Source organism: Chenopodium album, chromosome 19, assembly GCF_948465745.1.
Source record: "Chenopodium album chromosome 19, dcCheAlbu1.1, whole genome shotgun sequence".
Lineage (NCBI taxonomy): Eukaryota > Viridiplantae > Streptophyta > Magnoliopsida > Caryophyllales > Amaranthaceae > Chenopodium > Chenopodium album.
In genome coordinates, this window is record NC_137852.1 from 38827552 (window position 1) to 38971730 (window position 144179).

General features: G+C 34.5%; 6 protein-coding genes and 1 non-coding gene across 8 annotated transcripts; 6 read left to right on the top strand and 1 right to left on the bottom strand.

Annotated features, from left to right (window-relative positions):
* The first annotated feature begins 25011 nt into the window (after positions 1 to 25011).
* LOC145595471 (uncharacterized) lies at positions 25012 to 99045 on the top strand. Of its 2 annotated transcripts, XM_081651890.1 has the most exons (3): positions 25012 to 25549; positions 74497 to 74569; positions 98758 to 99045. In XM_081651890.1, the coding sequence occupies exons 1-3, from the start codon at positions 25093 to 25095 to the stop codon at positions 98786 to 98788; spliced, it is 561 nt and encodes a 186-aa protein (XP_081508016.1). In that variant the 5' UTR covers positions 25012 to 25092; the 3' UTR covers positions 98789 to 99045. The 2 variants fall into 2 exon arrangements, with proteins under 2 accessions (XP_081508016.1, XP_081508015.1); XM_081651889.1 differs by lacking the exons at positions 74497 to 74569; positions 98758 to 99045 and having other exon boundaries at positions 25012 to 25923.
* LOC145593644 (mannose/glucose-specific lectin-like) lies at positions 51228 to 53374 on the top strand. The gene is made up of 6 exons (XM_081649936.1): positions 51228 to 51425; positions 51554 to 51700; positions 51908 to 52159; positions 52387 to 52590; positions 52784 to 53032; positions 53155 to 53374. Exons 1-6 carry the CDS (start codon positions 51405 to 51407, stop codon positions 53194 to 53196), a joined length of 915 nt encoding a protein of 304 aa, XP_081506062.1. The 5' UTR covers positions 51228 to 51404; the 3' UTR covers positions 53197 to 53374.
* Positions 63970 to 64076, bottom strand: LOC145596384 (small nucleolar RNA R71). The gene has a single exon (XR_014103224.1). It is a non-coding gene; the product is annotated as a small nucleolar RNA R71 (small nucleolar RNA).
* Positions 75067 to 75873, top strand: LOC145595903 (uncharacterized). Its single transcript, XM_081652333.1, has one exon. The coding sequence runs from the start codon at positions 75098 to 75100 to the stop codon at positions 75656 to 75658; it is 561 nt and encodes a 186-aa protein (XP_081508459.1). The 5' UTR covers positions 75067 to 75097; the 3' UTR covers positions 75659 to 75873.
* Positions 83475 to 84353, top strand: LOC145595469 (uncharacterized). Its single transcript, XM_081651888.1, has one exon. It carries the CDS (start codon positions 83556 to 83558, stop codon positions 84147 to 84149), a length of 594 nt encoding a protein of 197 aa, XP_081508014.1. The 5' UTR covers positions 83475 to 83555; the 3' UTR covers positions 84150 to 84353.
* A 3928-nt stretch (positions 99046 to 102973) lies between the features above and the next one.
* LOC145595472 (uncharacterized) lies at positions 102974 to 104818 on the top strand. The gene is made up of 2 exons (XM_081651891.1): positions 102974 to 103270; positions 103869 to 104818. Exons 1-2 carry the CDS (start codon positions 103044 to 103046, stop codon positions 104560 to 104562), a joined length of 921 nt encoding a protein of 306 aa, XP_081508017.1. The 5' UTR covers positions 102974 to 103043; the 3' UTR covers positions 104563 to 104818.
* A 28380-nt stretch (positions 104819 to 133198) lies between these two features.
* On the top strand, positions 133199 to 133985 carry LOC145596157 (uncharacterized). The gene has a single exon (XM_081652580.1). The coding sequence runs from the start codon at positions 133199 to 133201 to the stop codon at positions 133757 to 133759; it is 561 nt and encodes a 186-aa protein (XP_081508706.1). The 3' UTR covers positions 133760 to 133985.
* Positions 133986 to 144179: the final 10194 nt, after the last annotated feature.

A 144179-nucleotide genomic window follows, 5' to 3' on the forward strand; every position in this document is an offset into this window, starting at 1 on the left:
GGTTATTTGAGAGAAGAATTTGCGAATATGGCCCTCACATTCGGCAGGCCATGGGGAGAGGTTGGCCCATCTACTTTCACTTCACAAAATGGGCCTTTGGTTTTGGGCATCAGTGTCTTCTCTGACTGGATAACTGGTTTGGGTCGTACTAACTAATTCCATCCAAGAGTCTGTCAAATAGTTTGATATCTATATTTTGGAACCAGCTTTCCTTGTGGATCAGTTGTAAGAGAATGAAACCTCTGAAGTCTAGGTCCAGGGATCAAGCATTGGTACCACCTCTCTTTCTCTCCCCTCTATATTTTGGAATTTTTTTGTGCTTTTTTTGTTTTTAATTTTTTTTTTATGGTGTTATAAGTAAAATATAAACACAATTACGAATATATATAAATAAATAAAAAGATTGAAAACCTTAAAAGCGGTAGATAAAATAGAGCAACCAAAAGTATACTAATTGTAAGATGTAATCTATCTATAAACCTATACTACATTATGAAATTTTTTTCCCCTTTTTGTTTTTGTTTGGTTTTTTTTTTCTTCTCCTATCTTTTATTTAAGAAATTAAGGAAAACAATTGGAAGGTGGAACATATTAAGTTAATAACATATTATATAGAGAGTGAGGGATAGCTCAAGTGGTTAGAGCCTCCCGGTTCCAAGAGATCTTGGGATCGATTCTCACCCCCGCCCTTGTGGCTCTCTAAACACCAAAAAATAACATATTATATAAGTAATATAAATAAGTCAACCATACGATTCACAAATCTGTAAATATTTTAAATTTAAATTAAAGCTTGACAAAAATGGTGTTATACTAAACATTTTGCATACTATAACAATACTAGCTAAATATAACTTTTTCTGTACATATACAATAATTAATAGTTTCATAGATCAAATCAGAAGAAGAAGAAGAAAAAAAAAAGAGAGAGAGAGAGAGACTTTGGATATAGCTCGATATAGGGCTAATATTTTAAGATGATAAAAAAACCAAAGGGAATGAAAGAGATACAATGTGAAATGTGAATGCTCCAATAAAGTCCAAAATGTTGCATGTTTGAACTTATTTATTTAAATATGTCTAAAACTGAGTAAGTTTATTTTTTTTTTATTTTTTTTGCACGATAAATTACGGGGAGGGGCCCCCTTCCCATCACAGGAAAGGGGGCTTTGAGGAATCGAACCCCCATCACATGGGGGGGAGATGGAGGGATTCACCACCCTTCCATCTCCTCATTCTTCACTGAGTAAGTTAATATATTGAACTATTGTTTTATTTAATTTTTTTTTTGAATTTTATTTGTTACATATAATTAATTTAAAATAATTTTTTAAAAAATTTATAACCGTGCATGGCACGGGACTTAAAACTAGTTATGGAAGAAAGTGAAAATAATCACTCATTTACAACCAATAATAATGCACAATATTTTATAAAGTAAATGTGTACCATAATTACACATCAAAGAAGAAAATATGGTATCTTGAGTTATTCAATTAAAAAAAGTGTTGCGTTTATATAGTATTCATAGAAACTTACTACTGTAATTATTTTTGATTTTTCAGAAGGTGATTGCGGAGGTAGGTTTATTATAAATTAGTCCTTTTATGTACACGCGTGCGAAAATTTTAGTTTAATGCATGATATGAGTATATAATTTTATTTATTTATTTATTTATTTATTTTTTGACAAAGGATATGAGTATAATCTAAACTTACTAATGATCTGTTGTTAATAAAATGTATATAGTTATTATATGCGACACTCCCTTCATTTTGTAATATTTGCATCGCTTTGACATATGCACTATTCACATACTCTTTTTTTTATTATTAAATAAATAAATGCTATAATGTAACATGTTATTGTATTAATTAGTTACAATATGTATTTATAATTTAATATTTTGTTTACAATTTTGTTATTGGACAATTAATGATAGATTTTAATGGTCAAAATCAGTGGCGATGGAGTCAAAAATTTCAAACCGGGGGGACAATAATATTCACTTAGTTTGACAAAAATGTTGGAACATACATATACTTAAATTGTTAAAGTATTACAACTCAAAATTTCCAAAATACGGAGTACTTATTAGTCTAAATATTCCAACATATTGTACAAATTCTTCCTTCATTAATATATATGCTTATTGGTTTAGAATTTTTGAAGAATTCGAACATTAAATAATGTACCTAATTAAATGCACAATTCATAAGTCGATCTCTATTATAACCGGAATTTGGGGTATTATTCATGCAAAACTACAATTTGAATTATTCAAATAAATACTACCTCCATTTTATATTATTTGCAATGATTAGACATATTTTCTCTCAACTTTGTGTCAAATCGTTATAAATAATATGAAATGGAGGTAGTATATGGCATAATTTTTAAGAAAAAAAAAAGAAATACTATATTTTACATTATAAAATAAGGGAAAAAGAGTGAAAAAAAGAAAATGGTCGCAACAAGAATTTGAGATTATTCATGCAAAACTACAATTTGAACTATTTCAAATAAATATAAGGAATCTTTTTAAAAAAAAATAAAATAAATAAATATAAGGAATAATTGTTAAGGGGAAAAAAAGTTATAGGAATATTATATTTTACATTATAAAATAACGGGAAAAAGAAAGAAAGAAAAAGGGTGCAGTGCTGCACCAAGAATTTGGGGGTATTCATCTATAGTATTATATAAAGTTAAAGGGGGTTTTGATAAATTTTACTTTCCCAAAATACCCCTTTCATCTTAAAAAAGTACCATCCTTATTATTTTTTTTTAAATGTAACTACCATCTTAGTAAAAAAAAAAACAAAAAAACTTCCATCTTTTCTTTTTTTTTTTTTAAATTTTTTTTAAGGGAAATTAAATTTTATTATTTAGCCTATATGACATCATCAATAATTCTTAAACCTACTAATATTTTTTTATTAGAACAATTAAATGATAATTTTGTGGAAAAAAAAAAGAATTGAGCTTGATAGATTACTTATATTGCATACGCACGCATTGTGTGCGTCTCTTAGCTTGTATTATTAATTAGTTTACATCAAAAACTAAGGGAGGGAAAAAAGAAAAAGGAGGATTTGGCTGCAACAAAGTTTGATCCTGCATCTCACTACAACAAGTCTCTTTTGTAGAACTTATGAGTTATGACCGCTGCTCTAGCTTATTTAGCATTAGCCATTTAGCTAAGTAATTGAATATAAACAATTTTTTTTTTTTTTTTTTTAAAAAAAAAGGTGGGGGGTGGGGGGGGGGGGGGGGGGACAGCTACCTCAATCCTGCAAGCTTACACTTCAGCGGAATCAACCAAACACAGAACGACCACATATACGCGACAAAAGAATGGCAATACAATGGATGTAATGTGTGGAATATACTAATTAATGTATAAATCAACATCAGCTATTAGTAAGCTATCAAATCTGTCAGCCAAATCAGATTTAAGTTGGCTAAACTCAGATTTGTACAGGTCTTGTAAGGTCTTTCTTAAAGATCGGCTTCATAACACTACAAGGCTTATAAATAATCTGTTCAGCACCATATTTTATTGCTATTAGAGTCACTCCTCTTTCTTTCTAGGAAAATACACTTTAATAATTCTAACTATGGGCGATTTACCTACAATAATCCCAACTAACGTTTATTCTACAATAATCATATCCCAACTATTAGGCCAGTTTTCCTCCAGCTGTCCCAAACCGGTCAACAAAAGTCAACAACCTATTATTGTAGGTTGTTTGACACGTGTCAGTGTGTGAGTGGTTCAAAAAAAATAAATAAAAAAAACACAATAAAATAAAAAAAAAACAAAACAAAAAAAAACTGGCAGCAACTACCACCACCACCACCTCCTGCCGCCCAACCGCCACTTCCAGCCATAACCACCTCTACCTCCTGCCGCCCAACCCAAAAGTACCACCTTCTCCAGCCACCCAAGCCAGAAGCGACTCTCACGACCACTAGCCGCACCCTCAAAACCCCCAGCCGCACCCACGACCCCCAACCGCACCCCCGAAACCGACCAAACCACCCAAATCGCACCACCGAAACCACCAGCCGCACCCACGACCCCCAGCCGCAGCCTCGAAACCCCGGCCGCAACCCCGAAACCAACTGCACCACCACAGACGAATTTGAGAGTGGGGAGGAGTTTGAATCGATTTTCCGGCGAAGCGGAGGCAAGGGAGGAGAGTGGTTTAGTGGGTTGGGGTCGATCAGGGGTGTGTGTTTCGAGGGGAGGGAGAGTCGGCCAGCCATTTTCGGTAGGGTAGGGAGGTGGTCGGCCGGTGCCGATCAGTTGTGGGTGGCTGGGAACGGCAGCGGTCGGCGGCGGTTGGCTGGGTTGGTTGAATCTGGGGGGTTGATTTCTTTTTTTTTCTTTATTTTGTTTTTTTATTTTTTTTGATTTTTTTAAATTAAGCCAATCATGTGCTGACATGTGGCATTTAAAAAACAAAAAAAAAAACTTTACCTTTTCAGCTTTTTGGGACTGCTGGAGGAAAACTGACCTAATAGTTGGGATTATTGTAGAATAAACGTTAGTTGGGATTATTGTAGGTAATCGCCCATATTTGGGATTATTAAAGTGTATTTTTCCTTCTTCCTATGATAGTTTAACAATCCAATCAACCAAGGATTACAACTAAGCTATGATTGCTATCAAACAATTACAAATAGGCAGTATAGTCCTACAAACCAAGCAGCACTACAACACCAGTATACATTATTATGAGAGCATAAACGAAGAGGAATGAAAGAGCAATTCATACATTCATCCATTCGTCAAACACTGCCTTCTCTACTTGTAGCATCTTCTTCTCAACATCCCATCTTAATCTTAAGATGGCATTGTAGAAACCTTGAAAAGTCAGTCCAAAAAATGTACATTAGTATCAATATACACTAGTATTACAAACATCATATATTACCCATCAAAAACAATTTAGTTAATGTATAATAATTTGCACTTATACAAATTCATTCAGACAATGAGAGCTATGATCAGTAGCACAAGATAAGCTTAGCTTGTCCATGCAAAACTACATTCTGCTTTGGGATGGATAAGAATACAATTTGGAAAAATCAACTTGTAATTTCAAGGAGTAAATTGCAACAAATAAGTCAATAATAGCAAGCAAATAAGTCAATAATAGTCATGTTCTAGTAACAAGCAAAATAACCAGCAAATAAACCATCCCAACTCAAAATTCTAATCAAATTAGGAACTTCCTAATAATTGGGGAAAATGTAAGGGAAAACCACAAAATAAACAACAATTACAATAATAATAGATTCAGTAGAAAATCAAGAAAAGAGAAGAACATTTCAATTGAATAAGCAAGTTAAAAATTCAAACCAAAAACGGCAAAATTGATATCGCATGAACCCTAGAAATTGAACGACAAAAATGAAGATAGCAAACCTATGATAATGTTTGAAGATTTGCAGTAGAAAATTGAAAATTTAGGAGCAAAATCTAGATAATTGTATCTTCCTTCGTAGAATCGTCAAATTTTTTTGGGATTTTAAAGAAAATTATCGAACAAACGAAGAGGAGAGAGAAGAGTTTTCATGGAAACAATTGGATGGAATAGGTTACCACCTACTTAACGGTGAAAGAATAGAAAGCACCCCAAACATGATACTAGAAAGCAATAATAACATCCTTACCTGAAATTAGGAATTAACAAAGTCTAAATATGCTTTCTACAAGAATAGAGCAATAAGATTTTCCCACTTTGATGCCTCGTACCTATTTCTAATAATAAAATACACTCGTTAGTAAACTTCAATGAAATATTAAATCAAACAATTAAATTAAATAATTGAAAAGAGTTTAGAAATTATATTTGGGTCCAAACCCTTAGAAAGTATTAACCTTTCACGTCTAGGGCGAAGACAACTTCGAAATTGGCTAGGTGTGTCTAGAACTTGTGAATGCGGAATTGTGTATTTTGAAAAGGGCTAGACTTAGAAAAAGAATAGAGAGAGAATCAGCTTTAGCTTAGTGAGAGATGATTGTTGGTGATCAAACTTGTTGATGATTGAAAAAGGGTGATATGACCTCTATTTATAGGAAAAAAGGAGAGTCGAAGGACTATGAAAAGAATCTGAACTTGAATCGAAATAAAATTCAACGGACAACAGTTTCAGCGCAGCTATTTCAGCTAATCTTTGTAAATTTTGATTTTATCATATCCTTTAATCCAGAAGTCTAAATAAGGCATATAATATGTCATTGGAAAGTTCGTGAAGTCTACTTTTCAACCCAATTAGAATCAGATTAAAATCTTTTTTACATAAAAAGATATGGCCGAAATATTGAGACGGTGTCAGTTTTGAATAAAGTTTCGTATTTCTTTCATATCTTTTTCGTTATAGCTCGGAATTAATATTATGATATATCATTGGAAAGTTAATTTCAATACCTATCCAACCATACAAGACTTGGATAAAGATTATGAGGCACAAAAATAATATTTGACTGTTTTTGAACATCTTTAAATTCGAATTGAATTAGGACTTTAAAAAAGGAAAGTTTTTATTCAATTTTAAATTCTTTAATCTTATCTTTTCAAAAAGGATAATCAAGATCTTTTAGAAACTTATAGAAGCTTATAATTAATCCTAATTAGTTTAGGAATGGGATTAAATCTTTGGACCCTCAACATGAAAATTGGGTCGTAAGGAAAATCCGGTTTGGGCCTAGTTTAGTATTTTGGCCATTACTTTTTCATTATTCATCGGAACTGGGCTTATAATATATCGTTGGAAAGGTCTTTTCAAGTCCCATCCAACTACACTATTTTTGGAACTTTATCGTGGACCAAACTAATTTGGACTGGCTATTTTCATAAATAGAGCAGATTTTCAAAAACAGAAAGAAAATTTTTAATAAAAATAACCGCATCACTAGACTTTTCACACTTTCAATTCGTTCGATAATCAAATTACGTGAAAGGTACTCATCACTGGGTTTGGTTTTGGGAAGACACATTTGAGTGTCTATAAAAGCCCCTGCTTAGACTGAGTTTGGAGAAACGCAAGTTTCGAAAACAAAAGTCAAAGTAGCGATAGGGGCGAAGAATGATTCAAAGCGTTCTGCGACCCTAAATCATTCTTGTAACGTCGATACCTACAAACTAGCGTTAGTTAAAAAAGATAAGAGAGTTAAGAAACGCGTATCTTGCACTGTCGAGTACACGTCTATAGAGTAACCAATTTTGTTACTGCATTTTTGTTGTGACGACCTCCACAAGCTAGGGGATATCGCTTGAAGACTGCTTCGTTTGTAACTGCCTTCAATTTCTGCTATGATAGTCTTCCACATCTTAGGGCCGAGAACACTATCAAAGATCGATGACTACATTGTTTGTGACAACTCTCCACATCCTAGGGAACGTCGTTGAAGGTGACTGCTTGTAGCCATCTTCAGTTTTGCTATTGTTGATGTTGTGGTCACGCTTCGCTGCTGTTGATGTTCACTCGTCTTTGAATAAAAGAGCTTCTTTTTGAAGAATGTACACTCATCTCTGAACAATGGAGCTTCTTTGAGGATTGTTCACTCGTTTTTAAACAATAGAGCTTTCCTTTTAGAATGTTCACGCGTCTTTGAACAAAGAGATTTGAATGATATGCCCACGCGTTTCTAAGCAAAAGAGCTTGAAAAGAATGTCCACGCGTCTCTAAACAAAGAGCTAAAATGATACTTAAATGTTTGTTGAGATCGTTCGGTTAGCTGCGAACAGGAGCTTTGCTAAATGGTTGTATCCTGTAAAATCAAAAGATTGCCAAAAGACTTTGCTGGTGTTTTTCTTAGGGTTGACCTAATGTGATTGATTGACTTGAGGTTGACTCAATGTGTTTTGACACGTGTGTGACTTAATGTGTTTTGACACATGTGTTAGTCTCAATTCGAGGTGACATGAATCAACGTACATGACTCGTGTGTGCATTGTGATTGTGCGACTCGAAAAATGCGAAAAAACAAAAAAATTTCGTCATTTTTTGGGGAGGGTACCGACTTTCTCCCAAATAAGAAAGACACAAAAAGGAAGAAGTGAAGTGTTGGATGGTATGTTGAATGAGCTTAATCAAGTGTATGCGTCGGCGTTGTAACTTAGGGTGTGAAGATTGTAACATCCTAGGCTATCTCAATTATTGATTTTAGATGGAAGTATATAGGTAACTTAGACACGGAGGCTAAACACTTCATAATTTGTGACACAATGATGATTATGACCTTAATCTGCCAAGATATGCTTCAACATTATGTTAAGATTTCATGACAAAGGGTTCCTAAAGGAAGTGCTATTTGGTCTATGTGTCTGTGTAGTGTGTGAAAGTGACACTGAGTTGTGCCAAGCCCGCAAATACTGGACCAAAAAAACCGTGAAGATGATGTCTGGTCAGAATCCTCTTTACTATAAAATTATTACGAGAGGAGTCAAATGATGGTGACTCTTAGGCTAGGTAAGCTAATGATGTAGGGATCAAGCCCCCAAGTCTAGCTCTAAGTGGATAGGGGTGAACATTGGATATCCTTTGATATGATCATGGTGTGGGTGTGTGAATGTGAATATGAATGCAATTTTATCACGGCTGCACTCCGATATAAGGTTGCCTACGTATCTGTTAGAAATCAGGCCAAACGTAGCTCTACCGAACCTCGCACAAGTGTGTGTATACCTCAAAAAGGTCTTTTTAAGGGTTGTAACAACGTAGTTAGGCTAAAGGTTGAAGAAGAAGGGGATAAAAGGCTCAAGACCCTAGATAAACCTCCGAGGTGTGCAACCTTACTTTTGAATCTTTGTATTGGTATGCTTGAGGTTTCCTCACTCTTTAATTCTCTTTTGTTTATATTTTTGCTATCTTTCTTTCGTTTCTTTTTTTTTATTTTTTTTTTACTTTTTTTTTTACTTTTTTATTCTGAACCGCTTTTTTGGATAAGCGTGGGCTATCCCGATCATGCGGTCTATCACTCACTTGACATTCATGTTTCTCAAGCACGGTACCGAGCACTCGTTAAGTGACGTAATCCGAGACGTGTTCATATCAAAGACATGTTCATATCAAAGACATTGGAACACTTGCTCTTTAGCACACTTTTATCGATGTTATTTTTTTGCTATTTTAATCTTTTGAATCACTCAAGCTTTTGTCCTTTGAAAATTGCATAACTTGCACACCATCCCATCCCAAGGTTAGGTAGATGTGGGTTGAAGAAAGAAAGGTCTATCGTTAGAGGAGGCCAAAGTGGTTTATCAAGAAAGGATTATGTATATTTGAAAGGGTGAAGAGATATGATGGGCTACAAGAGGTGCGTTTAATCATAAGTATTCATTGCGCTTAGTTCGACATGGATTTTTATTTTGTTTCTTTATTTTTTTTATGCAATGATCATATGCAAGAAAAGAAATGCTCATTTTATTGAATTGCTAAGGTAAAAAGGATAAATCTACAAAATAAGATCTAAGGAAAATAAAAGGTGCCTATGCTAGACTTATTGGGGTAAGGAAGAATAAAAGAAATAGAAAAAGAGATCATAAAATCTTGTTGTTGAAGCTCGCCTCGTGTCTTGTGCTTATCATCACTTAGTATTCTTTCCAGCTGGAGGAAATGGAAGCTTGTTTGCCTCGATGAGGTCTTGAATGAGATTTTGAAACTTGTAACATTGATTTGTAGTATGACCATTGCTTTGATGGTACTTGCAATAGGAGTCTGGATTCCATTCGAATGTTATCCTTTCAAGAGGAGGATCTTGCATAGGTCCAATTAGTGTGATGAGTCCCTTAGCAAGGAGTCGATCAAAGGCAATATTGTAGCTCATCCCAATTGCGGTGAACTTCCTTTCTTGTTCTTTGGTCGAATATAAAACAAATTTAAAAGAACGGAGGTTATATAAAATTAAATTTCATGCTATTAAGTAGTTAATGGTTTAAGTTTAAATAGGGAAACTTCACGTATTCAGTTTTGTTCTACGCTTGTATTGAGCTACCTAGCATCCAAGATACTGAGGATTAAGTGCTAATATTGCGTTTTTGGAATTAATGTTTCAAGCTTTTTTTCATCTTTTTCTCCTATAGCTTTAGTTTTCAGCTTTTTTTAGTGCCTGAAATTAGTTTCCAGAGTTCTTTATTACCTTTGGCTGCATTGCTGTAGAGTCTTTCATCCACTCTCACGCTTGCAATTCCGCCACTAAATTGAAGAGTGATCTCATGATGTAAACATAGACATGGATGACGAAACGAAGAGTTCCTCCGATACACGTACTGCAAATTAAAGAACATCTGTCCTCAAAGCAATGATGGTTCAATCCAATCTGTCTTTAAACCCTTTGAGGAGGTTTTGTACAGTGTATCTGAGGAACTCTTTGTTTGGTCATCCTCGACCACTATCGAGTCCCCTGGGGGATCGGCTGAACTTGTGCATATCGTCTCCCATCATCAAAGCCACGACAACTACAGCTGCAGCTCTACAATTAAATGATAATCCAGTAGTCAGCACATTTATAGAAGCAATCTAACGAAAAGCTATACTAATGATTATTAGTACCATTTATAGAAGCAACGTAATAGCTTAGATAATCAATTTATGCTGCTGAGCAAATAAGATTAAACCCTTGCTAATCGAGTAAGGAATTGAATATGTGATATGAACTTAGTTATGGCTGTCAAATGTTTAAATAATTTAGGAAGCTAATAATATAAAGGAAAAATTGTCCGGAATAATCCCATTTTTGGGGCGTCCGTTAAAAATAATTCATCTTTGAGATAGTTTTAAATAATCTGACCTTTATACCCAATTCTCTTAAAAAATGGTCTGAACCGGTCATGTAGCTTGTTAGTCCCTCCGTGTTTTAATAAGTGTTACACTTACCAAATCCGACCATGTTTTAATAAGTGTTACACTCCCATTTTTGGCAAAAAGCTACATAATATATTATATCTCTCTCCTCTCATGGTCCCCACCCAAACCCACTATTACTTTTCTTTTTTATTATATTTTTCCTCTCACATTCATTATTTTTCAATAAACTATCAACCCCACTATCTTTCTTTTACAAATTCAACTTACCTCTTATTTTATTTAAGTCAATTAAATTGCCTAAAACTATGTGCTGGTCAAACTGTAACACTTAAAAAAACACGGAGGGAGTATAACAAGTTACCGCACATGTGGCGGCCTTTGATTGGTTAAAATAACATATTATATTTCTCTCCTCTCATGGTCCCCACCCAAACCCACTATTACTTTTCTTTTTTATTATATTTTTCCTCTCACATTCATTATTTTTCAATAAACTATCAACCCCACTATCTTTCTTTTACAAATTCAACTTACCTCTTATTTTATTTAAGTCAATTAAATTGCCTAAAACTATGTGCTGGTCAAACTGTAACACTTAAAAAAACACGGAGGGAGTATAACAAGTTACCGCACATGTGGCGGCCTTTGATTGGTTAAAATAACAAAAACAAAATAAAAAATTTTGTTTTTTAAAAAATTAAATTAGATTTCTCGCTTTACCACCCACCCTTACCACCCTCCCAACTCTTGCCACCCCTCTCGCTCCCCTTTAACACCATATTGCTTCAATTCTTTCCTTACCTTTGCAATGCCCCTCCCCTTCACCCCAAACCACCCAACAAGCCAGCAAAACCTTGGAATTGTGGGTACAAGGACAAAATACACTATGGTGGTGGTGGTGATGTTTGGGTCAACACAGGAATTGTGGGTCAACATCCATATTCCTGGTGAAGATGTGTTAGGATATATTAGAAAAGTTTGATATTATTTGATTTGATTTGCTTAGGATAATTACTTGGCAAAGATATGCTAGATAATATTCTAAAGATACTTGCCATATTTATCTTGTATTACTCTATATATTTTGGCCAAGAGCCATGAATGAAGGTAAGGCAAATATTCTTAATTGATATTTTCACATGGTATCACAGCCAGAGTTTTTATTTTCTTGAAATTAATCTATAACTATGATAGGTGAAACACCACTGCCACCAACTCCACCACCATTTAAAATTGAACCAAACACCCCGTTTTTTGGTATTGCAACGGTTCATGATAACTGTTTAATTGGTAAGTTTAATACCAAAAAGTGGATTATTGATACCGGCGCAACACATCATGTTACCGGAGATGAGACTTGGTTATTTGATGTAAACGAGATTATGCAAATTCCCGTTGGTCTACCCAACGGTGGAACGGTGCTTGCAAAGAAGGAAGGATCGATTTGATTGTCGACCTTAATCACTCTTAAAACGTGTTATATGTTCCGCAATTGAGTTGCAATTTGCTTTCGGTTTCACAATTAATTGGAGATTTAAATTGCGATGTAAAATTTGATTCTTCTTTGTGTGTTACATAGGATCAAACGGGGATGCTGATTGGAATGGGTGTTAGGCAAGATGGACTTTATTACTTTGGAGAAGCTGACTCGGTTCAACATATTTTTGTGAATGACGCAACCTTTCGTTAGAGCTATGGCACAAAAGGGTGGGACATCCTTCCGAAAATGTAGTAAAGTTACTTCCTCCCGTAGTTGGTTTTAATGGTCATTTAAATAAAAATTGTGAGGTTTGTTTCCAGGCTAAGCATCATAGGGACAAGTTTCCGACTAGTGAGAGTAGAGCAAGTCGTATTTCTGAGAAGGTACATTGTGACTTGTGGGGTTCCTATAGACATCCTTCGTCTTGTGGAGCTCGTTATTTTTTAACTATAGTTGATGATTATTCTCGTGCCGTATGGGTTTATTTGTTGGATGATAAAACGGAAGTTTTCCGTACTTTTATGAGTTTTATTGCCATGGTTGATCGCCAATTTTCTCAAAATATAAAAATTGTGCAAAGTGATAACGGTACAGAATTTAATTGTTTATGTGAGTATTTTTCCGCTACTGTTATTTTATTTTACATTTCTTGTGTTGGGACACCACAACAAAATGGTAGAGTTGAGCGCAAACACAAACACATTTTAAATGTAGCCTGGGCCTTACGCTTTCAAGCTCACTTCCCGATTTATTTTTTGGGGAGAGTGTGTTCTTGCTGCTGTTCATTTAATTAACTGAACTCCAGCACCTTTGTTACAAAATAAAACACCCTTTGAGATTTTATTTGGCTATCCTCCATCTAATAATGTCATCCGCACTTTTGGTTGCTTGTGTTTTGGCCACAATCAGAAAACGAAGAAGGGAGATAAGTTTGAGAATCATAGTAGAAAGTGTGTGTTCTTGGGGTATCCATTTGGCAAGAAAGGGTGGTCCTTGTATGATCTTGAGAAGCGAGAATTTTTTGTGTCTCGGGATGTGAATTTTTTTGAGAATGTTTACCCTTTTCATGATGCAATGTGGTGAATATTGAGCCAGAGAGAGTTGTTCATATGTATGATGATAGTGCTGTAGATGATGATTTTGTGGAAGATGCAAGCTCAGATGTTACGGCTCCAAAAAAGAATGGGCAGCCACGAGAAACAGATGGCTCCGCGACCTGGCCGCGGGAGAATAGGGTGAGCCATGACCAAGCCGCGGACTTCCCTACCATGCCAGAGTATGTGCTGCAAGGAGACACAACAGTCTCCACGATCTAGCCGCGGGAGAACAAGGGGAGCCGCGACCAGGCCGCAAACTCCACTGCTACGCAAGAAAACAGGGGAGCTGGTGCATCTGACCCACAGCAGCACAGCCCCCAGGAGCAGCCCGTACTGCCGAGGCAGCAGGGGCAGTCAGGGCAGCCACTGCCGGACAGTACGGGGCGGCTAGGTAGCCACTAGTCAGCTGCAATTACAGGTGACTTGAGAAGGGGTTTGCGGGTTAAGACTCCTTCGGTTCTTTTACGAGATTTTGTGACTCACACTATCGTTTCCGAAAGTCCATCTAAGCCTACACCAATTCCGCAGAATAAGTCAGGTACCCCAATTCATGCAGAGTCCGCGTATAGAGCATTGGGACGCGGCCTTGCGTGTGGTACGATACTTGAAAGGTACTCTCGGGAAGGAATTTTACTTCGAGCAGACAGTGACTTGACACTTAAGGGGTGGTGTGCCTCAGATTGGGCAGCTTGTCCTCTCACTCGGTGCTCGGTGACAGGTTGGCTAGTGTATTTAGGCCACTCGTCTATTTCATGGAAGACGAAGAAGCAGCCAACGATCTCTACATCATCTTCAGAGGCCGAGTATCATTTTATGACCTCAGCAACCCTGTGAATTGAAGTGGTTGAAAGGTTTAATTTGTTATATAGCTTGGGAGTTCATCATCCTAAAGCTATTCGATTATTTTGTGACAATCAATCAGCTCTTTATATTGCAAAAACCCGGTTTTTCATGAAAGAACCAAACACATCGAGGTTGACTGTCATTTTGTGAGAGATGCCATCACAGTAGGCATTATTGCTCCATCATATGTGCCTACGGATACTCAGTTGGAGGATATCTTTACGAAGGCTCTTGAGAAGAGACGGTTTAATTTTCTATTATCCAAGTTGGGCATTTTCGATCCTCACCATGCTCTAACTTGAGGGGGGGGGGGGTGTTAGGATATATTAGAAAGATTTGATATTATTTGATTTGATTTGGTTATGATATTTACTTGTCAAAGATAGGCTAGATAATATTAAAAATACTTGCCATATTTATCTTGTATTGCTCTATATATTTTGGCCAAGATCCATGAATGAAGGTAAGACAAATATTCTTAATTGATATTTCACAAGGTGGCTCCTGAAAAATAGTTTTTTGACATCAAGTATGTTTTACAATAAGAAAAATAAAATTGTATCGTGGTTTATAACAAAATATGAATTTTATATGTTGGTTCTTGACAAAACCTGGGACTAGAGTTATGGAAGAAACGAAATATGTAAAACCGAAAATATATGCATGTTATTATTTACATGAATGATTTTTAAAAAATTAAAGAAAAACAAGTCTATTACATAGATTATACGTAAATATTGTATCACCAACTAATCATCTCTATAGCTCGGACTTGGCTAATAAACGTAGATTATCAAGGTACCATGATAGCACAATATAAATTAGCTTGATGATTTTCATCAGTACAACACTTAGATTCATGTACTATATATTGTCAAATATTGTGTTACTGTATCCTATACAAAGAGACCAATCACGGGTATGACTTGAAATTAAAGTGCATGTAATTCTAGAAATTAAAGCATGCATATTATTTCATATGTAAATTTTCAGTCCCCAAAAAAAATAAAACCTGACCCTATGACCTTGATAACAAGAATCTCATTATTCCACTTATCTTTAACAATCTTAGCAACATCAAAATTATCAGACTTACTATCTCTTACTCTCTCCATTACGTAATAATCGCACACTTTGATCTTTTCTACCTTTTAAATCAGAATAAAATACTTTTTTTTAATCTACTTACTAGTACAAATTCTGAAAAAAAAAAAAAAATTGCTTTTTTTTTTTTTTTTTTTTTTTTTTTGTGTTAGAGGGAGTTCTTGACGTTGTTAATAGCGTGGCCGCATGGGGTGGTTTTAAGCAAGATATATTCTGGGTTTATAAGCACACAACTACAGCTTTTTTTTTCTAATCCACCTACAAAGAAATTAAAGGTAACAAGAAATAAAGATTAAAACGAGCTAAAATGTTACCTGAACTACGTGAATATTTCACAACGCCCTCATCGATTGCTAGTGCTTGGAATGTTGTCTTACAGGAGTGGAGTGGATGCATTAATAAAGCTATTTGGATTTGCGTTAAATGAGTAATGGGTTTGCGTAAAGTAAAGATATTTGGTATGATAATGTATGAAAAAATGTACGTACGCGTCCATAGACTGCATTTCATATTGGAATATGGTTGTTATATCTGTCTCACATTCACATGAGAGGCCTTTGAATTTGAATATTTTTAAAATTGTGTTTTCCGTTGAAAATTATATTCTATTGAGAATTATTTTTCCAATATATTATTTTCTATTATGACAAATGAGCCTAAAGTGAATGGCTAATATCGAATGATAATTTGGACTCTTACCAATTCGTGAAACACACTTCTTCAATGGCGCCAAAAATGATTGATTGATATATTCTTAAATGCTGCCAAATATGATTGGTTGATTGTTATAGTTTTAAATTTTTTTTTTTTTTTTTGCACGGTAAACTACGGGGAGGGCCTCCCTTCCTATCACAGGAAAGGGGCCTATGAGGAATTGAACCCCCATCACATGGGGGGGGGGGGGAGATGGAGGGATTCACCACCCTTCCATCTCCTCATTCCTCTTGTTATAGTTTTAAATGTTTTCACATACTATACTCCATCTGTCCTTATTTATTTGCCTCATAAACAAAATGTGCTTTATTAAGATTAAATCCAAAAAACTGTAATGTCTTTCAAAAAATTAAAAAAATTGCAAGTAGATGAAGGTGTATTTAATTTGTCTTTTCACTTTTATGAGTGTATGCAAGTGGTTTAGTAGTGGACGCATGTTACTATAGTAGAAAAATGAGTGCATCTAGGCGCAAGGGCCTATGTATTTGGCATGCATACAGAAGGGCAATTCGGGATTCGGTGGTATTTTTTCTCTCTTGTTTCGGTATATCGGTAAATTTTTGAGTACTACTATATATGTATAATGTACCATTAAAGTATAAGTTGTATGAATAATACTTTTTATATACTATTAGGCATGTATTGGTACTTTTTGTCATCATATTTTCCACCTTCAGGGTCCCATTAATTACAAAAATGTCATACTATTTGCATTCTAAATATATAGGGCCTGCTCCTTTAAAAATAGTCAATCTTTAAAAGACATTCTTTTTTTTTTTGTTGTATTTTAAAAGACATTCTAAAATAAAATATAGGACAAATATATAGGGACACATGGAGTACAATTTAACCCCTTGCTAATTCATGATACATATGCCCTATATATGATTTTAAATAAAATATAGGATAAACAAATAGGGATAGAAAGCAAATATAGACCTGTGGAGCGCCATATATGATTTTAAAGTTGAAAACTGGTCCTCGCTTTGTGAAAAACATGCCGTGAAAAAACAAAATCAAAACATCAATTATTCAAGGCTAGCTAAAGTGGGGACTATATATAAGTCTACAACCTACCCAAGAAAACAAAAGAAAAAAAAAAAAAAAGAATGTGTAGGTCCTAGCTATAATTTTCAATTTTTTTAATTTTTATTTTATTCAATATATTGTCTCTATTTCTCCCCTATCATTTAGACTCTTTTTGTTTTTTCTCTCCACATCTTCAAAAATCGTCTAAAAGTCCATTATTATAAAAGTGATGCATTTTATATAAAAAAAAAATAAAAATAAAAAAAAGAAAGAAATATATACGTAGTAGTTGTAATTTAAACTTAGGAAATTTTGACAATTACTACCTTCTGTTATTTCCATTTTAGCAATTACCACCTTCTATTTTTTTATTTGAAAATTACCACCTTCTATTTTCAAAAACATCAAAAATTATCACCTTCTTGCCCCCCAACTACCACGTGACGTCATTTTGGGTCCATTCTTTCCTTTTTCTCCCTATTTCCCTCACATTTCTCATTCTTAACTCGATTCTCATCCCCCTCTCTCTTTTTTCCCCCCAAACAATCAAAAACACTTCAATCCACTCCTCCAAATCAAAATTGACGAACAATTATTGGTGGTTTGGGGTAAAAAAAAGTGAAAGGGGAGATGAGAATCCAAATAGGAATGAGAAATGTGAGGGAAATAGGGAGAAAAAGGAAAGAATGGGCCCAAAATGACGTCACGTGGTAGTTGGGGGGCAAGAAGGTGGTAATTTTTGATGTTTTTGAAAATAGAAGGTGATAATTTTCAAATAAAAAAATAGAAGGTGGTAATTGCTAAAATGGACATAACAGAAGGTGGTAATTGTCAAAATTTCCTTAAACTTATTAGAACTAAACTTAGTAGTTCGCTATATAATAAATCTCTCTATTTCTAATACTTAGAGTCTGTTCTCTTCAGCTTAATTTCAGTCAAGTTCAACTCCAATTACTTCAATTCAGTTCAGCTCCAATCAGTTCAGTTTAATTCATTTCAGTTCTTAATTTCTTTCTCTCATAAATAATTCATTTGAGTTTAGTTCATCAGTTCACTTCAGTTCCAATTAGTTCAAAATTCAGCTCCCATAAGTTCAGTTCAATTAAGTTGTTTTCAATAAATCAAAACAGACCCTTATTTTAGTTGCAATTTGAACTTGGTTAACCTTTAACCGAACTTAGGACCTATTCACATTTATTGAACTGAGCTGAACTGAACTGATTGAAGCTGAGCTGAACTGAACTGATTGGAGCTGAAATGAATATTTTATAAGAGAAGGAAATTTGGAGCTGAACTGAACTGAACTAAATTGATTGGAGCTAAAGTGAACTGAACTGATTGAAGCTGAACTAAACTGAACAGAATTGAATTGAAATTAAGTAAATAACAGACCTTTAATTGAACTTATGAGACCTGAAATAAGTGAAATTTAAGTGAACGTAAGAAACTCGCTCTTATGAGATTGACGTAATACTATTTATTAGTTTTCGTTCCTTTTCTTTTTTATGTCTCCGCCCTATTTTTTCAGTTTTCATTTCCTAATTTTCACACAAAAAAAGCTGATGAAGCCATTCCTTCCCATTTCTTCCTCAACAAAACTACAGTAGTTTCCATGGAAACAAATTTTACTTATGAAATTAGAACAACATCTCCATTTTCGTAAAACATTTAATAGATTGATATTTTAATCGGTTAAGATGATACGAATAATACAATAAATGATGACTGTTCTTACAAGGTACAACAATGATTTGAAAAGATTTGTGTTAAAATGTTTGTCTCACAGTACGATTTATTTAATGGGGCTCTCTATTATTGTTTCTCGAAGAAGCTCGTAAGGAGCGAGAAAATGGAGAGCCAAGTCTACCCCAACATTGTGGCTCTTCAATGGCAGAAGAGCTACATACATTGATGTTGGACTGCTCGTTGGAGGTTACTAACTATTCAATTCATAATCTCAATTGGTTGTTGCGAGACTATACTTGTAATATCTTTTAGGATTACAACTTTACAAATATTCTACATATATAAAGTCATTTTCATAGTTGATATTAGACACATTACATGATGATGTGTTCTTCATCTTGATATTGCACAAAAGCCTGTGTGACTCCAATCCCTCACCCAGTCACCCTTAAATACATGAGTGTGTGGGAGTGATGTTAACCTTAGGGAACGAGTCGGTCATAATGTTTTGTACCTTGGACGGGCCGAATCTCGTTTTCAAGGCAGTGGTTTTTCCATGACATTACGTACCTAAAATCGTAAAATCATATTTGAAATTTCTAGTCTCCTCCCTACATTATTTATCTCCACTATGTTAATTTGTAGCTTTTATGTAACATATATATCCTACAGGTAAAATCAATAAGTCTATAGATTGCATTTTGGAAAATGATATAGAGCGATTTTGTATTGTATTTTTTTATGTTGTTCAATTGATTTTTCCATCACAAAAAAAGTTTAATGTGTGTAAGTATACTAGTTAGAAGCTAAGATGACCTGTAAAATCGGTGGGTTTAATTATTATAAAAAAATACGAGACATAGATAAAACCTTATGTATCCCATAAATAGGCCATGCTCTTTTAGGTTGCTCAGCACTTGGCAACAGAATATAGCAGTTGTGAGTAGAGCAGAGAAGCTTTTAGAAGAGCAGAACAAATTTTGTTATTTCGTATAATTATCAGTAGAGTAGAGCATATTTTGTTCAGTAATTATTATTTACTCGTATTTATTATTGTTTTATATAGTACGAGTAGTTAGTAGAGGATTACATATATGCCAGCAAAGCAGAGAAATTGTTAGGAGACAGAGTAGCTATAGGTAGAGTAGAGCAAAACAGTACAGTCCAAAACAACATGGTCTTAATGTGTAAACTAAACATGCAAAATCCATGCCCTAAAATAGTCAAATTATATGAGCCAAACTTGATTTTCAACTAGTTTCTAATGCTGTCTTGCGTAGATATTAATTATATGAATCAAGCGAATGGTTAATATCAACACAAACTTTAAAATAAATCGGATGTACAATAAACATTGTACATCCGTTATAAAGTTACCCCTAAAATAAGCAAAAGTTACCCTAATATGGATAAATGTTACCCTAACATAAATAAATGTTACTAAGTATTTATACTTTATTGATAAAAGTTACCCAAAAAATTGTAAAAGTGACCCTAAATTTGATAAAAAGTGACCCCCGATGTACAGTAAATTACTGTACACCGGATGTATACAAAAGTTATTGTAATATCAATTGTAATTTTCCCTACATTAGACTGTTGCCCAATATTTTTTATTTTATTTTATTTTTTTTTTTTTTTTTTTTTGTGGACAACAGTGCTCAATAATTCATGAAACACTATATTCTTCAATAGCGCCAAACATTATCGACTGATTGATATATTCTTAAACATGACTGATTGAAATATTCTTAAATGCTTTCATATAACGTACAATTTAACCCGGTCCCTTGCTAATTTATGATTCACATGCTCTTGTTAATATGGACCGCCAAATATGATATGTTTTTGGATTTTACAAATTATTGCGTTTTCTATGTTGGGCCCTTCTAAACCTAAACTTCTACACGGTGCCCACAAGTTTAATTAACTTAATTATTTTAACCATTCATGTTAATGCTAAATTGACTACTAACTATGGTTAACAATAAATATTTTTTCCCTTTAATTTTGTAAAAAAAAATAGGTTAGTATATAATATGTTATTATAACTTTTTCTCAAAAAAAAAAAAAAATGTTATTATAACTAATGTGGTTATATTTCCCTCAAACTTACGATCTTCCACCATTGTCAGCTTCTTTCTTCTTCTTCTTCATAATAATAAACATTGATAAAATGAACTTTTTTTTTCTCTAAACCATAAAATTCAATACTTGTAAACCCCAACAACTCCACTCAAACAAATTCAAGACATTCAACATGGCAAACATAAAGGACACATTGCAAGAAATTTACACTGACAATGTATACGAAAAATTGAAGTCAATTAAAAACTAAAATCATTAGATCACATGGCATGTCATAGCATCAAAATATACAGTAGATTGATTAATTGGACAATCAACCCAACAAAGAACTACTAGTATGAAATTTACCAACTCTTTTAGTTAACATAATTATTTTTAATTATTATACACAGTAAATAACAAGAAATTAATTATCAATTTAGGATGAAAAATGTTGTTTAATCATACCTTTGCCTGAACAAAGAACACAAAAATTCTTATCGAGAAGAATTTTGGATATGTTATTGTATATATTAATCGATTTTTATTAGCTTTGAATTCCCGAGAAAAAATCTTAGGGTTTGTAAAAATTGGGAATTCAATGAGATAATCGTTCTAAATAAAACAGGGGCGCACTAGAAATGGAATGTGAGGGGTTTGATCAAAATGGATTTTAATTTTATATTTTATGTCCTTAAATTTTTAAGTAGTAATTAACTAAGTAGGGTGGTTATCTTACCCACAAGTTAATTATTGTTAGCACAACATCTTATAAAGGGCATATATAAAACAATACATAAAATTTGTGAGCACCATGTAGAAGTTTGGATTTAGAAGGCCACAAAATAAAACACGCAATATTTATGGGTACCATATAGAAAAACTCTTTTTTTTTTTTAACTGGTTCTCCCTTAATGAAACACATGCCTTAAAATTAAAAAAAAAAAAAATTAAAAAAAAAAAACAATTGTTCAATGCTATCTAAATTGAGGGACTTCGACCAATTCAAGAAAAATATAGGGCTAGCTATAATATGCAAAAAACTACTGTATGTTATACTTGTATGTATAATTTCATATAGTTTCTTTATCAAAAACTCAATCAATGATAACTTTTCTTATGGTGGTTGTGTACCAAATTATAAATTTGTACCCCTTATTATGTATCTACCTAATTATCTATGTATGGGAGTTCTATAGAGAGAGAAAGAGTGTTTTTGATTGTCAAATTTCACTATTTCAGTACTTGATCAAATCATCCTTTCTTACATATTTTCTCAGTTTTGTAATAATTACAATAGTAGAGTGGGCACAAAATTTAAAAACCCATAGGATGGAGCCCAAAGGGGGAGTTTTATAATTTAAAATTTTCTATATGGTATTTGGTGCTTTTGGTCTTTCTTGAATTAGGGGGTCTCGCTGTACTTGGAGGATTATCAAGACCAGAATCATCAGATGTACTGTAAACCTTTTTCTTTCTGCAAGCTAATACGTATTCCCTCTGTCCCTAAATTACATTATTCCTACTTTCCTATATTATGTGACGAATAAATGTTATAAATAAGAATGTAAATTAGTGACAGAGGGAGTAGTACATAGTATAATTAATAAGTACAGGCTGAAATCGCAAACAACATCAGCGGCATTATTGTAAAACCTCTATCGCTGATTGCAGTTCTAGGTTGAACTAGGAATTTTTTTTTATTGAAAAAAGCAAAAAAAAAAAAAAAAAAAAAAAAAAGAAAAAAAAAAAACACTGAGGGGGGTAATAATTTTGGATTAAGCAATTCACAGGGAAAACATTCACAAATATAAGTTTTCTAAATCTAACAGAAACCAAAGTTCTTCAAAAATTACAACTGACTCTTTTCGATACAAGGAAAAAAAATGATGTATTGTACCTTATTTCCTAGTGATTAACCTTAAATTGGGAGATTATGTTTTTAACCAAACTGCACACAAAAAAAACTTGATCAATAAAAGGTGAAAAATATTAAAACTTAATCACGAAATGTAGCCTTAAATCCTCAAAAAAAATACTTATTTTATGTTCGCCCTCATCAACGTTATGTTTTTTTTTTAACAAATTTTTAAGAATAGTGTTTGGACATTTATATACGAACCACCAAAAAACCCTTTTCTTCATCTTCTTTGCTCTAGCCAGGCAAAAATAACAGCATTATAGCTTCAAGTCTACAACTAGAAACAATGACCCTAATCAACAAAACCTTGAGCACGTCAAAATTATATGAAAAATTGCATCAACAATAATGTGTTACAGGTACATTAGGTTTTTTCAGAGGTACATTAATAATGTGATTTAAATACATGGAAATTAGAAGTTTGGAGCATACAAGGCCATATTAGATTAGATTGTAACACTATAAAATGAATTTGATTGACAAATGGAAGAGTCGGAGTATGAAAGATGTTTTTAATACTTAGTACTATTAGCTTTGGAGCCTGAATATATAATGGGGGGATTATAATGCAGACATTTGACTTTTGACTACCACAATTTTTAAAAATAGACGGTAAGATAATTTTTTATTTTTTATTTTATTTTTTTATTTTGAGTAAAAATAAATCACTTTCTCCATACAAAAAACTGATTTCATAGCTTAGAAAAATTAGTGCACAATGTATATTATCGACTACTACGCTTTACTAATCATGGAGTTTGTCAATGATAAAATACATCTATTCAAAATAGCAGCGTACAACCACCGACAGTTCTATAGTTATTTACCCATTTAATGTTGTTTTAAAATACCAAGAAAAAAAAAGGAGAAAATTCGAATGTCCTGGCGGGGATAGGTCTGTAATATGAATACGGTTTTTTTGGGTTTGTTTGGTCGCGTTGGTTCATGAAACCTCTATGAATAGGTGACAACAAACAAGAAAATTCAAAATATATGCAATAAAGTAATACTGTTATACTGCTTCAAAAAAAAAAAGTAATACTGTTATACTGATGATAAGCACTAATGTGCATATAGAATCATAATTTTGTAAGCCAATGTATTCAAGGAGATGCAAAGAGTGGATGCTTTGAATCTATAAACAGTGTGTTTAAATCGCAAAACATTCAACACAAAATCATAAACGAAAGGTAAAATTGGTATAACCACCTTTTTTGTCCAACTTTTTTCATAAAACCACCTTGCATGTTTTTTTTTTTAACTAAACCACCTTTAAAGTAGCTAAATGTTTTATTGCACCACCCTATTTTAAATCTAACAGATTGCATCTCAACCATCCACTTCCAAATCATCAACCATAGCAAAACCTTCCCTTTCATCTCAACCATCCACTTCAATTACCTCAATTTAGGTTTTGAGAATAAACAAATACTACAATATAATTTTTGTAACAAAATTAGGTTTGATTTTTTTAGAGCTTTACTCAATTTAGTCATGCATATTTACAAAGGGAAGGGTCAAATGTTTTTAGAGGTGATACATGATTAAGGAGCGAAAGGCACAAGTTGTGGGCCCTATTAACGCCTTAGTTAATTTTTTCGTCAAAATTTGTAATAGAGGTAGTGCAATAAAAAATTTAGGTACTTAAAAGGTGGTTAGTTAGAAAAAAAACATAAAAGGTGGTTTTTTCAAAAAAGTTCGACAAAAAAGGTGGTTTATACCAATTTTACCTAAACGAAAATCCTTGTTCGGCCTAAAATTAAGGCTTTGTTTGGTGGTGGCGTTTGAGGTAGCGGATAGAGTTTTGACCAGTCAAAACAGTACTTGAAAAAACTTGAGAGTGTTTGGTAAGGAGTTAGACTTGATTTTTGACTAGTTTTTTTGTGCTGCCTACAAGTGTGCATTTTGTATCGTAAATAGAAGTTGTATGAATCATTTTAGGGAATGGTTAATTATTATCGATTAACGATTCCATACACTGGCATGGACGGTTGTCAATTCGTGAATACAATTCATCAATGGTGCCAAACATGATTTATTGATTGGTTGATATTTTCATAAAATGCTTTAATTCGTGATACACATGCATGCATGCCCTTAATGGTGCCAAATTAAATTATCTCTTACTGTATAATTTCAAATCTAGCTAAAGTGGGGGACTACAACGAAGATTCAACGAACCTATTAATAAAGCAAGGAGTGAATGCCTTGACCTTCTAATCTATAAATACAGTAGCATCAAATGCATGCTTCAACACCAATTAAAACATCCAACATAAACATAAACATAAACATAAACATAAGCAAAGTTTTTCCAATAATAAAAATGTCTCCAAAAACAACCACTACCTCCCTCGCTCTCCTCGGAATTACTCTTGCTCTAACACTGTCCTCCGCCTATGCCCACTGCCCTGCTTCAACGATCCCTGAGATCTTGAAGCATTATGGGTTACCGCCCTCGATTTTCCCTGGTTATGCTGTCAGCTTCAGCTGCGATACTGTCAACGTTAACTCCATCAGGTTAAATATTAACTTACGTGATAAATGTACCGTGATTAATACACTTGGTGCTATTCAAAATGTACTCAAGTGTTCAGAAAGGATATCGGCGGTCTTATCACAAGACAAACTGACCGAAGTTAAGGGAGTGACTGTCCAACTCTATGTTAAGCTTCTCCCTTGGCTCGATGCAGCCCCATTTGGTCCACTCATGACCATAACCGGTGCCGAAGCCTCTTACGGACCTTTTAACTTAAAGTTGTTTATGTTTAAGTCTGACTCAGGTAACAGTCCAGCCTTCCCCTACATGTTATTCCCTAATCAAGCCCCCAAATGTGCTAAACTTGCTTTCTATGACACCTTTGTTGCCAACACCGACCCGGAGGATATTCGTATTAATCCTATTGTTGTTGCTTAATAAGCCAAGTTCACGCTTCCACTCGCACGCACTCTTGCACCTCACTTGCTGATGCCTCATGCGAGCTCATCGTTTCTATTTTATCGTGTATGTTTGTGTTTTATCCTTTATCTATGCTTCTACTTTTGTTTGTTTGAATAAATCTGCTTTAATGTAAGCAGTCCATCTCTGTAACATATCTTGTACTTGTATGATAATCTCATTATTATTAATCTACTACTTCTACCAGTCTTATTTATGTATCATAGAATTTTTTTTGCTTAATTAGCTTATCAAGATGTCAATTTCAATAACTTTTGTTTCAAAAAAAAAAAAAAAAAAAAAAAAAACAACTAACTTCATTCATTAGTACACCCTCCGTCCCATAATATATGAGACGTTGGACTTTTTTTTTTTAAGGTTTGACTATAATTTTTTACTAACATATATAATAAAAAAAATTATTTTATCATAAAATATGTTGTTAGATACTCCCTCCGTCCCTAAATTACATTCCTCCTTCTATTTTTGGTATTCCAAAATTACATTTCTCCTTTCTATATTTGGTAAGTTTTTTTTAGTAAATCAACTCTCTTTTTCTGTTTTATATTTAATGCTTTTTCCACTCATCCTTACCTAATCTCACTCATAATCCTTGTGCCAAATTACAATGGATATGATTGGTTAAAATTTTTTAATTAGGAGCATGTAATTGGTCCCTTTTTTTTTTGCAAAGGATTGATGACTTGTCATGAGTAACAACTAATCTATTTTTGTACTTCCCATTGCATTATCTAATTATTGTTATTTGTCTTATTCTTCCCTCCTTAATTCCCGTGTAAATTTTTAAAGAGGAATGTAATTTAGGGACGGAGGGAGTAATATAAAGTTTCAAGATACGGAGTATAATTTTTAAAATAATTTCTATTAATATTTAATTATATAAAAATAAAGTCAAACTAATGCATTGGAATGTGGGTAATGTTTGACTGTGTCATGCATTATGGGACATAGGGAGTAGCTAAACAATAACTAGAACATTGCCCAGGAGACACACTAGTTAGCTAATATATCTAATATTAAATTTTCATATTAAGGCCCTATTCTCTTCACCATAAAAAAATAATATCAAGCAAAAATAATTTCAGTTCAGTAAAAATAAGTTCAGTTCTGTAAAAATAATTTCAGTTCAGTTAAAATAAGTCCAGTTCAGTAAAATTCAGTTTTCTTAAAGAAGAATTATAATAGAAAATCAGGAAAAATAATTTCAGCTCAGAAAAAATAATTTCAATTAAGTAAAATTTATTTAAGTTCAGTAAAAATAATTTAAGTTCATCAAATACAATTTTGTTTATGTAAAAATAATTTCAGATCAGCAAAAATAAGGTGAATAGAACGTGGTCTAAGTAGGAAAAAAGTATTTAGAATAATTCCTATGTTGCCTTATCTACCAATAATAATCCTAAATTTTATTTTTTCTTTTAATATTCTAAACTACCATGCGAATCTGATCAATATTATCCCAAATAGTCATCCAACTTGTTATAACAAGTTACATGCATGTTTTGGCACCATGATTGGTAAAAAATAAAAAAAAATACAAAATTTAGAAACATAAAAAAAATAAAAAACCATTAAAACCCACACCATCCTTTCCCCCTGCCATCACCGTCCCCTCCCTATCCCGCTTAGCTCAACCTGCCACGCCAGACCCTTTTACTTTAACGCCACCGCTCCCCTTACCCCCTTTTCTCGGCCCCTAAACACCACAACCCATCTTGTAACCCCTCCCTCCCCGATATCCTTAAGAGGCCCTTCCCCCAGCAGTTAAGCCCTCGACCGCCCGTCCCTCCACCCTCAAAACCCTTAGTCACTAGGGTTTTTGAGGGTAGGGGAGGGGTGGTTGGGGGTTTTGCAGTGGGGGGAGAGTTTTTTTTAGGGATTTTGAGGGAGGGAGACTACTAAAATTCGGCTAAATTGCGACCTTTTTTCTACGACCGTCTGAAAAACAGTCGCAAATTATGAAATTTGTGACCGTTTTTTATGCGGTCGCAATACTACGACTGCTTTGAGAATGGTCGCAAATTTGCGACCGTTTTTAGCATTTTAGACGGTCTCTAGGATGTTTGAACAATTAATAATAATTCTAAATTAAATTAAATCGTTTGCGATCGTCAAAGACGGTTGTAAATGTCTAATCTGCGACTGTCAAAGAGACTGTCGTAAATGTCATAATCTGCGACTGTCAAAGACACGTCGTAAATGTCATAAGCAAAGATTTGCAACTTCCTCTTCAGGTTGATCTTCATCTTCTTCACTCTCAGAGTCTTCGCATGAAGCTATTATGGCTTTCTTGACATTAGTCTTTGAGAAGTGAGTCTGGTATTTTTCTTTTCCCTGTTCCTTGGCCATCCCTTTTCTTTTCTCAATGTCCCATTGAGGACAATCTCTGATGAAGTGGTCCATTGATCCACATTTGTGATAGCCATAGTCTAGTTTGAAGCTGGAGGGTTTCTTTTGAAAGTTTCTTGAGATCCGATCGTTCCTGTTGAACATTCACTTGAATATCCTAATAACCAGCATTGCGGCCTCTTCTTCATCCACTTCAGAATCCTCTTGATTAGCCTTTAACGCTAGCCCTCTTGTTCTTGTTGCCTTCATTGTTGCTAGTTCCCAAATAAAGCTCATGTATCATAAGTGAACCAGCAAGTTGTTCAATGTTGAACGTTGTGAAGTCCTTCGTAACCTGGAGGGCAATCACCTTAGCTCTCCAACGTTCATCCTAGGGTAGACTCCTAAACACCTTTCTAACATGTTCATCTGTAGGAATTTTTCTACCAAGAGAAACTAGTTCATCAATAATGTTAGTGAATTTAGTAAGCATTTCCTGGAAAGATTCTTTGGGTAGCATCTCGAAACGTTCATACTTAGACATATGCTGATCAATTTTTGAACGTTTCACTTCATTTGTTCCCTCATGGGTAACCTGAAGTAGATCCCAAATTTCCTTAGCATTCTTGCACCCCATAACACGATTGTGTTCATGTGGTCCAAGTCCACAATGAAGTAGCTTAACAGCCATAGCATTGATTTCCATTTTATCAAAGTCTTCCTTCTCATATTCAGACATTGGTTTAGGAGTTACCTCGTGTTGTGCATTGGTTTTGGTTACTTCGAAGTCTCCTATCTCGATGACTCGCTTGACTTGATAATTTTCTGCTTTGATGAAGATCTCCAACATATTCTTCCAGTTTGTATAGAATTTTCCGTTGAGCATATGAGGTCATTGAGTAAAGTATCTTTCTTCGAGCTTTTCGTGAGTATTCATCTTGTGCCAAGATTCTCCTCTTCGAGGTCCTGATTTCAAGAGGATTAAATACTAATTGTTACTTTAGAAGAATACTACAAGAGGGGGGGTTTTGCTAAATTGTTAAAACAAAGCTAGAGGAACTTTAAAGTGACATAGAGAGATTTTACGTGGAAAACCTCTTGGCCCTAACAAGAGGAAAATCCACGACCACTTGGGATTTTAAGAAAGATTTCACTATATTAGGGCAAACAACCTATTACAAGCTAAAGGATCTAACTTCAAGTTCCTCTAAGAACTAGAAGTTTCTAGCAGTATTTCCCTCTTCTTGCCACTCTTTTCTTCTCTTTTCTCTACTGACTTCTCTAAGAGTTCACTCAAACTCCCAATTCCCAAATACAACTCTAAAATACAATACTCTAGTGAAAGTAATTAAGAATGTTAACACATAAGTAGAATGTGACTCTTGACTCGTTTAGAAAACAAGAAAGATAGAAAGATATGATTGAAAAAAGTGAAGTTTTAATTTCCAAAGAACAACTTCGATTTTTAAAGGAAAACATAGCTTGATTAAAACGCCACAATTTCCTCCACTTACGCCACTACTGCTGCACATCAATGCCACTTCTTTCCACCACTACCAAAGCTTCAAACATGTCCTAGAAACCAGGACACTTTGAACCTCTTAGGAGCAGTTTCTTCGTTAGTGGAGAAGACTAATTCAACAAGTAGTTGCGCAAGTTTAAGAAGCCTGTCTTTATTCAACCTTTTCGAAGATATTTTTCTGAAATAAAAGAATATCAATTTAAGATAAGATAAGAAATTATATTTTCCAAAAACCATCTTTCCTATTTTTTAGCAATAAAAAATATTCTATCTCTTAAACCAATTAAAATCGAATTCCACTTATCATCAACTTTTAATTATTCTCATTTACATAAAACCTAAAACATAAAATATCTTAGACTTTAATTCTCTAAGAAGTATCTGCTCCGAGTCTTCTTTCCTTAGCTTCTGCTCCAAAGCTTCTGTTCCTTTACAGGAACACTGAAACAAGTCTTTTGATCCTTTAGTTCTATTCCTTTGCCTCAAGTTAATCCAGCAACTTAACATAAGCAAAGTACAAAACTTATAAATGTATTAGTCCATTTATTTGACTTGTGTTATCATCAAAACATCAAGGGTAACAAGCATATAGTTAGCATCGCTTGTACTTTTACAATAGTTGGACCGTTCAATTCATGAAACACAATTCTTAAATGGCGCCAAACATCATTGATTGATTGATATAATCTTAAATGCTGCCAAACCTGATCGATTGATACGAAGTACATTTTTAAATGCTTTCATATGACGTACAATTTAACCCCTTGTGAATTTATGAGTCACATCACTCACATGCGCTGCCGTTATTAATTATTGAACCGCCATATACGGTATGATTTTTTAACTGGTCCTCCCCTAGTGAAGCACATGCCGTGAAGAAACAAAAGAAAAAAACATCGGGACATCATTTATTCAATGCTAGCTTAAGTGGGTGACTATAATCAGTCTAATAAGAAAAAAATATAGGGCTAGCTATAATATGAAAATAACTACTGTATGTTATATGTATAATTTCATATGAGCTTCTTTATTAAAAACTCAATCCATGATATATAATTTCCTACGGTGGTTGTGTACCAAATTTAAAATGTGTACTCCGTATTATTTATCTTCCTAATTATCTATATACGGGAGCACTAATACAGAGAAAAAGCGTTTTTGGTTTTTGTGTAAAAAAAAAAAAAGTGTTTTTGGTTTTCAAATTTTAATTGATCAAATTACCCCTTTCTATATATTAAATTATTTTAAATCAATTTTCATAAAAGCCAATTATCGTGCCGTGCCACGATATTTTCTTTTTACCATATTTAATCTTTTACAAATCTTGACCTTCAGAAATGATAAAATTGACTGTTGCGCAATGGTACAACTATGGTGTCACGGTACAAATGATGTGCCATGATAGACTATACCGTGCCATGGTGCCCAATGTTGTGGCGTTGTGCACATTGCTTCTGTGGCGCCTCAGTTCTAGGCTTTCGAACTACATCCCTGACATATCCTCTATAATATACGAAGTTGTTTCAACTGCCTTGGGGACACCAACTCATATTCTCTTTCTCTTTTATGCTCTAGCCTAAATACATGTCTTCTCTATTCTCACAATGCATCACTTAACACTCTCCGGAGTCCATACTTTACCCGAAATTCTGTACTTAAGTCAATGCGTGAAAGGTAGAACTGTTTGAAGGTTTGGCCCCAAATCAACGAACTCTACTTTCATTTGATTTAAATTCTATTTTATTACTTATTTTCTTTGAAGTTATTAACACGTTAATTGTTTTATAATTGCAATCAAACGCAATCAAAGTAAGGAATCATGTTCTTTTGTTCCAATTATATTTCTAACGATTTTTATGGAATAAAAAAAAATCTTAAGGATATAATCGTTATCCCACTATTTATATATATATATATATATATATATATATATATATATATATATATATATATATATATATATATATATGTATGTATGTATGTATATATTGGTAAATCTAAAGAACATATGTAGTATGAATAAAGAGCATGATAATATTAAAGAATATAATTCATATTAAAATGTACATTTACTATAAATGATCATGTAAGTATATGAAAAAAAACATTTTACTATATTATAATGTACATTGTATTATATTCTAATGAACATATATGTTATAATGTTCCTTAGAGGATTAATGTACATTGTATTATTTGAATCTACACTTTATTCTGAATTTGTCTATTTGCTTGCTTTCTTCTTCCAAAATGTATTAATTGGTCGATCTTCTTCAAGAACAAAACTACATAAATCGCAAATTAATTCCCAATAAAACCAAAACTTACAATCGTCAACCAAATTTATAAATAACAATCAAGTGACTAGAATAATATCATCAACATAAAGCAGTAAATATGCCAAGTCATTCCCTTGCCGAAAAGTGAAAAGAGAAGTGTCACTCTTAGCAATGACGAACCCCAACTTGATCAAAAAATTCGCAAAACGTTGATACCAAGCCCGAGGAGCTTGTTTCAAACCATATAGAGCCTTGCGAAGACGACTTACATAGTCAGGCTTACTCCGATCATAGAAACCAGGAGGTTGATGCATATAAACTGTTTCCAGTAAGTCACCATACAAAAACGCATTTTTAAAATCTAACTGATGAATGGACCATTTTTTAGCCATATCTAAACTGAGTACTGTGCGAATTGTTGCCAGTTTAACAACCGGACTAAACGTCTCATCACAATCAACTCCAATTTCCTACGACCTGCCATCACATACAAGACGAGCTTTGTGCCTTTCAAGGACACCATTAGACTTGTCTTTTTGCTTAAAAAGCCACATGCAATTAACCACATTCACCCCCATAAGTCTAGGTACCAAATCCCAAGTTCCCGTTTTAATTAAAGCACTATATTCATCAAACATTGCGGCATTCCAATTATGGTCTTGCAAAGCTTGTTTGTGATTTTTGGGTAATGGGAATTTATGCTCAATGGTCAAATGGGCATATTTTGGATTTGGTTTAGAAATGCCATGACGAGATCTCGTCTGCATTTGAGATGTCAGTGGGTTTTGGAGTTTTGGGATCAATGTGGTCAAGAACGTTGTATGCACAAGCATGGTTCTCAAATAATTCAACCCAAGTGAAATAATGGACGTTAGTGTAGTCTAGTGTAATCGGGATCGTAGCTTTGATATTATTGACCGCAAGGGCCAGTTGAAATTCATTTCGTAGTCTAGTGTAACCGGGATCGCAGTTTTGATATTATTGACCGCAAGGGCCAGTTGAAATTCATTCACTGTTGGCGGTGGAGGAGGGGGGATTTCGCCATCTTGAGACATAGTTGCAAGCTATTGTCAAGAATCAGTGAAGAAGGATGGGCGGCAATAAGGTGTAGCGGAAGCAAGAAGAGAAAAAAATAAAATTAAACCTAAGCTAGGATCGTAACCTAAAGTTGTGATACCATGTTAGATTTCGGGAAAACTCCTTAAATTGGAGTGTGTACCATTGATCACTTTATATGATGTTACAAGCCTATTCCTAATCACGTTAGGAATCTAATAAGATAATAATACAAAATATATACAAATATATCCGACAAATATTATATAGAAAATAATATCTATCATCTACAAAATAGCAAGAATAAGAGCCATATATACTGATATACATACACAAACCAAAAGACGATTTTGATGTACAACAGAATCAGGACAAGCCTGCCTGAATTTCTAGGATATGAATAACATGATATATAACATTTTGGATTAAGAATATGGTAACGTGACCAGAGATTAAACTATCATTAATCTACGAATCAAGACAAGTACTAATTATTTAATTAAAGTTTAAAACATTAGCATTATAGTTTAGAACAAGGGCACAATTATTTAGAACATGATCAATTATAGCTCAAAAATCATGGAAAGAAGATCAGACATTAAATCAGTAATATTAATTATAAGAAATAGACATGATAGAATAATTGACCAAGATGGTCGCATAAGGTCATCATTCGGATCCAAAATTCATTCAAAATTAGATGAAAGCTGATAAACCTGAAATTGAAAAAAATAAATCAAAATTACAAAATAAAAAAAAAATAATAATCAACACTCAAAACAATAAAACATGGAAACTAAAGCTGAAATAAGTGAAATTCGATCAAAAGCAACAATAATGAAAAAGATAAAACGATTGAAACCGAATAAAAGAATGAAACTATAAACACAAAATTCAATGAAATTATGAACCAAATAACAAAAATCAATACATAAATTCAGAAAAAGGAACAACAAAAATTATAAGAAAATTAATGAGAAAACCCTAAATTTTCATCATACCTTTGAAACAGACCTAAAACACGAAATGCGGGAGAATTCCAGTGAAATAATGAAGAATTCGCACACAATTTCTGTAGAAATGTGTAACTCTCCTTGGAGATGGAATTCTCATTACCAAAATATATATAACTGAATAATTACAACCTAACATTGAGAATACATAAAGTTACACAACAATAATTACAGAATACAAAAGGATGAATGAATATTAATCATATTCATTAACACCCCTTCAGTTGTAGCGGGAGAAGGCAGAACGCTTAGACTGTTTCTAAAATCCAAGAAGAGCTGCCGAGGTAAACCCTTGGTAAAAATGTCTGCGTATTGGTACGAAGATTGAACGTGAAGCACTCGAACTTGACTCGTGGCAGCCTTTTCGCAAACAAAATGGATGTCCATTACGATGTGCTTTGTTCGTCGATGTTGTACGGGGTTGCTAGACAAATACACATCCGAGACATTATCACAGTAAATAAGGGTAGCCTGCTTAATTGGGTAGTGTAGCTCGAGCAACAGGTTGCGAAGCCAACAAGTTTCCGCAACAACAGTAGCAACGAAATGGTATTTTGCTTCGGCACTTCACTTAGACAAGGTTGGTTGCCGCTTTGCTGACCAAGACACAAGGTTATCATCGAGGTACACGCAAATTGCAATAGCTGGAAGTTGACCTCCGTGTATCCGGACAGCCACCCCAATCGGCGTCCGTATAGGAGACAAGGCTGCTGGGAGGGGAGCGGTAGAGGTGAAGCCCATGGTCGGCAATCCCCTTGATGTACCTTACTATGCGTTTGAGGGGATTGAAATATGGCTCACGAGGGTCGTGCATGAACAAACAAATTTGCTGTACGGCATAGGCGATGTCCGGTCTTGTGAAAGTGAAGTATTGCAAAGCACCCGCAAGACTACAATACAAAGAAGAGTCAGGGACTGGTTTGCCATCAAGAGCACTCAATTTGGACTTGGAGTCCACCGGAGTGGATACCGGCTTGCAGTTCTCCACATTAGCACGAGCAATAATCTCCTTTGCACATTTTTGTTGAGTGAGAAACATAGCACAAGGTGTCCTAGTCACAGAAATTCCCAAAATTTAATTAAGCTTGCCATGGTCCAACATTTCAAATTCGGATTTAAGGAGCTCAATAATCTCGGACTTAAGAGCCTCGAAAGATGCGGTAAGCACAATGTCATTATCAACATACAAAAGGAGATAAGAAGTAGAAGTGCCCCGGTGAAATATGAACAAGGAATGATCACTCTTGCTACACACAAAACCAATGTGCAAAAGATAACTAGCAAATCGTTGGTACCATGCCCTCGGAGCTTGTTTCAAACTGTATTATAATTTTAAAAAGCCAACAAACATGAGTGTGTAGGAGCGGTAGGATCAACAAAATTCCGGAGGTTGATGCATGAAAACTGTCTCCTTGAGGTCACCATGAAGGAACACATTTTTTAACATCAAGTTGATGTATGGGCCAATCCTCCCCCAAAGTAATACTCAAAATAGATCGTATAGTAGACGGTTTCACAACCGGGCTGAATTCGAACAAATTTCTTGAAGAATTTGATGAAATTTGCATTTAAGGGAATTCACAGCAAATTAACAAGAGAATGGTAAAGAGCTGTAGCATTAGAGAGTGAAAATAATGCTGTGAAAGAGGAGAAGGGGATGTACGTAGTAAGTGTAAAACTGAAATTACAAAAGTATTATTACAATTCTATTGATTTTGGGCAGTCGGGTCTACTTTAACCCACAGTCTATATTAGTTCTTATATAGAGGAGGGTTCTTATATAGAGGAAATAGAGTTCTTGTATATATACATATGTATGAAGGATCATGTAAGAACCCTCCTTTATTTAAGTACCTAATCTTATATAAGAACTAATCACAACCCTTTAATAGTTTTGATCTAACCATATAAAATGATCCTTTAGGAATGGCATTTCTGTAATTTTGTGATTTCATGTTCAAAACATAGATTTAATTTAGAACATAGAAAAAAAAATTAGAACGAACATACTCCCTCCGTGTTTTTTTAAGTGTTACAGTTTGACTGGCACATAGTTTTAGGCAATTTAATTGACTTAAATAAAATCAAAGGTAAGTGAGAGAGTTGAAGTACAAAATTATTGTAAAAAAAAGATATTGGAGTTAATAGTTTATTGAAAAGTAATAAATGTGATTGGAAAGATTTAATAAAAAAAGTAGTAGTCCGTTTGGGTGGGACCATAAGAGGAGAGAAATACAATATTTTAATGTAGCTTTTTGTCAAAAAAAATGAAGTATAACACTTATTAAAACACGGCCGGATTTAGTAAGTGTAACACTTATTATAACACGGAGGGAGTAGGAAAAGTTTTAGAACATAAGCAGAGAAAATTTAGAGCATAAGAAAAAAAAAATTTATAACATAAGCAAACAAAATTTAGAACATAAGCAAAAAGAATTTAAAACATAAGAAAAATAAATTTAGAAGATAGCAAAATTTTAGAACATGAGTAGAAAAAATTAATTTAGAACATGGAAAAAAATTTAGAACATAAGCCGAAAAAATTAAGAACATAAGAAAAAAAATTTAGAAGATAGCAAAAGTTTAGAACATAAGCAAACAAAATTTAGAACATTTGTTGAAAAATTAATTTATAGCACAAGAAAACATTTATCATAAGCTGGAAAAATAATTTAGAACATAGGAAAAAATAATTTCGAACATAGGAACAAATTTAGAACATAAGCTTAAATAAAATTTAGAACATAGGAGTAGGAATAATTTGGAACATAAGTAGAAAAAAATTAGAATATAAGAAAAGCTTTAGAACAAAAGCTGAAAAAAAAAAGATAGGAAAAAGTTTTATAAGTAGGAAAAGCTAAAAATGGTGTTATGAAAGGAAATATGTTAGCTAAAAACTGAATATATATGTATGTTATAATTTACATGAATGGTTTTAAAAAAAAATTAGAGAAAAAATAAATTATGCTCCGTGTTAGATAATATGTTAATATTATCTAGTTAATAATCTGTAAAGATATAAATATTCTGTAAAGATATATCTTGTGTAATTTAGGTCATCTCATGATTAGGTTGTAAATCCTATATATATTGAATGAATGAGAATGCCTCCGGCCGTAAGGAGAATTACACTATTCTACATAATATTAACAAGATAATATGTGCACGCCACACTCCAATACACTGCACCAACAGTGTACTCCGCGGGTGGGCCGCGGTGAAGCCCAGCAGCGGGACTAATCTGCCAAGTCCACCCACCATTCCTCTTAGCTCGATTTCTCCCTCTCACTCATCCCCCACGCACTATACAATTCGGTTCTTTGCCTCACCCTAGTGCAGTCCACAATACTCATTCACGACCAATTACTCAACCCACTCACACTATGGCCACAAGTGCCAAGAGTGGCATATTCAAGCCAAACCCGAAATATCAATCCAATATCACGGTTCCCGCTATTTCTCCTTTACCCAAAAATCCGAAATTAGCCATGCTTGACCAAAATTGGAATACTGCCATGAATGAGGAATTTAATGCTCTAACTAAACAGAAAAATTGGGAACTTGTTCCAAGATCGAAAGGTGTGAATATTACTCGTTGTATGTGGTTGTTTAAACACAAGTAAAGGGACAATGGTGATTTAGAGAGATACAAGGCGAGACTTGTTGTGAATGGCAAGTCTCAACAGGTTGGTGCTGATTGTGATGAGACTTTTAGTCTGGTTGTGAAGCCGGCTAATATTCGTACTGTGTTGAGTACTGCTATGGGTAGAGATTGGCCCATTCAGCAGTTAGATGTCAAAAACGCGTTTCTTCATGGCGATCTCAAAGAAACCGTCTATATGCATCAACCTCCAGAATTTGTGAATACAAATGCTCCTCACTATGTTTGCAGGCTCCGCAAATCTCTCTATGGGCTTAAATAGACTCCTCGGGCTTGGTACCAACAGTTTGCTAATTATCTTTTGCAAATTGGTTTTGTGTGCACCAAAAGTGATAATTCCCTCTTTAGTTTGTGACATGGTGCTAATGTTGCATACACTACAAGAAAACAGCTTAATACCGACGGACTGCTTCCGACGGACCCATTATTCCGTCGGAAAAAACGAAATTTCCGACGGATTTTTTTTTCCGTCGGATATTTCTGACGAATTAAATAATTCTGTCGGAAATCCGTCGAAAATTTCCGACGGAAAATAAATCCGTCGGAATATATGACTTTTCCGACGGAAATTCCGTCGGAAAGTACAATTTCCGACGGAATATTCCGTCGGAACAAATTAAAAAAAAAAAAAGAATTTTTTTTTTAAAACCCTAATAACACCTTCCGCCTCCACTCCTTCTTTTTTCCCCCTTCACTTTCTCTTTCCACTTCTCCTTCCTCTCTCCTCTTCTCTTCTCCTTCCTCTCTCCTTTTCTATTTCCTCTTCGTTCTCCCCCTCTTCGCTGTTCGTCTTCTCCTTCCCCCTTCTCTCTCCTGTTCGTCTTCTCCTTCCCCCTTCTCTCTCCTCTTCTTTCCCTTCTTTACCTCCCACGCACAACACCAACAACAACACCACGAACAACGAACAACACCAACATCAACACACCATCGCCGGCATCAACATCAACAAATTTTTGTGGCCAAATTTCGCCCTTTCTCTCTCCTCATGAAGAAAACAAAGGTTTTTAGGCCAAATTCGACCACAAAAACTCTAGAGTTTTTGTGGTCGAATTTGGCCTTATAAACCCAATTTCGAGGTTTATTATGTCGAATTAAGGTATGCTTTGAGTTTTTGTGTTGATTTTGTTGTGTAAATTTTCGTTTTTTTGGGTGCTTTTCGTTTTTTGTGGGTTAATTTACGATTTTGTTGTGTTGATGGTGTCGGTGGTTGTGTATGGTGGTGGGATAAGGTCGGTGGTGGTATGTGGTTGAGTCTGGGATAGGATCGGTGGTGTCGGTGGTCGGATGTGGTGGGTTTTATGGGTTAAATGGGTTAAGGTGGTGGTAGATCTGGTTAATTGGGTTAGGGTCGTGGTGGTGGGTGGGTTAGGGTTGGACGTGGTGGTGGGTGGTGGTGTGGGGTTGGACGTGGTGGTGGGTGGTGGTGTGGGGTGGGTTTTTATTTTTATTTTTGGCTTGTGGGGTGGCAGTGGGGGTTGGAAGTGGTGGTAGGTGGTGGTGTGGGGTGGGGTGGGGTGGTTTTTTTTTATTTTTTTCGGCAGAAGTTTCCGACGGAAAATCCGTCGGAATTTTCCGACGGATTTGTTTTCCGTCGGAAATTTACGACGGACGTTTCCGGGCCCCAATTTGTCTTCCGATGCATGATTTCCGTCGGAAATTTCGTCGAAAATGTGTTTCCGACGGAAATTTCGTCGGAAAATGCCATTTTTCCTACAAAGGGTTTTCCGACGACATATTCCGACGGAATTCCGTCGGAAACCCTATTTCCGACGGAAAATAGGGTGTTTCCAAGGAATATTTTCCGTCGGAAAACGGCACTTTTCTAGTAGTGATATCTCTTGCTTTATGTTGATGAAATTGTCCTCACAGCTTCCTCAAAAACTCTCAAGTGTGACATTATTGCTCTTCTAAAGTCAGAATTTGACATGTCTGACTTAGTGAAAGTTGAGCTATTTTTTGGGAATTTCTATAACCCGGACGAAGGATTCTATGGTTCTATGTCAAAGTAAGTACGTAGAAGAAATTATTCACAAGGAAAAGATGGACAATTGCAAACCAGTGGTCACACCTGTTGAGACTAAGTCAAAGCTCGGCGCTCACGATGGTGAGCTTATGAAGGATCCCTCTCTCTACAGGAGCCTTGCAGGTGCACTCTAGTACCTCACTTTCACAAGACCTGACATTTCATATGCTGTAAAGCAAGTATGTCTATTTATGCATGCTCCTAGTGAATGTCATTTTAACGCTCTTAAGCGCATTATCAGATATATCTAAGGCACCTATGACCATGGACTACATTTATATCGTTCAGCTCCTACAAGACTTACTTCTTACACAGATGCCGATTGGGCCGGCTGCCAGACACTCTGTGCTCCACTTCAGGGTATTTTGTTTATTTGGGTGATAATCTTGTCTCATAGTCTACTAAACGATAGGCTACGTTATCCAAATCCAATGCTTAAGCAGAATATAAAGGCGTCGCTAATGTTGTTTCTAAATTTTGTTGGCTCAGAAATCTTCTTCTTGAGTTACATCGCCCTGTTCGACGGGCGTCCTTGGTTTATTGTGATAATATATCGGCCGTAAATTTGTCGTGCAACCCGGTACAACACCATCGTACCAAACACATTGAGATAGACATTCATTTTGTTCGCGACAAGGTTGCTCTTAGTGAGATCAAAGTCTTACATGTTCCGTCTTCTTATCAGTACGTCAATATTTTCACAAAAGGGTTACCTCGCCAACAATTTTTAGTCTTCGAAGACAGTCTCAGCGTCCAACCTTCTCTCGCTTCGACTGTGGGGGTGTGTTAGATAATATGTTATTATTATGTAAAGATATAAGGTAATTTAGGTCATCTGATCTTATGATTAGGTTGTAAATCTTATATATATTGAATGAATGAGAATGCCTCCGGTAAGGAACTTACACTATTCTGCACTCTGTAGTACATAGATTATACTAGTAGTAACTATTGTATCACCAACTCGTCATCTCTACAGCTAGGACTTGGCTAATAAACGTAGATTATCATGGCACCATGATAGCACAACATAAATTAACTTGATGATTTTCATCAGTACAACTTTTAGATTCATGTTGTATATTGTCAAATATTATGTTACTGTAACCTATATGAATAGACCAATCACGAGTATGACTTAAAAGTCCATGTAATTCTAGAAATTAAAGCATATTATTTTTTTTTCTCAAACGTTATCAGGGCACTGGTGTTGAGATTGAAAAAAAATTGAAAGCAATTGATGTGAGGGTTGAAGAGGAGCCAGATTGTGATTCTGATGAGCTGAGGAGTGTGGATGGTGATTCAGATGATGATCAACAAAGTGTGACTTGGTTTAACCCTGAGACAGACTTTGATAGGGCTATTAAGTTTGAGGTTGGACAAAGGTTCAGTGATGTGCAGAGCATTGAGGCAGCATGCAATTGAAAACAGGTATGAGTATTACCTGCTTCACAATGATTCAAAGAGGCTGACAGCATATTGTAGAAGAAAATGCAAGTCTGTGTATAACAAGAAAAGCTGTAGGTTAGTGCAGTGTACATGTGGTAAGGCTGTGAGGTGTAGGTTTAAGTTTTATGAAACTAGGCTAGTCAAATCAGAGGCTTGGGTAATTAAGACTCTTAAGTTGAAGCATAGGTGTGTTAGGACTAAGATGAACAACAAGGTGACAACAGAGTTCCTAGCTGACAGATATTTAGAGGAGTTTAGGGGAAACTCCAGATGGAAGATAAGGCAGATTCAAGACAGGGCTTTGAATGACTTGGGGATCAAAATTACATACTCCAAGGCTTGGTTGGCCAGAAGCAGGGCAAAGCTGATAATATATGGGTCTTCTGCAGAACAATACTCAAGGGGAAATGGAACCCAGGGAGTGAGTGCAATGTTGTGGTGGATGATATTGGTCAAATTAAGAGGCCAATTTTTATGAGAATGTTTGTGTGCTTAGCTGCACTTAGGGATGGGTTCATTTCAGGTTGCAGACCAGTTATTGGGGTGGATGGCTGCCATCTCAAAGGAGCTTATCCTGGGCAGATATTGGTGGCAGTTGGTAAAGATGGCAACAATGCCATATTCTCCATAGCTTGGGCTACTGCCGAGATAGAGAACAAGGACAGCTGGTGCTGGTTTCTAGAGAGTTTGTTGAAGGCTCTAGCTGTGTTTGACCAAGAAGAAGGGTTGACTTTCATGTCTGACAGACAGAAAGTAAGTTATTTAGTTTTTTTTATCTCAGTTTGCTTTTTTTTTTTTTTTTTTTTTTTTTTTTTTTGTAAGATACTAAACTGTTGCATTTGGCTTGTGTGTAGGGTCTGTTGGAAGCAGTTGATGTTGTGGCCCCCAGAGTTGAGCTCAGATTCTGTGTGAGGCATATTTGGTCAAATTTTAAACTCAAGTTTCATGGTGCAACTTTCAAGGAATTGTTCTGGGCTGCTGCAAGGGCAAGCACTCTGGTATGCCCTTGACTTACTTATACTTGCATTTGATCTTGTGTTTGGCTGGGGTGAATGTCTTACATTTTGTATTTGGATGTATTATGAGTATGTATTATATTCTGTATGCATGTATTTTATAATGTATTATGTATGTATTTTAATCTGGATTTGGATATATGTATGTGTGGATATTTTAATGGATATATGTCAGTTATAAGCATGCGTGTCTATGGTATGTGTGGTGAATATTTTCCATGTCTGCCTTGTTGTATCAGTTTGAGTTTGAGGTAGCTATGGAAAGCATCCATTTTTCGGATGAGGAAGCATACCAGTGGCTGTCAAACATTGACCCACAGCACTAGTCAAGGCATGCATTCTCTACCACCTGCAAGTCTAACATGTTGTTAAACAACATGTGTGAGACATTTAATGCAGTGATTAGAGATTCCAGAGACAAGCCTATTCTAACTCAAATGGAATGGCTTAGAAGATATATGATGAAGAGGAGTAATGACAAGTGGGAGGTAGCAAGGTCTTGGAAAGGGTTACTCACTCCATTTGTCAACAAAGTGTTTGATGGCCTAGAGAAGTATGCCAGGACCTGTGAGGTTACAGCTTCAAGGGATGACACATATGAATGTAAGTACAAGGATGATCAATGCATTGTGGATCTACAAGAGAGAAAATGCACTTGTTTTAGGTGGGAATTGACTGGGATACCTTGTGTCCATGCATTTGCATGCATAATGGACAAAAGGGATGATCCTGAGATGTATGTGCACCCCCATTACTATAGGGTGACATACTGGGCTGCATATGAGAACCCAATCCAGCCTATGCCTGGCCCTAGGCATTGGGAGAAGTTAAAGCTCAGACAGCCATTGCCACCTGTGCTCAAAGTGCAACCAGACAGACCCAAGGCAAAAAAGAGAAAGCTTGAACCAGGGGAGGGCACTTCTGCAGCACCTGAAGGGAAGAAGCCAAGGGTGAAGAAGCAATGCTCAAACTGTGGTAGTTTTGGTCACTATGCCAAAAAATGCAAAGCTGAATCAGTACCAGAACAGCCCAACCCACCTGTAACAAACCCAAAGGGTGGTAGGCCACAGTTGCAGACTCCTTGGCGTAAGGAACTGAGGAAGAAAAGTGAAGAGAAAGCAGCAAGACAGGTATGTTTGTGGTTCCTTGCACTTTTGCTCTGTTTTGTTGTGAATTTTTTTTGTTTGGTATTTGATTCTTGCCATTCTGTTATTACAGGCTGCACTGAAGTTGCCACAATATCAGCCTGCAACAACAACATCAACTAATACTCAGCCTGCAACAACTGCTGGGTCAAGTAAGGCTGCAACTGTGAAAGTTGTGTCAAGCCAGCCTGCAAGAACAGAGCCAAGTCAGCCTGTCACCACCAGAAGCAAGAAGAGCCTCAGCCAGCCCCCACCAGTGCAAGCAGCTAGCCCTCCTAAGGTCAAAATACAGACCAGGTCCAAGCTTCATGTAATGAGAAGCAAGAAGGTCAAGGACCTCAATGCACTGTGAACTTAGTTGGTTCATGTAACCCAATCTAGCCTTTTTTTTAAAAAAACTCTTGTGTACAGTTTCTAATGTATTTGCTAGTAGAACAATCATTTTGCACCATGGTGCCTTAACTAACTTTTGAGTCAGCCAATGTAAAACAATTGAATGCATTGTGTTGCAAGTACTAATATGAAATTTTATATGTTTGTAGCAAAAGTTTTTTTTTTCATTGATTTTAGTCAAAAGTAGTACAACTAATGTCATCCCAACTATCACTCATAACAATTTCACAAAAGACAACTTAAGTTGGGGTCATTCACCAACAAACAAAAAAAAAAAAAAAAAAAACCAAAAAAAACAAAAAAAAAATTAAATAAAACAACCTAAGTTGGGATTTATTTTGGATTTTAATCAATCCAAAATGAACCTAAGATCTAAAATACATTGCCAACACCAAACCAAAACAACAAAACACAACAGCAGCGTGTAGAGTCATCATTTTCTTTGATGTTGCATTGCTACCATTCACCTCCTTGCTCATCTTCTTCTTGTCAGAACTAAGTGCTTTGCATTTCATATTCAAGCTGTCAATCTCATTCAGCAAGCATCTCCTCTGTCCACTAACATCATCAACTTCCCTCTTCAAGTCAGTCAGCTCTCCCTTCAGCAGCTTCTTGTCCAGCAACAAGTTGTTAATCACCTCTATTTGCCAAGGTGTTCCATCTGGTTGATCAACCCACTCAAAAGCTTTGCAGCCCCTTGTTTCAGTCACAGGATCATAGAATTTGCAGGACCTAAACTTCATTCCAAGGTTCTCCCTAGTCCAAGCAGTAAGCCTAGCCATTGGAACTCCACATTGGCATCTTTTCTCTTTTGAGGGTGAATAAATTAATGAAGACATTACTTGCTGACATTTGTGGATAAAAGGAAGGAAATTAATTGTATTTCAACAACAATCACCATTATCTAACCCTAATTGCAGTACCCAATTAAGAAATAAAAAAACCCCAAATTAATTTCATGTTGCATGAATCCTAATTTTTTACATCAAATTGGGGTTGAATTGATATAGCAATGCGTTTTATTTCAATTACTCTAACAAAATGCATCAAAATCGCACAAAGATTATCAAAATCATATCGCACAAAAATTTGCAAAAAAATTCAACATAATTAACGACAATTGCTTACCTAGTTGATGTTTGATCTCCAAGGGTTCAACTGATTGCTTCACAATTTGATGGTTTGGGATTGTTAAGATTGCCCAGAAATACTGATTTGTAAGAACAAAATCGCAAAAGAATCACCCACAATTTGAAGAAATTGGTGAAGAAATGAAGACCTAGGTTTAAATAGACGCCAAATTGAAACAAATTAGGGTAAATTCAAAAAGTAGCCATTATGGTGGGTCCCCTAAGCGTTTTCCGTCACCTGAGCTCAGACAAGGTGGGAAAAGTGATATTTTTTTTTTGTATGTGGTGGTAAAGTAAATCTTTTTTTTATGGAGGTGGTAAATTCAACAAAGTCGATATTGTAAGGTGGTAAAAATCAAAATTTCCTTTCTTTTATTACGCATGGCAATGCAAAATTTTAACGATCAATAACTTCAATAGTATTTATTGAGACAAATTTAAAAACATCTCTCATGAATATGTTTTTCCTTACATATTATTCACAAAAGACTGTTAAAGGATGAGTAGTGAATAGTGAAAAAGTCAAAGCGTGCCAAGTAAAAAAGAACGGAGGAATATATCTCCATTTTCAGACCAAAAAAAGAAAAAAATCCTGACCTTATTACCTTGATAACAAGAATCTCATTAGTCCACTTATCTCTTACTTCTTTCATTTTGTAATAATCGTAAACTTTGATCTTTTTTGACATTTTTTTTTCAATCAAATCAAAGTAAAATGAACATTTTTTTATTCTACTAGTACATATTTATTTATTTATTTATTCTTATTTTATATTTTATATATTTTTATTTGAGGAAGTTCTTGATCCACGTTGGTAAAAGTGTGGGGGTGGTTTTATGTAAGATATATCTTTTGGGTTTATGAGCACACAACTACAAAAATTTTCAAATCTACCTACAAAGAAATTAAATGAGTAATGAATTTGCGTTCAGTAAAGATATTTGGTATGTTGATGTATGAAAAAAAAAGTCATTGATGATGTCCGTACGCGTCCATAGATTGTATTCCATACTAAAATATGGTTGTTATATATTCTATCACACATTTACACCCCTTTACATGACAGGTATTTGGGCTTGAATATTTTACAATTGTGTTTTTTGTTGAAAGCTATATTTTATAGGGAATTATTTTTCCAATAAATTATTTTCTATTATAGCAAACGAGCCTAAAATAAATGGCTAAAATCGATTATTGGTAATATGGACTTTTACCTATTCGTGAAACACATTTCTTTAATGGTGCATTGGTGCCAAACAAGATTGATTGATATTTTCTTAAATGCTGTCAAATTTGATCGGTTGATTGTTATAGTTTTAAATGTTTTCACATATGGGACATGTAAAAATAGATACAGAAGGAGTAACCCCTTGCTAATTCATGATAAAATTATTGGTCCTCGCTTTGTGAAATACATGCCAATGAAAAACCAAAGGCTAGCTAAAGTGGGGACTACAAGTCTACAATCACTCCAAGAAAGGGAAAAAAAATAATGAAAATGTGTTGTAATTTTCTACTCCGTATAATTAATGTAAGTTATGCTTTCTCATTACCGTTTTTTTTTTCTTCTTTATTTAATTATTATTTTATTTTATTTTTTAATTATTATTTTTATGGCATAACTTTTTAATTTAGTCAATAAGTTGTCTTTATTTCTCTCATATCACTAAGGCCCCGTTCTTTAGAGCTGCTCTGCTCTGCTCTGCTCTGCTTTGCTTTGCTCTGCTCTGCTGAAATCTGCTCTGCTCTGCTAAAATTTGCTTTGCTCTGCTCTGCTCTACTGAAATCTGCTCTACTCTGCTCTACTCTGCCCTGCTCTGCTTAAAATTAATACTTAATATTGACTTATTATAATAATAATTAATATTTAATAATAAATAAATAATATTTAATAATAATAAATAATTAATATTTTATAATAATAATAATAATTAATATTTAATAGTAATAATAATAATTAATATTTAATATTTTATAATAATAAATTTTAAATAATAATAATAATTAATAATTAATAATAATAATAAATAATAAATAATTAATAATAATAATAATTAATATTTTATAATAATTAATTTTTAATAATAATAATAAATAATTAATAATTAATAATAATAATTAATATTTAAAAATAATACTACCTCCGTCACCTTTTGATAGTCCCTTATGGGCAATTTTCATGGGAATTAATAAAAACAAATAAGAATAGTTAAAGTGCATTGAAAAAGAAAATTGACATTAGGTATGAAAAGAAGTAGAGAGAGAAAATAATAAAAGTACATGGGAAAACAAAGTTTACATGGAAAATTTAAATTTGCACAAGTATTGTTGCAAATTGGAGGGAATTTTAGTAAAAAATTAATATTAATGGTTGTTGGAAAAAGCAAATGGGGCGTACATTTTGGGACTAAAATTTGCCCATCAGGACTATCAAAAGGGGACGGAGGGAGTAATAATAATTAATATTTGATAGTAATAATAATAATAATAAATAATTAATATTTAATAATAATAATTAATATTTAATAATAATTAATATTTAATAATAATAATTAATAATTAATAATAATATTATAATAATTAATATTTAATAATAATAGTAATTATAATAATGATAATAATAGTAATAATAATACTTATAAATAATAATAATAATAATAATAATAATTTATAATAATAATAATAATAATAATAATAACAATTATTATAATAATAATAATAATAATAATAATAATGTCTGCTCGGCTCTGCTCTGCTTCAATCTGCTCTGCTCTGCTGAAATCTGCTCTGCTTTGCTCTGCTCTGCTTTGCTAAAATTTGGTCTGCTCTGCTCTGCTCTGCCCAGAAGCTCAAAAGAACAGGGCCTAGCCTGTTTATTTTTACATTTATTTATTTTTAACAATGGTTAGAAAAAGGACTGATTTTCACCGTTTCTCCATAAACAACAAGTACGGAAAGAGAGCTCTAAGTCTCTCTAAGATGTTTCGGTGCTCAACTCTTTCAGCCATCTATCCATTGATTACTTGTGTAAGATAAACCTTTGGACTTTTGATTTGAATGCGAAAGAGACTTTTAATGTAAAAGTGATGCCTTTTTTAAAAAAACGAAAGAAATGTATAGCTGTAGTTGTAGGTAGAGTAGAGCAAAATAATACAATCCAAAACAACATGGTCTTATTGTGTAAACATGTGAATCCATTCCCTGAAATAGTCAAATTATACGGGCCAAACTTTTTGTGTACCTATAAGTTTAGCATGTATATAGGAGGATACCTATATGTTTAGCATGCATATAGGAGGACATTATGGGATTTTTTTTTTCATTTGATATTTTTCTACAGTGGCACATTTTTGTATACTATAATGTACCATTAAAGTATAGGTTGTATTAATATTACTTTTTGTGTACTATTATAAATGTAATGGTACATTTTGTCATTTTCTGTCGTTGATTATTTTCTCGTAAAATACCTTCCACATATCACTTATTAGGTTGTAGTGGTACATTTTGTCATCTTATATGTTTTTAAAATATATAGGCGCTATGCGCCAATACTTAACTAATGGAAGTGGTCAATATCAATTGTAATTTTCCCTACATTAGACTGTTGCTCTCTTTATTTATTTATTTTATTTATATTACTATAGGGCCCAATAATTCATGAAACACTATACATTCTTCAATGGCGCCAAACGATATTGATTGATTGATATATTCTTAAATGCTTTCATATAACGTACAATCTAACCCGGCCCCTTGCTCATTCATGAGTCGCGTGCTCTTCTTAATTAATGGACCGCCAAATTAGGAAATTTTGTATAGAACTACCCTAAAGATAGGGTCATTTGTGAACAACTACTCAATTTTTTAAATTTGTTTAGAACTACCCACAAGTTTGAAAACGTTTGGGTAGCACTACCCATGAACATTTTCCGTCCAATTAAGACGTTATCGAAGCCCACTTTGTTCACTTTTTCCACCCAATTAACTCTCCAAGTTTGTTTAAAGGTTTCAATTCACCTTAATTAACCTAACTAGTGTTTTAATTAGAATTCATTTTAGGGTTCATGAGTGTAAAATTATTTGGGGATTTTGATTTCTAAGGTTTGGGGGTTTAATTGAATTGGGGTTTTTGCTTATTTTAGCATTAATTGGCCATTGTAATTGATAAAAGTGAAAAATTGGGCCAACACAACATTTTTATTGGACGAAGAACGTTAGTGGGTAGTGCTACCCAAACGTTTCCAAACTTACGGGTAGTTCTAAACAAATAAAAAAAAAATGAGTAGTTGTTCACAAATGACCCTATCTTTAGGGTAGTTTTACACAAATTTTCGCCAAATTATTGCGTTCACTATGTTAATCTTAACTTCTACACAGTGCCCACAAGTTTTATTATCTATTTAACTTAATCATTTTAACCATTCATTATGTTAATGTTAAACACTTTTAACTGACTGCTAACTATAGTTAGCAATATATATTTTTTTCCCCTTTAATTTTAAATAAATTGGTTAGTAATATGTTATCTATCTATACTATATATTAAAAGGCGTTCCTTTTAAAGGAACGGTGCCACGTGACACTCTTTAATGTATATGAAAACATGTCACAATGCCACGTCAGTGACACGTAAGCTTGCGACTTCATTTAACAAAATTAATAAAATATGGTTATATCTAGATTCAAACCCTCAACCTCAAACAAATAAATGCTACACACTTACCAACTCAACCAACTTCTATTAGTGCTATAAATTTCACATATTTAACGTTATATATTTCTTTTATATTAGAGGTTATAAATTTCACAGTCAATGTTTAATTTATTTATTTTTCACAAAATTAGAAAATAAATACATATGAAGAAAAAAAAATCGAGACAACATTTAAATCACACACTAGCTAAACAACAGTTAAACATAATTATCAAATTAAAGAAGTACAAACTAGCAATCCGGGGCATCGCCCAGGACACACACTAGTTATAACTTTATAAGATGGTGTGGTTATTACATATCCTCCAAACTTACGATCTTCCACCATTGTGAGCTTCTTTCATCTTTTTCTCCATAATAATTAAATATTGATAAAATGAATTATTTTCTCTGAACTAACCATAAGATTTAATACTTGTAAACCACAACAACTCCACTCAAACAAATTCAAGACATTTAACATGGCAAACATAAAGGACACATTGCAAGAAATTTACACTGACAATGGAAACGAAAAATTGAAGCCAATCAAAAACTAAAATCATTAGATCACATGGCATGCCATATAGATAAGCCTTGCCTCGCGTCCTGCTACGTCAGGTTCATTCCTTTGATTGACATAGGTCGCGAGCAATATACAGTAGATTGATTAAATGGACAATCAACCCAACAACGAACTTCTAGTATGAAATTTACCAACGCTTTGTACACAAAAATTAACAAGAAATTAATTATCAATTTAGGATGAAAAAATGTTGTTCAATCATACCTTTGCTTGAACGAAGAACACCAAAATTCTTATCGAAAAAAAAGCAAAGAAGAATTTTGGTAATGTTATTGTATTTATTAATCGATCCTTATTAGCTTTGAATTTCGGAGTAAAAATCTCAAGGTTTGTAACAATTGGGAATTCAATGAAATAATCGTTCTAAATAAAATAGGGGCGTGTGAGAAACGGAATGTGAGGGGTTTGAACAAAATGGGTTTTAATTTTGTATTTTATATCCTTAAATTTTTAAGTAGTAATTAACTAAAGTGGGTGGTTATCTTAACCACAATTTAATTATTGTTAACAAAACAGCTTATGAAGGGCATATATAAAACAATACATAAAACTTGTAGGCACCAATTAGAAGTTTGGATTTACAAGGGCACAAAATAGGAGACGCAATATTTGGGGGTATTATGTAGAAAAACCCTTTGTTTTAAATTTGGATTTAGAAGGGTACAAAATAGAAAACTCAATATTTGGGGTACCATGTAGAAAAACCCTTTGTTTTAAACTGGTTTTCCCTTAGTGAAACACATGCCGTAAAAAAAAAAAAAAAAAAAAAAAAAAAAAAAAAAAAAAAAAAACTGAAACATCAATTATTCAATGCTAGCTAAATTGGGGGACTACGACTAGTTCAAGAAAAAATATGGGGCTAGCTATAATAAAAACTCTAGCATATTTGTTGACTACGGACAACTATGGTCGACTATAATAAAAAAACTAAATCTCAACCGTTTTATTTATCTAATCTTAGCCATCCAATCCAACACCTATGCTACACGGGTGGTGGATTTTTAGGCGGGTATGGGTATGCAGGTACCATCCTCCATATCCGACCCGTCCCATTATCATCCCTACAACCCTACTTGAAGAAAAATAATGTGGCAACCCAAAGTTACATGTATATATAACTAGCCATGCATTGTGGATGCTCCAATGCATTTATGAATTAAAAAAAAGAAAAAAAAAAACATATCCTCAAAATACCAAGTGTTCACACCATATCCTCAACTATATATAGGTATCGAACATCTTACTCATCCTCATTCGAGTTTAACCATCCTTCACCATTTCATGCTTCAACAAAAATATTGTTCAAAAAAAAAAAAAAAAAAACATCTTCCCGTTGATTTCTTGCTAAGCACACGGTAATAACACCAATTACCAAACACAAATGGCAGCACCGATAAACAATGTACGAATTTCTACACACTAACTTAGAATTTAAGTTCTATTACGTACATATGTACTCCCCCTATTATATGTCTTTTATAATTCTTCCTTGATTTAACGTTTGTGTTAATTATTGTACGAGGATTGCAGTGGTCCTTCCAGCTTAAAGATGATCAAGTCATCACAAAAATTATGATTAGACATGGATACATTGTGGATGGAATTGGCTTCGAAATCAAGGATTCAGTTGGAAAAACTGTAAAGTGGTTTACAGGCCCCGGCGGATCACTTTCTGAGGTATCATAACAAGTAACAACAAGTCAAGTCGAGTCGAGTCGAGTCGAGTACTAAGAGAGTATATGATTTAACGTTTTTGTTGAATTGTAACACTTTTTTTATATCTGATTGGTTTGATAAATTAAATACAGTCTTTCATAAAAGTAGGTCTATCATTTATTTGATTTTACTATGATATAATTGAAGTAAATATATACGTTAATGTAGATTCCGCTAAGTGTTGGAGAAAAAATCACCCATATTAGCGGGTCAACCGGGATGTACTATGGAGAGATATTATGCATCACCACAATTAAGATATATACCACTTTACGTCCAGAGGGATATGGACCATATGGTGAGGCCAAGGCGGCCAATAACGTAACGCCTTTCTCAACTCCGCTTGCATTGGATGGTTCTATTGTTGGGTTCCTCGGATCCAACGGAAAATATTTAAATTCTATTGGAATTTATAACGCGGTATGTAAGAAATATACAAATTTCATTATAAGATCATGTGTTTATAACGTGTTATCTAAATGAACTTTATTTATATGTTGGTATCATCTCCCTCCTTTGTCTTCCTAGCAATACCTAATCAAGAATTTGAATTAAGTATATCAAATCTTCATTTAATCGAAGTAAATTTAATATTTGTGCTGGTATATAATATATATTTATATAGTTTACTAATTTTTAAATTTCAGCGCAATATAATCAAAGAATATGGACCATTTGGTAACAAAGAAAGTGGAAAAAAATGGCATATTGAGCTTAATGATGGTGAGCGATTTTCCAAAGTGTTTATCAAACATGGATTCATTGTCGATGGAATTGGCTTTGAAGTATCAAGTCCTACCGGAAAGATCAGCACCCAAATGTTTGGTGGGCCCGGTGGGGACACTACTGAGGTACGAGTACTTTTTTTTTAGTTATTATTATAAACATAACTTTTATGTTATGTTTTGACCATATCTAGTGATTTATATATAAGTATATTATATTTCGAATCCATTGTTTTTAAAACATATTGAAAGGTATAAATACATAGAATAATGTACTGGAACTATATTCATATTCGCTAACCAATTAACATGCATACAGATTAATTTGGATGAAAACGAGTATATGACACAAATAAGCGGGGAGTACGGAAATTACTTCAAAGAGGATATCAGAATAGCTTCGATAATGATCTATACAAATTTAAAAGAATATGGACCATATGGACGCGGAGAGCAAGTCACAGAAGCTAAGCCTTTCTTAACTCCAGTGCCATTAGAAGGCACTACTATTTTTGGCTTTAATGGATCCTATGGAACTTACCTTAACTCAATTGGATTATCTGAGAAGGTAATTAAATTATCATCCAACATTATATTAGCGATAATTATGTTAAATTATACGTATGATTTTTCATTCAATTAATTAGTATCACTTTTAAATTAAGATAATTTTTTAACCATATTTTTCAGTACAAGAAGGTCGACACTTACGGGCCATTTGGACGTGCTTAATGTTATTGAAACTTATGGTGGGAATGTGTTTCGCAGCTTAATGTTATCGTCTTTTTTTTTCAATTTTTGTTTTTTCAATAAGCTCTTTTCGTTCTATTTGAACTTGAGCCCGTGTTTATTGTGTTGTCATTTACATTTCGTTTTCGTTAACTCTCAATATCAATGGACTTTTCTTTTACTCTAAAATTGAACTATTGTGCCTTTATTTTATTTTTTGGGTTGTATATATATTAAATTTATCTTTTGAGGGTATATGGCGATATAACAGTGTCATTTTTCAATAAATGACACCACAATATAATGATGTGTCAAGTTATAATTGGCCAGTTTTTAATTTATTTTTAAAAGGATAAATGTACTATACATGTATAAATGCTTGTAAATACATGTATTTATATAAAGAATACATCATTATAGTTTTTTTTAAAAAATAATCATTCCCAAAACTTTAATTATAGTTAAAATTCTGAAAATCAAACTTAAAAAAAAAAAAAAAAAAAAAAAAAAAAAAAACCTGCAAATCAAATACTCTGTTTTTAGTGTTCTTCAATTGACAATGGTGTTCATCACATTAATGGCCATTTTTTTTTAATGATATCTCTCCTGGGCAAATAGGTGCAGCGATTAGGTTTCCAATTCCGGCGACTCTTTGATGAATCACATTTATATAATTTGTGGTTGGTGCACCCGGGTGCACCATGCTCATGGTGCACCCAAAAGAACATTTAGTATATTTAAAAGAACATGGGTAAAAAATGAATATGTTTTATTTTTCTTGCAACTGCAAATCCATCACTCTCTTCTCCTGCAATTTCTCACTCCTCTTTCTCTTCCTATCACTCTCTTTCTTGCTGCCAATTTTTACTCTCCTTTACACCATCATATTCATTTAAGAATTTCAATGAATTTGGGTAAAAATCATTTCCAAAGTACTCATTTTCTCTCTCCATAACTTTTCTCTTTTATCTTTTTCTATTTTTCAAAAAAATTTCAAAATAGCAAAATTGTTCATCTTCAAAGTGAAACCCAAGAAAAAAATTGAACTTGTTTCAACAATTCAACCTTCAAACTTAAACAAATGGTGGATTCAAGTAAAATGTAAGTATAAATTTTGTACATGCAAATTATTTTTCGTCAATAAATTTAAAGTCAAAGTGTTTAATTTTGTGAACTTGGGGTTTTTTTTAAAAAAAAATAAAAATAAAATAAAGCTATGAAGTACAAGTTGTTCAAAAAAGAACAATTGGAGAAGAAAGAAGAATAGTAACGAATTGAAGCCAACTGGAAGATAACCAAGCAAGGTTAATTTTTCAAACACTAGCTTGTTCTTTTTCAAACAGTAACATGTTCTTTTTATTCCATATTCTTTAAAATATGCCTATGTTCTTTTCGGAGGCCACGTTCTTTGTCGAACACAAACATGTTCTTTTGTTGAAGATTATTATGCATGTTCTTTTTCAAATACTAGCATGTTCTTTTTCAAACACTAGCTTGTTCTTTTTTCAAACACTAACATGTTCTTTTTATTCCATGTTCTTTAAAATATGCCTAATGTTCTTTTCGGAGGCTATGTTCTTTGTCAAACACAAACATGTTCTTTTGTTGAACTCTATTATGCATGTTCTTTTTCAAATACTAGCATGTTCTTTTTCAAACACTCGTATGTTCTTTTTTTTTTCCTCATGTTCTTTAAAATAAGCCTAATGTTCTTTCCGGGTGCACCATGCGCATGGTGCACCCGGGTGCACTATACTATTTTCAAAATTTATATAGAGTTTATAGGCACATTTATACTAATTTATAATTGCTTTTTGAGTCTTTTATCGCTTATTAGGTTGTAATTGCATAAGTTGTTCATTTTGTTCTCTATTACGCTTCGTTTGTGTTTTCTTAATGTTTCAGGTAGTTTCTATAACTATTTGGACGCTTTCGGAGTGATTTTGGAAGAACCGGATAATGAAAGGATGAAAAGTCGATGAATCGAGGTTGTTCAATGAAGGATATATGTTTGTGGAAGCTTGTTTTGAGATTTATACGCATGAGGAATGGATATAGCATCCACAAGGGTCGTTATGCACTATACGGAAATGAATTTGAGTTAGAAACGAAGAAAAACGATGTTTTACAAAGTTGCAAAAATGACCTTTGTCCACTCTTTTGATCATAACTTGAGTTCTACAAATCGGATTGATGCGATTCAAATTGTGTTGGAAACTAGACTTGAAGAGATTTCCATTGATAGGTTAAACGCCCCGAGAAGATTCCTAGAACAGAAGTTATGAGCATTTGAATCTAAGAGTTGCAATCTGCCAACCGCAGGGCTGGCTGCGCCTCTGTCCCGCGCCCCCTCGAGGCTGCTGCCGCCACTGCCAGGGCGCGGGAACCACCCTGCGGCCGCAGGTTCTGGCGAGCAGCCATGGCAGCCATGTATAGCTCGTGTTCTCGACTTCTCTTGCGGATTTATGCCACGTCATATTCTATCATCCAATAATAATTCAACTTATGTAATCTTTATTTTCTTATTTCTTTTCTTTAATTATTTTTAGATTAGTTTTAGGATAATATAAATATTCAAGGGATAATTATTTTCCCTTATGCCTTTTTATGCCTTTTATTTCTTTTATTATTTTACATTCTTTTTTTGTTTTTCTCTCTTGAACCCTAGTTTCTCATGGCATCTCCATGGATTCTTCCATGGATGATTCTTGGGTTTATTATTTCAATTCATTGAGGTATTTTATTTCTATTTCTTGTTGTTAATATGTTTTATTCCTTAGATCTAGTTTTAATTATTTATTTTATGCTTGAGTAGTTTATTTCTAGGGTTTGGGAATCCATGTTTATATTATGAATCTTGATTGATAATTTTAATATTTTGATTATTGATTTCTCTAATTGATAGTGTTTTATTGATAATCTTGCAACCTGATCAATTATATGATTAATTCATGTTAATAAGAGTTTGAATCGAAAGATCTTACTTTTAGAGGCTTCCCTACAATTAGCAATTCTGATTATGTTAGCGACCGAACTACATATGTTGAATTGAGAGCGTTAAGACCCGACCGTAGGCTTAGCAATTGCTCTAGATAATTGATTGATTGAATTGTTATTGATGCTTGATAAATTTAGAACTATAAACATGGTGAACCTTAACCCTAGGTCTTTTTATTAATTGTTTTATTCCTATTTTAATTTAGACTACTTTTCAATCCCAATTTCATGACATAGTTTAGTTTCTCCATACCTTAGAAGTTAGATTGAATAGCCATCTCTCTGTGGATTCGACCCTACTTATCCTACTACATTGTTAGTTGGTTTTGTTAGGAATTTATTTTTGACAGGTGTACGACAACCTATCACTCTTCCGCCGCACGTAGATTTGGTGAAGGTTCAAGGCGGCGGCTCTAGGTTCCGACGAATTTTCAAGAGGTTTATGTGTATTTTGGGTGCGTTTTTGGTGCTTTTTTAGGGATCTTTCTAGGTGGGTTTCTTGATTGGTTTTGGGGTGGGTTTTTGGTGCGATTTTAAGGCTACAATATAGGCATTCCGGCATGGCAGTTCTTGGCTATTTGGCGACGGTTTTAGGATCGGTTTTGGTCAATTTCAGGAAGGTTTCAGGCGACTTTCTCGGGAATGATAAGGTCAGTTTTCAGGCAATGTTCCCGATAATCATTCTTCTTCTCCGTCCGGCAGCATATCCATGATTGATGATTGATGAACGATGATGATGATGGATGAACGATGAACGATGGTGAACAATTTTGATGTAGATGAGGATTTAATTTTATGATTTCTAATTATAATAATAAATTCGAAAATTAATTTTAATTATAAAACTAAATTTTCATAATTTATAATTATTTATTTCTAAAATAAATACATGTATGAAAAAAAATACAAAAATAAAATACAATTTTAATACATTTTGGATATTAAAAATAATTCAGAATGAAAATAAAAATACAAAATACAGACAAATCAGATTTTGCCACATCAACAAGTTGTGGTGTCATTTTTAAAGAATGACATTGTAGAATTTTTAGGCGGGATATAACGTATAAAAGTTGTAGCATAGTCGTCGAATACGGACGACTACAGACAACTAGGTCGATTACAATAAGAAATTAAATCTCGGTCATTTAGTTGTAATTGACTAATCCTAGGCGTTTAATTCGACAACTCAAAAAAACAGTCATCAATTAGCTTGTTTGGTTAAATTTTTTGTTCAAACGCTATTTTTTCTTTTCTTTTACAAACAAATATAAAAATATCTTCCAAATAATAAATATTCATCTTCAACTTATATCATCTAAAACCTTCATGTTAAACCTACAACATCCATTCTACTGATTCAAATTAAATAAATTCTTATATTTAGTTTAATTTCATAAATTTTAATTGTATCATTGTGTAAATAATCATTTAATATATATTTTGACTTTGTCAATTAATTTTGTTAGATAAATTCATTAATAAATTCTTCAAAGTTTAAAAATAATAAAGTTAAAGTTATTTATTTAAAGATTCGAATAACAACTATTTCAGTAAAAGTGAAAAGTATATTGTGCTTCATTTTGATATAAATTCATGATTCATCCGCAAATGTTTTTTCATTTTTTTTTTTTTTTGTGTGAATAGCAATCTGCCATTGGAAACGTTAAGGTTGAAGATGAATAATATTGTTTTACTTTATTAAAAAAAGATCCTTTTTAGGTGAGTGTTTTATGGAAATAAAACATTATAATGTATTGATTATGGGCGTTTTTTAAGGTAAAGATATTAAAAAATATCTTATTAGATTTAGTTGTTACAATTATGTTAATAAATAAGTTCCAAATTCGAAAATAAATTCTTATCTTTAAATAAATTATCACAATTAATTCTTAAATTTGTATAAATACACTGTACGAAATTTTTACTCTTTTAAGAAAAATACGGAATTAAAATTGATTTATTTGTTTGATTCAAAACGAACATACTAATTTCTTATTTTTAAATAAACAAAAAAGAAAAAGAAGTTTTGTTTTTTTTAAAAAAAAAAAGCGTTATATGTTATTTTAAAAAGAAGCGTTATTAAAAAAGAAGCATTATTATGGGAAGATATATATATATATATATATGTACATATATATATATATGTACATATATATATATATATGTATATATATATATATGTATATATATATATATATATATATACAGTCAGAATTTGACCTGTCTGACTTGGGAAAGTTGAGCTATTTTTTGGGAATTTCTGTAACCCGGACGAAGGATTTTGTGGTTCATTGTCAAAGTAAGTTTGTAGAGGAAATTATTCATAGGGCAAAGATGGACAATTGCAAACCCGTGGTCACACCTGTTGACACTAAGTCAAAGCTCGGCGCTGACGATGGTGAGCTTGTGAAGGATCCCTCTCTCTACAGGAGCCTTGCAGGTGCACTCTAGTACCTCACTTTCAGTAGGTATGTCTATTTATGCATGCTCCTAGGGAACGTCATTTTAACGCTCTTAAGCGCATTATCAGATATATCTAAGGCACCTATGACCATGGACTACATTTATATCGTTTAACTCCTGCAAGACTTACTTCTAACAAAAATGTCGATTGGGCCGGCTGCCAGACACTCTGTGCTCCACTTCAGGGTATTGTGTTTATTTGGGTGATAATCTTGTCTCATGGTCTGCTAAACGATAGGCTACGTTGTCCAAATCCAATGCTTAAGCAGAATATAGAGGCGTCGCTAATGTTATTTGTAAATTACGTTGGCTCCGGAATCTTCTTCTTGAGTTACATCGTCCTGTTCGACGGGCGTCCTTGGTTTATTGTGATAATATATCGGCCGTATATTTTTTGTGCAACCCGGTACAACACCATCGTACCATACACATTGAGATAGACATCCATTTTGTTCGCGACAAGGTCGCTCTTAGTGAGATCAAAGTCTTACATGTTCCGTCTTCTTATCACTACGCCGATATTTTCACAAAAGCGTTACCTCGCCAACTATTTTTAGACTTCAGAGACAGTCTCAGCGTCCAACCTTTTCCCGCTTCGACTGCGGGGATGTGTTAGATAATATGTTAATATTATCCGGTTAATATTCTGTAAAGATATAAGGTAATTTAGGTCATCTCATGATTATGTTGTAAATCCTATATATATTGAATGAATGAGAATGCCTCCGGTAAGGAGAATTACACTATTCTACACTACGTAGTACATAGATTATACTAGTAGTAGCTATTGTATCACCAACTCATCATCTCTACAGCTAGGACTTGGCTATAAACGTAGATTATCATGGTACCATGATAGCACACCATAAATTAACTTGATGATTTTCATCGGTACAACTTTTAGATTCATGTTGTATATTCTCAAATATTATGTTACTGTAACCTATACGAAGAGACCAATCACGGGTATGACTTAAGAGTCCATGTAATTCTAGAAATTAAAGCATATTAATTTTTTATTTCTCAAAAAAGGAAAAAAAAACATATCATTTCATATTGCCTCTGTTCTTTTTTACTTGATATGTTTTTTTTATTACGCTTGACAATGCAAAACTTTAATGATCAATAACTTCAATTCTCGTTCCTGATAATTTGTGGGACCTAGGCATAATGTAAGAGAGGGGCCCTATACATAACCAAAATTTCTATTGACGTAATAGATTTTGATAAAAGACAAATAAAAATAACTTACTCTGTATTTTATTTAAATAATACATCCAAGAAAAATGAAAGAGGAATAGTTGAATTACCTATGTCTAATTGACAACTAGATAAAAGTTGAACAAGCCACATCATTCATCAGAGTAATTTGTAATAGAGAATTATTTTGCTCCTATTTATCTTGCTAATTTTTTTTTAAACCATTGCCATGACATTAATTAGCCAGATATTTTTTTTGACGAAATATTAGCCAAATAAAAAAGGGCTTAAATTTGGGTAATTAAAGAAGATTTAAAGCAGTGTAATTGAAAATTATGTATTTTAGGAATTGTTAATCATGGGAAACTGGAGTAAAAAGATGTGAAGAGATTAAAAAACATTGTAATCTCCACCTAATTAAGTGATATGAGAGCTATATAATAAAAGCTAATGAATCTATTTCAATATGTTAGAGGGTATCTAATACTTTTAGACATATTATAAGTACGCAAATCAAGCCCATAAACTATTATTCTAATTGGATTTTTTTTATAATTTTGGACCCCTTTCTAGCGTGGGCCCTAGGCCACCGCACCCCAGGCCTACCCCTCAGGGCCGGCCCTGAAAATCATAAAAAGTATATATTATGATAGTATTTATTGAGACAAATTTAAAAACATCTCTAATGAATATGTTTTTCCTTACATATTATTCACAAAAGACTGTTAAAGGAGGAGTAGTGAATAGTGTATAAGTCAAAGCGTGTCAAGTAAAAAAGAACGGAGGAATATATCTCCATTTTCAGACCAAAAAAAAAAAAAAAAAAAAACTGACCTTAATACCTTGATAACAAGAATCTCATTAGTCCACTTATCTCTTACTCCTTTCATTTTGTAATAATCTTACACTTTGATCTTTTTTGACTTATTTGTTTTCAGTCAAATCAAAATAAAATGAACATTTTTTTTTTTGAAAGAAAAATGAACATTTTTTATTTATTTTATATTTTATATATATATTTTTTTTGGAAGTTCTTGATCGACGTTGGTAAATGGTAATAGTGTGGGAGTGGTTTTATGTAAGATATATCTTTTGGGTTTATGAGCACACAACTACAAATATTTTCAAATCCACCTACAAAGAAATTAAATGAGTAATGAATTTGCATTCAGTAAAGATATTTGGTATGATAATATATAAAAAAAAAAAAAGTCATTGATGATGTCCGTACGCGTCCATAGATTGTATTCCATACTGAAATATGGTTGTTATGTATTCTATCACACATTCACACCCCTTTACATGACTTGTATTTGGGCTTGAATATTTTACAATTGTGTTTTCCGTTGAAAGTTATATTTTATGGGGAATAATTTTTCCAATAAATTATTTTCTATTATAACAAACGAGCCTAAAATAAATGGCTAATATCGATTATTGATAATTTGGACTTTTACCTATTCGTGAAACACATTTCTTTAATGGTGCCGAACAAGATTGATTGATATATTTTCTTAAATGCTGCCAAATATGATTGGTTGATTGTTATAGTTTTAAATGTTTTCACATATGGGACATGTAAAAATAGATACAGAAGGGATAACCCCTTGCTAATTCATGATAAAATTATTGGTCCTCGCTTTGTGAAATACATGCCAATGAAAAAACAAAGGCTAGCTAAAGTGGGGACTACAAGGCTACAATCAATCCAAGAAAGGGAAAAAAAACGAAAATGTGTTGTAATTTTCTACTCCGTATAATTAATGTAAGTTATGCTTTCTCATTACGTTTTTTTTTTTTTTTCCAATTTTTTTAATTTTATTTTATTTTTTAATTATTATTTTTATGGCATCACTTTTTAATTTAGTTAATAAGTTGTCTTTATTTCTCTCATATCACTTAGCCTTTTTATTTTTTCTCTCCATCTTCATCAGCTTTAAAAATCGTGTTTATTATCATTATTATCATTAGGGGTGTAAAAAAACTGGCCCAGACCTGAAAACCGACCTAAACCGGACTTGTTGGGACTGGACATGTGATAAGTCGATATTATACCGTTATTCTTGGGTTATTTGGAATGCGTTTACTATAGAATTTCAACTTATAGTTCGTGTTTTTGTATGTTTTATCCAAGTTGGACTCGATTTCTTCTATACTGGTTGTTTAGTTGTTATATTGTGATTTCAGGATGAAATGGAGCTTTGCTGGAGTGATAGATGATGATTGATGATAATACTACATGGCCGTGTACCATATGCTACATGGTCGTGTGATTCTTCCATCCACGCTTACATGCTACATGGTCGTGTACCCTTAACTACACGGTCATGCGATAGTTCCAAGTATGAATGTTTGCTACATGGTCGTGTACCACGAGCTACACGGTCGTGTGATTCCATCTCCGTATGAAGTCTACCTACACGGTCATGTACCTCTCAACTACACGACCGTGTACGTATATGATGAAATCTGAAGATCAAGTATAGGTCAGCTACACGGTCGTGTACCCATCAGCACACGGCCGTGTACGTGTGCGCAGGAGATTTATTTTATTTATTATTTATGTTTATTTTTAGGAAAGTATAAATAGGGGTTTTAACCCTATTTTAAAACATCTAGTTTTTTATTATAGCTTTTCCATTCTACGTTGTTTTGTGAGAGAACACATAGAACTCCATTGAAACATTCATCTTAATTCAATTTCAAGTATTTCTCTTTCATCTTTAATCTCTTTAATATTCTATTGTTATTATGTTTTCTTTAATTATTTGTCTTGCTATTTCTATTATCATGTGTGAGTAGTTTCATAATCTAGGGTTAGGTTGAACCCTAATATGGATTGATGTGTTATTTGATTCCCAATTCCCAATTTAATTAATTTATAATTCCTCTTTGTTAGGGTTGGTTTTATTATCAATGATTAACTAGAAATAGAATTGTTGAATGTGATTAGGTTTACAACGAAAGTTGATTCTTAATTGATTTTAGAACCCTAATTAAAAGTTGGAGCTTTTATGCATGAAAATAGCTAATTGTTCTTGCTAGGACTTATAGGATGCTGTTCTCAATGTCTTTAATATGTATGATTCCATGAAAATAGGTATGTTTTCATGTTAGGGAAGCTATTAGTTGATCGAAAGAAACTCTTAGTATTGTTTTAGGGAGCATCTGTCCTATGGAATGTTAATTGATTTAATTGAGGGAAAGGGATTATTCTATTGCATTGATTCATATTAGTGGGGATACCTAATCTTAGATGTTTTTAGTTCTTGATTAATTCCGTATTATTATTATTATTATTATTGCTTATTAGTTAATATTGTTCTAGTATAGATTCCTGAATTTTGTTTGGTTACTTGCTTAGTAATTATTTGAGTCTAATTAATTAGTTGAACTATAGTCTCTTGGGATCCGACCCTTACTTGCCCGTCTACATAGTAGTGGTCTTGTTAGGTTATTTTTGTTAGGTACACGACACGCCTATCAAATTTTGGCGCCGTTGCCGGGGACTACCGGTTTCATTCTAGTTATTTGTGATTCGTTTTTACTAAGCATTTATTTTGTTGCTTCGGCTATTGTTCCTTGTTTCTTTGATCTTCCGTTTTAGTTTCTTTGTTGCATGCAAACTCGAAGTTCAGGTTCAGATGATTAACACCTTTTGATTCTGAGATCGAAGCTACTGCAAGAAGACGAAGAAGTAAAAGGAGGAAAAATTGAAATACAAGAGATATGGTCGATCCGAGAACAAAATCTCTTTTGGAGTATGGTATTCCGGATACAACAACCGAATTCCTCTCCAGTATTGTTAGACCACCTGTCGCCGCTCAGAGTTTTGAGTTGAAGCCCCAATTCATACAGTTCATCTCCAATGATTCTTTTGCGGGCTCACCTAATGATTGCCCAGTGAGTCACATTGATAGTTTCTTGAAGAAGTGTGACACCATGAAGCTCAATGGTGTCACTGATGATGCTATTAGACTACGCCTTTTCCCTTTTTCACTACGGGAGAGAGCTAGAAGGTGGTTACGAGATGAAGGTATTGGTTCTTTTGATACGTGGGACAAGCTTGCCAAGGCCTTTCTAGTCAAATTCTTGGGGCAAGAGAAAACCGCAAAATTAAGGAACGAGCTATCTACTTTCCATCAATCCAATGACGAATCCCTATATGAGGCATGGAGAAGATTTAAACGATTGCAAAGACAATGCCCTCACCATGGTATTCCAGAGTGGATGTTGATCCAAACGTTCTATAATGGTTTGACCTATGAGTTTCGCATATACATTGATGCTGCGTCCGGAGGTTCTATCATGACGAAGAACCCAACTGATGCAAAGGATTTGATTGAGAAGATGGAGGCTAATGATAATTACCATCCAAGGGGACGAAATGCTATCAACATAGGTAATAAACATGATGTTGATGTTTTAACCATGTTTACTAGTTCTGTGCAGGCACTAACTCATAAAGTCAATCAACTCCAAGCCGAGTCCCCTCGACCCTCGATGGAAACTTGTCAGATGTGTGGATTGCAAGGCCATACTGCGCGGGAGTGTCAACCTAATTATGATGGAATGACGATTGAGCAAGCTAATGCTTTTTATACCACTACCTCCACAAGGCCATTTGATGAAGGGTGGAGAAATCATCAAGCGTTCTCATACAAGAACACTCAAGCTATAGCGAATCCTCCACCACCATACGCTTTTCAAGCAAGGGCACCTTTCAATCATCAATCCACACAACCACCACCACCTCAGGCCTCAACATTTGATCTTGAATCAATTATGAAGGATTTTACTACCTCCCAAATTCAACAACAAGAGCTTATATCAAGGCAATTTGAGCTACAATCAAAGCAAAATGAATATTTTCAAAACTCAATCCAATTGCTTACCGCTCAAAATAAGAGGATAGAGACTCATCTTTCTCAACTTTCACAACAAGGGAGTCATCTAACAACTCTTCAAGATCAAGCAAAAGTCCAGACAAAACAATGCAATGCAATTTTCGTGAAGAGTGATGAATTGACTATAGGAGGATTAGAAGAGAAAGCGTGCAATGTGGAGTCAAGAACAGAGAAAAATGAGAAAGAAGGTCCCAAATATGTTGCTCCACAAGCATATGAGGAGCCGATGCCTTTCCCGCAAAGGCTTTCAAAAGCCGTGCTCGATAAGCATTTTGGGAAGTATTCTGAGACTCTTAGAAAGGTATATGCTACCATTCCTTTTTCCGATCTTGTAATTCAAATGCCTCAATTTGCAAATTTTGTGAAAGGAATTCTAGATCATGATTGTAATGATAAGAAATTAGTAAGTTGGGTAGTAAAAGAACAATGTTCAAATCTTTTACATGATAGCCTACCACCTAAATTGCATGATCCCGGTAGTTTTACTATCCCTTGCATGATAAACGAAACATATTTTGATAGGATCTTGTGTGATCTAGGTGCTAGTGTTAACTTAATGCCTTCTTCAGTGTATGACAAATTAGGTTTGAAAAACCTTAAACCCTCTCCTATATCTCTTCATATGGCTGATAGAACTGTTAGACTCCCTAAGGGTGTAGTTGAAGATGTATTAGTTGGAATTGGTGAACTTGTCTTTCCTGTTGACTTTGTTGTAGTGGATATGAAAGAAGACCATAAGATCCCACTTATCTTTGGTCGCCCTTTTCTTGCTACAAGTCAAGCTTTAATAGATGTACCTAAAGGACAAGTGACCATTAGAGCTCAGGATAAACAAGTTGTGTTTAAGCTTTTCGATGACCATAATTTTACTTTTGATGGTGGTACTTGTTTAAGAATTGATGCTACTAACCCTTTGGTTGATAAGTGTGTTTCTAATAAAAATCTTGTGAGCAAAAATGACTATATTCCACCACATGATGGATTTAACTACTTCAAAATAAGCTCGGATACAAAGCACATCAACTCTAATTTGAAGGAGTTGTTTGGAGGTGGATATATTAATGAGCAATGCCACGGAGTATCTTCTCCGTGTGGTGACCCAGGTTGAGCTACTAAAGGAGGTCGAGCTTATGACCTTAAACAAGCGCTAAATGGGAGGCAACCCATTCCCTTTTTCCTATTTTTTTGTTTTATTTTCCCCTTTATTTTCTTTTTCTTGTTTTTGTTTTTTTTAGTGTCTAGGGGATATGATGTGACGATTTTTTTTAGGGCGGTCCCAGCTCTGCCCTTAGGTATGATCCCTCCTTTGCCAGTAGGGCCTAGTTTTCTATTTCCCTTGCTTGTTCTTATTCGATATATGTTCACATTGAGGACAATGTGAAGTTTAGCTTGGGGGAGAGATTACCTTTTGCTTTGGGTTGTATATATACGACTATGCCTCAATGATGATATGTAATATATGTGTAATTTTAAAAATTGAAAAACTTGTTTTTGAAAACCCATTCACTGATTGGCTTGGGATTGAGCTTGTTTGTGGCTAGAATGGTCTCCCCGCTCGACCAATATGGATAGCTTGAGTACCTATGTGAGACTTTTGAGCCATTGTTGACCGGTACATCTTATTCCAGTCATTCTTTTCATGTGTGTTAGATTTTCCTTCCTGTAATTTGATTCTTGGATTTGCTTTGCGATTATTTGAGACTTATGATGCAATGTGGAAGAGTGATTGAAGTTCCTTTTAGATAATTAGAGCCAAAACTTCTTAGGTTTTTGATGCTTATTCTATTTTCTTTTTATTTTACATTAACTCTTAGGATGAACCAATTTGGATTTCCCTTCTTTGACGCCTTACATTTTACGCCTTAGAGCCTTTTTTTAGGTTTATTTGATGGAGAATCAATGTATTAATTTATGCCCTGTTGAGTTGTGTTTGGAAAATAAAGAGAAAGAAAAAAAGAAGTTAGAAAAAAAAGAGCAAAAATGAAAAAAAAAAAATAGAAAAATAAGTTTGTGTATGCTCTAAGTTTCAAAGAAAAAAAATAAGTTGAAAAAAAAGAAAAAAAATGAAAAAAAGAGAAAAGAATGTGAAGTTCTCATGAGAATTTGAGTTGGAAACCCATGAAGAAGAAAGAAAAGCAATATTTGTCATGGAAATCTATGTTGTCTTGAGAAGAAAAGTGAGAATAAGGGCATCCTTGTATGTTGTGCGGAGGAAATAAGGTTGGTTTGAACCCGACATTTGGCTATGTATGTAGTGGGATTAGGATTTTTGTTATTTTTTAGCACCACATTCCCAAATGACGTCGTCTCACCCCATATAACCGAGCCTACCCTTATTTAGGATCTCATGACTTTCACATCTGCATCATCGCTTTACAAGTGGAGAAAATCTATTAGCAAATCTAAAGAGGAAAATTGCATGAAGTCGACGTGCATAGTTGCAATTAGGATGAGTGATTTCTTATTCTAACCCTTGTAGACTGAGTTGGTTAGGGGACATGTGTGGAAAGAATGGTTGTCAATTTCGAGTGCATGACGTTTATGGTGGTTTTATAATGAATGACTTGCATTTCTTGTTTTTCACTTGTTTTAATTCATTGGCACATATATTCTTGCTTGAGGGGCTATCTTACTCTTCTTGTGTTTCATGTTTCAATGCTTGAGGACAAGCATTGGTCTAGCTTGGGGGAGTTTGATAAGTCGATATTATACCGTTAATCTTGGGTTATTTGGAATGCGTTTACTATAGAATTTCAACTTATAGTTCGTGTTTTTGTATGTTTTATCCAAGTTGGACTCGATTTCTTCTATACTGGTTGTTTGGTTGTTATATTGTGATTTCAGGATGAAATGGAGCTTTGCTGGAGTGATAGATGATGATTGATGATAATACTACATGGCCGTGTACCATATGCTACATGGTCGTGTGATTCTTCCATCCACGCTTACATGCTACATGGTCGTGTGATTCTTCCATCCACGCTTACATGCTACATGGTCGTGTACCCTTAACTACACGGTCATGCGATAGTTCCAAGTATGAATGTTTGCTACACGGTCGTGTACCACGAGCTACACAGTCGTGTGATTCCATCTCCGTATGAAGTCTACCTACACGGTCATGTACCTCTCAACTACACGACCGTGTACGTATATGATGAAATCTGAAGATCAAGTATAGGTCAGCTACACGGTCGTGTACCCATCAGCACACGGCCGTGTATGTGTGCGCAGGAGATTTTTTTATTTATTATTTATGTTTATTTTTAGGAAAGTATAAATAGGGGTTTTAACCCTATTTTAAAACATCTAGTTTTTTATTATAGCTTTTCCATTCTACGTTGTTTTGTGAGAGAACACATAGAACTCCATTGAAACATTCATCTTAATTCAATTTCAAGTATTTCTCTTTCATCTTTAATCTCTTTAATTTTCTATTGTTATTATGTTTTCTTTAATTATTTGTCTTGATATTTCTATTATCATGTGTGAGTAGTTTCATAATCTAGGGTTAGGTTGAACCCTAATATGGATTGATGTGATATTTGATTCCCAATTCCCAATTTAATTAATTTATAATTCCTCTTTGTTAGGGTTGGTTTTATTATCAATGATTAACTAGAAATAGAATTGTTGAATGTGATTAGGTTTACAACGAAAGTTGATTCTTAATTGATTTTAGAACCCTAATTAAAAGTTGGAGCTTTTATGCATGAAAATAGCTAATTGTTCTTGCTAGGACTTATCGGATGCTGTTCTCAATGTCTTTAATATGTATGATTCCATGAAAATAGGTATGATTTCATGTTAGGGAAGCTATTAGTTGATCGAAAGAAACTCTTAGTATTGTTTTAGGGAGCATCTGTCCTATGGAATGTTAATTGATTTAATTGAGGGAAAGGGATTATTCTATTGCATTGATTCATATTAGTGGGGATACTTAATCTTAGATGTTTTTAGTTCTTGATTAATTCCGTATTATTATTATTATTGCTTATTAGTTAATATTGTTCTAGTATAGATTCCTGAATTTTGTTTGGTTACTTGCTTAGTAATTATTTGAGTCTAATTAATTAGTTGAACTATAGTCTCTTGGGATCCGACCCTTACTTGCCCGTCTACATAGTAGTGGTCTTGTTAGGTTATTTTTGTTAGGTACACGACACGCCTATCAACATGTAAATTCAGGTCCGGTCCCGGTCCTTGAAATCCAAGGATTCCGGGTTTCAGGTCCGGTCCGGGTAAAACCCGGAAATTTCAGGTCTGGACCTGAAACCGGTAAAACTACTTTTTTTTATTTAATAAGTCTAAATAGGTCCATAAACAGGTACAAACAGGTCCATAATAGGTCTAAACAGGTCCAATTAGGTCCAATCAGGTCTATAACAGGTCCAAACATGTCAGCACTTTCATATTATTAAAAAAAATTAAAAAAAATAATCAGGTCTATTCAGGTCTAAACCCGGACAAGACATGATTTTTCAGGTCTGGACCGGAACCGGACCTGTTGATTCAGGTTCGGTCTCCGGTCCTTAAAAATCAAGGATTTAGGTCCATGTCCATTCAGGTCTGGGTCATGTCCGGTCCGGTTTTGGACCGGTGTACATCCCTAATTATTATTATTATTATTATTATTATTATTATTATTATTATTATTATATCTCAAAAACAAAAGTCATACAACCTACAATAAATTAGTTGGAAGCCGAGATACAATCTGGGCCCCCACTCCTCTAGCTCTAAGTACGGACTAATTTTTACAATTATTTATTGTTAACAATGGTTAGAAAAAGGACTAATTTTCACAGTTTCTCCATAAACAACAACAAGTACGGAAATAGAGCTCTAAGTCTCTTTAAGATGTTTCGGTGCTCAACTCTTTCAGCCATCTATCCATTGATTACTTGTGTAAGATAAACCTTGGGACTTTTGATTTGAATGCGAAAGAGACTTTTAATATAAAAGTGATGCCTTTTTTAAAAAAAAAACGAAAGAAATGTATAGTTGTAATTTAAACTTAGTAGACTTGAACTTTGAAGTCCGCTATTATTATAAGTTTATTTCAGTTGCAATTTGAACTTTGTTAACCCTTAGCGAACTTACATAGACTTATGAGACCTGAAATGAGTGAAATTTAGGTGAATATATATAACAAACTCTTAGGAGACGAAGGTAGCACTCTGTACTGTTTTTCTTTTTTTTTTTTCTTTTTTTTTTTTTTTTGTCATTTCGCTGCCCTTTTTTTTTTAGTTTTCATCTCCTATTTTGCCAGTTTCTGTTAAGCCATATATTGTGTATAGCTATTGGGCCAATGTATAAGCCCTAATTACATTCTTAGGTTGTATAAATATATTGTGCATAATGTAATACAATACACAGAAAATCATTCTCTCTAATAATCCTCTCTAATTTGACATGGTATAAGAGCCAGGCCCACAATCTCACGATTGGGGCCTTAATGGCGAAATTATAATCAGCCAAAAATTATTGACATCTCACATGTGTGGGGAGTGTTGAGATCATGAACAACCCACATGTGAGCAATAAAAAGACTAAAGGGGGAGTCTATTGGTAATGGAATCCCACATTGAAAGAATTCAAGATTTACCACCACTATATAAGGCTAAAGGGCTACTTCCCTCGTTGTCATATGGTTTTGAGGTGGAACCTCCTTGTTCTTGTAATAATACGATAAATGATGAGTATTCTTACAAGGTACAACAATGTTTGAAAAGATTTGTGTTAAAATGTTTGTCTCACAGTACGATTTATTTAATGGGGCTCTATTACTGTTTCTTGAACAAGTTAGCTCTCCAAGGAGAGAGATAATGGAGAACCAATTCTATCCCAACATTGTTGTGGCTCTTCAATGGCAGAAGAGCTACATAGCCTACATTGATGTTGGAATGTTCATTGGAGTTTACTAACTATTCAATGTATAATCTCTATTGATTGTTGCGAGACTTGTAATATCTTTTAGGATTACAACTTTACCAATAGTCTATATATGTAAAAGTCATTTTCATAGTTGATATTCGACACATTACATGATGATGTATTCTTCATCCTGATTACTGAACAAAAGCTTGTGTGACTCCAATCCCTCACCCAGTCACCCTTAAATACATGAGTGTGTGGGAGTGATGTTAACCTTAGGGAACGAGTCGGCCATAATGTTTTGTACCTTGGCCGGGCCAAATCTCGTTTTCAAGGCAGTGGTTTTTCCATGACATTACGTACCTAAAATCGTAAAATCATATTTGACATTTCTCCTCCCTACATTATTTATCTCCACTATGTTAATTTGTAGCTTTTATGTAACATATATTTCCTACAGGTAAGATCAATAAGTCTATATATTGCATTTTGGAAAATGATTCAGAGCGATTTTGTGTTGTATTTTTTTATGTTCTTCAATTGATTTTTCCATCACAAGAAGAGTTTAATTTGTAACTTGATGTGTGCAAGTATACTAGTTAGAAGCTAAGATGACCTGTAAAATCGGTGGGTTTAAGTATTATCAAAAAATATGAGACATAGATAAAACCTTATGTTTTTCTACAGTGGCACATTTTTGTATACTATAATGTACCATTAAAGTATAAGTTGTATTAATATTACTTTTTGTGTACTATTATAAACGTAATGAGACTTTTTGTCATCTTCTGTCGTTGATTATTTTCTCCTACAATAACTTCCACATGTCACTTATTAGGTTGTAGTGGTACATTTTGTTATCTTATATGTTTTTAAAACCTATAGCCGCTATGTGCCAATATTTAACCAATGGGAGTGGTCAATATCAATTGTAATTTTCCCTACATTAGAATGTTGCCCTTTTTATTTATTTATTTTTATTACTATAGCGCCCAATAATTCATGAAACACTATATATTCTTCAATGGCGTCAAACAATATTGATTGATTGATATATTCTTAAACATGATTGATTGAAATATTCTTAAATTCTTTCATATAACGTACAATCTAACCGGGCCCCTTGCTCATTCATGAGTCACATGCTCTTCTTAATTAATGGACCTCCAAATATGTTTTTGGGTTTTTCTACATTGGACCCTTAAATTATTGCGTTTACTATGTTAATCTAAATTTCTACACAGTGCCCACAAGTTTAATTAACTACTACCTCCGTTAAATGTTATCTGCAACTTTGGAGTAGTTTGCGGTTCACGATGCAAAATTTGATAATGGTGATTAATGAATTTTAGGGGTATGTAATTAAGGTGGAGAGAGAATATTTGGATAATTAATCAAACACCCACTGCCACCACCAAGACCGGCCACCACCCACTGCCAACACCAAGACCAGTCAACACCACCCACTGCCACCCACTGCCACCACCAAGACTAGCCAACACCACCCACTGCCACCACCAAGACCAGTCAACAGTCTAACACCACCGACACCACCTTCACCAAGACCGCCACCGCCACCGCCTTCACCTACCCGCGAAACCAACTCCACTACCAACCCCACGAAACCACCACCACTACCAACCCTCATGAAATTACCACCACTACCAACCCCCACAAAACCACCACCACCACCAACGGAAGACAAAACCCAGAAAATCCGGCCCCCACGAAAATCAGATCCGGAAAAACCCACCCCACGAAAATCAAAACCCAGAACAACCCACCCCCACGAAAATCAAAAACCAGAAATCCCACCCCAACTTAAATCAAAACACAGAAAAACCCACCTCCTCGAAAACAAAACCCCGATCCGTCGGAAAACCGAGAAAATCCCACAAATTCATCACGAATTGAACTTCTTGAAAGCTGAAGAAAGAGAAAGAAGAACTCAAATCCATAAAACCCACTACAAATTTTTAAAGAAGTTGAAGAGAGAGAAAGAAGATCTAAGAAAGATGAAGAGAGATAATGATATTGAGAGAAGAGAGAGAATATATGGGGGAAGATGAAGATGAAGATGTAGATGAATAAAGATGAAGATGAATGTAGATGATTTTGGATTTCTTGAGTTGAAGATGAATAGTTGATGATGAAGAGTTGATGAATTAAATTGGGTTAGTTGGGGTGAAAATTGGGAGAGAAATTAGTGATTAATTAAATCTGATTATAATTAGTAAATTGTGTTTTAATTTTTTTAATGAGGGTAAAATTGACATTTGACTAGTTTTTTTTTACTAAAAGAGGAAAGAAATTTTTTGTTGCACATAATGTTTAGCGGACAAAAATGGCAAAAGTTGCAGATAACATTTAACGGAGGTAGTATTTAACTTAATCATTTTAACCATTCATTATGTTAATGTTAAACACTTTTAATTGACTACTAACTATGGTTAGCAATATATATATTTTTTCCCTTTAACTTTAAAAAAATTGGTTAGTAATATGTTATTATAACTTTATAAGATAATGTGCTTATTACATATCCTCCAAACTTACGATCTTCCACCATTGTCAGCTTCTTTCATCTTCTTCTCCATAATAAATATTGATAAAATGAATTATTTTCTCTGAACTAACCATAAGATTTAATACTTTGTAAACCACAACAACTCCACCCAAACAAATTCAAGACATTTAACATGGCAAACATAAAGGACACATTGCAAGAAATTTACACTGACAATTGAAACGAAAAATTGAAGCCAATTAAAAATTAAAATCATTAGATTACATGGCATGCCATAGCATCAAAATATACAGTAGATTGATTAAGTGGACAATCAACCCAACAACGAACTTCTAGTATGAAATTTACCAACGCTTTTAGTTAATGTAATCATTTTTAATTATTGTACACAATAATTAACAAGAAATACATTATCAATTTAGGATGAAAAAATGTTGTTCAATCATACCTTTGCTTGAACGAAGAACACCAAAATTCTAATCGAAAAAAAGCGAAGAAGAATTTGGCAATGTTATTGTATATATTAATCAATCCTTATTAGCTATGAATTTCTGAGCAAAAATTTTAGGGTTTGTAACAAATGGGAATTCAATGAGATAATCATTCAAAATAAAACAGGGAAAATTTTTAAATAGTAATTAACTAACGTGGGTGGTTATCTTAACCAAAGGTTAATTGTTGTTAACAAAACAACGTATGAAAAGCATATATAAAACAATACGTAAAACTTGTGGGCACCATTTAGAAGTTTGGATTTAGAAAGGCACAAAATAGAAAACGTAATATTTGGGGGTACCATGTAGAAAAACCCTTTGTTATAAGTTTGGATTTACGAGGGCACAAAATAGAAAGCGCAATATTTGGGGTACCATGTAGAAAAGCCCTTTGGTTTTTTAACTGGATCTCCCTTAGTGAAACACATGCCGTAAAAAAAAAAAAGAAGAAAAAAACTGAAACATCAATTATTCAATGCTACCTAAATTGGGAGACTACGACCAATTCAAGAAAAATATAGGGCTAGCTATAATATGCAACTTAAAGTTAAGCTGCATATTATAACAATATAGTTGGACAGTCACCCAAATATTAGCTACTACCTCTGTTACATATTAGTTCCAACTTTGAAATATTTTATCTCTTACAAATATTGAGTTGCAACTAATATGTAACGAAGGTAGTATAATATTAAGGGAGTGACTGTCCAACTCTATGTTAAGCTTCTCCCTTGGCTCGATGCAGCCCCATTTGGTCCACTCATGACCATAACCGGTGCCGAAGCCTCTTACGGACCTTTTAACTTAAAGTTGTTTATGTTTAAGTCTGACAAAGGTGATAGTCCAGCCTTCCCCTACATGTTATTCCCTAATCAAGCCCCCAAATGTGCCAATCTCGCTTTCTATGACACCGTTGTTGCCAACACCAACCCGGAAAATATTCTTCCTTTTAATCCTATTCTTGTTGCTTAATAAGCCAAGTTCACGCTTCCACTCGCAGCTAAAATCATTTTCCATTTTATTGAATACGTTTTCCCCCAATTTAGAAGAAAGATATTTTCCATCACAAGTGGAGGGAATTCATTTTCCCTTACAATTGAAGTAATTCATTTTCAGTTCAACTAAACAATGAAAAATGCTTAAAATGGAAAATCATTTTACATGCAACCAAACAACGAAAAACGTTCATAAAAATGAATTTTCCAATGTAAAAGATTTTCCATGAAAAAATATTTTCATCTAAAAACGATTTACACCCTACCAAATGGAGCCAAAGTGGGGGACTATTAGCTTATTAGTCTATCCATAAAGCTGATTAGCAAGGAGTGGATGCCTTAGCTTATTAGCTTAACCTTCCCATCTATAAATAGAGTATCATGAAGTGCATGGTTCAACACAAAAACATCCAACATAAACATAAACAAAGTGTAACGAAAATGTCTCCAAAAACAGCCACTATCTCCCTCGCTCTCTTCGCACTTACTGTTGCTCGTACACTGTCCTCCGCCCATGCCCAATGCCCTGCTGCTTCAATCCCTGAAATCCTGAACCTTTATGATTTACCACCGTCGATTTTCCCTAGTAATGTGCAGAGCTTCAGCTGCGATGTCATCACCGAAAACGCCCTCAAGTTATCGATTAACTTGAAGGGTGAATGTGTGGTGACTAGGGAACTGTTTGGAGTCATAAATGTTCTCACGTGCAAAAAAGAGATATCGGCGATCCTATCTTATAGGACTCTCGCCGACGTTGAGGGAGTCACTGTCCATCTCTCGGGCAAAATCCCAATCCCGTTCCCTAGCGGGCCCATGACCATAACCGGTGCCAAAGTTTACGAGTTCTTGGGCTTAAAATATTTTGAGTTTATTTCCAACAGAGGTAACAGTCCACCCTTCCCCTTCTTTGCATTCCCTCCGAATCCCCCCAAATGTGATCCCACACCTCCTTTCGTTCTCGCTGGCCGCCTACTACCTTTTAATCCTCTTCTTGTTGCTTAATAAGCCAACTTCAGGCTTCCACTCGCGCACAGTCTTGCACTTAGCTTGCTGATGCGACATGCGAGTTCATCTACGAACGTGAATGAATTATCTATCATGTACGTTTGTGTTACATCCTTTATGTTTCTACTTTTGTTTCTTTCAATAAATCTGCTTACATGTAAGCAGCCCATCACTGTAACATACCTTGTATTATCATGCATGTTGTGATATTAATCAACTACTTTTGTGAGTCTTATCTATATTTGTTTAAGTTTTTTTGGGATCAAAATGCATGTCTATTGCCAAATAAACTAAACTAACTTCAATTATTATTAGCCTATTTTTATGTTAGCTGATCATGGGATTATCTCTAGGTCTTAGGCTTAGTTTGTTATTTTAATTTCTATAAATTGTAACTTTGCATTGAGTAGAATATAATCAGATTGGTAACATTTTTTTATCTCTTCGCATCTCTCTTTATAGTTTCTACAGTGGTGTACCAAATTATAAATTTGTACCCTTTATTCTGTAATCTTTATCTACCTAATCATCTATGTACGGGAGTTCTATATATTGAGTAATATGCTTCAAAAATATGAACGTTGGTTAGTGGGGTAGTTAGTTCCTAAAGTTTCTGATTTAGTTGCTAGTATTTTGCTTAAGTCAACAATAAGTTAGAAGTTAATGGGTTTATTTGTTTAAGCACTTTCTATTAGTGGAATCTTGTTCTTATCATTATGTAAGTAGTTTCCTTGTTTTTAGCTTTGTTTGTTTTGGGATATTAGCCTATATAAGGCATTGATGTTATGTTTCTTTATTAAGTAATGAAAAGTCAGCCTTCTTCTACTATATTATATTGTGTTACTCTATTATATCCAACACACCCCCTTGCTTCAAAACTACATACTCCAAGCTTATGTCGAAAATACACATGCTTATCAAGAGGGAGTGCTTTGGTGAGGACATCAGCAACTTGATTGTTGGTTGGACAGAACTTCAACTCAATTTCTTTCTTTACAGCTAGGCTTCGAATAAAATGGTAGCATATATCAATATGCTTCGTTCTACTATGGAAAGCCGGATTTTTAGTCATAGCTATAGTTGCTTTGTTGTCACAAAATATTTCTGTTGCTTCCTTCTGCTCACACCTTACATCAGCTAGTAGTCTTCGTAGCCAAACTCCCTGACAAGCTGCTGCTGTCACAGCAACGTACTCTGCTTCAGACGATGACAATGCTACCACTTCTTGCTTCTTTGAGCTCCAAGATATTGCACCCGACCCCAAGTTGTAAACATGACCGGAAGTACTCTTTCTATCATCAATGCAACCTGCCCAATCGCTGTCACTATACCCGAGTAGGCTGAAATTTGCATCTTTTGAGTACCAAATACCAAAATCTGCAGTTCCGGCACTGTAACGAAGTACCCTTTTTGCTGCTCCAAGATGCTGCCTTGTAGGACTATGCATATATCGTGATAACACACTCACTGAGTACATGATATCAGGCCGAGTATGAGTTAAATAATTTAACCCACCAACCAAGCTTCTGTAATAACTCGGATCAACAACACCCGTACCATCATCAAGCTGCAATTTTTCATTAGCATTCATAGGTGTTGCAACAGGCTTGCTGTTATGCATATGAAACCTGAATAATATATCTTTTGCATATTTCTTTTGTGAGAGAAATATGCCATCTTCCACCTGGTTTACCTCAAGCCCAAGAAAATATTGCAGCAAGCCTAAATCTGACATTTCAAACTCCTTCATCATACATGATTTAAATTCAGCAATCAATTTTTCAGAAGACCCTAAATAAATCATATCATCAACATAAATGCAAACAATTAAAAAATCACCATTTTTGTGATTTTTTACATACAATGTTGGCTCATTCTCACTCCTAACAAAACCATTTTCCCGAAAGTATGAGTCAATCCTTTTATACCATGCCCTCGGTGCTTGTTTCAAACCGTAGAGAGCCTTCCGGAGCCTATAGACTTTGTTCTCCTGTCCACTAACAACAAAGCCTTCGGGTTGTGACACAAAAACTTCCTCTTCTAACTCTCCATTCAAGAAAGCAGATTTTACATCAAATTGATAAATTGGTAAATTCAATTTAGCACCCAAAGACAATAACATTCGCACTGTTTCAAAACGAGCTACGGGTGAGAAAGTTTCATCAAAGTCAATACCTTGATGTTGTGCATACCCCTTAGCCACGAGCCTCGCCTTGAACTTCTGGATACTTCCATCTGCATGATGCTTAACTTTGTAGACCCACTTGAGGCCAATGGGAGTCTTGCCTTCTGGAAGATCAACCAAATCCCACGTGTGGTTGTGTACAATTGCCGTCATTTCATCTATCATTGCTGCTTCCCTTTCTTCATTTTCAATTGTTCATCAAAACAAGTAGGTTCTGACACATACAGAGCAAATGAGCAAGACTCATACACTTCCTTCAAAGACTTGAACTTCCTGGGTGGTGTTTCTGATGAAGAGCTTGATCCGGATGAGGTGTTTCTGGAGCTTTTAGGTGTTGATGATGTACTTCCAGCTGGTGTGTTAGGAGGAGTATTAATTTCATTGCCATTATTTAATGACATCTCTTGTGTGGTGTTAATACTTCAGCTTAACCTCTTATCCCAATTTTTAAAGGGGAAAAATACCACCTTTGGAGTATAAAAATGCAAACCATGTTTAGATCTCAAGAGTTGTGGGAAATTGTTGAGAACGGGTATGATGAACCGGCGGAGCCACCGCAAGAACCCGATCAAAGATTGCGTGAAAATCGCAAAAAGGATGCAAAGGCCTTATTTTTCATCCAAACTGCAGTGGATGATGACATTTTCCCTCGTATTTCTTCTTCCAAGACAGCAAAGGCGGCATGGGAGATCGTCAAGCGTGAATACTATGGTGATAAGAAGGTAATTTCTGTCAAATTACAATCACTTCGTTCTGAATTTGATGGGTTGAATAAGGGTAAAAAGGAGACAATACAGAGTTATTTGTCTAGAGTCTTTGGCATTGTTAATCAAATGAAGTCTTATGGGGAAAGTATTAGCAATGAACGAGTGGTCAGTAAAGTGTTAAGAAGTTTAGATAGTGATTTTAATCCTGTTGTTGTTGCAATTGAAGAGTCAAAGGATTTATCAAATTACACATTTGATGAATTGATGTGTACATTGTTAGCTCATGAGGCTAGATTTAAAAAGGATGATGAGAAAGGTGAGGAGAAGGCATTTTAGGTGAAAGGAGAATCTTCCTTTAAGGGGAAGAATGAAAATTCAGGTGGTAGAGGAGTTAATAAAGGAGGCTTCCGTGGACGAGGTCGCGGAGGAAGCAGAGGACATGGCTATGGAGGAGGTCGTGGCCAACATGGAGGAGGTAATCGGCATTCCAAAAGTAACATTCAATGCCATTATTGCAAGAAATCCGGCCACAAACACTACTAGAAAACAGGCAAATTCCGACGGAATGGTTCCGACGGACATGTAATTCCGTCGGAAAGTACAAAATTTCCGATGGATTTTTTTCCGTCGTATATTTCCGACGAAATTAAGCAATCCGTCGCAAATCCGTCGGAAATTTCCGACGGAATATAAATCCGTCGGAAATTTTGTACTTTCCGACGGAATAATTCGTCGGAAATGGTAATTTCCAACAGATAAATATTCCATCGGAAATTTCCGACGGATTTTCCGTCGAAATATAACTTAAAAAAAAATAATAATAAAAGATAGTCTTTAAACCCTAACCCTACCCCCTTTTCTCTTCCGCCCCTTTTCTCCTTCCTGGTCCGCCTCTTTCTTCTTCTTCCTCTCTTCTCTTTCTTTCTCTCTCTTGGTCCGCTCTTTCTGCTCCTTCCTCTCTTCTCTTCTTCTCCTTCCTCTCTTCTCTTTCTTTCTTTCTCTCTCCTGGTCCGCCTCTTTTCTTCTCCTTCTTTTCTTCTCTTTCTTTCTTTCTCTCTCCTGGTCCTCTCTTTTCTTCTATCCTCTTCTTTCCCCTCTTTCTTCTATCCTTGACTAACAACAACCAACACCTCAATAATTTCCAGCAATACCATTGTTACCGACATCAACAACAATTCATCAAGGGTTTCGTCCTTTCTCTCTCCTCATGATAAAACAAATTAAAGGTTTTTAGGTCTAATTCAACTATGAAAATTCTAGATCTAGAGTTTTCATAGTCGAATTTGGCCATTTTAAACCGAATTCGAGTTCAAAATTAAGGCCATTTTCGATTTTTAATAGGTAAGTTTTCTTGTTTTTAATTTTCTTTCTTATTTCTTGATTTTTCTGGTTTTTTTTTGTTAAGTTAATTCTGATTTTTGCGTGGTTGTGGGTCTGGTTTTTGGGTGGTTTAAGGTGCGGTGGTGGTGGTTGATTTGTGTGGTCCAGGGTTAGGGTTCGGTGCTGGTGCGGGCTGATTTGTGTGGTTCTGGGTTAAGGTTCGGTGACAGTGACTAATTCGGGTGGTTCTGAGTTAAGGTTCGGTGGTGGTGGCTGGTGGTTCTGGGTTAGGATACGGTGGTGGTGGCTGATTTTAGTGGTTCTGGGCTAGGGTTCGAGGGTGGTGGTGGCTGGATCGTGGTTAGTTTGGGGAGTATCGGTCTGGGCTTAGGGTTAGTTAAGGGCTGGTGGTGTTTTGAGGTGGTGATACGCCGCGCCGGTGGTGGCGCGACATTTTTTTTTAATTTCTATAGATCAGTTTCCGACGGACTATTCTGGTGCCAGAAAATATCTTCCGACGGAAGGATTCCGTCAGAAATCCGTCGGAAAAGTTTTTCCGACGGAAATTCCGTCGGAAAAGGACGATTTTCCTACAAAGGGTTTTCCGACGACAGTTTCTGACGAAATTCCGTCGGAAACGGGTTCTCCGACGGAAAACAAGGTGTTTTCGAGGGATTTTTTCCGTCGGAAAACTGCAGTTTTCTAGTAGTGAAAGAAGCTGATTGTTGGAGTAAGCAAAGAGGTGAATCAAAGGCAAATTTTACGGAGGATCAACAAGAGGAGAGCAACCTGTTCATGGCTCACTCAAGGCTCGATCTGATGGACAATGGTGTTTGGTTTGTAGATAGTGGTTGCTCTAACCACATGTCCGGTGAAAGAAAGTTGTTCAAGAATCTTGATGAAACGAAGAAGTCAGAAGTTCGACTTGGGAATGACAAGCAAATCAAAGTTGAAGGCAGAGGCACCGTAGCAATCCCGACTTCTAATGGTGGTACAAAGCTTCTTCATGATGTCCAGTATGTGCCTTCTATTATCCATAATTTATTGAGTGTTGGTCAATTAATTAAGGGTGGTTATTCTGTGATATTTGAAGATGATTGTTGCAACATTTATGATAAAAAATCTAATCATGAAATTGTGAGAATTCAAATGACTCCAAATAAAATGTTTCTCCTTAATGTAGCACAAGGTGATGTTAGTAGTGCATTGGTTATGAAAGGGAACAGTGAGTCAAGTTTGTGGCATTTGAGATATGGTCATTTGCATGTTAAAGGGTTACAATTGTTAGGCAGAAAAAATATGGTTGTTGGTTTGCCTAAAATTGAAACTCTAGACTTTTGTGAAGGGGGTGTGTTGGTTGTAGTGCTTCAAAATAGTGTTAGTCAACGTATTTCCTATTTTTAAGTGTTATGGTTATTGGTCTGACTTATTTTATTGTTTGTTGAGATAATTTGGTAGGTAGTGCACTAGTGGACTAGTGGGTCATGTGTTACATGCATCATGTCAGTAATGCTTCCATTATTCTAGTTGTTAGTTATTTTGCTAGTCTATATAAGTCGTGTAATCTTTGGTATTAAGGTAATCAAGTTATTAATCTTTCTCAGCTCCCTTTATAAACTCAACACTATAGAGAGAGAAAGAGTGTTTTTGATTGTCAAATTTTAGTACTTGATCAAATTATCCCTTCTTACATATTTTCTCGGTTTCGTAATAATTACAATAGTAGAGTGGACACCAAATTTAAAAAACCCATAGGATGGAGTCCAAAGGGGGAGTTTTATAATATAAAATTTGCTATATGGTATTTGGTGTACTTGGAGGATTATCAACATCAGAATCATCAGATGTACGGTATACCTTTTTCTTTATGCATGCTAATACGTACTTCCTGTGTCCCTAAAACTTTCTTATATTGTGTGAGAAATAAATGTTAGAAATAAGAATGTAATTTTTAGGGGGAGGGAGTAGTACATAGTATAATAAGTATCAGGACAAAAGGAATACAAGTTAAAATAAGTGGCTGGGAGTACAGGCTGAAATCGCAAACAAGATCAGTGGCATTGTAAAACCTCTATCGTTGACTGTGGTTCTAGGTTGAACTAGGATTTTCTTTTTTAAAATTAAGCAATTTACAGGGAAAACGTACACAAATATAAGTATGGACAATTAATTGTTTTTTTAACGAATTCTTAAAAATAGTGTTTGGACATTGATGTAAGAACCACCAAAAACCCTTTTCTTCATCTTCTTCGCTCTAGCCAGACAAAAATAACATCATCATAGCTTAAAGTCTACTACTAGAAACAATGACCCTAATCAACAAAACCTTGAGCATAATAAAAATGAACGTCAAAATTATATGACAAATTGCATCAACAATAATCTAATTTCCATGTATTTAATAATGTGATTTAAATACATGGAAATTAGATGTCTGGAGCATACAAGGCCATATTTAGATTAGATTGTAACACTATAAAAAGAATTTGATTGACAAATGGAAGAGTTGGAGCCTGAATATATAATGACGGGATTCTAATGTAGTCATATGACTTTTGACTACCAAATTTTTTTTAAAATGGACGACAGAGATTATTTCTTTTTTGTTTATTTTGAGTAAATATAAATCACTTTTTCCATGCAAAAAAAATCTGATTTCATAGTTTAGAAAAAATAAGTGCACAACGTATATTACTACGCTTTACTAATCATGGAGTTTGACAATGATAAAATACTCTATTCAAAGTAGCAACATACAACCACCGACAGTTCCATAGTTATTTACCCAGGTCATTTAATGTTGTTTTTCAAAACCAAGAAAAAAAAAAGAGAGAGAGAAAATTCGAGTGTCTGGGTCAGGTTAGGTTTATTTAATATACTTAAATGGAAGGTCAAGCTAAATTATTGTGTTAAAAAAATTCGAAATATGAATTTGTTTTATTAGATTTGGTCGGTCACGTTAATTTATGAAACCTCTATGAATAGGTGATTACAAACAAGAAAATACATGCAATAAAGTAATATTATTGTTATACTGATGATCGAATAAGCATATACAGTCATAATTTTGTAAGGCAATGTATACAAGGAGATGCAAGGAGTGGATGCTTTAAGGATTGAACGTCTCCCTGATTGAATCTATAAACATTGTGTTTAAAACGCAAAACATCCAACACAAAATCATAAACGAAAATGTCTCCAAAAATCCTTGTCCGGCCTAAAATTAAGAGGAGCTAGACTTGATTTTTGACTAGTTTTTTGTGCTGACTAGTGTGAATTTGTATCGTAAATGGAAGTTATATGAATCATATAAGGGAATGGTTGATTAATAACACTGGCATGGACGGTTGTCAATTCGTGAATACAATTCATCAATGGTGCCAAACATGATTTATTGATTGGTTGATATTTTCATAAAATGCTTTAATTCGTGATACACATGCATGCATGCCCTTAATGGTGCCAAATTAAATTATCTCTTACTGTATAATTTCAAATCTAGCTAAAGTGGGGGACTACAACGAAGATTCAACGAACCTATTAATAAAGCAAGGAGTGAATGCCTTGACCTTCTAATCTATAAATACAGTAGCATCAAATGCATGCTTCAACACCAATTAAAACATCCAACATAAACATAAACATAAACATAAACATAAGCAAAGTTTTTCCAATAATAAAAATGTCTCCAAAAACAACCACTACCTCCCTCGCTCTCCTCGGAATTACTCTTGCTCTAACACTGTCCTCCGCCTATGCCCACTGCCCTGCTTCAACGATCCCTGAGATCTTGAAGCATTATGGGTTACCGCCCTCGATTTTCCCTGGTTATGCTGTCAGCTTCAGCTGCGATACTGTCAACGTTAACTCCATCAGGTTAAATATTAACTTACGTGATAAATGTACCGTGATTAATACACTTGGTGCTATTCAAAATGTACTCAAGTGTTCAGAAAGGATATCGGCGGTCTTATCACAAGACAAACTGACCGAAGTTAAGGGAGTGACTGTCCAACTCTATGTTAAGCTTCTCCCTTGGCTCGATGCAGCCCCATTTGGTCCACTCATGACCATAACCGGTGCCGAAGCCTCTTATGGACCTTTTAACTTAAAGTTGTTTATGTTTAAGTCTGACAAAGGTGATAGTCCAGCCTTCCCCTACATGTTATTCCCTAATCAAGCCCCCAAATGTGCCAAACTCGCTTTCTATGACACCGTTGTTGCCAACACCAACCCCGAAAATATTCTTCCTTTTAATCCTATTCTTGTTGCTTAATAAGCCAAGTTCACGCTTCCAATCGCACTAATGATGGGAGCTCATGTATGAACGTTAATTATCTATCATGTACGTTTGTGTTATATCCTGTATGTTTCTACTTTTGTTTGTTTCAATAAATCTGCTTACATGTAAGCAGCCCATCATTGGAACATACCTTGTATGATCATCTCATTATTATAAATCTACTACTTTTATCAGTCTTATCTATCTATCTATCTATCAAATCATTTTTTTTTTAGATTATCAAAATCTCAATTTCCATTTCTCCACGCAAATAAACTAACCACCAAGAGAAAGGCGTTGGTTTGGGCTCTTTAAATGTGACTAAAATGTTGGTAAAAAATGAAAAAATAAAATAAAAAATAAGCGGTGATTAAAGACACTGGTTCACTAATCCGGTGCCCTTTACTTACAAAGTGCACTGGTTTAAAACCAATGATGACTTAGGAATGGCCTTTTTTAAAAATTTAATGAAAGTTACACAAAAGAAAAAAAAAAAAAATCAAATAAAAAAAAAAACTCAAGCTAATGCAGTAGGCTTGTGATTTCATCCTTAAAAAATAAGCTAACTCCATAAATTTCCTCACTCTCACTCTTATCCACGACGTACTATTGCCCCCCTCCATTGCGCCACCCACTCCACCGGTTAACTGGCTACAATATTAGCAATTACAATGCATTAAATATTTAATCGATTTAGAATATTTTAGGACCTATTTACATTTACTGAATTGAGCTGAACTGAACTGAGCTAAACTGGTTAGAGATGAACTGAACTCATTAGTGCTGAACTAAACTAAACTAAGCTGAAATGAATATTTTATGAGAGAAGGAATTTAGAGTTGAATTAAACTGAATGGAACTGATTGGAGCTAAACTCAACTAAACTGATTGGAGCAGAACAACTGAAGTGAACTGAACTGAATTGAAATTAAGTTGAAGTGAACAGATCTTTAGTTTGAAGCAAATTGAAAATTACATGTGCATCTAAATAATTTGTCCATTAAGTTATTGTAGCTAGTTGACAATTAAATTTATGGTTACAAATCACATACTTCCGGCTACATTTTGCTCAAGATATATTTGTAACTAACAATATATTGAACGTTACAAATACTAAGGTCATTTTGTCGGATACTTTATTTGTTACTAAGCTTAATTTAAAATGTCGTCAGTTTCCTCATTTTCATGAGTTGTTAGCTTCAAATTTTGTTGGATACTTTATCTGTTACTAACAATATATCATTTGGAGTGTTACATTGATTTAGGTCAATCTGTGTGTGTTCTTTATGAAAATGTCGGTCATTTGCTTCGTGTTAAGTAACCAATTCATTAGATTTTCTTTTCTCATTGTAGCCATCTGATTAACCTGTAACAAAGTAGGATTCAAGCTTAATTTTGTTGATGTAATAGATTAATAATCTTAATTTGTTTCTATTATGAGATTCCTTTATCTTATGCACAAGTTATCCTAAACATGTGGTTAATTACAAAAGGAGCAATAAAATACTGCTCACTATGTTGACTTAATGATAAGCCATGCATGTATAACTCAGACCAATATTAATCAAATTCGTAGAAAGAAATTTTAGTTAGCTAATTTTCTAAATTTGTATGTAGTAAATGCAAATTATCTTAAGTAGAACTGACCAAACTAATCAATATCTTAAGTAGAACTGACAAATTCATAAATTGTTACAAGCTAAGTGTCAAAAGTAATGTTTAATGTTTTGATCATCACTTAACAAAAAATGCAATGATTACAAGCTAGTGTTATGATAACTAAATCTACTCTATTTATTTGAGTAATGTTTATTGTTTTGATAATCACTTAACAAAAAATGCAATGATTGACTAGCTGAGGAAAATATCAATTAACTTTTGACTATTCTATGTTTTAATTCTACCTGCATTATTAATGGTTTAACAAGTACATCAAGTTGGATATATCAACCCCACAATTTTTGGTACGGTGCAAATGAAATAATTGTACTACACATAAATTATTGACATTATTTGACACGTAAACGAGACATGTATGTTACTTTGTTGTTAATTTCGAGCTTAACTTGGAATATAATGATTTAAAATGACTTCTAAAACTTTAAAAGAATAATTTTTTGACACGCAAATCAAAAGAAAAATTAATAGTTGACCGCTCACGGAGCCTAACAGAAAATGTTTAGTGGCCTAAAAACTATACTTTTAATATTGGTTGTAATATTAAAATGAATTTAAGATAGGTACCAAAAATCATATGGAAAGACAAATCTTTTTTAGTAATTTCAAATCGACTCATGTCTCATTCAATATAAAGAAATTAGATTATTTATTTTTGGTTGAATCCAACCATCTGAAATTTGCACTCACAAACTACGTGATTGCATTGCAATGTTATGTTGGGAATTTTTTTTTTTTTATTATTATTATTTTTTTACAATGGTCCAAAAAGGAGTCTAGCTCCCAACTTACTCAAGAGAACAACGAGAAAATTTAAACCTCTTAACCAAACTAATACAAGAACTAAAAAGAGATTTAGGGTTACAGATGGTAGATAAATAACTCGGTACGGTCGTTGGACAATCATCCTAAGCCAAACAATATTTCTACCTAAACCAACCTAAGACAATTCTAGGGTAGGTAGAGGATCATATTTATCCACAGGAAATGGGTATGAGTACACCAAGATTATAAAGTGATTGTAATCTAGTTCGGTCACAAATTGGGGGTTTGACTAAATATCTACTATGGAGACAAACACTAGGCAAAAATGGGAATCGACACCAACTAAACCAATGGATCGAAACAATAGGCAAGCATGAACGCAAATTGGGTGATAAAAGGGCACTATTGCCTTCTTTTAAAGCCACAACACTAAGCATTCCTAAACCAAACTCGATCAATTAACAAGATAGGCCAACCAGGTCTTAACGATGGGAAGTAGACTACCAACTCGGGTTTGTCTTTTGATCAGTCCAAGATAGCATTAAGGCACAAGTAATTGGGATTTCTCACCTAATTATCTCAAGTAAAAATACTACATCATCCAAATAAGAAACCGTAATCAAGATAGAAATTCGATCTAATTATACAAGAAAGGCTCACAACCTAACTTCATCTTTCAATGCAAGCATAGAACTGAACACATGAGCAAATAGTGGCCATCCAATTACACATGCAATTAACCAATTTTTTTTAACAATCAATCATCAACAAAAATAAATATGCAAGCACTAACATCAATCAAACCATGGCATGGTCACTACTAAAATTCGGCTAAATTGCGACCGTTTTTTTACGACCGTCTGAAAAACGGTCGCAAAATTCATATTTTGCGACCGTTTTTTTTTGCGGTCGCAATATTACGACTGCTTTGACAACAGTCGCAAATTTGCGACCGTTTTACGACCGTTTTTAGCCTTTTAGACGGTCGCTAGGATGTTTGAACAAATAAAAATAATTTCAAATTAAAATAAATCGTTTGCAACCGTCAAAGACGGTCGTAAATGTCATAATCTGCGACCGTCAAAGAGACGGTCGTAAATGTCAAAATCTACGACCGTCTCTGACGGTCGTAAACGTCATAATCTGCGACCGTCAAAGAGACGGTCGTAAATAATCATAATCTGCGACCGGCAAAGACGGTCGTAAAAGACCCTTTTTCTAATTAAAAAAATACGGCATAAAAGCATATCTTATTCACAAACCCTAATCTACTTCACACTCCCTCAGCCGCTCACCCCTCTTTCTTATCTCTCTCCTGCTCTTTCCTTCTTACTTCTCTTTCTCACGCTCCTCCATCTCTTTCTTCTCTATCCTTACTTCTTTTATTTCCTTTCTTCTTCTTCTTCTGACTTCTCCATTTTCGTTCGCTTCTCACGCCCCTCCATCTTCATTCTCTTTTTCTTCTTCATTTTTTTCAGAGCTGTAGTTTTGGTGTACGTATTTTCGTCGACAAACAAATTATTTTTTTCGGATTTCTTCAACAAGCGAGTTATAGTTTTTCATGGTCAAATTCGATCTTAAAAATTCCAGATCTGGAGTTTTCTTGGTCGAATTTGACCATATAAACCTAAAGAGGAAGATATATTATGAATATTATGAAAGGTATGTTTATTTTTCAGAAAATTTTGTTTATTTTCGAATTTTTTGGTTGAAATTTGTTTTCCATTCGAATTTCCATGTTTGTTTGATTTTGTTATCGATTTTTAATTGCTTTTCTGTTCGAATTCCTTTGATTTTGGTTTTACTTCGAGTTTTTCATATTTTTGTTCGAATTTGTTCTATATTTGTTCGAATTTCATAGATTTTTGTTTGATTTTTTTGTCAATTTTTTTGTTCGAATTGTGGGTTTAATTGTTGTGGGTTTAATTTTTTTTGGGTATAATTATTGGGCGATTTTTTTAATTTAATTTTTGTTCGTTTTTTGGTTTAATTTTTGTGCATTTTTGGGCGATTTTTTTTATTTAATTTTTGTTCGATTTTTTTATAGGAAATTTTGCAAAAAACCACCTTTTAAATCTTGTTTTTTGAATTTAACCACCTTTTAAAAAAAATGTTGCAAAAATCCACCAATTTTAAAAATTTTGTTGCAACTTACCACCAATTCAATGTAAAACAATTGATAAATTTGGCTGAAAAAGTGGTAATTTGCAACAAAATTTTTGAAATTGGTAGTCTTTTGCAACATTTTTTTTTAAAAGGTGGTTATTTGCAAAAAAAAAAATTTAAAAGGTGGTTTTTTGCAAAATTTCCTTTTTTATATAATTTATGCATTTTATTTTCTCGAATTTGTTCTTTATGTGTTCGAATTTCTTAGATTGTTTGATGATATGACGTTTTATTTCATTTTTGTTTGCTTTTTGTTCAAAATTATGTAGGTGATTTTTTTTTCTTTTTCTATTTTAATGGGTTAAAGGTGGGTAGGTGGTGGTGGGTATTGGTGGTTGAAGGTGGGCAAAGGTGATGGTGGGTAGAGGGTGGCGGAGGCGGGTAGTGGTTGTTTAAGAAGGGTAGTGGTGGTGCGTGGTTTGGGTGGGTTCTGGTTTGGGTGGATCTGGGTTAAGGGTGGGTGGGTGGGTCTTTTTCTTTTTTTTTTTGTTTTTTTAATACTTTTAGCGACGGCTTATGGCGGTCGCTAAATTCAATATTTGCGACCGTTTCATAAGGAGGTCGCAACTTTTAATATTTGCGACCGTTTTTTTAACGGTCGTTGAAAATAGGTAAAACGACCGTTAAAAATCTGCGACCGCCAAACGGTCGTAATATTATTTTTTTGCGACCATGATAATAACGACCGCCATGTTGCGACCGTTGACGGTCACAATTATGTATTGCGACCGTTTTCACTATTTTTTGCGACCGTTTGCGCCGGTCGCAATTTGGCCAATTTTAGTAGTGGGTTGTGTATTCACCGTACCCAACCCCTAGCTAATTAAATACTCACTAAACATGGTGAATCGAAGAATATCATAGCAACAAGTTCTAATTTTAGCATCAATCTAACAAGTTCAGAGGAGTGATAAAGAACATGCAACAACAAATGATTTTCTTATGGGTTTATACTCTTATTTTTATAGCTCGTTGCATACTAATATTTATCACAACATCTTCTGCCTAGCGTAGATCGTGTGTAACAATTAGTGGTGCAGGATGAAAGGGTACGCTTAGCAAACCAAGAACAAGAACAATGACCTGCTGAAGCCCTTGGCATTGCTACTGTCCATACAGCAGTAGCTCGTGGGCAGGAGGTTCATGATCGTGGTCGGGAACGTTATGCCTTGGTGTGTGCTAAGTGCAAGAAGGTGGGTCACGAAACCTCAAATTGTTGGTCCAATAAAATTTGCAACCATTGTAAAAAGAGAGGTCAAGTGGAGGCTTAGTGCTTTGACCTTCATGGACGACCTCCCAGAGAGATGGCAGCCAAGGGGGGAGATATTCGGCTACTCGTAGTCAAGGTTCGGTGAGGGCCAATGTAATTTCGGATTCTACTACTTCTATCGAGAGCTCATCTTCTCAAGGATAAGTGTTCTCAAGCGAACAATGGAAAGCTATTACAGGCTTGTTTGGTAATGCAAATATTTCCGAAAATTGCTTGAATGGTAAGTTTGACGTTACTTCTTGGATAATTGACACAGGTGCAACACATCATGTCACCGGTGATAAATTTTGGTTGTTTGATACTGAGAGTTTTGAGCAATGCGTGGTTCCTCCAGGCGGATGCAAAATCAGCATGGTGCATCCCTTAAAAAAAAAAAAAAGTGGAAAGAACATTGTATAGAAATGTAAAGAACATTTAGTTAAAATGAAACGAACATGTTATAGAATTGTAAAAACATTGTATAGAAATGTAAAGAACATCTAGTTAAACTGAAAAGAGCATGTTATAGAATGTTAAATAATGTTTTTTATGTTTTCAAAAAACAAATAATGTTCTTTTTCTTCATGTTCTTGATTGTCAATATAATGTACTTTTATTTGTAACATAATGTTAAATCGGGTCGCTCCGGGCCTAAACATAATATCTTGTGCCCAAACTCGAAAAATATAGCGGGCTTTTGGGCTTTTTTCGGGTTGGGTTTGGATATTTAACAAAAAATAAATTTTTAGGCTTGCCCAAACCCACCTTATTTTCGGGCCGGATCGGGCCGGGCTGAAGTTGACCACCTCTAATTATCATGTTTGTCATTAATATTACAGATGTTCTTTAGATATATATAAAGAACATAAAGTTTGATGTTTTTTTTACAAAATAGCTATATGTTCTTTACAAAAAAACTATTTGTTCATTATAATATAATTATATGTGATGTTCTTTATAAAATAGCTAGATGTTCTTTACAAAATAACTGTATGTTCTTTAGTGAACAACTAAATGTTCATTCCGTCTTTTTAAAAAGCAAATGGATGCACGGAGAATTGTGCATCCGCCTCCATGAAGAAATATTCAGTTTTAAATGTCCCGTTGGTCTTGCCAATGGTTATACTATTGCGGCTTCATTGGTTAGTTATGTTCGTTTGTCGAACAAACTCACTCTAATTGGAGTTCTTTATGTTCTGCACTTGAGTAGTAATCTGCTTTCTGTGTCTCAACTTACCAATGAGCTTAATTGTTTGTCCAATTTAACTCTTATATGTGTGCTATAGAGGACCAAATGAAGGAGCTTATTGGAACGGGAGCTAGGAGAGACGGATTATATTATATTAGCAATTTGGACTCGGTGCATCATGTTGGCGTTGGTGAAATGACTTCAAATTTGGAGTAGTGGCATCGTCAAATGGGGCACCCTTCCGAGAAAGTAGTTAAGTTGCTTCCTCATGTTAGTAGTAATAAAGATTGTCTAGATAATTAAGGGGTGTGAAATATGTATGCGTGTTTAACATCCTAGAGACAAATTTTCCTCTTAGTGATAGAATTTTTGAGAAAATACATTGTGATTTGTGGGGTCAATATCGACATGTTTCGTCATGTGGTGCTCGTTATTTTTTACAATAGTTGATGATTATTCTAGAGATGTTTTAATTTATTTGTTGGTTGATAAAACTGAAGTTTTAAGAATGTTTTTTTGCTTTTTGTTGCAATGGTTAATAGACAATTTTCACAAACCACTAAGATTGTGCAAATTGATAATGGTATCGAGTTTAATTGCTTGCATGATTATTTTGTTGCTTCGCGAATTCTTTTCCAAAGCTCATGTGTCAGAATTCCACAACAAAATAGGAGGGTTGAGAAAAAACATAAACATATTCTTAATATTGGGAGAACTTTGAGATTTCAAGCAAATTGACCAATTTATTTTTGGGGTGAGTTTATTCTTGCCGCTGCACATCCTAGTAACTGTACTCCCACACCCTTGCTCCAAAATAACTCCCTTTGAAATACTTTTCAATAAACCTCCGTTTTTTGTTGCGATTCGTACTTTTGGATGTTTGTGTTTTGCTCATAATTAGAAAACTAATGGTGATAAATTTGCGAATCGGAGTAGAAAATATGTTTTTTCGGGATATTTTGTTGAGTGCATATAGTGACCAGACTTTGGGAAGCAACTCTCAAGGTGGTTTGTTGTTTAAAGGGTACCCCAGGACAAGATATTTTGTTAAGTGCATATAGTGACCAGACTTTGCAGGGTTGGTGTGATTTAGATTTGACGGCGTGTCCTCTTACATATTCGTCATTCGTAGACAGGTTGGCTTGTGTTTCTCTGTAAATCCCCTATGTCTTGGAAGACCAAGAAACAACCCACAGTTTCCATATCTTCTTGTCAGGCTGAGTATCGTTGCATGGCCTCAACCACACATGATTTGAAGTGGTTGAAGACCTTGCTTTTGAGTTTGGGTGTCTAACACCCTAAGGCAATCAAGTTGTTTTGTGATAGTCAATCTGCTTTACATATAGTTCGAAATTGAGTTTTTCATGAACGTATAAAGCACATTGAGATTGATTGTCACATTGTTCCTGATGCCATTATAGAGGGCTTAATTATATTGCTCCTTCCTATGTTTCCACTAAGGAGCAACTTGTTTAGGAAGACTCAGTGTGATCATCTTCTTTCCAAGTTGGGCATTTACGATCCCCATGCTCCAACTTGAGGGGGGTATTGTGGGATATATTTAGGGAATATTAGGATATATTTGGTGACCATAATTTTGGCTAGAATATCTTTCGGGGTATATTTGATTAGTTTCCTAATTCTATCCTATGTGGGTATTCTTGTATTATATATTGGCCATTAGAGCTATCAATGAGAATTAAGCTTTGATGTTTTATACAATTTAGCAAAGATACGTAAGATTACAGTTCTAGTATTGCATTTCATTTGCATAATTTCTCTTACTTTTAGCTTTTTTTTCATCTAATTCTCCCTTGCTTTAGTTTTTAGGTTTTTCTAGTGCCTAAAATTAGTTTCCAGAGTTGTTTATTACCTTTGGCTGCTTTGCTGTAGAGTCTTTCATCCACTCTCACACTTGCAATTCCACCACCGAATTGAAAACATAGACATGGATGACCAAACAAAGAGTTCCTCCGATACACTGCAAAGTAAAGAACATCCGGCCTCAAAGCATTGATGGTTCAATCCAATCTTTCTTTGAACCCTTTGAGGATGTTTTGTATAGCGTATCTGAGGAACTCTTTGTTTGGTCATCCTCGACCACTATCGAGTCCCCTGGGGGATCGGCTGAACTTGCGCATATGGTCTCCCATCATCAAAGGTGCGGCAACTGCAGCTGCAGCTGTACAATCAAATGACAGTCCGGTAGTCAGCACATTAAACTAACTTTACCAGGCCAATCCAATCCTACGACAAGTGTTACTATAATGATTTATTACTACTACAACTGTTTTTTAATTCACCTCCAAAGAAATTAAAAGGAACAAGATATATGAAATATGTATTTAAACGAACTAATAAAATAAACGGACTAATAAAAAATTACCTGGACTACGTCAAAATTTCACAACGCCCACATCGAAACAAAGAACTTGATGATTTATATTGCTTGAAATGTTGTCTTCCAGGTGTTACAAGTTGCTCTCCTTTCGTTGAACACATTAACCTTACAGCTAAAATGAGTAATGGATTTGGGTTCTATAAAAAATTAAAGATATTGGTAGTTTGGTACGATGGTGTATGAAAAAATGTCATTGTTGATGTACCTGCACGTCCATAGATATCATTTCGCAATGAAATGGTTGTTATATGTTCTACACGCCTTTTGGGCTTGAATTGTCGATGGCATAGGCCCCATCAATCCACATATCCAATACAAAATATTATACTTGAAGTTAGGGATGAATGAGATTTAAACCCGTGATGCATTTATTATCTTTACTAGGTTAGATCCCGTGCCATGCACGGTTTTTCACTCTTTGTTACGGAGTATTAATTAAAACTATATTTAATTATAAAAATAATTTGGTCCATAGTCTATTTTTATTTTATCCCAAATCTAGCAACTTAAAATACTACTATTTTTTTTATGACTACATATTATATTTTTAATTCAAACTTTCTTTTTTATATTTTCTATTTCATATTTCAAAAAAAATTTCATTCGCTAATTATGTTAGGTTGAAAGATTAAATTCATGATTTTTTTTTTTTACTTATAAATAATAATTATATACTATATACATTAAAAAGCAATTACTTATATAGAAGTAGAAAGATAGGATTAGATATCTAAGTTGGTAAATATATTATTTTACGACTGTTTTCCTAAATTTTTGAAGAAAATATTTTGCGTAATATTCTCTATCTTTTTTTTCAATTTTTTTTTAATTTTAAAATATACTAAGGACACACCAGAAGATGACACGTGTCATTGCTGGTGTGTCTTTTAGTATATATTTATTGATTCTGAACTTATTAGATTTAAAAATTTTAACTAATGATATAAATTATTTTAAATATAATTTTTAATTAAAATAAATGATATAAATTATTTTAATTAGGATGTTTTGTTCCCTCAAAAAAAAAAATTAGGATGTTTTGACAATAACAACCAATAATAGTTGGTGTTTTAGGAATAACCAATTAACCATCAAGAGTTTTTTTTGTATAAACTATCGGTTCATACTATTAAAACATCAAAGGAAAAATATACACAGTTGTATTTGTATATTGCTTTGAAAATTGTAATCTATGGAGAATTGTTTTCCAAAAATTATTTTTTGTTATACGGAGTATGGAGTAACAAACTAATGGAGCCTAATTTTCCATACTCTGGAGTTCTGGACTCTTGCGAATTCGTGAAACACACTTCTCAAATGCTGCCAAATATGATTTTTTTAAAGTTTTTAACTGGTCCTCCCTTTGTGAAACACATGCCGTGAAAAATCAAAATCAAAACATCAATGCTAGCTATAGTGGGGGGACTACAACTCTACAAGTCTACAACCCATTCAAGAAAAAAAAAAAAAAACTGAAAAAGTGTAAGATTTTAGCTGTAATTTTCAATTAATTTATGTAAGCATAGCTACAGGCGGTCTCTTTTTGTATCAGTTTTTTTTTTTTTTTTCTTTTCTCGTGGAATGGGGGTACAGTTGTAACTCTATGTACCTCCCTAGATCCGCTACTGGCTATGCTTCCTCTATTTTTTAAATAAGGAAAATTCGTTAAAAACCATCTTATAAAAGTCAAATTTTGTTAGAAATCATCTTATATTTTTTTTTTTTTTTTTTTCAAAACACATCTGTCTTAACAATTTGTTTGTTAAGTCCCACCACTCCTTAGATTTCGACCTTTAGTTGACTTAAGTGTTTGGCGTTGTTTTATGCGGATTTTAGGGGTTGTATTTTGCGATTTCTTTTATGTTGTGATGTAAATTTGTTTAATGGGGTGTATTGTCAGGTAGGATGGAGGGAATTAGAGAGCTTACTTTTACTAGAGTACTAAAACAACCACCAAATTGGTGAGAAGCAATCAATTGCCTCCTGCCATGGCTGACTCGTTGCAAAAAGAGTAGTAATTGCTTGATATGCTAATTGAAACAGAGAAGTACTAAAAGGGAAAATATGAAGGGAAAAGTGAAAAAAGGGGGGTTAAGTGGTCACGTGAGGTGCACATACTAGTAAATGCCGAAAACTTAAGGCATGGGGGGAATCCGGAAAGTGGTGGGACTTAACATTTTTTTTGTTAAAATAGGTGTGCTTTGACAGAAAATTTTTTTATAAGATGATTATATTTTTTACAAAATCTAACATTTATAATATGGATTTTAACAAATTTTCCTATAGATAATTACTTTCTATTTTAATCCCTAATCAATAAATTCTCTTTACGACTCTCCTAGCACTTATGCCTTTTTTTTATTTTTATTTTCTCCCCATCCCTCTCAATATTTTAAATTGTCTAGTTTTCCGCTATTATGAAAGTGATACATTTAAGATATACTCCCTCTGTCCCTTATTGATGGTCCTTTATGACCAATTTTAAGTCCCAAAATGATATTATGATCTTATTTGCTTTTTTCAAGCTAAGTACCAAATCAATTTTTACCAAACTTCTCTCCAATTTGCAACAATATTTATGCAAATTTTATTTTTCCATGTAAATTTTTCTTTTCCATGTACTTTTATTTCTTTCTCACTCTACTATTTTGCATACCCAATGTAAATTTACCTTTTCAATGTACTTTTACCACTTTTATTTATGTTTATTAATTCCCGTGAAAATCGCCCATAAGAGACTATCAATAAGGGACGAAGGGAGTATATATATTATATTTTAATGAGAATTACGTCTTAGATGAGAACAAAGAACTGATTTGGCCCCTAAAATCATTTCAATTGAACAACTGATCATATGCTTTTCGTGACATTATTAATGGCTTTTTGTGGGAAAATTGTCCCATTGTTGGGGATCCTACTTCCTCGATGCCCTAGGCCGTTTAAGCCCAATACTTTATACTTGTTAAGGTGTATCAGAATTTGAATTTAATTTCTTAATGTTAAGATATATTAGCATAATATATCATTAGTCTTGTAAATATTTAGTTGCCTAACTTATAGCTTAGAATTAGTCTTGTATTTAGCTGTTGCCTAATTTGTAGCCTAATTAGTAGCTAGTGATAGGCTCTTGTAATTGTCTATATTTGCAGTTAATGGAAAGGAATACTCACGGAAATAGTTTCCTTCATGGTATCAGATTGTTAGGGTTTCTTCCGCTGCAAACCCTTCCTGCTTCGCCCCTTCTCTCTGTTCTTCTCTTCTGTTTTTTCTTCTCTTCTTCTCCCTGTTCATTGACAGCCATGGCAGACTCAAAATTCTATCCCGCCTTCACTGTAAATAACATCCAAAAAATCATTCCCATCACACTCGAAATGGAGAATGTACAATACTCCACATGGGCGGAGCTATTCAAGCTAAGGTTCATGCTCGTTCTCAGTCCTTAATCATATTATTCCTCCGGAGAAAAAGGTCCCTGCAGCATCTACCGATGAGGAAAAAGAACTATGGTCGACGTTGGATGCGGCCGTACTTGAATTGGGTGGATTTATTCCACCATTTCTCATGACCTTTTGAACACTATAATTGAACCCGACTCAACGGCAATGGAGGCTTGGGATCGTTTGAAAGACATATTCCAAGACAATCAAAACTCCCGTTCCGTTACCCTTGAACATGAGTTTTCAAACACTATAATGGAGGACTTCCCTAATGCATCGGTGTATTGTCAACGCTCAAGAGCCTTTCTGACCAACTGAAAAACGTCGGTGCTCCGGTGGACAACAACCGCCTCGTCCTTCAACTTGTTTTCGGTCTCACGAAGGCATATTCCGGGGTTGCAACCTTGATTCGGCAAAGCAATCCCCTCCCTCAATTTTACCAAGCCCGTTCAATGTTAACATTGGAGGAAGCGGGCTTGGCAAAACGGGCTGCCACGAACTCTGCTTCGGCAATGGTGGCTGCTTCAAGGGAGGCAGATTCGGATGGCTCGGGAACCTAAATATAGTTGATTACATATTTTCTCTTATTGTTTTTTTTTTTTTGAGGAAAAATTTCTCTTATTGTTAATTTAACTAATTTTGTGATTTAAAAGCCAAACCAAAAAAACCTTCAAGATATGGCTAACTATGACGTGCGCATCGCGCGCGTTAGCTGCCCTAGTTAAAAAGAAAAGTGGAAATAAGCACTCGAGCTTCATACTGTAAAGAGAAGTCACATGAATCATTTAAGGGAATGGTTAATATCGATTAATAATTTTCCATAATCCTGATGTCAATTCGTGAAACACAATTCTATAATGATGCCAAATTTGATTTATATTGATTAATTGATATTTCATTAAATGCTTTTATATACCATTTTCCATGTAATTTAACCCCATGCTAATTCGTGATACACATGACCTTAATGGTGCCAAATTTTCTCTTATTGTAAACTTTCAACGCCAACGATAATGGGGGACGACAATAGAGTAGACGCCAGCCTAAGCTTATTAGCTTAACCTCCCCATCTATAAATAGAGTAGCGTGAAGTGCATGCTTCAACACCAAAACATCCAACATAAACATTAACATAAGCAAAGTTTTCCAGTAACAAAAATGTCTCCAAAAACAGCCACTATCTCCTTCACTCTCCTCGCAATTACTCTTGCTCTAACACTGTCCTCCGCCCATGCCCACTGCCCGGCTTCAACAATCCCTCAGATTTTGAAGTATTACGGGTTACCGCCCTCGATTTTCCCTGGTAATGTGCAGAGCTTCAGCTGCGATCCTGTCGACAAAAACTCCATCAGGTTAACTATTAACTTGCTTGGTAAATGTACTGTGGTTAACGAACTGGGTGCTATTCAAAATGTACTCAAGTGCTCAGAAAAGATGTCGGCGGTCTTATCATATGACAAACTGACCGAAGTTAAGGGAGTGACTGTCCAACTCTATGTTAAGCTTCTCCCTTGGCTCGATGCAGCCCCATTTGGTCCCCTCATGACCATAACCGGTGCCGAAGCCTCTTACGCACCTCTTAACATAAAGTTGTTTAAGTTTAAGTCTGACTCAGGTGATAGTCCAGCCTTCCCCTACCTGTTATTCCCTAATCAAGCCCCCAAATGTGCCAATCTCGCTTTCTATGACACCGTTGTTGCCAACACCAACCCAGGGGTTATTCCTATTAATCCTATTCTTGTTGCTTAATAAGCCAAGTTCACGCTTCCACTCGCACGCAGTCTTGAACTTGACTTGCTGATGCCTCATGCGAGCTCATCCACAAACGTTAATTATGTCTATCGTTTCGATTTTATCGTGTATGTTTGTGTTTTATCCTTTATCTATGCTTCTACTTTTGTTTGTTTGAATAAATCTGCTTAAATGTAAGCAGCCAATCTCTGTAAAATCTCTTGTACTTGTATGATCATCTCATTAATATGAATCTACTACTTCTATCAGTCTTATTTATGTATCATAGAATTTTTTTTGCTTAGCTTATCAAGATGTCAATTTTCAAGAAAATTAACTAACTTTATTCATCAATACATGCTACTACAAAATACCCATAAGAAACCCCCTAAAACCTCCCTTTGAGACCACATGAGAGGGGGTCTTAAAGACAATAAGAAATCCCTTTTCTTTCTTAGGTGGTTATTTATCCAACCCTTTAAATTATACATGCCAACTATATACGGAACCACATAAAGGGCCTGTTCGGCGGTAACTTTTGAGGTAGCTGTCAGCTTTTGCACTTAATTCAAATACTACCTATAAAAATTACTACTGTTTGGTTAAGTAGTGATTTAAGTAGCTGTAAGAGGTGGAGGTAGCTTTAAGGTAGCTGTTAATAAAAGCTAGAAAAGATAGCATTTAAAAAAAATAGCGTTTAACCTTTTTTTTTAGGTGTACTGTTATTATCTTTCCTATTTTTCTTTTGAAAAAAAAAACGAAAGATTTATCTTTTTTTTGTCTATAATGCTTTCGAATCATCCTCGTCTTACTTGCGATTGATCTTGTTTCCTCCTTGTCTTGATTAACATCATACCTACAGTCCATGATATATTAAAAATATTATAATAAGATATTTCCTCCGTTTTCTTTTACTTGCAACACACCTTTTAGGCACGCAGTTTTAGGAGATGATTAGTGTCGGTAAACGAGCGATTTTATCAATATAATTTTTACACGACGATTAAAATAGGGTTAAGTATCATTTGTAAAAATTATAATGAATAATTTATCCGTTTACATTACATAAACACGACCTCAAAACACGTGTCACAAGGCTGTTAAGGGATTTTAAGGGATTTGATTTATCCGTTTACATTACATAAACCCGACCTCAAAAACCCATCCCTCCACCCTCGAAAGTGGGGGAGGGTTGTTTTAGGGATTTTAAGGGAGGGAAGAGGTGTTAAGGAGGGATGTGGTGGTTTAGAAGTGATGACACGGGGTAGGGCGAGGGGCAGCGACCTGCATAGGCAAGGAGCAGGGGTCTAGTCATCACGCTGGAGGTGGCGGTGGTGGCCTAGATTAGGTCAATATTGGGGAAAGGAGGTGGCTAAGGCTGGTGGTGGTGGTTTTTTTAGGGAGGGTGTTCCCATCGTAGGGGATCTTCTCCTAAGATGCCCATTGGCCCTTTAGAAGAGTAAGACTTTACACTTGTTAGGGTGTATTAGGATTTGAATTCCTAACTGTTTGGGGGACCTTGAATTAGAATTGATCTTGTCATCACGCTTTTTTATAAGTCGCTAATGAGTTTTAGGAAAACTCATAAACCTCGTTCATGCCTTTCTTCCATGTGGAGTTTTGCCACGCCTAAATTGGTCTACATAAACCAGAAATGAGTTCGGGAGAGAGGTTACTAAAATAACGTTCCTTTTAGGGAGGAATCGCTATTCTAGCCCTAGTGCGGCCTCTACTAGCTCTTCCTTATTTTTCACAATTTCATCACCAAACAATATATATGCAATGTTATACCTAAAAGCTAAGTTAGTTGATTTTATTTACACGCATTAAACATGTAGGAATTACATTGCAAAGCTGTTTTTTCTTATTTGAACAATATTCGTGAAAGAACAATAAATAAACAAGATTCGCCTTGTCTTAAGTGATAAAACAACAATTAATTATTCAAATTCTTATCTTGATTAACGAAAGAAAACTATGTAGATTAATTAATTAAAAGTTTATTTAAAGTGATCAAACACTAATTAATCGACTAAAGTTATTTAAACAATAAAAGAAAAGTGATTTATCTAAGTGCTTAGGAAACTAACCGTTCTTCTTTTATGCTAAATCTCCGTCTTATGCGTTTATGGACTTTCTTTCTTCTTTGTACCTTCAAGAACTTCAATGGATGGATTAAGGTTGAAGAGTTGTTTTATGCTAAATCTCCATAAGCATTCGTCACGTTGATCCAACACACAAATGGTTTTATTTATCGTCATAGCACTTCCTGCCGGGACATGAGGCCAAAAGTAGATGTCTACAGTATGTAATAATAATAATAATAATAATAATAATAATAATAATAATAATAATAATAATAATAATAACAACAACAACAACAACAACAACAACAACAACAACAACAACAACAACAACAACAACAACAACAATAATAATAATAATAATAATAACACTACAAGAAAATAACCTTTTCGTAGCGACTATTTTAACCTTTAGTATCGATTGTAATTGCAACAAAAAGCTTTCCCAACGAATTGTCATTCGATACAATATCCCCCGTTGCCTTAGCCTTTAGTAGTGGCTTTCAATATCGTTGGGGTTGGCCTCAATAATCGATATGAAAAACTACATCCAATCGTGGTGATTATTGTAGCGATTACAATCGCTATAAATGTTGAACTCATTTTCTTTCAAAAAAAAAAAAAACATGCATATGATCTTAATAAGATTCGAACATGAAACCTCAAACACTGATAGTAAATGTTTCACCAATAAGCTATGACATATTTTATGTATTCTTTGTCAAACAATATTTATATATCTAGTGTTAAAAAGACTTTTCGTATCGATTTTTGGAATTTAGTGGCAATTGTAAATGATATGATTTCTCTAAATTATATAAATGTGTAAAAATAGTGTGGATATGTATTATTATGTTTTTCGTATCGATTTTATATGGGAAAACCATGGCGATTGTAAAATGATACGACTTCCTTAATGATTTCACAAACATACTTGCATATTGTAGCGAATGTACCATCGTTACGAAATAATTGCTACGAAAAGACATTTTTCTTGTAGTGTAATAATAATAATAATAATAATAATAATAATAATAATAATAATAATAATAATAATAATAATAATGAAGCCTTAAAATGTTCTGCACTCTAGTAATAAGAGTCATACATAACTCTAATAAGGGCATATTCGTCCATTCACTTATAATAACCTTTCACTAATACCAACGAATGAAAAAAAAATTTGTTTGTATCAAGATAATTTGTTGTTGGTATCATATAAAATACCAACGACGTGGATTATTAGAATCATACATGACTCTAATTACTAGAGTTCTAGAAATCCTCATTTTTCTAGCTTAACTTAAAAACACGCCCAATCATAAACCAATGTGTGGTTCCTACAGGTACCTGTACCATGCATTGTACAGATGTTTCTCACGGAAAAAACATATTTTGACAAATGTAAAGAACATACATTTATAGTGAAAAGAACATATTATTAAATTGTAATGAACACATACTTAAAGTAAAAGGAACATATTTTTACCAAAAAAAAGTGAAAAGAACATATTTCCCTGTTCTTTAATTGTCTGCGTAATGTGCTTTTATTTGTAATATTATGTTCGTTGCTTATTGCGATATGGTCTTTGAATTTCGTCTTTAAATTATGGTGGGTATATATAAATAATGTTTATTGCATAATATTATAATATTCTTTATTATTATTATTAATTTTTGACAAGATGTTTTTTTATTAATATTACAGATGTCTTTAGATAAGTAAAAAGTAATAACATTTAGTTGTTCTTTACAATACAGATATATGTTCTTTACAAAATAGTTGTACGTTCTTTACCAATTAGGTAGATGTTCTTTCCGCGTTTTTTGTATGTACCAAGGATGTTACCACTGCCTGTAGCTTAAAATATTCAGTCATAAACAAGAACATATTTCCAAAAAAAAAAGAAAAAAAAAATAAAAAATAAAAAAGGGTTACATATTCGTGCGGCACACCACAGGTCCACAGTGACCACACATTCAATAATGGAAAAAAAAATAATATGTGAAACACATGCGCCCACTCGGAGACAATTGTAATTAATATAATAAGTCCAAGTATTGGACTGTCCAATAATTCATATGAAAATTAAGATCTATAAATAGCATGGCAATATGGAAGCGAGCATTATCAGTTTATCACAAGATATAATATTTGTAGATTAAAAGGTAACAAAGGAGAGATAAAAATGAGTATACCACCATTGGCTGTAGGTATGAAGATAATGTGTCTAAAATCAGCCAAAAACAATAAATTTTTGCGTTATAGGTATGAAGATGTTCAAACACATGGCCTTCTTCAGTTTGCTGCTGATCAAGTTACGGATCCATATGCCCAATTTGAGGTCGAGCAATCTATAGATTTTGATGGTCTTGTTCACCTCAAATCCCGCTACAATAATAAATATTTGGTTAGGTATGTACTCGATATTCATTTTTTTGAACTACTTATCCCGTTTAATGTCATAGTGTCAATACAAAGAACTTTTGTCTCTAAAACAGCTCCTTCAATTAAATTCATGAGGGGGAAGGTAGTTGCCGACTAGGTAGTGCTTTCAAAACTGGGGTTGGCGGAAATGATGTTGGTGGTGGGTGAGAGGGAATGGTGGATTTGAGGGTGGGGAAGGGGGTTGTAGGGGATGCGGGGAGGTGGGGGAAGTGGAGGTGGTACGGAGCTGCAAATGGTTAACCTAAGGTTTTTTAGTTTAAAAATTAATTAAATTATATTTTTAAATATTAAAATAAAAAAAAATTTCATCGGCCACCAAGTAGAATTTCCCTTTAAAAAATAGTTAATTATAAAAATAAAAAAAAAAATTAAAAAAGGACCAACTACATGACATGTGACATTACTTACTTGAATATATAACCAGTTACCTTCTTACTCAACATGTTAAGACTCATTCTTAGAAGACATCCTATGTATAAAAGTTGACTTATTTTGAGTTAACTGAAAGCTAGACTTATTTTGAGAAGACTGGCTTAAGACTGGCTTATTTATTCATTTGTTTTAGGTGGTCTCCCAATCACTATTGGATTACTGCCTCAGCCGACAAATTAGATGAAGATCAAAACAATTGGACTTGTACGTTGTTCAAGCCAATCTATTTCATCGACAATGATACCCAAAAAATGCGACTTTTGCATATCCAACTTGGTCATTTTGCACGCTCGGAATTGGGGGCCAATGCACCTTTTGATTCATGCTTATTTGCAGGAACAAATATAATTGATGCAGACTCTAGAGATGTTTTCACTTTCATAAACTGGGAATCGTTGTTTAATTTTCCCAAGCATGTTGCATTCAAGGGGGACAATGGTAGATATTTAGGTGCATTCGAACAAAAAGGGATTCAATATCTATCATTTTCATATGACAATCTTAAAGATCCTAAGGTCTCCCACGAGTTGTTCAAAACTCATGATGGTACACTTTGCATAAAATCGAATCACCTTGGCAAGTTTTGGAGGCTTGGTGACGGTGATTGGATCGTCGTTGATGCAGATGATCCTCGCAACACTAGTGATACTGCTGCAACGTTTAGGGCTGCTGTGCGTGATGTTAACGTCATTGAACTACTAAACATGTCCAAAACTTGGTTTTGCAAGAGATTCACTTATAATAATGACAAGATAAACCTCTTGAATGCTGCTACTAAAAATATAGACGAATTTGCAATACTGAGGATAACTGACTTGGGAAGCTAAGGGATCTATCGTCCAATACATGCACGAAGTAATAGGGTTACTATATATATGTACTCTTTATCATCTCTTCAATAAATGGTTATGTACAATTTAAGTTTTCAATTTCAACAATATTGATACAACATGCACTACCTCGTCCCGTGTATCATTTTTGGAGGGGTGATACATGTTTAGGGATAAGAGAATTGCACTCAGTATCGATTGTAAGTGATGTGTCTAATTTATATAATGATTTTACCCCTGTTTCGTGATCTTATTATTTGAGCTTATTAATTTATCTTAGAGCCATTTTAACCACTAATATGTATGTTCTTCATTTCTATTACATGTTATTGTAGTGTTAATCGTATTTTGCAGGAATTAGCGTTTTAGGACACATATTCTCGATCGTTTAAGATCACTCTGAGAAAAGTTAGGACTGTGGATTGCATTTGATCCAATGCCGTCTCAGACATTTTTAGACCTAGTTGTTAGTAGCAGGCCACAAAAAAGAAAATGTTGGACCCAGTTGCCATTTCCAATCCACAATTTCCCATTAGATAAACTATTATATTAGGCTCTAGCCCATAAAATGCAGCTCTGTCAAATCCCTCATTTGCTGCCATTTCAATTTAAATGAATTAATATTTTTATACTTAAATTAGAAAGTTCACAATTCATTAATTCATATAACAAATTTATTTAATTTTGAAGTATAAAACATAGTAGTACTTATAAATTAGAAAGTTGTTTCAAAAAGAATAAAATAAAATAAAAGTTCAATACCAACATTTGGAGAGTATTTGTTAGCAATTTGGGACCGAAAACAAGAAATAATAAACAACAATGCCAAAGAATAATAAAAACAACATAAGCATTTTATGGGTAACTTTGTTACCCTTCTCAAAGACAACCTCACTATTGAATTTGGCCTACAAAACCACAATTACAAGCACTCTTTATTGAGCTCACAAGCTCTCTAGTATTTGCTCTCACAAGCTACTAACTACTACTCACTCTCTTATGTTTTCACTCAAAACCTTAAAGTAATAATAACTTCCACTTCAATTCTACTTGTGCTATTTATACAAGTAGTATGCTAAAACTTATATAACACACTACCAACCTTGGCTTATTCTACAAGCCAACTACAAAGTGTACAAAGCACACTACCACAAAAGCAACCAAGTCAACACTTCGCTTACTCAACAAACTACTATTTGCTTGTCTTATTCTACAAGCTATCCTACTAGTGCTAGTAGTAAGTCTTGAACACAACAGTATTGTTAATGCTTCGGGGTCGAGATTTGGCTATTGGTTGTGGCTTCTTGTTATACCTTGCCTTTTACTTCGTTCTGGAAGGCTTGGCGTTTATTCTGCGAGTGATATTCGGCATTATATTTTTCTCGCTTCTCGTTTGCAGTCGGCTAGCATGAGACTCAGATTCTACACCATGCCAGTATTGTTGGTCCCAGTCGTGCCTTTAATGACGCGGTAGGTCTATTTAATAAAACTGTGAAGTATGACATTTTAGTAATCCTAGTGAGGTCGCATAAGGGTTTATGTTTTCGTCAAGTGAAATTACTAGATATAATAATGGATCAAATTAGGGAGATAATTAATAAGTTCATTCATTTGGGTCGTCGTTATATCATAACTAGAGATACTACGATCTTTAGGCTAGTAAAATAGACCAAAGCCCAATTGGATAAATCCTATAAGGTCACACAAAGAGTCTAGATCGAGCATTACAGGACAAGGCCCATGGTGGGCCTTATCCCCTATGTGGCTGGCCATAAGGTTGGAGGGTTTTGGGCTTATAACCTAGTCTAATTATAATATGATTATAGGTGGACTAGGCGCCTAGGTTTTTGGCAATGCAATTCAGTGATCAGTAAGATCAAACCCGAGTTAGCAAATACGAAACCAAGCTTCTCAAATCTCTCTCTCTCTCTCTCTCTCTCTCTCTCTCTCTCTCTCTCTAAATCTCTCTCTCTCTCTCTCTCTCTCTCTCACGGCTCTCTTCCTCCTTGGCGCCAGTTGTGTGTTCGTGGTGGTCGATTGGTTGTTCGTTAAAGGTAGTGATTTTGGTTTTAATTTCCCCTTAACTCGACCAATCTAGTATTGGTGGACGATCGACTTGTTCGAATCCCATGGACTAAGTAGAAGAGAAACGATTGGGGCTTTATTCTCTCCTTAATTTGCTGATCGAATAGTTTCTTAGAGATCACGCTTCAAAGGTATGATTATGTGTTTTGTGTGTTATGCATGCAATCTTGGTTTAGGAGCTTATGAATATAATTCATGAAATTCCTCTTTTAGTACCTAAAAACTCCTACAGTGGTATCAATTATCCTCTTGCATGAACATGCTTGATTATAATAATACGATTATTTGAAGTCCATATTCATAATTTTATAATCAATTAAGAGGGAAAATTAATTTAATTTTGGTTCAATTATTATATTAAATGTGATTTAATAACTTTTGGAATTGATAGAATGTGATTTTACTTTTGGTGATTAAATGTGATTTAACTTTTGGAATTGATTAAATGTGATTTAATTATGCTCAAAATAGCCATGAAGAGGACCGAAAATTTGCCCTATAATGTTCAAAAATTTCGAACCTAAATCCTAATAATTCGAAAAATTCGAACCCTATAAGCCTTGAAAATATGATTTATGATGCTTAATTTCGTTTTAAATATGTTTAATAATTTTAATTAGATTGATTCATGCATAAAAATGTTTTATGTATGACCATCAATTTAATTTTAAGAGTTAAAATTAAATTGAGATTAATTTTATGATGAACTACTCTAATTTAAAAATTGAATTGGATTAATTTTAATTTTTGGATTGATTTAATTTATTTTTAATAAAAGTTTTTTTAATTAAATTAAAAATAAAAAATATATTTATGATCGGCAACCACGGCTGGGTGGCGCAGCCACGGTGGCTGCCAATTAGGGGACAGCCCAAGAGGGGGGAGAGAGGGTTGTTGGTCTAGGGATGGTTGTGGGTAGCAGCGTGCAAGCGTTGCAAGGCTGCTACCGCGGCTGCGCTGTGCTGTTGCTACTGCTTCTAGCGGCAGTGGCTACTAACCGCAGCCAACCACCGTGGCTAGCCAAGGCTGGCCACGCATGCTGGCCTGTAGCCACAACAGATTTTGCTGCACGCTACCACCTTTCAGCATAGGCTACTTTAAAAGGCAGCCAACCACCGTGGCTAGCTATAATTTTATTAACTATATGTATTCAAGATTGGTAGCCTCACCACCAACCTTTACCACCCTCCCAACTCTTGCCATCCCTTCCACACCCCACCTTGCCACCCTCTCAACAACCACCACGCCACCCCTTTCCATTAACACCATCCTCTTTTTTCCCTTAACTTCTCCCGTTTTTTTTTTTTTTTGAAGATTTAGAATTGAACACTCCTCCCCATGAAATGCTCAACTGCCGGGTTAGTAGGGTGGCTAGGGCGGGGTTTTAGGCTATTGACGGGTAGTTTCGGGTTAGTAAGGTGGCTAGGGCGGGAATAGGGAAACAAAGCTTGTCGGATGACGGTGGTGGGGTGGCAAGGATCAACGCTAGAATAGTGGGTAACGACTATATTCTTGGTAAAGGTGGCTCTTGACAAATCTTTTTTGGATATCAAATATAAAGAAAAAAAAATTACAAAGTGATTTATGACAAAAATTGAATTTTATATGGTGGTTCTTGATAATTGTTTGTAAAATGAAAGGGGATATTCAAAATCTAGGAATGGAGCTGTGTGAGGAAATTTAAAAGCTAAAAACCGAAAATATTTGTATGTAATAATTTACGTAAATGGGTTAAAACAAAAAGGAAATTTCGACAATTACCACCTATTATTCTTTCCATTTTAGCAATTACCACCTGCTTTATTTTTATTTTTTTTTTTTTTGAAAATTACCCCTGACTCTTTTTAAAAACATCAAAAATTCCCACATACTTTCCTCCCAACTACATTATAACATCATGTGGGCCCCACTTTTTACCTTTCCTCTTCTTTTCCCTCCCTTTTCTCATTTCTCGCTCGATTTTCATCTCCTTTGACTCATTTTTCGCTCAATTTATTTTTTCTCTCAAAAATTAACCACCTAGTTGGGCCCCAATTTATTTTTTCGCTCAAAAAATGAGTTAAGGGAGATGAAAATCGAGTAAGACCTGAGAAAAGGGAGGGAAAAGAAGAGAAAAGGTAAAAAGTGGGGAACACATGACGTCATAATGTAGTTTGGAGACAAGTAGGTGAGAATTTTTTATGTTTTATAAAAGAGTAGGTGGTAATTTTCAAAAAAAATAATAGCAAGTGGTAATTGCTAAAACGGAAAGAATAGTAGGTGGTAATTGTCAAAATTTACAAACAAAAATAAAAGAAATACTCCATAGTATAGTTTATAGATTATATGTAGATATTGTATCATTAACTCATCATCATTTCTACGGCTATGACTTGGCTAATAAACTAACGTAGATTATCATGTTGTAAATTAAGAGTATTTTCAAAGGCTATAGTGATAAGTAAGCAATAAGATCGAAAAGTTGATCTTATAATAACGGAAAGTGTACGGTGTGTAGTGAAGCAAATTCACTGGCTTGAAAACAAAGTTCTGACGCAACCAGGTGCTCAATTGTATTCGTCGGCACGTTCCCTAAGGTTACCACACCACTTCCACTCAAAGGCACTTTTGGGTAAAAGGTTGGAGCCAAGTAACTTATGCCCAGCATAGAGTATGTATTCGGCTTATATTTGATATGTATTTCTTGGGTATGTAAAATCAGAAAAATGATTCGTCTATTTATAATGAAGTATAAAGAAGATAGAAGATCATAGAAGAATCATAATCATCAATGAGAGTGAATAAATCAACATAAAGATGAGAATTAAATCGTCTTAATTATCTCCATAAGTGAGGGAGTTAATACAAGAAATCAACAAGAGAACAAGAGGAAGGAATCCAAGAAGAGTCGTTGAAAACCCAACGGACATTCTCGCGCCCAATCGGGCGGAGATGGCCCGATCGGTCGAACCCCACTTCACTCTTCCTAGACATCTTCTCGCGCCCAGCCGGGCCCTTGAATTCCCTTTCTTTATTCCGACATATCATGGTACCATGATAACACAACATAAACTAATTTGATGATTTTCATCAGTACAACACTTAGATTCATGTAGTGTATTGTCAAATATTTTGATACTGTATCATATACAAAGAGACTAATCACCGGTATAACTTGAAAGTCCATGTAATTATAGAAATTAAAGCATAATACAGTTTTATAATTGGAAAGTAACACATTTAGTCCCCCCCCTCCCCCCCAAAGTAAGTAAGTAAGTAAAAAAAAAAAAAAAAAAATTAAAAAACCTGACCTTATGACCTCTTTCTATGAACTTGATAGCAAGAAACATATTAGTCCACTTATCAACATCAAAATAACCAGACCCAATTTTTCTTACTACTTCATATCTCTCCTCACTTTTTATTTCCAACCAAATCAAAATTAAATCGACTTCTTACAAATTTTATTTTATTTAATAATTTATTTATTTATTGGGTAGAGCTAGAAGGAGTTCTTGAGGTTGTTGCGCGGGGTGGTTTTAAGTAAGATGTATTTTGGGTTTATGAACACACATACTTTTTCAACCATTTTCTAATCTAGAAATTAAAAGGAACAAGTAAGAACTAAAGATTTAAATGAGCTAAAATATTACCTGGAATACGCGAATATTTCACAACGCCCTCATCGAAACATTGAGCTAGATGATTGCTATTGCTTGGAATGTTGTCTTGCAGGTGTTACAAGGGGCTCTCCTTTCTTTGAACACACGCATTAACCTGGTAAAGTAAAATATAGTAAGATGGCCTTGTAAAATGAGTAATGGGGTGGATGCCTTAACCTTACAGCTAAAATGAGTAATGGATTTGGGTTTAGTAAAGATATTTGGTATGATGATAATATATGAAATAATGCCATTGTTGATTTACCTGCGAGTCCATAGATTGCATTTTCAAATGGAATATGGTTAGTTGTTATATACTCTATCACGCTCTTTCACATGAGAGTCCTTTGGACTTAGTTATCGATGCCATATATAGGCCCTCTCATATCCATTACAAAATATTTCACTTGAAGTTAGGGTCAATGAGATTTAAAAATTAAAACTGTGATACATTTACTATTTTTATTCTTAGCTCACTAGACTTAGATTTTTTTTAAAATTGTTTCAACTTTTTTTTTTTTTTTACAAGAATATTGTTTAAACTAATGATATAACTTATTTTAATTAATTTAGGACATTTTGTGAAAAACTATCTTATAATACATTTTTTTTGCGAGAAACTACCTAATAAAAAAAATGTTGTCAGAAACTACCTTATAAAAGGGTAAATGTTGTAAGAGACTACCCATGGTTAAAAAGTCATCGTTGACTTTTATTTTCCAGCTTTGATCACATGACGTGCCAATTAAGAAAAAAGGAGGGAAAGGGTGAATTAAAAGTCACGTGATCGGCACGTGATGTGGTCAACGCCGGAAAATGAAAGTCAACAGTGACTTTTCAACAAGTGTATTCTCTTACAACATTTGCACTTTTGTAAGGTAGTTTCTTACAACATTTTTTTTATTAGGTAGTTTCTCGCAAAAAAAGTGTTTTATAAAGTAGTTTTTCACAAAATGTCCAATAATTTATAACGCACTCACCGCATGCATAGGGAAAAAAAAAATTCTTATAAAGAAGTAAACAAAACAAAATATTTTTACAATTGTGTGTGGCTTTGAAAATTGTATTTTATGGAGGATTTTGCCAAATATTATTTTTGTTATAACAAATGGAGCCTTTTTTATATTTGGACTCTTGCAAATTCGTGAAACACACTTCTCCAATGGCGCCAAACATGATTGATTGATGTATTCTCAAATGCTGCCAAATATGATTAGCTGATTGATATAATTTTAAATGCCTTTTTTTTTTTTTTAAAGACTTATTTTTTAATCCGTATAATTTAACCCCTTGCTAGTTCATAATATACGTACATAACCTTATTAATGGACCGCCAAATATGAGTTTTTAACTGGTCCTCCCTTTGTGAAACACATGCCATGAAAAATCAAAATCATAAACCTATCCAAGAACAAAAAAAAAAAAAACGAAAATGTTTAAGTCTAGCTGTAATTTACAAATAACTAAGGTAAGTTATGCTTTCTCTGTCTTTTAGATAAATTCTCTTTATCACTCTCCTATCACATATCATTTAGGCCCTCTTTTTTTTCCTCTCTCTAGTAATATGCTATTATGAAAGTGATACATTTAAATTATGTATATTATATATAATGAGAACAAAGTCTTAAATGAGAACAAATTAACAACTAATAAAATTGTGCTAATGAAACTTCTCATGCATGGACTGACAATTTTCCCCAAATCTTCTCAATTTTGGCGGAGATTGATTTGCTTTAATAAGATTGTCCGACTAAGCCCTTAAATCAACTCAACTGAACAAATCACATGCATGCTTTTAATAATGACGTTTCGTGGGAAGGGCATCCCGTTGTCGGAGATCATACTTTCTCGATGCCTTAGCTTAGGTCGTTTAAGCCCGAGACTTTAACCTGTTAAGGTGTAGCATAATATGAATTTCTGACTGTTTGAGAGACCTTAAATTTAAGAGGAATCAAGTTATCACAATTTTGTTACAAATTACTCCGTGGTAAAGAATCGCCAATGAGTGTGAGGATAACTCATAAACCTCATTTGTAGCTTTTTCCAAAGCAGCGTTCAAAGGATAATTAGCATGAATCGCAAGTTTACCCATGCCCAAATTGGTCATCTATTAAGTCAGAGATGAGTTCGATCAGGAGCGCGAGGGTACCAGGAAATCGTTCATTCGAGAACCGTATGTAGATTCTAGCATAAACGACAAAGAGTTTACATTGCAACGAATATTGTTATTCTAAATATTCATAATTTCATCACTAAATGTTGTACGCAACGTGATAACTGTACTAAGTTACTATTTGATTTATTTACACTCATTAAACACAAAGAGTCTACAATGCACGAATATTGTTATTCTATGTATTCAAATTCATGAAATAAACAAGAAAATTTTGTCAATTACCACCTTCTGTTATGTCCATTTTAGCAATTACCACCTTCTATTTTTTTTTTTTGAAAATTACCACCTTCTATTTTTAAAAACATCAAAAGTTACCACCTTCTTTTCCCCCAACTACCACGTGACGTCATTTTGGGCCCATTCTTTCCCTTTCCTCCCTATTTCCCTCACATTTCTCATTCCTATTTGGATTCTCATCTCCCCTTTCACTTTTTTCCCCCAAACCACCAATAATTGTTCGTCAATTTTGATTTGGAGGAGTGAAGTGAAGTGTTTTTGATTGTTTGAGGGAAAAGAAGTGAAAGGGGGGATGAGAATCGAGTTAGGAATGAGAAATGTGAGGAAAATAGGGAGGAAAGGGAAAGAACGAGCCCAAAATGACGTCACGTGGTAGTAGAGGGGCAAGAAGGTGGTAACTTTTGATGTTTTTGAAAATAGAAGGTGGTAATTTTCAAAAAAAAAAAATAGAAGGTGGTAATTGCTAAAATGGACATAACAGAAGGTGGTAATTGTCAAATTTTCCAATAAACAATAATTAAACAAGATTTTCTATCTCTTAGATGATAAAATCAACACTTAAGTATTCAAATTTTAGTCTTCAATTAACACAAAAAATAGGTGAAACTAATTAATTAATGTTTATTTAAAGTGATCAAACAACACAAATTAACTAAATAAAATTGATTTGAGCAAGAAAATTAAGTGGTTTATACAAGTGCTAAAGAATTTACCATTTTTCTTTGCTAGATGTCGTTTAGAACGACTCCCTTTTGCTCCGAGACATCCGGCAACTTCTTATGATCAATTGGGCCAAAGTAGTTAGGAAAAGAGAGTTTAAGATTAAAGTATTTAGGAAATAAGGGTTTAAGATTACAATATAATGGTAGCCAATAAAAAAGTGCATTTTTTAAACATCACGTGCTGACGTGCCACACACTTAATGGTCAAGGCCAGAGAAGTAAGTCTACGATCATATATATTCCGATGTCAAAGTCCTTGCTCTCAACAAAAATGACTTTTAAGGATGTTATTCACCATTTCGATCATAGAAGATCTTTAATTACAAAAAAGTAAACATGTAAGTACCTTTCTAACAAATTTTCCATATTTAATCGCTTAAAATAAGATGATACGATGATGCTTATAAATAATGATTGATCTTACAAGTTATAACAGTTATTTGAATGGATTTGTGTTAAAATGCTTGTTTCGTAGTATCAATAATTTGATGGGGTTGTCTTATTAATCATCGAAGAAGTTCTCCAAGGACCTAGAGCTACATTATTGATGTTGGTGCTTAGTACTTGACGTAGTTAGTGGATTTGTGGACTATGTAAGTATCAAAATGATGTATCGATGGGCTAAAGTGAAAATTGAGTTAACTATAGTTACGAAAAAATTTCATTTATTGTATGTGCGTCTGATATCGATCAAACTTCAAATATTTGGTAAGACCAACAAGTCTATGTATTGCATTTCGGAAAAATCTACCGAGCGATTTTGTGTGGTGGTTTTATTGCTTTTCTAGTGAGTTTTCTGTCACAAAATAAAGAGTTTTATTTGTACTTGATGTGAAGATGTACGTATACGACTAGTTAGAAGATGACTTGTAAAATCAGTGGGATTAATTATTATCAAAAAATGTGAGAGCTGGATATAATCTTGTGTATCCCATGTAAAGGCATGCTCTTTTGGATTGCTTAGCACTTGGCAAATGGCAATAGAGTAAATCAATTGTCAGCATAGTCGAGAAGCTTACGGCAGAGCAGAACATATTTGCTATTGTTATGAAGTCCCTCCGTTTCAAAATGATGTTCCTGTTTACGGAAATCGATGTAAGTTTTGACCCATCTTTGATCGTAAATATCTTTAATTTCAAACTAGCAAAAATTATAAAAGTCATATATTAATAATCTACTCATCAAGATGAATCAAATTAGATCCTACATGAGTATATTTGTTCTTAATGATTATGAAAAATTTAGAAGATTCTCTTATTTTAATAAAGTCAAAGATTCCAAATAGGAAAATCATTGTGGAACGGGAGGAGTACAGTTGTTAGAAGAGCAGAGCATATTATGTACAATAATTGTTAATTATTAATTATCAATGGGGAGTAACGTATGTTAGAACAGAAAAATTAACAGTAGGCAAAGTAACTGTAGGTAGAGTAGAGTAGAGTAGAGTAGAGGTGTCAATTTGGATAACCGGATTGAGTTTGGGTCGGGTCTGTTCGGTCGGATCTGTTCGGATCGGATATGTTTGGATCAAAACTATCCTTTTAACTCGGATAGGGACGGATCGGGTCAAATTCGGGGCATGATATATCGAGTCCGAGTCGGATATGGGTCGGGTCAACTCCAGATCGGTTCACTTTCGGTTCGGATAAATTTGCATCGGGTTTAAAACGGGTTTGACCGGATAACTTCGGGTCGGATAAATTTGGGTTGGGTTGGTTTCGGTTCGGTCAAGTTCGTTTTGATTAAGATAAGGTTCATCTGTTGATTCATTAAATGGTCAGTTTCAATTCGATTCCTTTTTGTGTTTGGCTGGATTTTGGTCGAGCTAACCAAATTCATATCCAAACAAGGTTATTTTTAATCTAGAGATATTATTGAGTTTTTACCTTATTATTGGTTCAATATGATTATTAATTACAAATCACGAAGTTTTAGTTTTCTCATTTGATCAAGTTATGTATAATTTTTATCTTAAAGGAAAATTGAGATTGAATAATTATCGATAATTTATCATAACAATATAAGTGAGACCGAGCTAGTGATATATTGACGAGTAATAGTTACATATGGTGATATATACAAAAAAGAATATTAATTTTTTAAGGTTATTACAAGGTTACAACTCTTCATCAATTGTACAATCTTACGAGGTTATGAGTTTTGTACTATTAGTTTAGTTTATTACTAATTCAATTTGTATAAGATATTTGTTAGAGTTGTCGTTAGAAATTACTTTATTACTAATTCGATTTTTATATCAAAAACTTGACACTGAACATATTGATAGTTAATTGTTACTATGTACATTTTTTTTATTTGAGCATAATTATTGCATTATATGTATGTAGTGTGTATATAAATCGTACGATGTATAGTGCCTATAATTCTAGGATAATGCACAGTTGTAGAGGAAGTAGTAACGAAGAAATGTTATGTATTTGTAAATACATAACAATGATTAAAAAGTTTTAAAAACACATAGTAGAGAGGGGAAAAAGGAGAGAGATAGGAAGAGAGAGCTCTTTATATGGACCCCACCTACTTTTTGGTGAGATTGTCTCACGTGATGGGTTTGTAGTAAACTTAAGACTCCAGACTATTTATCTGTAGTAAAAAAAGTTAACTTATTAATAATTAGTAAATATATAGTATAAGAACTTGAATAAAAATGTCAATAATCAATTATAGTTGAGTTAAATTCGTATCGGGTAAAAATCAAATCGAGTTAAAATCGGGTCGGGTTAATACTAGTTCGGGTCAAAACATATCATATCTGATCGGTTATTTGTCGTGTCAATTTCGGATCGGGTTGAGCTCAGGTTAAGTCAAATCGGTTTGGTTCGGGTCAAATCGGATTCGGGTTGAGTTCAAGTCGGATCAAATCGGTGCCGAGTTAAGTTCGGATTCGGGTTGAGTTCAGTTCGGTTACAGTTCAGGTTTGGGTCTTGAATTTCTCGGATCAAATCGGATCAGTTATAGTTCGAAACGGATAATTTTTATCGGGTCGGTTCGGGTTTGACACTGCACCTCTAGAGTAGAGCACTTCTCAGCAAAAAAGAACAGAATAATAGAGTCCAAAACAACATGACCTTTATGTGAAAAAAGTAAATCCCATGCCCTCAAATAGTGAAATTATATGAAGCCAAACTTGATTTTTGACTATTTTCTAACGTTGTTTACGCGTAAATATAAGTTATATGAATCATGCGAATGGTTAACATCGATCGATTGTAATTTTCCATACAGTGGACTGTTGCCAGTTCGTGAAACACAAATTTTTAATGGCGCCAAACATGATTGATTGATTGATATATTCTTTAATGCTGCCAAACATGATTGATTGATATATTCTTAAATGCTTTCACATAACTATATAAGGTAAAAACCAAAATATAATACTCGTACAATTTAACCGCTTGCATAATTCATCATTCATGAGTCACATGCTCCTGTTAATTAATGGACCGCCAAATATTACTCCGTATTTTTTAACTGGTCCTCCCTTAGTGAAACACATGCCATGAAATAAAATAAAAAAAAATTTAAAAATTTAAAAATAAAAAATTAAAAAAAAAAACATTCAAAAAATCAATTATTCAATGCAAGTTAAAGTAATCCGTGGTTTATACACACGGGTGTACAGTGCTCATCGTACACCCGGATAAATAAAAAAAAGGCGGAAAGAACATCGTGTGCTTCATAAAGAACATACAAAGAACATGTTTTGTATTTGACAAAAACATGCATTACCAAAGAACATAAAGATATAATAAAAAGAATGAGATAAAAACTTAATAAAAATTTTCTGAAAAATTATACATTAACGAAAAAAATTTAGAGGTGATAAAAAATCGAGTAGGGTCGGGCCATACCATAATTTCTCGTGCCCAAACCCGTGAAAAAGTAACGGGTTTTCGGGCTTTTTTCGGGCCCGGTTCGGATTTTAACTAAAAATGTATTTTTAGGCTTGCCCAAACCCACCCTATTTCGGGTTGGATCGGGTCGAGCTGCGAGTCATGCTAATGTTGATCACCTCTTTAAAAATCTTTACCAAAGATTTAATTTCCCCAAAAATTAGTTTTCTACCTCTCCAAAACAATCAACTTCCCATAATAATTTATAAAGTAAAGTACATATAGTTAATACCTAAATAACACACTGATCAAACTCAAAGAACATACGATAATAAAAGTAGTTTAAATATGACATATGTTAATAAAAATAGAATTTGTGCGTCACTATGACCTTAAAGAACATACGCGCCAAATTCAATGAACATACTTTGTATTATTAAACCCAAAAAAACATATATGATTAATCAACATATGTTAAATAACATAAGTTATAATGTAAAGAACATATAATTATACTCAAAGAACACAATGATCACACTCAATGAACATATTAAAGGTATGTTCTTTGTCAAACATAGGTATGTTCTTTATCAAAGACTATATGTTCTTTCCGCTTTTTTTTGTTTACTCGGGTGCACCATGCACATGGTGCACCCGGGTGTATTATCTAATTTTCAAGTTAAAGTGGGGGACTGCGACACATCGAAACAACAATATGTACGAGTATAATTTCATATGAGTTTCTTTATTAAAATTCAATCCATAAAATTTCTACGGTGGTTGTGTAGCAAATTATAAATTTGTATACCGCATTATTTTTCTGCCTAATTATCTATGTACGGGAGTACTAGAGATAGAGAAAGAGTGTTTTTGGTTGTCAAATTTTACCCGTTTTTACATACAAGTATTAAATTTACCTAATAAGCACATGTTTATGCTAATTTTCGTTAAGTGGGATTGAATATCAAAATCTAGGCTACGGACAACTAAATAAAATCAAAGGCAAATTAAAATGAAAGCGATAAAACGACACAAGGATCGGAATTGTTGACGCGGAAAACCCAATGAATGTAAAAACCGCGGGTAGAATGAGGATCTACCAAACTTTCACTATGGCAAAAAATGTAGTAAAATGTGTACAATAGGTATCTTTTGTTCGTGAGTAACTAGGATGCAGTGTGTTAGTGTTCGTAGGTGCCTTCCCCTTTTATACAAATGTTCTAAGTTAAATAGTCGTTGCTAGGAGATAGAGTTTTGATCGATCCCTTGATTCTTGGAATGCAGTTGGCGAAATATCCTCTGTTTTGATCCCTAACGGACTGAAGAAGGCTGGGCTGGACTGAGTCTTCAAGCTCATCTTTTGCGGGAAAATAGGGAACTTGTTAGCTGACTTCGTCTTCCGTCAATGACGAAGAATCATCGTCACTTTTCTCCTTCGTCAACACAGGTCTTCGTCGCTTGACTTTTCTTGACTAACCACACAGATTTTTACCCATAACAGCACCCAAGATTTTAAATATATATAACCACACAGCCTAGCACATTTATAACTCCTTCACATTATCAATTTGGTACTATTTTTATTGTAAAAATATTATCAGTTTTATTTTTCCACTCTTAATTTGAAAAATTAAATTAAATTTACGCTATGGGTACGGTGCACTTCTGTTTCGGTTAACATCCGACAACCCATATCCGAGATCCAAGAGCTTGAACCCGAGATCCATGAAGCTCTTATCGTCTGATTAAGTGCCTACACAGGATGAAGAGATTAGCTAATCCCGGAGTGAATCCGGGAAAACCATTCCGATGATAAAGTCAGTAAGTGTTTGAGAAGAAGAAGAAAATATGACGAGATTGTGTGAGAGAGAGAGTGTAATAAATGCTACCCCTAAATTAAGGGATAAACTTGATATTTATAGCAACTCCAAATAACAGGTGGCTGCATGGCATGCAAACTACCTCGCACCAAGTGTCGAACCATTGTTGCCACGTGCTGACCACCAATAAACCGACATGTCTACTTTTATGTATAATTATCGATATGTTTTCCAGGTGTTGTGGATCCGTACCCGATTTATTCTGTAATGTTTTTCAGATGCCGGCACTATTCATGATATCGGTATCTCCCCATACAACTAGCCTCCCAAGTGAAGACATTAGATGTTCTAATGTTCTCAATTACTAGCTAGTGAATCGAAAATGTTGTTTGTTATTTTTATAGTATAAGTTAGGTATACCCTGCTGTGCATTTCATTCGTTTCTTGCACTCTGTTTAGCGCTTTTCTAGTTTTGGTTGATGTAATTATTTAGGATGACTTCTTGGGAAGTGATTTTTTATTATTGTGTAAAAGATGTGGAACGGTTTAACATGGATTTATATCAAGATTGTTTTTATGAATCTGTTATAATAGCTAATATTGTTCCTATGTTATTTGTGTTTTTACCTACAGATAAAGGCACAAAAATCACTACAAAACGGTTAACGAAAGTACGATAAAATTGTTAGGAAGGTAAGACGAATTTTTCTAAGATAAATTTTTGCGAAAATAGAAATACTAAGAATAACAATCGACAAGCATCATCACAAGAAAGGGTATACGCCGCTAAAACAGAATTGTCAAAAAATTACAAAGTTATGCAATAACAAAAGTTCAAAGTTAAAAATCATAATAGATAAGGCTAAATTACACAAGAGCCACAGGATGATGTCTGTGATGACTGCCCGCCCCTTCAAGCTTATAATAAATTTTCAGGCTCAGGAGAGTTTAGAATGTTAGGGTCTGAAGGGTCGTCATCTCCAGAAGGTGCAATATTGAGGAGATCCTCTTTAGCAAACTCTTATTGCTCAAAACCGGTAGGAATCTTGTGGGCCTCATCTTCGAAGGGTAAATGTATGTTGCAAATGACTACCCTATGTCGGAATGCCAAAGTTGACCAAAGTTTTCCGGTGCTGACCCCCCACGTGCCCCTCACGTGACTTTTAATTAAACATCTAACACTTTATTAGAACCCACATTAGATTAAAAGTCACGTGAGGGGCACGTGAGAGGGTCAACGCCGGAAAACTTTGGTCAATGATGATATTCCAACCTAGGGCAGTCATTTACAACATTTACCCATTTAACAGGTAGTTTATTACAACATTTTTTTTAAAAGGTATTTAGTTTCTTGCAACATTTTTTCAGAAGATAGTTTCTCGCAAAAAAAAAAAAAAGGGTTGTAATAGGTAATTTCAAACAAAGGGTCCTTAAATTTATGAAAAAATGTCATTGATGATATACCAAATGATATAAGTAATATAAAACATTAACTAAATTATGGTTGATATTGATTGTAGTTTTCCATAGGTAGAATGTTGCTAATTCGTGAAACACATTTCTTTAATGACGCCAAATATTACTGATTGACTGATTTATTCTTTAATGTCTTCATACTTCCTCCGTTTGACCTCAAAACTTTAGCTGATTCCCTTCCTAGCGTAACTTCCCCCAAAAACCCATCACGAAATCCGCCAATTTAAAACCGCCCGAAAACCCTAAACACTATCTTTCCGCTGCATAAAATCGGTAATTGTCCCTTCCCCCACCGTCGGAACCCTAGGTGTATTCGCTCAAACTTTGAGTGTTTCCCTTCCCGGCATAACTTCCCCAAAACCATCATGAAACCCGCCAATATAAAAACACTCGAAAACCCTAAACACTACCTTCCCACCGCATAAAACTAGCAATTGTCCCTTTCCCCACCATTGTAATCCTAGTAGGGTTCCGATGGTGGGGAAAAGAGGATTGTCATAGTGTTTAGGGATTTGGAGGGGTTTAACAGGTGGTGAAACTACAAGAATCAGGTCAAATAGCGACAGGTCGGTTCCGACGGACCTTAAAATACGTCAGAAAAATCGATATTTCCGATAGATTTATTTTTCATCTGATATCTCCGACGAATTAAAACATTCCGTCGGAAATTCCGTCGAAATAATTAGACGTTCTGACGGAATATTCCGTCGGAATAATTATAGGTTCCGACGGAATATTCCGTCAAAAAAGGTCAATTCCGACGAAAAATTATTCCGTCGGAAATTTTCGACGACAAAATCCGTCGGAATTATAATTTAAAAAAAAAGAAAAAAAAATTTATATACTAACCCTAATCCCCTTCTTCCGCGTTCCGCCTCTTTTCACTTTCCCCTTCACATTCTCTTTCTCTCTCCTCTTCTCTTTCCCCTTTTCCCTCTGCCCCTCATCTCCGTCTTTTCTCCCTCTGCCCCTCCTCTCCGTCTCTTCTCCTTCTACTCATCTTCAATCCTCCATCTTCTCATCTTCCCTTTCCTCTTATCTTTACTGTTTCTCTCACCGTCATACTCTTCTCTCTCTAGCCACCACCAGCATCGACCGCGACGTCAACCTTCACCAACGTCGACCGCAACAACATCAACAACACTACAACGTCAACCACCACCAACGTCGGCAGCAACAACGCAACAGCAACAACAACGACACAACAATAGCAAAGCCAACAACTTTCAAGGTTTTTGTTTTGTAGATCTAGATTTAATTTAGGTTAGATTGTAGATCTAGTTCATTTCTTTGTAATTGTTATGTTAATTTAATAATTTTATTGGATAATTGTATATTTTGTAATTGTTATGTTAATTTATGAATTTTATTGGATAATTGTGTGAATTTTTTCGATTTCGTTGTTGATTTAAGATTTTTGGGATAATTTTCGTTTTGTAGTGTTAATTTTCGATTTTTTGGGGGTGGATTTCATTTCGATGGGGTTATTTTTGTTTCGTTGGGTTTAATTTTCGTTTTTCGGTGTTTAATTTTCGTTTTTTTTATTGTTTTCGGGATCGCACATTCATTTTTTGGGGTTCATTATTGGTGTGTTAGTGTTGGTGGTGGTGGGAAAAGAACGGGTTGGTAGTTCTGGGGTGGGGGCTGGTGGTTTTGGGGTGGGGGCTGGTGGTTCTGGGTGGGGTGCAGTTTTTTTTTGTTTTTTTTATTGAATTTTCCGACGGAATTTCCGGCAGAATAATATCTGTCGGAAATTTCCGATGGACTTTCCTGGGCCAAAATTTGTCGTCGGACAGATAAAATTCAGTCAGAAATTCCGTCAGAAAAATGGTTCCGACGGAATTTTCGTCGGAAAACATCAATTTTCCGCCAACACCTATTGCGACAACCGCTTTCGAAGAAATTTCCGTCGGAAATGGGTTTTGTGACGGAAAACACGGTGTTTCCGACGGATTTTTTCCATTGGAATTTAGCTGTTTTCTCGTAGTGTGATTTGGTGGTTTTGGAGGAAGGAGCGCCGGGAAGGGGAGATGATGGGGGTGGGTAGGGTGATCTACTAGTGTAGGGAAAGGGGATTTGGCCGGTGAATGGGTAGGGAAGAGGCTTCTGGCCACCGTGGAGGTGGTGCATGGGGAAGGTGATCGTGGATGAAGGTGCTGGCAGGTTTTTTTTTTAAGCGTTTCTTTTTTTCATTTTTGTAAAATATTTTTATTTAAACTTTTTTTTAATAAAAAAAACAACAAATTACGTGATGCCATGTGGCCTAAAAACCTACTCCCTCCGTCCCCTTTTGATAGTCCCTTATGGACAAATTTTAGTCTCAAAATGTTCACCCCATTTGCTTTTTCCAACAACCATTAATATTAATTTTTACCAAAATTTCCTCCGATTTGCAACAATACTTGTGCAAATTTAAGTTTCCCATGTAAATTTTGTTTCCCATGTACTTTTATTACTTTCTCTCTCTACTTTTTTACATACCCAATGTCAATTTTCTTTTTCAATATACACATGGCCTTGCTAATACGTGATACACATGGCCTCAATGGTGCCAAATTAATTTGAAATGTAGCTAAAGTGGGGGGGACTACAACCTATCCATGAAGCAAGCTAAGTGAGAAAGGAGTAACTGCCATAACCTTGCAATCTAGCTATAAATAGAGTAGCATGAAGTGCTTGGTTCAACACCAATTAAAACATCCAACATAAACATAAACCTATAAGCAAAGTTTTCCAATAACAAAAATGTCTCCAAAAACAGCCACTGTCTCCCTCGTTCTCCTGGCACTCACTTTAGCCCTAACACTGTCCTCCGCCCATGACCATTGCCCTGATACTTCAATTTCCAAAATCTTAACGCGTTTTGATTTACCACCCTCGATTTACCCTGATGATGTGCTGAGCTACAGCTGCGATCCTATCACCGAAGACTCCCTCAGGTTAACAATTTACTTGGAGGGTGTTTGTACGGTGACTAGGGAACTATTAATAATCAAAGATGTAGTCACGTGCGAACAAGAGATTTCAGCGATCCTATCTTATAGGAAACTCGCCGAAGTCAAGGGAGTGACTGCTCAAATAATCCCATCTTTTTTTGGTCCGATAAAGGTAATCGGTGCCGAAGTTACCGAGGATTATTTCGGCAACAAGTGTATTCAGTTTATTTCAGACAATGAAAGAAGTCCATGCTTTCCCCTCTTTCTTTTCCCTCAGGTTCCCCCCAAATGTGATTCCACAGCTGCGGCAGCTTTACCTCTTATTAGTAGTCTTCTTGTTGCTTAATAAGCCAAGTTGATAATTGCGACATGCGAGCTCATCATCTACGTTATTGTATCATCTAAGTCTATGTATGACTGTATGTGTTATTATGTTATGCTTCTACTTTTCTTTCAATAAATCTGCTTACATTAACATTAGTTACATGTAAGCAGCCAATCACTGTAACATAACTTGTGCTTCTACTTGTATCATCATGTCATTATGTTAATGTACTACGTACTTTCATTAGTCTTATTATCTATCTATGTTTCCTTGCTCTCTCGTGTTTATGTTTAAGAATATCTAGCCTAACCTAATAACTACTAATCTTTCCGTGTTACATTTTCTTTTTTTGGTAACCTAATAACCCATTTCCACTTTTTTTTTTTTATTATTATTTTCTTCACTTGCAAATAAACCATTAATCTCACTATTTTTTTCCTATTTTTTTTTATAACCCATTTCCGTGACGTGGTGGTCGTTTTTCACTTGACCGCAAAAAACGTAATTACGGTCGATTGACGGTCGCAGATTTTTTGCGACCGTTTTTAATATTTTCAACAACCTTCTAGAAAACGATCGTAAATTTTATAATTACGACCGTTTTAAGCGGCAGTCGCAAATCTGGATTTTATTTACCGCTTATGGTCGTCGTTAATTTTAAATAAAAAAACAAAAAAAAAAGAAAAAAAACACCCCCTACCTGTTCCTTCACAGCCAACTGCACCACCGCTACCCACCATACAACACTACCAGCCATTCCGAACACACCACCTTCACTCCTATAAATCTCACCCAACCACCACAGATAGCACGTCCGTGCCTGGACTAGTTGGGCGGTTTTTTAGGTCAGTTTTAATACTTGTTTTATGGAATATTTCCTAAAATTTTATCTTCTATATGACTGCTATTTGAGTATACTTTGGGAACAATTTTAGGGTTTAATTAGGATTTCTTTATGTTATAAAAGGACCCTTTATTTGATTAATTAGATCATACTTTTTTTGAGCCATTAGATTTAGGACTCCTTGTATAATTTTCTCGTTCTTTATCCATTATAGTATTGAAGAAGCTCTCAAATCCCCCACCCTTGGATATAGGTCTAATTTGACTAAACCATGTATACCCTTGTGTTCTTTGTTTATCTTCTTTATTATTTTTCTCGTTCTTATTTTCATTGACTTGTTCCGCATTAACCAAAGAACAATTACACCCTTATTTTCTAAAAAAAAAAATTGGATAGTGCCAGGTTTTTAAAGTCTTAGGTCTTAGGTGTTTATAGACTAATTTGATTAAATTATGCCAATTAAATTCAATATTGAGAAATTCGATAGGCAAGTGAATTTTGGCCTATGACAATTGAAAAAGAAAGCCATCTTGGTTCAAAGTGGTTGTCACAAGGCTTTTGAAGGTGTATCCAAAAATCCTTCGGGCATGAAAAAGGATAGGTGGGAGGAGATTGATTAGAAGGCTCTTTTGGCAATTCAATTATGTCTCTTTGAAGATGTTTTGAGAAAGAATTCCAAGGATAGATGACTTCTGTGGGTTTGTGGTTAAAGTTGGAGTCATTTTAATTTAATGACAAAATTTGAAATCTAGACTTCATGGTCTTCGTCTAGATGAAGGTAAAACGATTAAGTCTTATTTAGATGAATTCTTCTCTATTATTACGGATTTATAAAACATCAATGTTGAGATTGATGATGATGATATGGCTATTAGCTTAGACTTTTGTGTTCTTTACTGCCTATGTATAAGTACTTTCGAGATACTTTGTTGTATGGTAGAGACAATTTGAGTTTGGAGGATGTTAAGGATGCCTTAACTCAAAGAGATTTAATTGACAATAAATTGTTTAATAAATCTAATAATATGTCTCAAAATAATGTTTTGGTTGCCACTAATAAAATCCGGGCAAGTAACGACAGCTTGCAAAACTGTTGTAATTTTTTTAAATTTCGCGACCGTTTTAGTAGTTATCGTAATATTAAGACGATTTTTTAAACTATATATTGTTGATTTACGATTGTATTTGAACAATAAAAATGTCGCAATAGACAGTAAAAATAATTTTAAAAAAATAATTTAATATTTACAATAAATAAAAACCGTTGCAACTTACGACGCTTTTAAAATCTGTCGTAATTTTCGACAGTTTATAGCTGTCGTAGAGTTGATTTTTGTCAAAAATTGTCAAAAATTATGTATCGGTCAAAGTGTAACACTTAAAAAAAACTTGGAGTAATTAAAATATTTGCCTTATATATGTGATATCATTGTTAAAGTTATAAAGTTTTTGTTCCATAATTATTATCCTATAATCCAAGGACTTTGATTTGTGACTATTTAAGTGATAATTAGCTAATATAATACCAAGTATATATTATACTCTAAATTGACCTAATAGTATATAGTAAATACGTTCTGTTTTAGTTGTAATATTTTGATTTTTACGCTTGCCAATGGATAAATTTTATCTATCACTATACTACTGTAAAAAAAAAAAATATATATATATATATAAAAATTTGGTATTGTGAAATTATAAAACGAGACAAATCTAATAAGATTTCACATGATTATAAATTTTTGAAATTTTAACAGTAGTGCGTAGTCGTTTGAAATATTACTACCATAATATTTTAATGATTATATAATTCATAATTGATATATTTTTTCAAGTAATTAATTAGATTACTTTATTAATGGTATCTAATAGCATGCATTATCTACATTTTTTTAACATGGCACATTGCTTATTGATTCAATACTTTGAAAAAGGTTGATGAAATTAAGATTTTGAGTGATGATCCTTATGCAATTTGCAAAGGATGCATCATGCTTGTCATAGACTATACTCGTCTATTTGATTCACGTGTTTTAAAGAACAAGTGATGATAGGTATCAATCGAAATCCAATGTGACGTTGGAATAAAAATTAGAAATTCCAGAGTTACTTGCAAAAGGGCGAAAGAAAATTCTTAGTGTATGAAGATGAAAATGATTATAAGATTTAGAAATTGCAAAATTCATGTTTCTGAGAATGTCTCATGAACTCTACTTACTAAACCCCTTCCATTTCCAAAGCATGAGAAACATGCTAATGAAACTGGATTGAGGCAAATGATGTAATTAGAAGTTGTATTTGTTTTTGGAGAAAAACAAGTCACATGTGTAATACATTCGTTTGCAGAATTATGTTTATCAATTGAAACAAAGTTTCAATCTTATTTAATTGTGGTTTCAAGATAAAATACAATGTCCAAAATAATTATGAATTGATGGGCTCACTAGGTTGATGACCTTTTCAATGAAACCCCACAAGTGAATAAAATTCATATATTATTTAAGTTCCTAGTTCGGAATCATTAAACTGGACATAAATGATTTCTTAAATTGGACTAGTATGTAAGATTGATTGGATAGCGCAGTTTCATGGGCTATAGGAGCGTAGTGAAGCTCAGTCAATCACATGGATATTTATGCACTACTAGAAAACAGGCCATTTCCGACGGTCGGAAAAACCCTGAAATCCGTCGGAAAACACGTTTCCAACGGAAATTCGGTCGGAACTGGTTGTCGGAAAAGGCTTTGTAGGAAAAAGCACCTTTTCCGTCGGAAATTCCGTCGGAAACACTTTTCCGACGGATTTCGACGGAATTTTCCGTCGAAGGAGGTAATTCCGGTGCCGGAAAAATCCGTCGGAAATTTCCGACGGACTGAATTCCGTCGTGAATTTCCGACGGAATTTCCGTCGGAAAATGCTTTTAAAAAAACAAAAAACAAGCACACCGCCACCCCGTACCACCGCCGCAAGCCGTCACCCCACACCACCTACCCCTACCTCACACAACCAGCCAAACCACCACAGCCGCCTAACTAACCAGATCTACCACCCCACCACCCACATACATCACCACCACCACCGTAAATCATTACAACCCAAAAAATAAAGAAAAAAAATTAAAATCCCAACCCAAGCCCCCAAACACGATCTCCAACAGCCACCACCCACCACCACCATAAATTGTAAAAAAAAAATCCGATAAAACAACAAATAACATCAAATTAACCAACCAGATCTACCCACCCAAACCCGAACCAGACCCACCCATACCCGAACCAGACCCACCCACAAACCCGAACCAGACCACCCACTAACTCGAAACGACCATTTTCACCACCCTAACCCACCCTAACCCATCCAAATCAACCTCTACCACCAAGACTAACCCAGATCTACAAGCCTAATACTACCAACACCCATCCAAAAACCACCACCACCGCCAAAAACCAGAATCACAACAAAAAAAAAAACAAAAAAAAAAAACAAAAAGAAACAAAACCTAAAACAAGAAAACATACCTTAACAACCAAAGCTTCGAATCCACCCGAATTTGGTTTAATACGGCTAAATTCGACCCTAAAACCTCTAGATCTAGAGATTTCATGGTCGAATTTGGCCGTATAAACCATTAATATGTATGAAATAGAAAGAGAACCATTGGCGACCGTGAGAAACCCTTGTCTTGAGAAAATTTTCAGTTCGAATTGAGAAAGAGAATGAGGAAAGAAGAGGAGGAGATCGAAAATAGAAAAGTTAAGGGGAGAGAGGAGATCGTGAGATCAGATAAAGTGGAGGGAGAAGGGGACCGAGGGGGGAGGAAGGAGGAGGAGTTGAGAGAGAAAGAGGAATCGAGAAATTGAAATAAGGAAGATCGAGAAATTGAAGAGGAAGAGAGGAAAGAGGAGAGAGGAGAGAGAAGGGGAAGAGAGGAGAGAGAAAGGAAGCGAGAAACTGAAATAAGGGGAAGAGAGGAGGAGTTTCGGCTCAATGAAATAAAAGAGAGGGTTGGAATGTTAGGGTTTCGGTGTAATAAAAAAGAAAAAGCATTCCGACGGAATATTCCGTCGGAAATTTCCGACGGATTTTAATTCCGTCGGAAAGTTTAATTTCCGACGGAATTTTCCGTCGAAAGGCCCATATATTCCGACGGATTTATATTCCGTCGGAAATTTCCGACGGAATTTCAAAATCCGTCGGAAATTTCCAACGGATTTTTTTTGCGTCGTAAATTCCTATTTTTGCGACGGATTTACGTGTCCGTCGGAACCAGTCCGTCGGAAATAGGCCTATTTCTAGTAGTGATGAATGATGCATGATCGAACTATAGACATAATTTGAAATTCAAGTATAGAGCTTCCGGATATATTAGTGGATTCCTTTGACATGAGTGGAACATTATATTGATTCCATTAAATGAATGATTTAGCTGTGGTACACTCAAACGTCTAGCCGTAACTGGAGATTATAAAGGGTGTTTCCCGGTTGCTTCATGAGTTGAGTGGGAGCTTTGGTACGGTTTTCACAAAATTGGATAGAGTCTACCTATTTAAATAGGAATGTGTCTTAGCCCCTTGAGGAGTGAGAATTCAGAAAATGCATGCCCGTGCTGATATGTATTACATAGTAACCATTTGTTTTGTAATTCTAACTCAGTTTTCAAGAAAGATTTGTAGATTAATATGATCACGACATGAAATGCAATCACATTATCAATTCGACGTACATTGACTTAAGGAATTTAAATTTTACGCACTTGTCTCAGACAAGTGGGAGATTGAAGGAATTATGTCTTCGATAAGTGCAATTACTAGATATATCAAGGATCACTATTATGGAGATAATAAGTTCATTTTATAGGGTCGCCAATATTTGGTGCTAGATATGACATTTGGTCTTTGGGCTAGTTAAATAACCCAAAGCCCAATAGAATGGATCTTATGAGGTCACACAACAAGGGTATTGGGTTAAACAATTAAGGGGCCTCATAAGATTATGACATACCATGTAGAGTGTTGGGCTAGAGTAGTGTGTCTAGGATAAGGGTTTTGGGCTTTTAACATGGACTCTTATTTAGAGATGTGATCTATAAATAAGATCCATGCCTAGGGTTGCAATTAAGAAGTAACAATCAACATACAGTAGATTGTGAAAGAAGCAACCAAGTCCCAAAACCCTAAACACTCTCCTCACCTCACGGCCCTCCCCTCTCCCCTTCACGTCCGTACGTGCGGCGCCCTTCATGGTGGCTCGTGGTGTTGGTCGTGGTGGTTTGTGGTTAGCTCGTGTCTCTCTTCTCCATTGAAGGTTGATTGAAGCGTTCAATCACGACTAAATAGCATAAGTGGAGGTTTAATCTGTGCCCGTGGACCAAGTAGGGAATCACGCTTGGGGTTCTTTATCTCCCATTGTTCTTGCTTGATTGCACGTGGAATCACGTTTCAAAAGTACAATTATGTGTTCTTTATGTGTTATGCATTAGATCTTGGGATTAGATACTGTATGAATATGATTCATGTTATTTTCGCTGCATAGTACCTATAAACCCCTACAAATTGTATATATAATTTTTTTTTTGAAAGAAATATTAATTGTATACTATACTTGTCGTATAAAAATACATACATCTCATTAAATGATAAAATGGTGTGCAAAATCCAGCATTTTGCTGGATTTTTTTTTAATTTGATTATACAATATTCGTAACGGGCAAACCATGTCATGTTACAAATAACGTGGTTATTCTTAACAGGCACTTGAAAAGCCCGTTACAAATAACTCCGCTATTCGTAACGGGCACTAGAAAATCCCGTTACAAATACCCCGTTATTCGTAATGGGTATCTTAAGATGCCCGTTAAGAATAACCTATTACTCATAACGGGAGGTACCCGTTACGAATAACAGAGGCCATCCATAACGGACGCTGTCCGTTACGGATGGCCTTTTTTCCACTAGTGATACAAAAATTTTGTTCAACTAGGCAACCATTAAAAGTTTTAAATGAGAGTGACGGATAATTTAAGTGGTTAGAACTCTCCTCCCTCTTTCAGGTGATCTTGAGATCGATTCTCGTCACCACCTGCCCTTGTGGCTCTCTAAACACCAAAAAATTAAATAAATAAATAAAGTTACAGCCATAATTTGTGTAAAGGATAATGGGCTTATATGATTGGGCTTATTTTTATAATTTGTTTTTTTTTTATTTATTTTGGCTTTTAGTTTTGTAAAATCCAAACTGAAAACCATAAACCATATCTTTCACTTTTACAAACCAATCCAAACCAAAATAAATAAATAAATAAATAAAAAAGACCAAACTGAATCACTTTCACCCCTAGTTGTAGACTGGTAGTCCACCAATTGTGGATCCATCATAGATATGGAGGTTTATTTCGTAGTAGGGCTAAGGCCATTAACTATGTTGGTTATAACCTTTTATATATTCTAATCTAGTACTGCTCATCGCCAAAAAAAAATACAAAAGGTTAGCATTATTATCACCCAACATTTCAATTAATTACCAGCTTAATTAACTATGGGGTAATGTTGCCTATAAGAACGGGTGATGAGAATCGATACTCAAAACTCCTGAAATTAGAAAGGAAACACTAAACACATGAGCTATCACTAGCTCACTCTCATCTAATATGACTTGATGATTCAGGGTTTAATTAATATGCTTTTAACAAAACTTGATTTAAGGTGAAAATTATATGGTAATTTCATCATCCTTAATATATGACTATCATTATATTCAATTTAATTGGGTGAAAATTCTATTATAATCATTCTTAATATGATTACCACTAGTCCACTATACTCAATCAAAAATTAACCAATTAAAATTAAATACGGTGGTAGTCAGAATGACTATTATAGAAACATCGGATTCAAAGTCATTGTACATATATGTGACTTTCCTAGTAAAATAAAAAATCAGAAATTATCCTTAGACATGACTAGAGAAGAAGTAATTCATGCATTATTTGGGCTTCCAAGGACAATATGTAATCATAGTATATGTAGAACACGAGGAAATTATAAGGTAGACACCAGCACACCACGTTCGCATGTTTTTTCTGTCCTTTTTGTTATCAAAGTGCCGTTTGTTCGTAGATTATTTTGAATAACCATGCACCTTTCTCCATCTCTCATCATAAACCTATTTGACTATATATTACATAAGTAGAAAATTAAGATGGTTTTGAAATAGACATACCAACTACTACGTCACATAAATCAAGAGTCCATGTTTAAAAGGTGTTTTTGTAATCATATTCACAATAGTGATGAGAAATGAAATTTTTTTTATTTTATTTTATGATTGAATAAATGTTGAGCCCATAAGCAAAACTCACATATGACTGAAAGTATTGTCCCACATTTTTTTGAAAGAAGTCCCAAAGGACAATAAATTTGATTGATTAAAGTGACACGTCATCTACAATTGATGATTAACGACAAAGAAAATAGATTTAACAAAATTAAACAAGAATTAACTGGAGAAGGACTAGGAATCCAAATACATAGATATAACAATTCGACACATTCTCGATTTGTTGTCTTATACAACGTTTTGAATGGATCCGTCGTTGCTTCGAAATTTTTAGAGGAAAAAAATTATTGTTCTTATTGTGACAATTTTGTATCTTGAATTAGAGTAACCAATATCAATCGTAGCCCCGCACAACCTTATACTATTCCAAGTATTGTCCCACATTGAAAGAATGAAAAAGTGAAGAGGTATGTTGGGATGCATATCCCACATTGAAGAAAAGAGAAATTTGTGTCTACTTTATAAGGTTAAGGGGTTACTCCCCTTACTGGCATATGATTTTGAGGTTGAATCTCGTTGGTCGTATAAAGTGGACACATATAAAGGGTGTTATCTTGATATCAGAGCCTAAGTTGGGTTATCATGAATGCATTTTTTAAAGATGTGTGCTACCTGCACCTGGACAAAATTTGTTGTTTTTTTTTTCTTAGTATGTAATCTATTATCATAATATTTCTTTTATTATAATTTTGATAAACCAAGTTCAGAAAAAAAAATAAAAATAAAATCTGACCCTTTAATCTTTTTTTTTTTATGGAGTTGAATTTTAAGTTTCAATAAGTCTACACGAGTAGTATAGATATTCGTCGTCTTTCTATTGTGGAGTCGTTAGTTTTTGTTGGTTTAGTTGTTTGTCTTCTGTTAGGGTTTAGTTGCTGTCAGATCGAGCTTATAAAATAAGTAAATCGTATAATAATTATTTTTACGGCTACAACAAATCGTTGAACTGCCTCTCCGAAAAGGCTACCTATTTCTACAATGTGTGTGAGAAAACGTGATAGAATATAAAAATCAATCATAAGCCTCAACCCGCAATATGTTAAAGAGCCAAATCAACCAAAATCTTAAACTTATTATTGAGCCAACCCTTCCAATCTATAAATAGAGTAGCATGAAGTGCATGCTCCAACACCAATCTAACAAATACACATCTATCAATCCAAGTCTCAACAAATAACGAAAATGTCACCAAAAACAACCACTATCTCCCTCACTCTGCTCGCACTTACTCTTACACTAACACTGTCCTCCGCCCAACCCAAATGCCCTGCGTCTTCAATCCCTAAAATCCTGAATCTTTATGATTTACCACCATCGATTTTCCCTAGTAATGTGCAGAGCTTCAGCTGCGATCTTACCACCGAAAACTCCATCAAATTATCCATTAACTTGACGGGTGATTGTGTGGTGACTAGGGAACTTTGGGGGGTCAAAAATGTTCTGACGTGCAAACAACAGATTTCGGCGATCCTATCATATAGGAAACTCGCCTACGTTGAGGGAGTCACTGTCGATCTCTCGGGCAATATCCCACCAGGGATCCCCCAAGGGCTTATGATCATAACCGGTGGCAATGTTTACGATATCTTGGGCTTTAAACTATTTCAGTTTACATCTGACAGAGGTGATAGTCCACCCTTCCCCTTCATTGCATTCCCTAATGAAGCCCCCAGTTGTGATCCCAAACCTGGTTTCGTTCTCTCGGGCCGTCTACTACCTTTTAATCCTCTTCTTGTTGCTTAACTCATGTTCATTAAGTTCATGCTTCTACTCGCGCGCAATCTTGCACTTCACTTAGCTTGTTGATGCGAGCTCATCTACGAACGTTGTTTATCTATCTATTTATCGTTTCTGTTTTATCATGTGCGTTTGTGTTATATGCTTATTTGAATAAATCTGCTTATATGTATGCTGTAACTGTGTAACATACGTTGTACGTGTATCATCATGTCATTATTAATCATCTACTTTTATCGGTCTATTCTATGTTTATCTTTTACGGATCGAAATGTCAATTGCCAAATAAACAAACTTCTTGCTCATGACATTAAACCATTAACAATTTTATATACTACCTCCGTTACATATTATTTGCAACTTTGGAGGCCGCACGAACTTCTACCCAAAATTTGTTTGTGAGAGATATATATGAATGCATGTGGAGGAGAGCGAAATAGAGAAAAAGGACAACAAAAATGGAAGAAAACATTAGCTGTAAATAATGTGTAGCAAATTATCAATTTTCTTATGAAATAGAGATAATTGTTCATTTCTTATACAGATATTGTACCAATCGTATTTCCTAACGCTCATGTAAAACTAACTTTTATTTAAAAACAATTATTGCTAGATAAAAATGAGTTACGCCTTGTTTAGTTTGCCTAATTTTTACTTATTTCAGAAAAAATAAATTCAGATCAGATCAGGTTAGATTACTTAAATTCATATCAAATCAGAAAAAATAAGTATTGATCATCTGATCATCGTTTTATGTGCAGTTTTTTATCGCTAAATATTAATTTCCTAATGAAAAAAATGAAAATCACTTAATCACATATTAATAAAATATACACATTATTACGAATCTGACAAAACCTCACTTAACGTATTTTTTCTATATAGATTATCGTATAAAGGTCGTTAAAGTTTGGTCAAGTCTGATGTCCAGATCAGATTAGACCAGACCAAACCATATCAAATAAATTCATATATACAAAATAAAGTGAGCCAAACAAACCTTACTACATATTAAATTACTATTAAATTACTTTAACCCGGGACGACATTGTCTGTGGAACACCACCACTTTTAATTTCATTTTATCTAAAATATCAAATCTAATCTTACTTACTTGACATTTGTAAGAGTCTTGGGGGGTTTGTAATGATTCACAAGAAAAATAATTTCATGATTGAATTTATTTGTAGAGTGAATCACGCTAGTGTGTTTTTTTTAGGGAGTGCTAAACGCAACCTGACTTTACTTAGCGCAGCCTCTATTCCACTCATTTATAAATGTAGGGAAAAATTGATCATTTTATATCTTTTCCTCTCAAGTAATCTCTAATAACAAGAGTGCATTAATTTAACTTAAAATACATTGAATTTGCAATGGTTAATGATTTTTACATTAGCTTCTTCGAATTTGATAAAAAATCCTACAAATTTATTATGTGTAGAATCAATAGAACCACTTTTCATCCTTCAAAAAAATAAAATAAAATAAAATAAAACCACTTGTAGGGAATATTTCAAGCATTATGATAACCCCAAACTTGAACCCCACTGTGATCGTACACTAAAGTACGGTGGCGTTCCAAAGGGAAAGACAAAGAGCAAAAAGAGTCGCCAACAAGTTTTAAGGAACTTGTACCCAAAAGACAATCCAAAGGACCGTCAAATACTCCATAAGGTCTTGAACCAAATAGGGTCCGGGGATGAGGGTACGAATCCAATCTACAAAAGAAAGGACCCGCCCTATAAAATAGGCCTCTACTTTGTTCTGCTCGTATTCATGTGCGCTTTTCGAATAACATACAAACATTATATTCATCCTACCCTGTTTATCTATGTTGGTTGAATATTAATGCACAAATAATACTATTATTGGCGATCACTTGAATTAAAATCACATTAGCCTAAACCAAATTATTAATTATCTTATTAAGCGTGATTTCAAGTACAAATTCCCTTTAACAATCATAAAAGGTGTGATCAAGCAATAACAATAATATAAAAAATATCAAGCAACATAAATAATAAACAATAATAATCATAATAACAATAACGATGATAATAGCATGATAAGGTATAATAAAGCTTGAATATAATAGCAAGATCCTAGGCATGATACTAATAAGATTAATAACGAATCCTAGCATGTCACTAAACAATAAAGATCAAAGCTTTAAACCTAACATGGTACTAACATGATATTAGAAATAAGCAAAGGCACCCTAAACATGATACTAGAAAGCATAAAATAACATCCTAACATGATACTAGAAAGCATTAAAAGCATCCTAACATGATACTAGAAAATAAACATTAATAAACATGCTTTCTACATTGAAAGAGAGTAATAAGATTACATACTTTGAAGCCTCGTACCTCTTTCTAATAACAAAATACACAAGTTAGTAAACTTCAATGAAAATAATAAACAATAATTAAAGAATTAAAGAATTAAATTAAATCAAATTAAATAAAGTTTAGACTAGTTTTGGACCAAACCCTCAGAAATTATCAACCTTTCACGTCTAGGGCGAAGGCAACTTCGAACTTGGCTAAGAGACTCTAAGTCTAGTGTATGCGGAATATTTTATTTTGTAAAAAGGTAGTTTAGAAAGAGAGAGAAAGAATAAGAATTAAGTAAGAGTTAATGAGAATTGATGATGGTGAATGATTTCTGAAAACAGGAATTCGGACCCTATTTATAAGAAAAATAGTCCGGAAAAACATAGAATTTGATAAGGAATAAAACTCCACGCCGTCGCCAGGACTAGACTCTGTCGCGACGCGACAATGTCTTTCGCGAGGCGGCAGGGTCTGTCGCGCGGCGACAGAGTCTGTCGCGTGGCGACAGACATGTCGTCTGGCGACAGCCTGTATAAGCGCGTTTTTATCTTTACACGGAATCCGATCTTTAATCAACTTGATCTACGGAATCCGTACAGAAGATAAAATACGTATTTAAGATAATAAAATAATATGTTATTCCAAATAAAAAACCTTTAAAGATAACTAATTATTAATCCTATCAATATTAGAATTAAAAAGAACTTTCTAGAAGCTTCTAGAAAACTATAATTAATCCTAATAGTTTTAGGAATAATAATCAATATTGGGCCCTCCTCTAGATCATTGGGCCGTAATAAAATAAAACACCGGGCCCAGTTTAGTATTTTGGCCATAACTTCCTCAATATTCATCGGAATTGGGCCTATAATATATCGTTGGAAAGGTCTTTTCAAGCCCCATACAACTACACCATTATTGGACCCTTATCATGGACCAAAATAAACTGAAATGGACATTTTCAAATAAATAAAGCCACTTTCAAAAACAGAGAGAAAAGAAATTAATTAAAACTAAACCGCGACACTTGACTTTCGAATCACTTTCACCTCATTCGATTATGTTTCGACGCACAAGGCATTCATCACTGGGTTTGGTTTTTGGGGAGACACAAATGGGTGTCTACAGAAGCCCCCACTTTGACTGAGTTTGGAGAAACTTATGTTTCGAAAACAAAAGTCAAAGTATCGATAGGGACGGAGAATGATTCAGAACGTTCTGCGATTCCAAATCATTCTTGTAACGCCAATACCTGCAAACTAATCATTAGTTAAAACAGATAAAAGAGTTAAGAAACGCTTATCTTGCACCGTCGAGCACACGTCTCTGAAAGTAACCATGTTGTTGTTGCTGTATCTTATATTGTTTATGACAACCTCCACTGTGCCTCGTGAACGCCATCCTTGAAGATAACCATATGTCGTCGTCTTCAATATTCTTGGTGATAATCCTCCACAGTATTTCGGGAACATCATCGAAAATAACTGTATGTCGTCATCTCCTGGGTGTGGCTATATGTCGCCACAGCAGTATGTCGCCGCTATAGACAATCTCTTCTTTACCTTGAGGGACCGCCGAAGGTGGCCTTGCTTCGCCATCTCCATCATTTGTGACACTATCTCGCCACGACCGTACCTCGCCGCTAAACAATTTCCCTTTATGTTGAGACATTGCCAAAGAATCACTTTACCTATTGACCCTTAATATCATTATTTATCATTGTTTTTATATTTGTGCCGGTACTTTGGTGCTTTTGCCTTTGTGAACCATTACTTTGGTGCGTTTATTGAACCAATATTTCGGTGCCTTGAACCATTATTTCGGTGCCTTATTTATTGAACCATTATTTCGGTGCCTTATTTATTGAACCATTATTTCGGTGCCTTATTATGAGCCAATACTTAGGCGCTTTAAGCTAAAGTGAGACGATCTTTCATCAAGTCGATCACTCAGTGCATTTGATCAAGTTGACTAAATCATGTCAATTACTTAAAGGGGCTAACTGGCGTACCAAGGAACCCAAATTACTAAAAAGTCCGCATAATCCAATATGGGGCCTCACATTCTGTCGCTACACTGGCGCATGCCAGAATCTTCTGTCGCCGCGATATCGTTCTGTCGCCAGGCGACAAACCTTGTCGTTTGGCGACAGATTTCTTTTTCATTTCTACCGCTGTTGCTGCTGTTCATTGCTCGGTTTCGCTCCGAACTTTCAATTTGGTCGTTTCCTTACAACCAAATCTGCTCAAATCTTTTGAAAATTAAGGCTCTTCACCTGTGATTTACTGATCCATATAATTTTTGCTCAAACTCCTCTCATCTTGGAAGAATCTCATATATCTATATTCGCGGTTTTTCGAAAAAATCCGGGAATATTCTTGCTCGCTGGAATGTACCTGCATCTATATTTCAGACTATAGGACTTTGCTAATCTTTTATTATCTTAGGGTTGACCTAAGGCTTAGTGCTGCTTGACTCATTGATTTGACATGACTTAACTCAAATCATTTGACACATGTGTTAGACTCAACTCGACGTGATATGACACAACATGACTCGTGTGTGAACTTGACTCGATGTGTACATGACTCAAAAACGAAAATTTTCCGTCATTTTTGTGGAGGGTACCGAATTTCTCCCGAAAAAGAAAGACGCGAAAAAGAATCGAAGTATTTAATGGTGCATGTTGAATGAGCTTAATCAAGTATATGCATTTGATACTATCCCTCAAGGTGCAAGGATTAATTCCTCCTAAACTATCTTAGTTGACTCGATTATGAAAGTATTTAAGTAACTTAGGCACGGAGGCTAAATGCTTCATACTTTGATACAATGATGATTATAAGTGATGAGTGATGTATGATTTGACAAAGCTGTTTCAACGTTATGTTAAGACTTCATGACAAAGGGTTCCTAATTGGAAGTCTATTTAGTCATGTATCTGTGATGTGTGTGAAAGTGACACTAAAGTTAGGTTGCAAAGGCTAATGGTGTGGAAAAATATTATTTGATAAGAGTCAAATAATGATGACTCTTAGGCTAGGTAGGCTAGTGATGTAAGGATCAAGCCCCCAAGTCTAGCTCTAAGTAAATAGGGATGAGTATTGGAAATCCCTTGATATGATCATGGTGTGAGTGTGTGAATGTGAAAATGAATGCATTTTTATTATGGCCGCACCTCAATATGAGGTTGCCTACGTATCCGTTAGGAATCAGGCCAAACGTAGCTCTAGCCGAACCTCGCACAAGTGTATGTATACCTCAAAAAGGTCTTTTAAGGGTTGTAACGTGGTTAGGCTAAAGGTTAGAGAAGAAGGGGATAAAGGCTCAAGACCCTAAATAAGCCCCCAAGGTGTGCAACCTTGCTTTTGAATCTATGTATTTTTATGCTTGAGGTTTTTTTTTTTTCACTTTTGAGCTTTCTTTATTTTTTTTGTTTATTTTTTGCTCTATCTTTTTTGCTTTTGCATTTTTATTTTTATAAGTGTGGGCAATCCCGATCATGCGGTCTATCACTCACTTGGCATTCATGTTTCTCAGGCACGGTACCGAGCACTCGATAAGAAACGCAATTTGAGACATGTTCTTATCAAAGATATTTTTTTATCCAAGACATTGGAACACTTGCCCTTTTGTACACTTTTATTTATTATTATTATTTTCATTTTATTCTTTTGAGATCTCTCAAGCTTTCATATTTGTAAATTGCATAAGTTACACACCATCCCATCCCAAGGTTAAGTAGATGTGGGTTGAAAAAAAAATGAAAGGTCTATCGTTAGACGAGGCTCAAAGTGGTTTATCAAAAAAAAGATTATATATAATTAAAGGGTGAAGACGATATGACATGGCTACAAGGGGTGCCTCAAATCATTGGTATACCTTGTGCTTAATTCGACCTTGGTTTTATTTATTTATTTATTTATTTATTATTATTATTATTTTTATTTTTTTTTTTTTTGACAATGCAATGCAATGATCATATTCAAGGAAATAAAATGCTCATTTTATTAAAAGGGAAAAAAGAAAAAACTTACAAAGTAAATCTAAGGAAAATGCAAGGTGCCTATGCTAGACTTTATTGGGGAAAGTAAAGAAGGAAAAAAAAAAGAAATAGAAGAAAGAGGTCACGAAATCTTGTCGTTGAAGCTCGCCTCTTTTCTTGTGCTTTATCATCACCCGGTCTTCTTGCCGACTGGAGGTATAGGAAGTTTGTTATTGTCGATCAAATATTGGATGGCCTCCTTTAGCTTCCAACAGCTCTCAGTAGTATGACCCCTACCTTGATGGTACTTACAATGTGCATCTGGATTCCAACTAGGCAATCTCTTTTTAGGTGCTGGATCTTGAATAGGTCCAATGGGAGTAATGAGCCCTTTAGTATGGAGTCGATCGAAGGCAATATCATAGCTCATCCCAATAGGAGTGAATTCTTTCCTTAATTCTTTCTTAGATTCTTGGTTATTCGTGGCTAAGACTTCATTGAGGTCAAAGGCACTAACATTGTTACTAGAGTAGGTGTTTTCAGAAGAAGAAGGATCGTCGTTCCTCTTTCCTTTCCAGCCACTTGGGTTACTATTGTTAGTAGCTTTTTGTTTTGCAAGGTCATCTTCAATCCCAATGCCTATGTCATAGATGGCCTTGAAAGTGTTCAAATTGTGTTGGTATCTCAAATGTTTCGAATACTTCTCTTGTAGATTCTTGATAAACAACCTCGCAGCCTCCTTCTCAGTAGGGACTTTAATCATATTAGCGGAAATTTCCCTCCACTTGTTGAAAAAGGAAGTGAAACTTTCATTTTCTTTTTGTCTTAGCATCTCAAGCTGTCTATGGTCAGTTTCAACTTGAATGTTACATTTATATCTATTGATGAAAGCATTTTTTATTTCTTCCCAATTGGAGATCTTCTCTTTGTCCAGAGAAAAGTACCATTGTTGACATATAGCTTCTAAAGACAAAGAAAATACATAGTGAAATGCTTTTCTATCTATACCTTTAATGTTCATTATAGTTTCAAAAGCTCTTAAATGAAAATAAGGATTATCCATGGCCTTGAACTTAGGGATGTCATTGGGATTGAACTTCTGTGGGAGAAGGTCCTTATCCACCAAGACCCCTTGGGAGCTAATCTCTTGGAATCTAAAGTCGTTGGACAGCTTGCCCAAGCTTTCCTGGATTAGGTCCATTTGTTTCTGTTTTTCAGGATTGCTTATTTGCAGCGATAAGTTTTGTAACATCTCAGCCAAGTTGGCTACCTGTCCCTTGACCTCATTAAGTTCTTCTTGACTAGCCATTGCCTTCTTAGCTTTCCTTTTCCTACCAATTGGTTTGTCAAAAAGTAAAACTTGAACAAAAGTGTTGTCCTTGATTAAACGCCCTTCTCTCCTTAACCAAGTACTGTAGAAAGGGAATTTAGGGATAAGTTTCATACCAATTATTTTGACTCAAGCCTTATTCAACATGCAATATATGGGAAAAGATTATGGAAGATTGAAGGGAATGATATGTATGGAGAAAGAATGTGGAGTGTAGGAAGAAGATGTAGATAAAGAAATATGGAAGAATTGAGAAAAGAATGGACCCCCAACTCAAATGACGGAAAAACGACTCATGCATGAACCTAATACATGGTCATGGCGACATGTACAAAGTGTGTGCTAAGACTAATGAGTGACATGTTAAGACTTGTGTCATGACCAATTGGCTAGACTATGTGACTAGACTTAAGCAAAGACTAAATTAAGACTTCACGTATGTGCATTAAACTGGACAGGCTGTAGTATTTTAGTCATAACTTTTAATCTGTGACTCTGATTGTAACGAAACCAACATTAGATTAAAGATAAAACTCGGGGCTACAGATTCATAGGTTATACGACTCGTGGTTCTTCCTAGAACACCGGCTATGACCAAAACAAGTTGACGCATGTGCAGTATGCGGGAATAAAAATCCGGGTTGACTTAAAGGGGTTTGACTCGATTTTAGGCTTATTCATTAGTTCAAATTAATTAATTAATTAATTAAACAAAGTCCTTTAGTCATTGGTTATTTTATTTAGTCTTTAACACAAGTCAAACAAACGGTTAACACATATATAATATATACAAGCAAGGGTGCACAAGTAGTTCACATAGTCACAATATGATGAGTTTGCAACCTAACCATGGCTCTAGTTCTCTAAAGTTCGAGGATATGGGTTAAGTCAAAAAGGTCCATGGTTAAGAATCCATATGCATTGCACACAAGCCTACCGTGAGGGTTGGAGCGAATGGACAAGATTCCGCGAGTGCGATAGGAGATCGGACTCGACGCCATGGTTGGATGGATTCACAAAACTTACACGTCCCCAAATCTGAGCTTTGCACAAAATAGTGGAATACTCCATTGGGCAGGCGAAGCAGGAACCCCCAGAGGGTTATATCCATATGTAGAACACATATGGGTTTCAGAAAAGTGAGAAAATGACTCAATCAATAAGCAAAATCGAGCCAACAACACTAGAAAAGGTCAAAGCGAGAAGACAGAACCCTGGCTCGGTATTGGAAGAACTTGGCGCCAGACTACAGGGACTGTCGCCACAAAAAAGTCCCTGTCGCCAAGCGACAGAAACTTTTTATGGGCGACAAGCCCTGTTTTCTAGACGCTAGTTCCTACATGCCTTGGCAAGTTTCTATGTTCTTCGAATTTTCCAGATTTCGTATTATCTTTTCGATTCTAGTCATGAAAGATATTTCCCAAATTTCCTACGTGTAAAATTCCTATGGATTGACTCATGGGGTGCTCCCATGAGGACCTTTTAATGCATATGACAATAATGTTAATCAAATCACGCACATGAAATACTTAGAATTTTTCGAGTCTCATCCGCTCATTCTAAATAATTGCCAAAATTTAATAAATTTCAGGAATATAAATAGAAATCCTCCCCAGCGGAGTCGCCAAAAACTGTAGGGAATATTTCAAGCATTATGATAACCCCAAACTTGAACCCCACTGTGATCGTACACTAAAGTACGGTGGCGTTCCAAAGGGAAAGACAAAGAGCAAAAAGAGTCGCCAACAAGTTTTAAGGAACTTGTACCCAAAAGACAATCCAAAGGACCGTCAAATACTCCATAAGGTCTTGAACCAAATAGGATCCGGGGATGAGGGTACGAATCCAATCTACAAAAGAAAGGACCCGCCCTATAAAATAGGCCTCTACTTTGTTCTGCTCGTATTCATGTGCGCTTTTCGAATAACATACAAACATTATATTCATCCTACCCTGTTTATCTATGTTGGTTGAATATTAATGCACAAATAATACTATTATTGGCGATCACTTGAATTAAAATCACATTAGCCTAAACCAAATTATTAATTATCTTATTAAGCGTGATTTCAAGTACAAATTCCCTTTAACAATCATAAAAGGTGTGATCAAGCAATAACAATAATATAAAAAATATCAAGCAACATAAATAATAAACAATAATAATCATAATAACAATAACGATGATAATAGCATGATAAGGTATAATAAAGCTTGAATATAATAGCAAGATCCTAGGCATGATACTAATAAGATTAATAACGAATCCTAGCATGTCACTAAACAATAAAGATCAAAGCTTTAAACCTAACATGGTACTAACATGATATTAGAAATAAGCAAAGGCACCCTAAACATGATACTAGAAAGCATAAAATAACATCCTAACATGATACTAGAAAGCATTAAAAGCATCCTAACATGATACTAGAAAATAAACATTAATAAACATGCTTTCTACATTGAAAGAGAGTAATAAGATTACATACTTTGAAGCCTCGTACCTCTTTCTAATAACAAAATACACAAGTTAGTAAACTTCAATGAAAATAATAAACAATAATTAGAATTAAAGAATTAAATTAAATCAAATTAAATAAAGTTTAGACTAGTTTTGGACCAAACCCTCAGAAATTATCAACCTTTCACGTCTAGGGCGAAGGCAACTTCGAACTTGGCTAAGAGACTCTAAGTCTAGTGTATGCGGAATATTTTATTTTGTAAAAAGGTAGTTTAGAAAGAGAGAGAAAGAATAAGAATTAAGTAAGAGTT

Coding starts and splice junctions, on each gene's coding strand:
- LOC145595471 (XM_081651889.1), top strand. CDS start 25,093: ATGTCTCCAAAAACAACCACTACCTCCCTCGCTCTCCTCGGAATTACT.
- LOC145593644 (XM_081649936.1), top strand. CDS start 51,405: ATGGCAGCACCGATAAACAAT. Junction 51,426..51,553: donor TGGCAGCACCGATAAACAAT/GTACGAATTTCT, acceptor CGAGGATTGCAG/TGGTCCTTCCAGCTTAAAGA. Junction 52,160..52,386: donor CTATTGGAATTTATAACGCG/GTATGTAAGAAA, acceptor TTTAAATTTCAG/CGCAATATAATCAAAGAATA.
- LOC145595903 (XM_081652333.1), top strand. CDS start 75,098: ATGTCTCCAAAAACAGCCACTATCTCCCTCGCTCTCTTCGCACTTACT.
- LOC145595469 (XM_081651888.1), top strand. CDS start 83,556: ATGTCTCCAAAAACAACCACTACCTCCCTCGCTCTCCTCGGAATTACT.
- LOC145595472 (XM_081651891.1), top strand. CDS start 103,044: ATGAGTATACCACCATTGGCTGTAGGTATGAAGATAATGTGTCTAAAA. Junction 103,271..103,868: donor AATAATAAATATTTGGTTAG/GTATGTACTCGA, acceptor CATTTGTTTTAG/GTGGTCTCCCAATCACTATT.
- LOC145596157 (XM_081652580.1), top strand. CDS start 133,199: ATGTCACCAAAAACAACCACTATCTCCCTCACTCTGCTCGCACTTACT.